Source organism: Megalops cyprinoides, chromosome 11 (assembly GCF_013368585.1).
Source record: "Megalops cyprinoides isolate fMegCyp1 chromosome 11, fMegCyp1.pri, whole genome shotgun sequence".
Lineage (NCBI taxonomy): Eukaryota > Metazoa > Chordata > Actinopteri > Elopiformes > Megalopidae > Megalops > Megalops cyprinoides.
In genome coordinates, this window is record NC_050593.1 from 4,533,695 (window position 1) to 4,677,873 (window position 144,179).

The 144,179-nt window shown below is 41.7% G+C and overlaps 6 protein-coding genes and 1 long non-coding RNA gene across 7 annotated transcripts; 4 read left to right on the plus strand and 3 right to left on the minus strand.

Annotated features, from left to right (window-relative positions):
• Positions 1-3,760: 3,760 nt before the first annotated feature.
• Positions 3,761-29,608, minus strand: LOC118786242. The gene is made up of 3 exons (XR_005005317.1): positions 29,190-29,608; positions 28,226-28,332; positions 3,761-5,833 (listed from the first exon to the last, which is right to left on the minus strand). It is a non-coding gene; the product is annotated as an uncharacterized LOC118786242 (long non-coding RNA).
• An 807-nt stretch (positions 29,609-30,415) lies between these two features.
• Positions 30,416-41,763, plus strand: steap3 (STEAP family member 3, metalloreductase). Its single transcript, XM_036541350.1, has 6 exons — positions 30,416-30,758; positions 31,921-32,412; positions 33,560-34,087; positions 38,787-38,951; positions 41,087-41,371; positions 41,486-41,763. Exons 2-6 carry the CDS (start codon positions 31,930-31,932, stop codon positions 41,513-41,515), a joined length of 1,491 nt encoding a protein of 496 aa, XP_036397243.1. The 5' UTR covers positions 30,416-30,758; positions 31,921-31,929; the 3' UTR covers positions 41,516-41,763.
• Positions 41,764-43,053: 1,290 nt separating this feature from the next.
• On the minus strand, positions 43,054-46,530 carry c11h2orf76 (chromosome 11 C2orf76 homolog). Its single transcript, XM_036541213.1, has 6 exons — positions 46,356-46,530; positions 46,003-46,140; positions 45,730-45,780; positions 45,544-45,581; positions 44,833-44,914; positions 43,054-43,452 (listed from the first exon to the last, which is right to left on the minus strand). Exons 2-6 carry the CDS (start codon positions 46,130-46,132, stop codon positions 43,376-43,378), a joined length of 378 nt encoding a protein of 125 aa, XP_036397106.1. The 5' UTR covers positions 46,133-46,140; positions 46,356-46,530; the 3' UTR covers positions 43,054-43,375.
• A 737-nt stretch (positions 46,531-47,267) lies between these two features.
• On the plus strand, positions 47,268-51,706 carry dbi (diazepam binding inhibitor (GABA receptor modulator, acyl-CoA binding protein)). Its single transcript, XM_036540616.1, has 4 exons — positions 47,268-47,396; positions 50,204-50,321; positions 51,105-51,167; positions 51,357-51,706. The coding sequence occupies exons 1-4, from the start codon at positions 47,388-47,390 to the stop codon at positions 51,428-51,430; spliced, it is 264 nt and encodes an 87-aa protein (XP_036396509.1). The 5' UTR covers positions 47,268-47,387; the 3' UTR covers positions 51,431-51,706.
• A 2,018-nt stretch (positions 51,707-53,724) lies between these two features.
• Positions 53,725-56,003, plus strand: tmem37 (transmembrane protein 37). The gene is made up of 3 exons (XM_036540736.1): positions 53,725-53,789; positions 54,068-54,119; positions 55,392-56,003. Exons 1-3 carry the CDS (start codon positions 53,785-53,787, stop codon positions 56,001-56,003), a joined length of 669 nt encoding a protein of 222 aa, XP_036396629.1. The 5' UTR covers positions 53,725-53,784.
• Positions 56,004-57,141: 1,138 nt separating this feature from the next.
• On the minus strand, positions 57,142-71,792 carry LOC118786109 (secretin receptor). The gene is made up of 13 exons (XM_036541157.1): positions 71,624-71,792; positions 71,211-71,319; positions 68,372-68,467; positions 63,864-63,970; positions 63,511-63,620; positions 62,667-62,799; positions 62,009-62,162; positions 61,549-61,609; positions 61,168-61,237; positions 60,487-60,578; positions 59,920-60,058; positions 59,417-59,458; positions 57,142-58,159 (listed from the first exon to the last, which is right to left on the minus strand). Exons 1-13 carry the CDS (start codon positions 71,669-71,671, stop codon positions 57,989-57,991), a joined length of 1,332 nt encoding a protein of 443 aa, XP_036397050.1. The 5' UTR covers positions 71,672-71,792; the 3' UTR covers positions 57,142-57,988.
• Positions 71,793-72,970: 1,178 nt separating this feature from the next.
• On the plus strand, positions 72,971-114,598 carry cfap221 (cilia and flagella associated protein 221). The gene is made up of 24 exons (XM_036540737.1): positions 72,971-73,011; positions 75,284-75,466; positions 75,913-76,013; positions 76,549-76,635; positions 77,325-77,420; positions 78,062-78,162; positions 83,283-83,386; positions 88,869-89,028; positions 90,810-90,942; positions 91,487-91,601; positions 93,404-93,512; positions 94,157-94,244; positions 95,714-95,800; positions 96,302-96,397; positions 100,653-100,746; positions 102,720-102,817; positions 103,406-103,486; positions 104,741-104,848; positions 106,862-107,038; positions 108,075-108,233; positions 108,664-108,764; positions 111,940-112,035; positions 113,337-113,447; positions 114,475-114,598. Exons 2-24 carry the CDS (start codon positions 75,337-75,339, stop codon positions 114,596-114,598), a joined length of 2,556 nt encoding a protein of 851 aa, XP_036396630.1. The 5' UTR covers positions 72,971-73,011; positions 75,284-75,336.
• Positions 114,599-144,179: the final 29,581 nt, after the last annotated feature.

A 144,179-nucleotide genomic window follows, 5' to 3' on the forward strand; every position in this document is an offset into this window, starting at 1 on the left:
TGAATAATACAGTTTTCACCTTAGCAATGTGATAAAGCAGAAAATGTCAAACGATAATTTTAAGGGCAAAGAAGCTGAAAAGCAACAAATGATGGGACTTCACCTATAGAATCGCCACCAAGACAAACACTAGAATTTATGCCCCAACATATTTACTTATTGGACTGAATGCACTCTTTAAAATGTTTTCAGAAGGTTGATAATTCAACATTTGAATGCTGCAGCAACACATTGTGTTAGCTGGTTATGCTGGTTTTGTTAATACCTACAATTTTACAAACAGGCCAAGTCTGCACTCAACAACTAACATTGCTCATTGTACAACAGCCACCAGGGAAGACAGACAGACAGAAGGTCTTCTTCTCTCCACAAAAGACATGTCTTGAAATCATCTGTCAATGAAAGAAAAAGATCTTGAGGAGTCCATTTTGTTACTTTTGTGTTTCTGGTGGCAAAGAAAGGAGCATGTCTATCTCAGTGATGTTCTTAGCAAGATTACAAATGCCTGAATTAATAACTGATGCATACATGATTATGATGATTATTCCTTCTTTCATGCATTACTATTGTAATATTGCAAGAAAATTGCTCTACAAGTTTATTCAGGTATACTTTTACAGTCATCATGCTATTTGTATCCCTCTTTTTTGATCATCTGCCTCTGTGTCTAGCTTCAGCTGCTGGGACATTCATGTTTTTGTTTTAGGAAATGGAAACTTCTGAAACAGGAAACCCTTTTTAAAAAAAAAAAAAAACTGCTGTACTAATTTAAATCTTATATAGAGGGGTCAAAGGTCTTAATCAGGGTACAGGAATTAATTCAGTGTTTGTCCATGGGAGGTTATAGAGGATGGGTTCCTTTAGAACCCTATGCTTATTGGGTAACTACTATGAAAAATACTAGTTTTGAGATTTGGTGCAGTAATTCCTTGAAGTAAAATTCAGCTCTACTTCAATTAATCTTCCCATCTTCATTCTCAGGACCTACACAATCTACTATGCTGACTTTAAGTATGCTCGGTACGAAGGAATGAATTCACTTGTTCCCAAAAACTGACGTTAAAATATATTTATTTCTAAAGTGTATAAAACTGTTTTAGGTCAATGGAGGATCCATTGTTTTAATCATCAGTACACAAATTTACCAGTAACAGTTCTGTCTTCCAACAATTTCATTTAAATCAGGATGGTTGTCTTCTGTGATTGTGTGTCAGGAAGCCAGCCGTTGGCTATTGAGCCCAACCTGCGTAACTGAAGCCTGATTAAATACAGATGTGTGGCTGGAGAGGTAGAGTGACCTTTCTGAGCAGTTTGTTTGGTTGTGGTTTTTCTCGTGGTGGTTCTTGTGTTTTGAGTTTTAAAATAAACCATTTTTTGTTGCTGATTGCACCTTTAAACTAGGAAAATAAAAATTAAAATGGTTGTGGCTTGAAATCTGTAAGCGTAAAACTGAATGTAAACAGAAATAATGAACTAAATCACTGAAGTGAAGACCATGATCCCTCTGAAATTTGACTCCAGCACCCTATTCCATTGCTCGAATTACCCCACACACACACTGCACCTTAACTCTGACATGACAACAAAGGGTAGCGTGGTGAAGATCAAGCATCTTGAAGCGGAGCTCCTTCTGTGCTTCCTGTGCATTCCAGGTTTTTAATCCCTCACATGGATGTTTGTCAGATGCTCTCTGTCATCAGCTATATATAGCACGCTTTGGCAGGGTCAGAAGGCATGCATCGCAGAAGCTCCGAAACAAGCGTGATTATGGTCTCCTGAGCCAGTGGTGGAAAGATAACCTTCCCCTGTTTGGCTTCATATTCTGCTTTATTGAAATAAACATTTCCTGTTTTTTATACTCCTACTGATACTTGTGGATTGTACATTAAGTGACCTTAGTGTCTATGTTTTTATATTTCAGGCACATCAGCTTTGCTGTGTAGCTGTTGCTGCTGTAAAAATAGTTTGTGGTTGTTATAGAAGCACACTAAAATAGGCCACAAACAGGTTTAGCAATTATTAGTACTATGCATTTGTGTGTATGTACACAGTTATTACACCGTTCTTAGGTAAGTACTGCACAATTAGGTCCAATTAATGCAATGTAGGACCTAAAGTTTTAAAACATTCATAATAGATATGGATTAAAGGTACAGCCTTTTCTAACTGACAAAGGGAAACAGTCTTCTTATATGTTAAAAAGAGGTGCAACTGAAACTAGATATAAACTAGCCTCAATACTATAGATGTACATTTGTACTACTATATTTAAAAAATGATAGATCACTTCAATATCCAATTTCTTAGTGCTACTTATCAGTTACATTCCTTTCTACAATTTGCCATGATTGACACAGATCTCTATTGCTTGGGTTGATTGCTTGTAACTGCTGCACCTTTTGATTTTTAGGCAGCCCATATATGTGTGCAATGTGTGTTGAGGAAAAAGAAAGCTAAATGTTATGAGGGCAAGTAGATCTTGTTATCTGTCAATCTCCATTTAATTTTTTGGGAGTGGAAATTTATGTTTTTACACCAGTGGTTTTTAAGTTAAAATATTTGTTTGTGCATCCATTCAGCCTGGAGATTACTGATAAAGAAACTTGTGTCCGTTAACTGTCTCACAGCAGGACATATCTGAATCAGTTATTTTTACATTTCTTTATTTTTCTGCATTTTACAAATTTGTACAATTCCTGCTCATTCTTTTGAACATTTTTGAGGGCATTTGCAAACCAAATAAACTATAATAATGATATCTGGACGCTATTTAGTGCATGTTCTACAAATGACAGACATGCTCACAAGCCAGTCTTTTCGTGTACTATCCCTAGGCTTTAGATCTAGCCAGAGTCTCAAGCACTGTCAATGAGATATCCCACTTTCTGGGCGCTCATCTAAAGGCAGATCCTCAGGTGGGTGGGTGGGGGAGTGGGGGTGGGACTGGACTCCGGGGTGATGGTTTTCATGACGACATCAATGCCATGCCCTCTCGGCTCCTGTGCGGTGGTGGGTTTATGACAGGGTGGGCCGGCTCTCCATCTGTGTCCCAGGGCATTGCCCGAGTGGCAGGGAGAGGGTGAGAGAGAGGGGGAGAGAGACACGGATGACACATCTGGGGGTGCAGCTAGTGACTCACTGTTCTGAACCAAGCTGATTCACCCAGTGTTACGTTCCAGGCGTGTAATGGCGTCCACGGGTATGAGTGAGGGACGCAACACAAATAAAAACCCACCACCAGTGCTGGCTTGGACGGTGCAGAGATGAAAAAAACATAGACACAGGAGCAAGGTACAAGGGTGTGCGATATATTTATAATCTATACAAAGCTATTTACAATGACGAATATACATAAGAAAAGAGGAGAGGACAACATATGGTGCCAACGAAAAGAACTTAACAAAACAGAAGCAACCTTAAAAACCTTTACCCAAAAACATACAACTGACTACAAAACAAAAGGGTGGCAGAGCCAAACAAAACCTAACTACACTAACTACCTGAAAACAAAAATATAAAAAGGTGGCACCTGCCTCTATCCTAACCCTATACGGAGGGAAACACTAACACAGGGATCCCCCACCTTACCTGCCCTCCTCTCACAACAACCGAATGCAAACCAAAACCGAGACACAATCCAGAATCGAAGTCAGAAAATGATGCAAAGTCAAATACAGTACAGGCAAGTTTGGAAGTAGCAAATACAAATAAAGCACAAAGGATCAAAACAGTGAGAGATCTCCACTCCAAGAATCAGGCATCTTTAAATTGGGGTGCTCTGCCTCTGGTTGGCCCCGGGCCAGAACGAGGAGGCGGGACGCAACGCTGGGCCGGATGGAAATCAACAACGTCGCTTTGCAGCAGGATACCTGCGTCAGGAGATTAGCGAGAGAGGAGAGAAGACAACAAGACGCAGGCGGCCCAGACCCCACAAATGCACAGTGTGCCACACGTAACATCCAGCTACCTCCCTCTCTATCTTTGTGTGTGTGTGTGTGTCTATCTCTCATGGTAGCTTTGTCTCCAACTCATTCGTGCTACCTTTTAAAACACACTCTATCCCCCTTCTCCTTGTTCTCTTTTTCAAACATTCTCCCTCTCAGTCACTCTCTCTGGCAAGGATATAGCCTTGTCTTTATAGCATGTCAGGAGCTGCTCAGGATTGCCCAGACATTCTGAAGCATGAACATGAAGTCAGCCTTCCCTCCTGTCTAAAAGCGTCTGCTAAATAAATAAATGTAAATGTAAATGTAAATGTAAATGTAAATGTAAATGTAACACCTCTCTCTTTATGAGTAAACAGGGTCGTGTAATAAGGGAGAATCTTTCCTTCTGTCTAATTTTAGACATCCACCCCACCCCAAAATTCAAAAATCCAAGACCTGAAAATGTGGAATTCTCTTTCTGTTTCTCCATCCCTGAAATAGTTCTTCTACTTTCTGTAAGAAAAAAACAAGGATGGAGAAGACGAATGCGTGTTGAAATGAAAGTCTTTCATCCAGTATAAAACAGTATCGAAGCACATGAAAAACACAGACTTCGGGTTCAGCGGTGTTGGAGTGAACCTCAACATTCAGACTAATTCTCATATATACAGTTTAGGTTGTTCTTAATGTAAATGAGCCAAACCTGTTGCCTGTATGATAATGAAGTCACAGTGTCGGATTTGAGTAAACCAGGATACCATTGTTTGAATAAGCCTCGATACCCCTTCGTCTGAGATAGTTCTTGATTGCCCACTCCTGGTCCCACTCGTTTGCCACCTTGTTTGACCAAATTGTTAAGGTGTTGGCAGAGGTGTGGGCCATCCAGTTGGGGTCTCTATCATCTCAAGCCCTTTGGGATGCTGCAGCTATTCATTAGATCATGCCTGGTGGAATATACATTCTGGGGCAGAATGCTGTAATTCCTTACAGTTCTCTTATTTTCTTTCACTGAATAACACTCTTTTACTCTCAGTCAGGAAAATCCAAAGAAACTGAAAGTCCACAGTAACACAGTCATACACCCCTCAGCTCACTTCTCTTAGTTCTTTCCCCATCACTCCTCCACCAAGCTAACACAGAATCCCCCTAGTCCCCCTTCATTACATATATATTAAATATATAGCTGCATTTCCCTAAATCTGGACTGTTAAATTGACCAATAACAATAGAGACTGTTTAGCCAAAATGACTGACAATATTAAGTATATACCATCCTATTCCTCTTTTTTGAATGTATGTGTAATGTTATTAATGACCTTATGTGGGGTTTGGGCCAGTTCCCAGAAAAACGTACATATTGCCTAATTGTTCTGACATTTGAAGCAATGTGTAAATACATGTTTATAAATGAACCCCAAGGACAGTGTTTAGTAGTAAACACAAGCATAGTACTCAGTGAGGTTTATTTACTGAATATAAATGCCCTTTTCCTTGCTTAATTTTCACATTGCATTTCCCTCAGTGCCTTTGAATAGGCCATTACTGTTTCTTTTAATATACAGTTGTATTTACACTCTGTTGCGTTAGTTGGATGAACTCCAGTGTAAAGATATTACAGCATAGCAACTTGTCTAAACCATCCATTCTGTTCAAGGAATAGTCAGAAGCTATGATCAAGTCAGAGTCCACTCCAGCCATTTTACTGTCGCCTGATCTGAAAATGAGTTAAGTGGACGTTTAGGGTTGGCTGCCGATGGGAAAACAGCAATGATGCTGAGGAGCCTCCTCAGTTGTGTGCGACCCAAGTCCACGCATCAAACTTGCCTCTTCTCAGTCACAGCCAACTGGCTGAAAGCATGCCAAATAATTCCCACGCAGCTGCAAGTGCTTCAGTCCTTTGCTGATTCCTGGCAGAGATGAGGGACAGGAAGCAATGGAGACACTTTATGGGCTGAGATACCAACCAGTAATCTTCTGCCGTACCACATTCCCCTATGAGATGTGTAGGGTGTGTGTGTGTGTGTATGTGTGTGGAAGGTTAGGGACAGGATTAGAGGCAATGTTAGAGTTAGAATTAGGGGCGTGTTCAATGGCACTTGTCTCAACAAAACATCAAGCCCAGATGGACTGAAGGGCCTTGTCCTGTCACAAAACCTCTTATGTTCTAATGTCTTTATGTCTCTCCCAATGATGTTTTTCAGCCCTTACACATGCTCATACATTTCACAGTTGCTAAAACAACATTTGCAAAGATAAACGTGTAATGTAAGTGAAAATGTTTGCTTAAATTCATCACTTGCTGTTTCACAGAAGCACCAGTTAGATTTAATAGTTCTATACAGAAAATATCTGCCTCTTATTTTCTAGTCACATTCATAGTTCTTCTTTAATGCTTCTTCTTGCTTATGTGTGTTTATCTCACTATATCTGATTTAGTAGTGTAGAGTGTTCAATTAGGACATCTCCCTGTGCCACATGTGCTACATGCCATGGATTCCATTACTTCCTTTCCAGCTGCTAAAGAGTCATTACCATTCGTCTGGGTTATACACACTGACAGATTATTTATATGAAAGTGTGCTGTACAAAGCTATCTGTGACAATTGCTTTGTGAAGAGCGATATATCAAGTAAATTTGAATTGATTGACCATCTGTCTGTACAAATTAATGGACCCTGCAATATGATGCCACTTTGTATGGCATACGACATCTGCCTAATCTTGCCTTTGGTGTGTGTGATGAGAACAATTTAACACAATATGAGGAAATATCCAGCATGAAAAGTGAGGTGAAAAACATGACACACTGTGCTTGCTAGAGATATGTAAGATACTTGAATGAATCTATTGCTGTGTTGTTGGTAATGGTGTTGCAGGGCAGTGATGTCATAAACAACAGCTGTAAGTATTTCGTTTCTGAACTACTCACATCAGTATTAGGTGAAGACTTCACAATAATGAAATGAGAGGACAAACCCCCCAGCAGAGTCCTAGTTGGTGCTGTTCTCCCAAATTAGGAACTCTCCTCAGTGGATCCAGTTTGTGACAACAGCATACAATTCACTCATTGGCTCGTATTAGGTGACTCAAAGACCTGTCAAAGCCTTGTAGACTTGTAGTCTTAAATATGAATAAATACTATAAACACATTTAGAGAACACAGACAAAGTGAGTTGTAAATGGAATCCTTGGTGGAATTTAAGTCTAATTTGGCTGAGTCCAGGGCATTTTATTTCAGTTAGATCTTAAAGTTGGCTATGGTATGATTTGATTAAACCTGAAATGCCTGAAAAGAGGGAAGCTTGCGTGCCCCACACACTGTTCTAAACCCAGGTGTCGTCTTCACCCACAAAGCATTTCTTTCAATCTATCACCAGACACAGTGCCTTGTAAAATATACTTTTTACAAAACTGCACTACAACTAGCTGGAGGCTTTGAAAGGTTGAACGCCTTAGATTTGCCACTCTGGCCAACATTGTATTGTATACCTAAGACCTTCTTCTCAAGATGGAAAAGGTTGAATTCTGTGTTCTTGTGCCCCTGCGCGAGATCAGCCCCCTGGCTAACGGCGCGTCTGATGTGGTGGTTGGATCGATGGTCATGTGACGGATGCGTGCTTGCTCAGTAGGCTGGAACACCGTCACGCTGTGGCTTATCCGAGAAAGGGGTGTTGTAATCTTATCAAAAGCACAAACAGACCCGATTATCCCACTGACTGAACAGGTCTCCTTTTGCCATGTAACATGGAGAACTATTAGCCCAGATTTAAAACCGAAATACCAGACAGTTTCGACTAAGCTTAAAAGCTCATCGATCATGTTGAAATTAGAGAAAACACAGTGCAACATTCCTTGTTGTTTCACTTAAATGTGTTCATCACCGAAAAAGAAGGCATTCAAGGGTAATTTCAAGAATAATGAAATAGGCTTTCATTTCTAAAATCCAGCAAGCATAATCCAGAGGGAAGAGGATAAGAAGATACCATCAGTAGGTTGACAGCATTAAAGATGGAATCAGGTATGGCAAACCACAGCAACGTAAAATATTGGAAAACAGGCAAAGACAGGAGTCCACTGAAAAACATCTTTCACAAGAGACTAGCACTCTCCAGTGTCAACCACAAAGTTCTTATTACCATTGTCATTTCACATGTAACAATTTTTCTACCCTTCTGTCTTAGCTCTGCAAAACCGATCACACATCAGTAGAATTCATTATCTCAATAGAAACAACTAAATATATGGGGTGGCATGTTAATACAGTTTTAAGGGACAATACAGGTGCATAAACCGGCCCATTAATAATCAAATCCTTTTTTTCCTCTATATAATTGTTATAAGTGGATGTTATGTGTCTGAATATGGGCTAGATATAATTTTTTAATGATTTTCCTTTCTGCAAGTCTTTTTTGGAATCAAGAATTGCATTCAGCTCATCTCACCACAACAACTGTGCAGGAGTGCTGATACAAGACAAATGCAATCCTCTGAAGCACTTGTAGACATCCGAGGGTTATTTTTCACTCAATCCCAAAGCACAACACAGTGAAGTGACCGCTACTCCACTGACATTATCTGAGCAACTCACAGGCACCAAATGAGTCTTGGAGTGCCTGACAGCAGTGAGGTGTGGAATCCCTGCCAACAGAAAGCAAGCACAAGAAAGGTAACACAACACCACAACAGAATTAAACAAGAAATACTTCCATTTAGAACAGTGAACACCACACAATAATCTACAACAATAAAGACAACACTACAATGTAAAATGACAAAGGCAACATAACAATCTAAAACAAGACAGACAACACAACAAAGCCCCTAATGCTGCAATTTCACTCTCACTTCCAGTCCTCTTTTTTGTCTATAGTCTATAAGTTTTTCTCCTAAAAATTAATAGCAGAATTTTTGTATGAATATAGTAACTGCAGATTGTTGTAAACCCAATTGTCATGAGATGGCCACTGCCTGTGCAGCACTCCAGGTGGAGCTGATGGATGCAGGTGCAGTTTGTCAGGTAGCATGAATTGATAAGTAGCGTGAAGTGACATCATGCAAAAGTTCAGCCACATTTGGGGGGAACTCCCATGCAAGGGGTTGGGGGGAGAAGGGGGGGGGGGTTATGTGCCATCTGGAATGTGAGCACATCTCTGTCATGACACATCATTAGCATCACGACTTTGTTAAGCTGTCCCCAGCTTTCCCAAAACATTGTCACAATGAAGCCGAGCCAATAGTCAATTACCAGAGTTATCTGAAATGTCAGTCTTCTTTTCCCTTCCCACTGTGGCGATTTTTTTGTCCTATCTTCCACTGCCCCCCTCCTAATCACACCTTTCACCCACTTCTCGCTGGAGCTCACGAGGTGACTTTTCTTGGAAATTAGCACACCTTCAGGCCATGAGAAAACAAGGCAGGCAAGCTCCACACACAGTACAGCATTCATCATCTTAAAATACTATACCATGATCCAGTCATACGACTTAACTAATGACATCGCTCACTTAGAGCAGTACCCCCCAGCCACTGAGAGGAGGCAACGGGATCCATCTCACGTTTTCCATGCTATGGCCACAGAGGCAACACTTAAAATTCACACAAGCCTGAAACCAAGGAAAAAAAATGTTGAGAGGGCAAAACAGCATGCTGCATCTTTTTAGAAGATCCTGATTTTTCAAGGAAACATGATTTATTATAATGATGGCACAGCTAGCCTTCAAAAACCCATTCAAGGGTGACGCTAAAGTGTGTTGTCAATCATTGATTTGTGTAAGCCAACCAAACATCTTTGTCTCTGAAACAAAATGCTGTGCCTGGCTCCAGTCAGTGATCGCTCACTCCATTCTCGGGACCATGAGGCCTTTCTCAGCAGTGTAACTGTGGAGATAAATGTAGCATTACCTATAATGGCTGTTTTAAAAACATTGTTATCCTGATAACATGTAATCTGTTGTTTTGTATTTAAGTACTGTGATCTTGTAGGCTATAAAAGCTTCACAGATGCCTGCATCTAGGGTGAATTACACCGGACATAAAGCCTGAATACAACCACATTTATACTGGAGCAATATGTGTTATGGGCTAGCATCCAATGACAGATTCAAACCAACAATCTTATGACCCAGTGATTAAATTAATACAGTAAGTGGATATCCACAACATACAATACAAGGACTGTAAAAAAAGGCAGATGACTCTAAAGGACTTATGAATCAGACCAATGATGTGCATACCAACAACAAAGGGAAAAAAAATCAAGTCTGCACAATGCAGATTAATGAGGCTCAGGGATGGGCTGATTTAAGGGGACTGCCAATGACAGGAGGAGCCGGAAACTTTGCCCCACTGGGTCCTGAGGCCCTTCCCGTCAGGCACAGATTGGCAGAAGAGTGGCTCTGATGCGCCAGTGCACGGGTGTCTGGTGTCACGGCAGCTTGTGAGCCCCAGCCAGGGGCCTCCAATGTTCTCAAACTGTCTGGCGGGTTGCGAACCCTCTCCGGGGGCAAGCTCTGGCAGAGAAGGGGAGTCACGCGCACTCTGGAAGCACTCGCAATGAGATCTTACAACAAGATCCAACAGGAGATGAGACTACTCAACGTTCTATGAACGAAGTTTGGCCATTGGCCAGGACAGTTTTACAGTCACATAAATACAGTGACTCCTTAAAGGTAATGTAGAATACCATCACGGGTTTGTTGACTTAATGTTATGATAAAAACAAAATTTTGTTGTGACATATGACATCTACAGATGAGATAACTAGCTGCATAACTGTGGAATTTGATGTTAAAATAATTAAATATCACCCAGAGGTCACTAGACGCACAACTCTAAGCTTTCAAAGACCATGTAAAATGTTTTATCATATTGGCTGTTAGAAGGTTACAGAAAGGAAAATAAGGTGTGTCGGTGTCACCTTCTTTTCAGCAGGTCCATTTGAAACAAGTGTTGGTTTGTGGGACATCCAGAAGATCCCTTCCCAAAACTGACCATCACCAAGGGTTTACTTGAGGGCTGGTTTTGAGCCACTTCACGCTGGGGTTATGTCTGTGCTAACTGTCAAAACAAGGGCTCACAAGCTCACGGGATAATTCCAGTATGGAACCAAAGCAGGATTTCAGGCTGTGATGAAGGACAACATTCCCCATCCACCAAAAAGGAATAAATATGCGTTGGCACGTGAGTCAGCATAAGAAAAAAGGTCAGACGGGGAAGACTTTGACACGTAAATCCAGGCATTATGGAAAATTGCCCAAGGGCAATAAATAAATGGCTGTTGCAGGCTTTACAGCTGTAATGGAAAGCAGGGCCGTTTAATCTGCTCTGTCTCTCAAGTCCTGCTTCCTACTGCCAGATAAGATCTGAAGAAGCAACACTTTGGAAATGGAAACAACAGAAACATAAATTTGTGGCTGATGACTGGAAACTGAATGGTGCAAACGAAAAAGCAGTTATGCACTTTAGATCTGGGTAAGAACTTGTATTTACAGTATGGGAGCACTGCAGTAATATTCTAGTACATAGTGCTGTGCATTTGTCTGATGCATGTGGCCAGCTGTCAAAGATGAAGCTGCTAGATGCATAATGTGTACCCACACTGGCTTCACATTAAGAGTGTAGTGCATTGACCCGACTAGACTAGTCACCTCCTTTTGTTCTATGAAATGAAGGAATAAAACATTACCCAGCAGAGCTGTAGCTGCCCATCCCCCTCACCAGGTTCTTCATTTGACTGTGGGTTTGTTTTGAGGGAAAAAAGATCAATACTTTGAGTGATAATGAGGAGGAGGAGTTGATGGACCTGACTGGGGAAGCAGTGTGGTATAGTGGTGAGGAGCAGGTCTTGTAAACCTGAGTTGCTAATTCAAATCCCTGCTTAGGTCACCATAGTTATGTTCTTGAGCAAGGTACTTTCCCTGAACAGCCTGAGTAAATAACCAGTTGTATAAATGGATAATGTAAACACTGCGAGATATGTAAGTTGCCGTGGATAAGAGCATCTGCAAAGAAAATTTAAAGATCCCTGTGTGAAATCTCAGGATTATACAACATAACACATAAAAGTTCAACCACAACAAATTAGACAGTGAGACTGAAGAACATCTTGGGGTCAGTGGTAATCACGTTCATTCAATAATAACACTAATCATGATGAACAATGCACTACATGTAACATACTAAGAAAATGCATAGCCATAGATATCAACAACCATAAGTAAAATATCTTGAACATACAGATCTAGTGTGTCATGACTGCGGCGTCTTAGCCGGTTGTTTTCTTTTCCCTGTCCACGTGCTTTTGTTTTTCCTTGTGTTCTAGCCCTGCCCCGCTCTCCGCCCTGTCTCCGCCCACCTGATTGTCTCTACCTGCCTGCCTGCACACCTGCATCCCATCTTGTCATCTGCCTTGCCCTATATATTCCCCGTTTGTTTCTTGTCTCGTTGCTAGTTCGTCTCAGTTATCTGTTTCGCTACAAGCTGTTTTTCCTGTTCTGCCTGCCAGCCTGTTTCTCCGATCTTGCCTGTTTCCCTCGACCGTGTTTTTGGATCTGTTGTTTGGTATTGTTAGCCGTGCTTTTCTGGTTTTCTGACTTCGCCTGTTTTGACTTCGTTTTCTGGATTTTCTGGTATTGGCTTAATTATACTTCTCTTTGTGCACCCCATTCCGCTGTCTGCGCCTGAGTCCCTGCCTGAGTTCTGACACTAGTGTTCCAAGGCAGTGTAACCTACAATCTCAAGACTTAAACAAGACACATTGCCTCCATCTCCCTTATCATCAGGAGAGGTGTAAAATATAAAATAGCAATATCCTTTATTTAGTCAACACTATAAATGTATGCGGCAGATGCGATAGGCTGTGCTTTTGTATGATTTGATGGGTTCTCAGACCAGAAGGGCGCTCTCCCTCACCACATTCAGGGCAAACGTGCACTGCTCTGAATGCGTCACCAGACATGTCCATCTTAATTTATAATAATTTATTTAGTAGACGCTCTTATCCACCGCAACTTAAAAGTTTAATACAACATGATACATTAGATGCATATCACAGGAGTGTAACAAGAATGCAGGTACAGAACAGACAGAATCATATTAAGCTGGCATCAGGCTGAAAAACAGAAACAAAAAAATAAGAGTAAAAACAGTGCCTAATTAGCGTTAACATTCTCCTTATTATGATAAAGTTGATGTGGAGTCTAACAATGCCTAATGATGATCTAAAAAAGCAGCATGAAGCAATTAGGAATAAGCAGTTATTCTTAGGAACAGTGTAAACTGGAATTTTGCTCTCATGCTGTCAGTGAATGACAGTCATCTAAGGAGATCAGATTTCACTGGAGAATGGAGCCAGTTTAGCAGAGAACAGACGCATGAGTGTTGCAGTCTATATGCGAGCTGGCGGGCCGTCGGGGTGTGTGACCCCACGGTCCGAGGCACCTTGGATCGGTGGAGTCGCTCGGGTGTGTGTGTGTGCGTGTCCATGCACAGGCACTGACTGGCATGCGCACAGCTGTATGGCTAAGAGCGGTCCAGCACATGTGCAACCCCCCCCGCGTATGCGTGACCCACCACCCGCCCCTCTCCACCAGCGCCCAACTGCTCCCACAGATGGGCGTCCATGCCCAGCAACAAAGTCAAGACCGGCAATCATGTTATTCTTCAAATGTGGGATGCAGGAGGGGTGGGGTGGCCTATATGCCCAAACTGAACCCGACGAAGCTCCAATAGCCTTCATCAGTACAGATGCACTCTCATGGTGGTCTCACTGGGTGCCATTTTCATAATTTTTTGCATCTTGTGGAGAGATACTACCCAGATTCACTGATCTTCACAGGGTATGGATCATCTGATACAGTGATCTAAAGATCAGGAGGAGTGGACCAGATGATTTAAAGGTCAGTGAATCAGCGCAGTACTGATTAAGAAGCATAAATAAATAAAGCAATCCCAAAGGTATCAATGCCTTGTGGTATGCCAGAGTCCACCACCTCCATATCAGAGGGTTGTAGGTTCATTTACACTGGTGAAATGCAATCACAATACCACAGGCTGCCTTTATGTTTGGTATTATCACACGGTCAAGACCTCTGACTCGCTGTAGGGGCTCCACACACAAGCAGTGCATTCCTGTCTTTGAGACATAGATGTGCTGTTTGTGTCTGGACCCCCACAGGTTCTGTCTGTGGCAATTCCTCATCTCACACTGTGTGCTGATGACATGGAAGAGACAATCAACAAACATCGCTTGCGTGATGCAGTTCTCAGGCTGCGGTGGGCCTTGGTGGCTCAGCAACAGGAGCCTGCCGCCTTCCCGCACCCGGTGAACCCCTCTGCTTGTGATCGAATCAGCCGCTCCGACAGACATGCGCCTCATCCCCTATCAGCACGAGTGTGTGTGTGTGCGTGGGTGTGTGTGTGGTGGGGGCTCTGCCAAAGAAGATGATCTCGAATGATTTTTCTAGGCCAGCTGTTTTCTGATGCAGTTGGGTCTTCGTTTTCTGTTAGCTACTCTCCCTACAGTTTCCGTCCTCGGTCAGAGGGGGGGCGGTGAGGATTAATATGCCACTCAAGTTTGCAGGCACAGTGTTGTTGGGTTTTGTTTTTTTTTTTGTTGTTTGTTTTTTCAAAATCGTAAATTACTCCAAGGAAGGTCGCGTGAAGGGAACATACATAATGCGTGGCTGTTTAAACCTCTGAGTCCTTTTCTTCAGCCCTTTTGAAAAGAGAAAGAGAGAGAGAGACAGAGAGATGTAACTATTTGCCTGACATTGAGCCACGCTCTCCAGTTCAGACACTGCCATTAATCTGCTCTGGGGAGGATGTATGGCTGGGAGTCCAGTCCAGTCTGACCTACATGCTCTCTGAAGCTGTGAGGCTATAACATGTCATAATTCTGGCCAAGGGGGTCTGGTCTGCATGTCTGCATTTATTTGTGTGTGTGTCTGTGTGTGACTCTGTCTGTGTGTGTGTGTGTGTGTGGGGGGGGGGGGAGGGGGGGGGGGGGGGTTAAGGTTAGGGTTAGAATTAGAGTTTTGGGGGGGCACACTGGTCCCACTCATTGAGATGCACCTGCACATATCTGGGTCTGGGTTCCATGGTGCCCAAGGCCAGGGCAGTCCAGGTCTTCCTTGACCAGTTAACCCATGTATGCTCCCTGTCCTAAATAACCTCCATTCCCCACCTCACATTGGCCATATTGTGCAGAGAGACCGTTCCATAAGGAGAGGTCTCGAGGTTGACCCAGGAGTGGCCAGACTGGACCAGAATGGACTCTGGTAATGACCTCAGCTCCTCCATTCCAAGAGAGGTCCCACAAGGGTCACTGTCACCCAGGCAGTGAGGGAGACATTATTATTATTCAACATTGTTATTGTTGAAATTATTATCATTAGTAGTAGTAGTGTACTTATAGTAGTATTTGTAAAGGAGGATGTTATGCTTACAGTAGTAGTAGTAACAGTAGTTATGTTAGTAAGAGTAGTAGTAGTATTTGTATTAGTGGCTGTAGTAAATCACAACTGTAATAGTTAAGGTTTTCATTTCTCCATAATGTGGATAATTGTCAATGGAAAATGCATATTTATTTCCTCACTAGGCACCCAAACCTACTTGACATACATTTTAACATGTTGTTTGTTAATGCAGCTGGCTACTTACTGAAACAATTCACGTTAGGCATCCCGCTCAAGGGTACATCAGCATTATATAGGCCGAGAAAATTTGTCATACTGCATCGGTCATCATGCAGGTCAACAAGGACCACAATCACCAGTGAGGTACCGGGTTGGGATCGAAAAGTATGCTACTGGAACAAACCATCCTCAAAAAGTGCTAGAAGATATCCACGCCAATGACACTCCTCATAGTGGCCTTTTATGTACAGCATCCACAAAGGAACTAAGAAAAACAAGACAGAAATGGACAAGGGATGAGTATAAAGATGTAATGGGGGCATTCTATTTTGCCATATTGTATCCCACCGTGAGCTCAACATTAGCCACTTATAACATCTGGCAAACAAGACATCCAAATGAACAACTTAACCTTGATGCCAACAAACTTGCGAATATCAGATGAGACGTTATTAAGAACATGAGATTCACAGACATGGGACATCCAACAAAACATCAGACAAACCATGGATAAAAACAGTAACACAGAAATAAATTCAAGGCAACTTGAATCACTTACAGCTACAGAAAAGTATCCAGATGTAGAGAGAAACACCAGCAATGATCCTGTCCTCAATGGCCAATATAAGGCAAACTTACAAGAAGAATCAGGAAGCAAGAAAATAGATGAGATTAATGAAACCATTGAGTGAAAATGGGAAGCTCTAAAAGTACCAATGAGAGAAAGACCAAGGATACCAAAAATACAGAAACACCAATACACCAAACTCCTATGCTAATAAAGTCATACAAAAGATCAAGGCAGAATTATCAAAACCATTCTCTTTAACAGAATTAAATCAGCTTGTCCACACCTCAGCATTGGCAATTGTAGATTCTATAGGAATAACACCACAACAAAAGAAGAAAATTAAGAAAAACTGACCTGGAAAGAAAGGATTGCGAAAGAGATAAAAATGCATAGAGATTTCTCTGTTCTATATGAAATTGAAAAAGGCTGCAAAATCAAAGAAAAGAACAGGACACTATTATATCAAAAACTAATAATCAAGAAAAAGGAGGAGCTACTCATTGCTAAAGAAAAGCTAAAACAAGAAATTCAAGCTAAAGCACAAAGATTAAGAAGATACATAAGAGAAAGTGACTTCTTTAAACAAAATAAGGGGAAGATGCAACAAGGTTCTATTGTGAACTAAGAAAAAAGAAGATTGTTGTCAATGACCCACCTACTATCAAAGCTGTGGAGGAGCAAGATTTGGGAGAGTGAAAAAAGGCACAATGATAGAGCCAACCTAGATCCTCAAACGAGTTGAGCAGCACAAAAATTTGGAAAGTCAAGAGTGGGCTGATATAACTCTTACAGAAACTGTTGATGCCATCAAGAAGAGCAGTAACTGGAAGGCTCCAGGGATAGATGGGATAGTCAATTTCTGCATTAAAATCTTCCCCAGTATACACAAAGACCTTACATATGCACATAACACCATTGTCAAGAATCCAGAATAATGCCCCAATTGGCTGACATGAGGTATCACCTACTTGCTACCTAAAACTGATGTGGCCCAGAACCCCAAAAATTATAGACCCAGCACCTGCCTGCCCACCATGTATAAGATCCTAACCTCCATCATCACTGAAAGGACTTCTCTTGAGAGTAATAACCTTCTACCAGCAGAACAAAAAGGGTGCAAAGGAGGTAGCTATGAATGCAAGGACCAACTTCTCATTAATAAGGCAATCACAGAAGAGACCAAATCAAAGAAAAAGAACCTTTCTCCTGCTTGGATTGATTATAGCAGTGTTTCTCAAACCTCTACTGGAGGACCCCTTGTCCTGTATGTTTTAGATCTCTCCCTGCTCCAACACAGCTGATTTAAATGATCAGTTTGTTGTTAAGCAGCTTCAGGAGTTCATAATGAGTTGATCATTTGAATCAGCTGTGTTGGAGCAGGGAGAGATCTAAAACATGCAGGACAAGGGGTCCTCCAGGAGAGGTTTGGGAAACGCTGGATTATAGGAAAGCATTGTGCTACACTCCTGGACCTTGAAAAGCTTACAAATATATAAAGGTTGCCCAATAACTATTCAATTTATTAGAGAGAAAATGAAGACTTGGATAACCATCCTAAACCTCCACTATGTGGATGGAACACTAACATCTAGACCAGCGTTTCCAAAACCTCTCCTGGAGGACCAAGTACAAAATTGAACTGGGAATCTGAGATACTATACCAACCATTAATGAGGCAGCTAACACCTACGCCCAAAGTCAAAAATAAAATAAAGCTACTCGGACAGCAACAACTACAGCAAAACTGGGAGGAGAAAGCAATGCAAGGGAAATACAAAAAAAGAATAAAAGAGGCAGAAGTGGACAGGAAAAAAGACCAATTACTGATCCAAAGCAGAAAACAGAAGGATTACTCATTGCTGCCCAAGGCCAGAGCCTTGCCACCATATCCTACCACCATCAAATCAAAGATGGAACAGATCCATTCTGCAGGATCTGTGGTAAATTTGAGGAAACCAATGACCACATTATCTCAAGCTGTCCACAATCAGCAAAAACAGAATATATTTCCAGACAAAGTAGCAACTTATCTGCACTGGAAGATCTATAAGGAATACAATATTGAAACAACATACAAGTGGTACCAACACCAATCCAATACTGTGACTGAATCTAATGGAGTGGACAATGGACAATGGACAATTTTATGGGATATGCCAATTCATGCTGACTGAGAGATAAGTGCAAACAGACCAGACATTGTTATCAAAATGAACAGTGAAATAAAGTGTATGCCGATTGATGTAGCTGTACCATTAGAAATTAGCTTAGCTTGAAATACGTCAAGCTAACTGAGAAACTACCCAAGTACAAGCATCTTGAGATTGAGATCAAAGGGATGTGGGGAATGTCCACAGAGATTATACCAGTGGTTATAGGAGCTCTAGGACTTGTAAAAAATGGCTTGGAAAAATTTACCAATAGGATTCCAATCAACATCAACATCCAAGAAATACAGAAGATAACCCTCCTAGGAACATCACACATTTTGCAGAGAGTGCTGTCCACTACATGAAAGACAATCTATCCTATAGCACCCAAGGACCATTGTTTGGACCCAGTTCTATACATGTATTACAAGACACAAGAATGATAATAACTGCCGCCAGAGCACTCACCACACATCAGCTGAGGTGGAGTGGGAGGGAGTTGTTTAATATACTGCATTAGAGGATTATAGGAGAGTCAGACTAAAAGAGCATGATTGTAAATTTTGCCAAGACATGGGGAGCCCCCCAAATCTCTCCAAGAAGTGTCATGAGATATTCAATGGCCACAGAGAGTCAGAACTAGACAAGCCCAGCCCTGCTTGGCTTCTATCATCAGGCAGAAGAGAGCTGCAAGGTGTATGGCAGCCATTACCAATATAGATACAAAAGAAGGCAGTGATTTCAGCAGTGAAACTTAACTACATGTAATGATATTTATTTAGCACTAAAGGGAATATGCCCCTTTTCAAGATTCAAGATTCAAGATTCAAGATTCTTTATTGCCATGTGTAACAAGTACAATGGAATTCTTACTCCCCACTCACTCCCTTTTGCTTAAAGGTGTCAAGTTTATATCAGTTCTCCTGTATTTTAAAATGTTCTACATTTTAAAAGTGCTTTTGTTAAGGATCTCCTTTTTTCGTTTTGGACCGTATAAATCTGACTCATAACACCTACAGTACCTATTAAAAATAAATAAATAAATCAAGGTCATTAAATACGCGCTTGTTATCGGGTCATCTCATTTAGAAGCCACCTCATGATTTCCTTCAGCGGGCTAGAATAGGTTTGTGGAGCGCGACCTTTGAGCTCACCTGAAATCAGTGTCACCAGCCACAGGCCCTGCTGTAAAATGCAAAAGGCGTGCGAGGGTTGCTGGCGAGACCGAGGTCAGAGCAGACGGGCCTTCAGCATGCATCACGGCAGACATTTAAACACGGCCTCAGCTCTCCTGCGCGCCTGAAGGTGATTTCTGGGAACAGTCTGCTTAATTACAGAGCGAGGCTCCAGCAGAGCCTAAAACCACGCTCTCTGACGGGCCGCTTTTCGTTCGACTCATTTGCATGAGCGGTCGCGATATCAACCGCATCTCTGCTCTGGGTAATTCTTCTCGCTAGGAGTCTTTTTTTGGTAGTGAGACTGCTTGCGCTGAGATCAGAGCTGACAAACCGCTGTGTTTCTTGATACAAAAAGAACTGATTGTTTGTGACAGGCTACTTGGAAGTGGCGCCATGTGCGGGCTGCGGCGTGGGACGGCGGTTAGGGTGCAGGGCTCATCACAAATCTCCAGTCAAAATCCGCTCTCATACCCGTTGGTGCTTCACCTGCGTTGCTTCGGAGTGTTGCCATCAATGTCCATGTGTAAGATTTAAAGGAGACAACGAGTAATTCTCTGAAAAATCCCCCCCCCCCCCCCCCCCCCGTACTCTTTACAATTATTATTCTACATGTTCATCCCAGTGTGCTCTGGGTTCTCAACCTTTCAAATGCACACTGTCACCAGCATTAAATTAGCACCGTAATGGATCCCGCTACGTAATTAAGAGCTCAAATGGAATACAAACCCTGCAATACTTCTAGCACTCCATGACCAGGGTTGCTTACGCATCATCTTGGCATATTAATTAGTAGTCAATGACAAAGAAGTCACATATGATCTGCACGTCTAACGTTATCCACTGAAAGACGCCTTTAAAATCAAGATTCAGATGAGAAGCATTCAGGCAATCTTCATGTAACAACCGTACCCTAACCTGGTTAAAGTGTTTTTCCATCCAAAAGTATAACGTACAACAAAGCAGACGACTAGCTGCTCTCCCTCACCAGACCAAAAATAATGTTAACCATTCTTTACATTACACAACGTTAACTTCGTTTTTAATATCACTTGCTAGGTAGTGGATTTCCCCTACTAAAATGACACTGTGGTACCCTACAGAAATGGTCGCATTCTTCTTTTAAATCAACACACATTTCAGTGATATCTTCTGAAATAACTGAATTAGAGGAGGCAGAAATTCAGCCTTTTTATTTACTTCAACCAATCTTTTCAGGAAAATGGATACATTTTCTTCTGTAATATGAGAATCTGTGAAGCTCTGGCTGTTTCTAAGTGTTGGAACGGACTGGGCTATGCAAAAGAGATAATGAAAAGGGAAGTCAACAAATCACGTCTGCGAGTATAAAGAGTTAACCCTTTACCGTATGAATTGTTGTCTCATGCTGTATTTCTGTGCCAGTACAACAAAAATAATTTATACAGAGATGGACAACCGCATTCCATATACAAATTTACCTTTGGTCCACCTAAAATCCTTCCCCTCTGTCTACAGTCTCTACGTAGATTGCCTCAGTATGTGAAGCTGTACACCAGATAACTGAAGGGAAAAATGAAGGATGTGGACCGCACTCTGGTGAGTCGTTTCATTACAACTCCAAGGTTTCACGTGCAAGACAGTTATGTTTTTGGCCGAGGCCTGAATCTCCCGAATCTTTCACCACCTGGAGTGGTAGGCTATGTGAGACATTTGCAGAAATCATAAAACTTTTCAATGTGGACCTATCCTATTTACACCTTGCAAGGTTAAGGATTTGAATCAGGGTTTCAAAAAGTGTTAAGAATGTATGACCGCACGTGGCTGCTCAGACAAAAATGAGGCTGACGGATCTGTCTGGCTGGGAGAGATGAACCAGCTGCAGCCAAAACCCCCATAAAATCCACTCCAGAACAAGAGTGGACCCGCCGACAGAAATCTCAGTCACACTCATACGCAGATACACTTGCACTATGCACATTCTAACACAAAATACCATAATATGAACATTAAATGCTGACGCCCTTATCTTTCATACAAATTTACGTGCGTTAGCATACGTAGACATTTCATATACGCATTTATGACTACATGCGAGTTTTCATACGTACATGGCCATGTTCATTGTGCGCACATACTGATGTTATTATTCATAAAATACATATGCACTGCACACACGTATTGCACACAAACACGCACATTCAGAGAAATACAGTAAAATAATAAATATGTGCTGACATGAGTCCACACAAATAAACATGGAATATAAACACATGTGAAAACATTACAAACTTATATGAATGAACACAAAGACGTAGGCCTACTCGCATTTACATGCAGGCCCAGAGACAACACGTAGACATACTCATACGCGTGCGCTCCTGGTTCCACAGAAGTTCTGTTATATCAACCTTGTGTACACATATACTCACACAATCCTATTGCAGCGCTACAACAAATGCAATCTGAGGGGACTCGGCAACAAACGGGCGATCCTTATTAGCTGACACTTGTGAATGAACACACAGTTATATCATTATGTATTATCAGACTTGACAATCAGTGCTTTATATATTTGCATGTTCACGTATGCACATACGGATATCATACACACATACATAGACTTCGCTGTGCACTCTGGGACACCCAAGCGTTAGGTAAACGCAATTGCTGATGAAACTGAGTTTCACAAAAACAAAGTCGGACAGTGTCCAACGATTTGGAAGAAGAGATTTGTGCATTTCTGCAGACAATTAACTGAACTTGGCAAACTTCCTTCCCTGTGCTGATCATCCCCCCCCCCCCCCTCTCCTGTGAAGGCGGAGTCAGGGTGGGAATGGGGGGTGTGAGGACAAAGCTCCTGAACTACTGGCTAGGTACAATTCCTGTCTCCGACTTAAAGTCCCACATAACCTCAGCTATTCCTCAACCGAGCGCTTTACTTTTTTTTAGATCAATTTGTAATGAATACCATTAATGTCAGTCCTTAGCCTGGAAATCCTTCTCTGCTGAATTAATAATGAATAGCTTGGATTACAGTCAGTCACCTAGATATGCCTTTTCATACAAATAATTACTTGCACATAATTCATGTGATGTAGATGCCTCCCACATTTATAAAGGAATAATAAATAATTGACAGCTAGGATTATTTATTCAGGTGTTAAAAGGTATGCAGGATCTCGGCTGTAATGCTATTAAATTGTTGAACTGGGATTTTCAAAACCACTTCAAAATAAATGCATTGCCATTTTCAATGTAGTCCCTTTGTGGGTGTAATTGTATATTTCTGACAAGGAGTATAAAACTCTACAAACGCTGTTAAAACCTCATCTGGATGTCGCTGACAATGACCTATGGTTGAGACAAACAATGAAATCAGTGGGCAAGATCTGAAGGTTGTGGCCTCCTTGCTTACAAAATGAACACCTCATATTTTTACATGTATTGAAATTAATTGGTTTTGAAATGATTTGGTGTGGCATCACGCTCCAAATTAAAGGAGCAGGAATCACCCGCACCCTGAAGACTTTTAATTTTTTGATCGGCACAGACTCCCTGTTAAAATGTTTAACTTCTTCCTTTACATTCGAGCGGATGCAAAGGAAATTACAGTAAATGAGGACGGACTGGCCAAGCTCGCATCTGTAAAATGCGCGGAATGTTCTGGACACGTTTGGCATTCAACATAAACGACGGAACAGAAGTTGCAGGCGGATATGAAGGGCAACCCATAGATATAGTGACATTGCGTTGAATTTCTCAATAGTACAATGAAGTGCAACAACGCTTCCCACCAGAAGCCAGAGGAATTGTCTCCTCGTAACAAAAAACATGTAGTAACACTGACAAAACTGTCAACGATTGTCAAATTACCATAATAACTTTAGAACAGCACACACTCAACGGTGTTGTATTATTCTATAGATTCTTCACTAAAAGTGGATGTGTTAGGAACAAATCTCTTTTGAGCATAAGCTTTTTGTGTCAGTACAATTCAGTATATACATGTATGCACGTAAGTCGTTGCCTCGAAATTTAAGGGCAAGATGTTACCATGCTAGATTGAACGCATCCAATAAATGCATGCGCGTGATAGGCATTCAGCCTATATCGTATATGTTCTGCAAGCCATTTTGTGTGAAGTCGTTTTAACGAAGGGATTGAGGTCAAGTACCTTGCTCGGGGGTACAAAAGCAGTGCCTCAGACAGGATTTGAATCCCGCCACTCAAGGCCAGAGTGGAGCGTTCCAACCATTCAGAACAAACGCAACGTAATCTTTTTCTGTATTTATTATCTAATTAGCTAGTTCTGCTTATCCCCGGAGCTACAGAAAAAAAATCTTTAATTAAGCATCAAAATATGACGTGATACTACCTCTGGGCTTTTCGCATGCCCATATCTATATTCATCATATGACCGTTCTCGGTGAATTTGATGCTGACAGCTCGCGTGTTCTTAGGTGGGGAAGGCTACGGGGAACTCCGAGTACTGCACGCCCCGACGAACAGACCGCGAGCCACTTTTTATTTCAGTCCTGTGCAATCACACCTTCAGACATCAAGTGCTCGCCTTATCGTTTCTTCACACAAATGCATCGGTCTTGCGGTTGTGTGTCCAAACATAAACGTCAGTAAAAAAAAACAAACAAGGGAGTGAAAAAAAATAAACAGAAATGAACATGAAAAAGAGAGCACTACAGATGCGGCCGCATGCCCCGGGGAATTTAACCTTCCACGAGCAGCAAAGGCAGTCTGATAAAATGGTGTTGACAGCCTATGACCCACAGTCAAACCGTCTTCTTTGCCTCAGTTTGGTTTTCATTTAGACTCTGGGGTTGGAATATTAAGTGACTTTTAACAACAGAGTGACAGTGCATCCTTATGCCATATTTGAACGAAATTGCCAAGTGCTGTTGGGAATAAAATCTCGAGTTGTACATCCAGTCCGAACAATTTGGAACAGTCTACAGTCTTGATAAATACTACTAGCATTTTAAACTTCTAGATACACTATATGGACAAAAGTATTTGGCCAAACCTGTTTTTCAGGGTTTGGGCTAGGCCCCTTATCTCCAGAGAAGGGCAATCTTAATGCTTCAGCATACCAAGACATTTTGGACAATGCTATGCTTCCAACTTTGTGGCAACAGTTTGGGGAAGGCCCTTTTCTATTCCAACATGACTGTGCCCCAGTGCGCAAAGCAAGGACTATAAAGACATGGTTTGATGAGTTCGGTGTAGAAGAACTTGACTGGCCCACACAGAGCCCTGACCTCAACCCCATTGAGCACCTTTGGGATGAACTGGAACAGAAATTGCGAGTCAGGCCTTCTCTTCCAACATCAGTGCCTGTCCTCATAAATGCTCTACAGAATGAATGGACACAAATTCCCACAGAAGCACTCCAAAATCTTGTGGAAAGCCTTCCAAGAAGAGTGGAAGCTCTTATAGCTGCAAAAGGGGGACCAACTCCATATTAAAGTATGTGTATTTGAATACAATGTCATTACAATGTAATGGTCAGGCATCCGAATACTTTTGTCCATATAGTGTATTTTCATACACACACAAGGGATCGCTCGAGGATTTCAAGAAAGTCAGCAGCGAATTTGTCATGACACCAGTTCTCAAATTCAGGCATGGATTAAGAGTCAAGCTAAGATATAATGATATAGAATTAAATATGTTGCCTATACACCCTGACGTAATGCTTAAAAATAAAATAAGTTTGTATTATCGCGATGAACTGTTGTACAAGGACCATGTTGGTGTTGTATGGCTATGCTCACATCACTTCACACTGAATAGTGCTAAGATAAGGGCTTTGATTGGAGCCTTCGTCTGTCCCCAGAAACTAAATGTGTGTTCTACTCCTTATTGTAATCTGTTTGTGTGAATGTGTTTAATAAGTATACTTGTTTATTCCACTTGTAACTTTATCCATAATAGAGCTCTATTATGGATAAAGGTGGAAGAGAAATTAACAAGGATGCTTTCAGTCAACTGCTTTGGAAAAAGGTTCATTGTCTGTGTCTGTGCAATTTATTTATGTGAACCAGCCACTAGTTAACAAACCCCACCTGCCTGACTGAGGAGCAATTAAATACAGGCGTGTGATAGAGCCAGAAGCACAGTTTCATTAGGGTAACTGTGCTCAGGCTGATTGTCTGTATTCTGATGTTGGGTTTTTTAAATAAATTAATTTATTCATGTAAAATTTCATTCCTTCTTTTTTATGTGAGAAGTGCAGGGTAATTGCTCAATCCATAGCCAAAGACAGCACAAACGTTGACAGACTGCCATTTCTCTAACCCAAAGACAAGCAGTTTATTGGTGGCCGCAGTCCTCATAGCAATTTGGACACTGCAAATACATCAATGATCTACATTCAAGAATAATGACAGAGTGAGGCTGTGCTACTTCATTATTCAGTGCAGTCCACTGGCAACCACCCTGTCAATAACTGCAATTAATGCAGTAATCAATTCCATTGAAAAAGTACATGTACTGCTACCATACTCTGATATGCACACAGCTTTGTCCATCAGTAAATGCAGTGATGAGCACATGTATAATTACTCCACTGGTGTGTGAATACACACTGGCTTCACTGGTGACTATTTGTACAGCTTCTGCACTGGTAAATGCGACACAGGTTTTCCATTGATAAGCGTGTCCGGTGCATTGGGAAAGGGTTCACATGTCCGGATGCTGCTTGACTTTGGAGTACTGAGTGCAGTTCCTGTCGCTCATGAATTCATCAAAGCCCTGTGTGGAGCCCAGCCTACTACCTGCAAACCCAAAGACATCTGAGCTCACTCTACATGTGCCCAGTGCACAAAAACGATGATCAAGATTCCTGGGTCTCTCTAAAGTTATATTAAATTACATTATTGTCATTTAGCAGACACTCTTACCCACAGCAACATACATAGGTTACAGTTATTGCATGTTATCCATTTATACAGCTGGATACTTTACTGAGGCAATTCTCGATGAGGTACCTTGCCCAAGGGTACAGTATCAGTGCCCCAGTGGAGAATCAAACCAGCCCTTCAGTTACAAGCCCTGCTTCTTACAACTACGCTACACTGCTCCCCCATTAATGTTTTAAGCACTTAATGTTAAGCACTTGCAATAAACACATGCTTATTCAGCAATGTAACAAGAGTGCTTTCAAAATCTTGCTCAAAATTTTAAGTGTTCCCTTTCCCACACAGTGCATGATTAGATCAATGAGGCAACAGGGAGCAGAGATGGGGGGGGGGAGACTGTGACCCTTGACGCAGAGATAGTGGGGGGGGGTTTGACACATTTGCTACACGGTGATACTGTGAAGGGCAGAGCGGTTAGCTGGGGTGATGGGTGGTCCTGTAACCTGCAGGTGGAGACAGAGAATGGGGTCGCTGGTGTGGACCAGCTGTGCCCATCACCATATCGTTACCATGAGGTATCCAGAGGGAAGCCCTGTGCAACCCCAAAACAACCCTCCTGAACAATGCATGACAGCACCACTGTCACCTAGAGACAGGATTAAGTTTGGGTATAGAGGGGAAAGCTGGGGCGTGGCTATAGCTGGGATTTGGGGAGAAGGGGACAGGGCTTTCCTCTCGAGAAAACTTTATTTAAAGCAGAGGAGTAAAACTGAGTGCATGTCTCGCTTTTCTGCAGTGGAGGGGATTCTTAGATGGTGGCATTATCTGGCATGATGCTAGTCACTGATTGGTTAGCTCCTGTTGTCAAACCAGATTTGGTCTTGAAGACCAAACACAGTCAAAGGGGTATTCTCTCTACCAATCACATGATATTTTCTGATTGCACTGAATGAATGAAACAAGTCTTTCCAGTTTTGGGTTTATCAAGTAAACAGGCTCCTGGGGCTATTCTTTGAAAAATGATCACTGGATTACTTCACAATTATCACTTATTTAAGTGACACAGCAAATACATTGTAGGTTTTCTGGAAAAATTAAAATACAAATTTTGAAAATCAACACCAGGCAAAGTATTCAGCTGGATGTGTCAAGCACACACCAAGAGCACTGGCACTTGAAGCCTGATTTATAAACGTTTGGCAGGTTAAAAATCAAACATTTTCCCTGGGTTTTATTTCCTCAAAAAAAAAAAAAACACCCAATGTGCCATTCTGGGGTGATACTGGGGAAGCCTTTAGAAGACAAGGACCTCAGCATCTGGACAGGAAGATGAAATGAAGACAATCCACGACTTAGCATGACAGTTTTACCCTATCAGCAATGAGGAGACACCCATCTGTCATAAGATTGTGCATGTTGCAGTAGTTGGTCCCCGAATCTAGGATGGCATACCAGCTGCGTGACACCGAGTAACCCTGAACATGGGCAGAATATAAAATATATAGCACAGAAACACAGGGTCAGGGCACTTTTGTCAATCAACTCAGTGCTCCCACCTCATATTATACCAAACCACACCTACACACTGACATTGCAAGCTACATGATTACATTACTGTATTCAATACATTTGAGGGCATGTATTTATCTCCAGGGCAACTTCCAAGATATCATGAATAAAGCGATTCAGGAGGTTCCTTGTGCAAGGGAATGACAGCAGTTCCTCAGCTGGGGATTTGAACCTGTACCCCAGTGTTGACAATCTTAGATCTCTGGACACTCCGTCGCAAGGCTCACTGCCCATTATGCCACCCTGCCGCTGTAAGATGACCTGTTCCGTTCACAAACCATTCAGAAGTGGCTGCAGCAGTGAGGGGTCATGACCCCTGACCAGTGAGATCGGGCCTGACTCACCAGAACCACGCAGCTGTTGGGCTTCTCAGGGTGGAAGGCAAACTTGATGTCATCAACAAACCGCAGGATGGAAGTCGTGTGCGTAGCTATTATGTCATCGTCACTGACTGAAATGAGCAAAGACAGAAAGACAAAGGGACACTTGAACTATAGTGACATTCGCGTTAAAGCAAAAGAAAAAAACTCCAGCCAAAAGAATGCAAGCTCTAACGTGCAAACCCTGCTGTTTGTGAATGCACCACAACCCAATTTAATAAACATAAGATTTGACAACATGGGTCCCCTGTCTGTATGACAGGTTTATTCCATTGACCCAATGATTTGAAGTTTTGTGATATGTTTAAATACATGTGCAAACACTAATATAATTATACTTTTAACTGAAATGTAATATTCATTCAAGTGTAGTGTGCATCTGCATCTGTTCTCCCACCTCATAAAACCAAAAGGCAGCTTCTGTGCTAAATGAAGGAGACCTCTAGCTATTTTGTTCACCAAGAATTTGTTTCTCTGAAAACAATAAAATTTTGGACATGTATTGTACATTCATGCCCAGTTCGCAGAATAGCAATGTATTGATTTGCTCTAAACTGAGAGCTAGTTCCCCACATCATATCATACCCTACATATCTATCCCCATATATAAGAAAGGTGATTAAAAAGTTTCACACCTCTAACTGGTAAAGTGTTTACATATCACACAATCTGATTGTGGGATAATAGTGCTTGGGGTGCTATAGTCTGGAGCCAAGAGTTGTGGGTTAAAATGCAAAGTGACCACATTGCTCATTAAGTTGCTTATGTTGTTACAATAGTGTTCCACCTGAATGAGCAGGTTACAAAATGTGTGAGGTGTAGCCATTTAAATTGGAGTGAGCCAAGTGTGTCAGACAAGCAAACAGACAAATTTCAGCAGTCCAGACTGGAAAGGTGAGGAGACCGCAAACTGAGGCGGGACCCTTACTGCATAAAGGCACTTTTGACTCTTCCCAGGGCAATCATCTGTTGTCCAGTTCTTTATCTGGTCCACCAGAAGGGATGACATGCTACCACAGGGAAGACTGATAGTCCTGTAACGGGGGAAGTGGCCTTTATAGCATTCTGTAGCACAGGCATAAATAAAATGTGGTAATGAAATTGATGATATCCAAAGCGGGTTTTCATTATGTAGAGTTTACAGTTTGTTTTATTTTCCCTTTTCCGAAAGTCTAGGCCTAAAACACGTTATTCTGAACATTCGCGTGGTTCTGTATGCCAGTGCAGGATATTTTAAGGTTCTACCTGCAGACGGTACGGTTTTGAGACATCAGGCTTTAAACCCCACGTAACTGCATTTTTATTTGACAGCTAAGTAACAATTCAGCGCGTTGTAAAAAGCATGGTTTAACCAAGCGAATAGCGAAAGTGCATTACTAGGAACATTCCAAAATTTGTAACACATCGACGTGACGGCATAAAATGTATGTTTTAATGCTACAATTCTAAAATGTCTTGTCATTATGGTTAAGATTCCAAAATGAGCCTTATACGTCTACTAAAATATGTCAACAACAATACCCACAATTTGACAGAACACTGCGCGTGCAGGGGACCCGCAGCCAGCGCAGCTAGAGCCATTACTGCAAGTAACAACACTGAGAGAATAGACAAGAAAATACAGTTGCAGTATCGCCTACATGTCGACCGCGTAGGCAACGAGGCTTGCTCTGTCCCCATCAAGTTATGGGATTCGTTATTTAACATGACGCTCCTTCTTTATCTTAGGCAGCAGATGTTTACATCACCTCATCTTCTTTGTGACAAGTAGATAGCATAAGCTGCCAGCCCTGAAATGCGTGGTAGCTATACGTCTGCCGTCGACTTCTCGTCTCTTATAAGCGGTTGATCACGATGTATGTATCATTTGAAAACTAAACGGTATCCGTGGCACAGATTGAAGCGATCATCAAGCAATCACAGGGTTGTCTATGGGGTGAAGCATTTTAAGCGCTCCAGTTAAGCTCCCGTGTTTTATCCATGCGCTGTCTACGCAAATCGTACACAGAGAACAAGGAGTTTAATGGTCGCCCAGCAGTGCCCCCTGGGGGGATTTACACGGTGCAGCATTACTGTATTTCAAACGTAGGCGACAAATTCGTGGTGACTTTTTTGTCATTATACGTGGATAAACAACTTCTTATGGATCTTCCTTTCTCCGCGAAAAAAAAGTCTTAAACCATTAATCTGCGTAGTTAATGCTGCGATTGTTGGGGTAATGTAGTATGCATTGGTATGAGTTATTGTTCACCTTTCGTAAGATTTCTTTGTTGAGGCCTTGAGGCAAGATCCGCCGCATTTAATTTATTAGGAGCTGGTCTCGCAATGTCACCAATTCGAAGAGTTACGTTTTCAAAGGCAATGGCATAATTTTCAACACGACCGCATTTATCTCATGCACACCGAAGAGGGGGCGTGTGCGGCGACTACTTACGTCACTGTGTTACGAGGAAGAAGACTGGGCAGCAGTACGGATCACGCATAAAAGACGACCGAAGTGAGTAAAACTAATAGCAACGTAGTAACTTCAGAATTAGTAAATCATATTAAGTAAGTTTCTCGAAATACGTCTCTTTAGATGTACGATGTAATTTCGGCTGTGTTGTGGTGTGGTTCAGACCATACTAGTTGTACTTTGAAAAATCCCACCGGTCGCCAAGGTTGTTGCAACGTTGCCCAAAGTGAACCTGCTTATTCCAGCATGGTTAGCTCAAGCATGTTAGCTGTCGTACTGGAAACAAGTAATTTAAGGACCTGACTGCAGATCACATACTATTCAAAATGTGTTGAAATATTAAAGAAATTATAAAATTAATACACACGTATATGTGTGTATACATGCTTTAAGTAAATTGTACTTCTAATTTGCGTTCGATACTAACTCAGCAGGAGTCTGTGCTGAAATTCCATGCTCGGAGTTACGGATGAGGCACGTTGCCATTAGCAGAGCGATAAGTGTCAGTTACCTTATCAATTTTGAATGGTGGATCATTTTAAAAGGGGATATGCGCAGTCCACCGTTCACAAAGAGGGTATAGGTGTTTCATCGTTTAGCATTAATGTGGACATTCTTGTGTGCAGGTTTATATTTAGCTTGCCTCTGCATGCTTGAGCCGGTAAACCCCCCTATTGTTCTGTTTCACAGTACATAAACGTTGGGCGAGAGGATAATGGGAAAGTATATGGCTGCCATACTATGTTATTTGGAAACAGCGCCTAATGTCGTTCCATTTGTGTGTAGGGTGGCATAACTTTTTGTAGTACTGGAGGCGGGGTTTGTGGGTGGTCTGTGGTCATTAATGTTAGGCTGCATCGCTGCAGGCTGCTGCAGTGAACATTCAGAAATTTTCCAGTGAAATGAGTGACACAGTAGAATGGGTTGTAGTCACAGTGTATTTGGGGGCAGCCAACTTGAATAGATAGTTTAGCTAGTTTTGTTTATTTATACTGGTAAAAGTAAAATAACAAGCATCAGATGAAATAATATGTGGTGAAATGTGAAGGCTACAAAGATTTAATTTCTCATGCTTTTCTGTGTTCTGCCCCTTTTGGTCATCCCGCCCTCTTCTGTCTCACCCAATTGTTTCCCCTCCCTCTCCTCTCTCGCCCTATCCTATCCCTCCCTCTCCTGTCTCGCTTCATTTCTTTCCCATCTGCAGGACAGGGGGATGCCAAAGGGCGAGATGAAGAAGCCCCTGCTTCTGTGCTCAGGGGACCCAGAGTCCCCCCTACCTGATCCGGGCGTCCCTGCGATCGGCATTCTGGGCACGGGGGACTTCTCGCGCTCGCTGGCGGCACGGCTCATCGTCTCAGGCCATCGGGTGGTGGTGGGCAGCCGCAACCCCAGGCGTGGTGGCAGCAGCTTGTTCCCTGCAGCAGTGGAGGTGATGAGCCAGCAGGAGGCGGCCGTCCACGCCGACGTGCTCTTCGTGGCGCTCTTCCCCGAGCACTACAGCACGCTGGCTGGCCTGCGGGGGGCGCTGGCGGGCAAGGTGCTGGTGGATGTCAGCAACGCTGCTGAGCTTGGCCGGGGCCGGCCCTCCAATGCTGAGCGGCTGGCCGACCTCTTTCCTGAGAGTGACGTGGTTAAGGCATTCAATGTGATCTCTGCCTGGGCCCTGCTGGCCGGCCCACGGGATGGGAATAGGCAGGTGAGCTGCAATTGGCTGGTGAGAAATGGGGTCCTCCCACTTTTGGGAGTGGGGAGTGTTCCTAACCTGAATCACCACCAGGCATGTTGTGCAGATGTTATGTATTTATCCAGTCTAGTTTGCCTCTGATTTGACACATTTTGAACAGTGAGCCAATTTAGATTAAGCAGGTGCACAGTTCTGCACCCTTTAGTAAAATGCTGAATTTCTTCAGTAAATGTCATATGTAAAATGGTAAATGTCCAAATATAAAAATGGATATATCATAGCATATAATCATCACAGTAATACACGAGGGCTAAAGTTGCCTGGTTGGAGTATTTGAAAGGTTTTCCTCCTCCCACTTGCCACCACTTCTGAAAAGTAATGTAATATTTATCTTAAATTTGTGGCTGTGACCGGCCAGTGGGAAATGGGTTCGGAAGTATTCCTTACCTGAACTGCTGCCAGGCATATTTGCGTGGACTTTATACATTCATCCTAAGTACAGTTTTCTTCAACTTTCAGAACACATTTTCAACTATGAGCCAATTTAGATAAAGATAGATTAAGCAGATGCTTGGTCCTCCACCCTTTAGCAAAATGCTTAACCTGAACATCCTCAGTAAATGTCATATGTATGGTAAATGTCCAAATGGATAACTCATAGCACATAGTCACCATCATCATCATCTTCATCATTATGATCACAATAATACACAAGGACTGAATTGACCTGATCTGTAGTGTTTGAAATGATTTCTTCCACCCATTTGCCATCCCTTATGAAAAGAAATATAATATTTAATATAACAAATGTCATAATATAATTTATATATTGTAACTAATTTAAATGTATATGTCACTTGGCAAAATTACAGGTAGCTACTTTCACATGTAATATAATCCATGTACTGCAGAATGTTTTTTCTAATTTCATTTATGTGAAATATACTGTGTATAATATAGACAAAAAAATTGCATGCTATATTCTAAAGTATCAGTAAATGACATGTGTTATGATCTATACTAACATAAAGGGAATTTCTAGATTTAATTGGTAAGTTGTTTCGAGTTTGAGTTGTTTCATAAGAGTATCGTGTTTGTGGCTTTTGGGATTTGGAAGTGACCCCATTCTGACCACTCCCCGCTCCCCCGGTGTCCCCAGGTCCCGATCTGCAGCAACAGTGAGCGTGCCAAAAACGTGGTCACGGAGCTGTCCCGCAGCATGGGGTTCGTCCCCATGGATGCAGGGCGCTTGTCCTCGGCGCGGAACGTGGAGGATGCCCCCCTGCGCCTCTTCCCCTCCTGGCGTGGTCCCATCCTTTGTGCCCTGGGCCTCTTCCTCTTCTTCTATACCTACAACTTTGTGCGTGGCGTCCTCCTGCCCTACCTGGTCAAGGGCCAGAACCTCTTCTACCGGCTGCCTGTGGAGACGGTGAATTCGGCGCTACCCGCTGTTGCCCTGGAGATGCTGGCCCTGGTCTACCTGCCAGGGCTCCTGGCTGCACTACTGCAGCTGTGGTGGGGGACCAAGTACTGGCGTTTCCCTGACTGGTTGGACTGCTGGCTCCGTCAACGCAAGCAGCTGGGCCTTGTGAGCTTCTTCTGTGCCGCTCTGCACGCTGTGTACAGCCTCTGCCTGCCCATGCGCAGGTCTGCGCGCTACCGGCTGCTCAATGCCGCATACAAGCAGGTGAGTGGCCGTGGGGGGTGGGAGAACGAAGGACATGGGGACATTTGGGGCATCAAGAATGCGCTTCGGATGCTTGGAGATATCAGTGCACATGGTATTGTGTTCTGTTTGAGAGAGCTCTAAAGCAGTTACTTGCACTGCTACCCCCCCCCCCCCCCCCCCCCCCCCGAACTGCTCTTCAAGGACACTCCTGACATTTTGGTGTCAGTCTTTTTTTTTTCGCATTCCCTTTCCTGGGTTCTTTAATACTGATCCTGCCATATCTCCATTTTCAAAGCTGATGTCTCCAAATCACATCAGGATAATGTTTGTCTGCCAGCCCTTGAATTTCGCCATTGGTTTTTTCATTGTTTTGAGAGGGGAGAGTTTTGGCCTACTTGAGTAAGTTTGCTATAACAACAAGCCTGAACCTCACACCCTATTCCCCTTTAAAGTTACCTACTCCAGTTTAGAAGTGCAGAAAGTGTTCCCCCTTTTTGGACAGAAATGAGCTTCACTGTTTATATCCTCAATTCCATCTCATTTCCACACTGTTAGCTGTCCACTGTAGGGAAGATGTCCTTTGGTGGTGTTTTGCTTGCAGTGCCCCCTGGTGGAGAGGGCCTGCAGTGTTTGTGTTCTTGGAGAAGCCCACCAGGAGGTACTGACATCCCACCACTTGCTGCACACTGGCATCAGTGTCACCTTTGTTGTGTGTGAGCTTCACTAATCAACACCTTCCCCAAACCTCCGTTTTCGTGCGGATTCATTTTTATAATCGGATCAACCAATTTCAGCACCTCTCCAGGTATTTTTGGATTAATTATGCTTTTTTGGAAGTCGCTATGTTCATTTACATATATCCTGTTGTGTAGGGGATACATACACTATATGGACAAAAATCCTGACCATTACACCAACAGGGACTGTAATGACATTGTATTCAAATACATATACTTTAATATGGAGTTGGTCCCCCTTTTGCAGCTATAACAGCTTCCACTCTTCATGGAAGGCTTTCCACAAGATTTTGGAGTGCTTCTGTGGGAATTTGTGCGCATTCATTCTGTAGAGCATTTATGAGGTCAGGCACTGATGTTGGACGCGAAGGCCTGGCTCGCAATCTCCGTTCCAGTTCATTCCATTCCAGTCCGTTCCAGTCAAGTTCTTCCACACCAAACTCATCAAAGCATGTCTTTATAGTCCTTGCTTTGTGCACTGGGGCACAGTCATGTTGAAATAGAAAAGGGCCTTCCCCAAACTGTTGCCACAAAGTTGGAAGCATAGCATTGTCCAAAATGTCTTGGTATGCTGAAGCATTAAGATTGCCCTTCACTGGAGATAAGGGGCCTAGCCCAAACCCTGAAAAACAGGTTTGGCCAAATACCTTTGTCCATATAGTGTATTTGCAACCAAAACCAAGTTTATTCCAATGCTTACTCTTATCGTCCTCAAAATGTATGGTATATGGCTGCGGCCATCTGGTAAGGAGAGGATTGTGCTCTTCATGAAACCTCACCCTTATCTGGCCATAAAACAACACGTGCTGGCACAGCCCTGCTTGTATGATGGGCAACCCCTCTGAGGCGCCTGGTACTTCAAAGATAAGCTCCAGCTGGGGTCACCCAGTGTTTACTAGAGAGGCTATATTACAATACATCACATACATTACATTAGATTCTCAGGTCTTTGTCATGCAGTGTCTACATGGGGTCTTCCCCCCTGAAACAGATGCACCTTTTTTTTTTTTTTTTTTAACTAAGCTGGCTCTGGATGGGAACGAATCCTTGAACACCAAACTCCTGAACTTATCTCCAGCTCTGCATGGCTAAGCTCTTTCCAACACACTCCATTACGAATCCACAACTAGCTCTGGAAGCAAATCCCTTGACGATAAACAGTCCACCCTTGGAGCCCAAAATATCCCAACAAGAAGTTGGATGCTGTCAGTAAAGACAGCTATGTCATTGAATGCGAAGATGGTCTCTTTGTCATTCTCCTGTGTCAATGACATTTCTACCTGGCAAAGACGCCAGAAGACCTAGCTGCGGATAGTATGGCAGTATGTAGCGCTTTCCCTTGTGCATGAGTGCCACACGACATGAAGTTGGAGGCTGTCAGTGAAGACAGCTATTACAGATGTGAAAATGAGCATCACACCCAACACCAAGAGATGCCTCTACAGCAAACAAGCTGCTGTCTCCTCAGATCTAATGGACTGGCCCTCCATAACTCAGTGAGCATTGTTGTTTAATACTGCCATCATGAGTACCTTAGCTGATTTCACCTTGTATGAGATGTGTGTAGACACATCTGTGATTTGAATTTTTTTTTCCCTGTTACAGTTACCTTATGAGACTGATTACATTAACTTACAAATAGTTAAGCCTGTGTCAAAAAAGATAAATTGTACAGTTACACACACGTCTAATTAATCTTTTGTCAGTGCATGTCAAACTGCACTTATCACATCATGATCTTTGTAGTTTGACTCAGGTGCTGAAAGTCCAATCCGATGCTCACATTTAGCACTATCTTTACACTCCCCATTTCGTGTTCTTCAGTAACCTTTTTCATAATTCATTAATCCATTTAATTCATCTGTCTGAGGATAGGCATGTCCCCTACATAATTGGTGCCCCATGTGAGAAGTCTCAGACCCCTATACTGTTTTCATTATTATTATTATTATTATTATTATTATTATTAACTAATAATTATATTATTAACTATATTAATTAATTAATTACCTGAATCTGTTATTGATTTCAGTTCCTCTCCTAAAAAAAATCCTCTTTACAGAAAAACATTAAAATATCTCATTTTGAATAAAAATATCACCTGCTCCAGTTCCTTCACAAAGTATGCCATGGTTTTAAAATCTAAGTAATAAAAAGATGAATCTCCCAAACAGATCAAAAAGGTTGACTAAGTTTTGGAGAAGCGCTTTAGAGAGACTGGGTATAACTAAACTTTATGCTGTATAAGAACAAAGTGATGTAAGGAAGTTAAGGCTCTGCTACACTAGGGTAATAGTCCTGTTGTTATTCCAGTATCCTGTATATAATATTAATAATAGTGATTCCAGTTTATTATCAGTGCTGTAAGGTTTTGTGTGGAGCAGTTGCTGGGGAATTTGGCCCATAACCAGGAGGTCTCTAGTTCATGTCCCAGATGGGACACTTCTTGCGTGCTTAAGGAACGTACGTGACCAGAATAGGTACAGTCTAGTTCTGTAAGTGGATGATATTTTAAATAGACGCTGCTCTGTGGGAGGACGTCTCTTAGGCAAATAGGTAATGTGATGTAAGGATAAAGATGCTTTACACACACACACACACACACACACACACACACACACACACACACACACACAAAGCTGTCACTGTGTCCTTTGTCTTGTCTTGTCCTTTGTCTCGGAAAGGTTAGCAAGTCTGGCACGTCTAACCTCCTGGGTCAGTCTGTCCACTCTGGAGTTCTCCCAAATTTATCTTCTATCTTCTATCTTTTATCTGACACTTCAGAAAGGCAGAAAGTTATACCCTGAACAGGTGCCAGTATGACAAGACACTTTATTGCCACCTGGCGGTATGTTTGGGAATAGTCCCAATTTGGCATTAGAACTCATATCCTGAGCTGTGCAGCAAATAGTCTGAATTATTGATTTAACAATTTCATTTCTTGATTGGAATATTTAAGAAACAGAATTTGGAGTAGTTTGGATCATACTTTTTGTTCTGGTTACAGGCTGCAAAGTATAAGTTATTTTTTGCAAAACAAGATGACAAGCCAAGCACAGTGACTGGATGTTTGCACTATGCATGCACTACATAGTATATTTAATGTGAGCCTGCTTGCTGTAGGTTGAGTTATCTAGCTATAGTTAATGCACTTCAGCACATCAAGCTTGGCAGTTTTGTATATTAATGTGTTTACAAAAGGTACTGATGAAACTGAAACCTAAGGTGTTTGGTTGGACGGACCAAGCATAAAGATAGTGTTACTTCACAGGCTGTCCACTTGCTCTATCCTTGGTGTGTCCAGCCTCCTTAAGGGGGTTTTCTCCCCTCTTTAAGAGTAAGAGGATATTGAAATGGTGACAGGTCCACAGAGACATGCCCAGGGGTCACTGCATGCACAAGGGTCTGTCCAGGAAAGAGAACGAACAGGAAAACTGGAGCCTTATGGAAATTTTAGCAGGTCAGTTTTGGGAAGCCTCCTCTCTGGGAGTGACCCTGAGGTCAGGGCCTGGGAACATCCAGGGCTGTGAGTTGAGCTCAGCCCCAGCCTGCCTTGTTTGGCCTTGGATCTCTAGACACCGTGACCTCATTCCCTGAAATTAACTGAAAATATCATTTAAATGGCTTGACTGCACTCTAAATCACTCTGTACTCTAAATCCCCCCCCCCCCCCCCCCTACCAGCATGAGAACCGGAGAGTGCTGCGTCCTCACTAATTAAGCGACGGGATACAATCACAACTCGATCTCCTTGGCGTCATCTGCATCGACTTCCTCTCCCGCCGAGAGGTGCTGTTTATCCAGCTGTATGACTAACCAATCAATCAACTAATTGTGAAGTGTCGGGAGCTTTAATGATGAGTGTGTATGTGTCTTACTGTATCCTCACTCATGGAGGTCTTCTGTGTGTGGGGCATTGAGAACGCAGGCGTGTTGTGAATTGTGTAAATGACTGTGGGAGCGTCGTGCACTTCTCCACAGGTGCAGGACAAAGTGGAGAACTCATGGGTGGAGGAGGAGGTGTGGCGGATGGAGCTGTACCTGTCCTTCGGCATCCTGGCATTGGGCGTGATGTCCCTGCTGGCTATCACCTCCCTACCGTCTGTGGGAAATGCGCTCACCTGGAGGGAGTTCACCTTCATCCAGGTGAGTGACCCTGCAGCCTGCTCCCAGGGATTACAGGAGCCAATGGCACGCTGAGAATATGAACATGCTGTCATTATGTCCAAAAGCATGCTGAGAATATAATCCTGCTTTCATTATGCCTAATAATAAAATGGGAATATAATCATGCAAGCTGTACTTTGAATTTATATTCAGTGTGTGCAATAGAATTAATCTTAAGACCTTAGCCATCCTCCAGTATGAACTAAGAGAGCTGAATCCTAGAGCGTTACAAATGTTCCAAAAGTGACAACTTCTGCTTAGAACTTCCAACCATATGTAATTATTAACAGGGCTTGATTAAATCCATTCCTTCAGCTCCCTGCCGATGAAAAATGGGAATATTTGATCATGAAGGATGGTTAATTTTTTGTTTGTACAACCAAAAACATACCAGGCATGCAGCTGTGTATTAAGTTGTTCTGTGTTGAGTGAATACATCAACATTGGTTCCTATGGCTGTAATTGTCCGATTATTACGGGATTTGTCATCCCGCCCGCCCTTCAAACCCCCCCCACACACATTTATGTTAAGCCGATCCTGGCAGGGGGAGATTAGTCACATGCCACTAGTCCCCCAGACATAAACAGGACTGGGGTGGGGGGCGCGCCGGGATGCCAGAATGCTTGAGACAGTGGTAAACTGGGCATCATTCTGCATTACGATAAGACAGAGTCCCACCAGCTCCCAGTCAGACAGATGGACCGCAGTCTAGCAGGCCCTCGACAAAGAATCCAGACAGTGTTGGAAGATAGAATATGAATCTGGCCAATATGGACAAATCCCCTCCCGACAAAGTCTTACCATCAAATAATGCGACTGCCTTTCCCACGGCTCAATGGTAAATATTCAGCTGGTTGCACCACCCCTCCTAAAAAAAAAAAACGAAATATAGTCGAACCATAGCAGTTAGTTCTCCCAGGTATCTGGTAAGGGTTAATAATTTACCACACAAGGCAGCAAAAATTAAAATGTTTTGGTTCTCAGTAAGCTCCTTAACTCCTGACAGAAGTGCTGACCGCCACCGTTACACTGAAGGAGCAGACGGTGTGGCTAAATACATATGCTGGGGCTTGCTTGTGTTGTGTGTACGAGATGGACTTGTCTGGCAACATGACGGTATGATGAAAGCTGTGGAATTTTAGCCCATATGGTTGTTGGTTTGAATCCTGGCAAGCCACTACTTTTAACCCATTGGACAGTGATTAATCTAGACTTCCTCCATCTGGTAACTGGGTTTCAAACTCTAGGCTGAAATAAGAGTGCAGTCCACAACTTTTCACAGTGTATTCCTTCTGGATTTGCTGCCATGGGTTTGAACTTAATGGCCTTTTTTAAAACAGAGACATTGATTGTCCAGTCCTCAGTAATTAAATAGTTTTTGTGTTTGTACACTTACACGACAACACTGGATAACGTTTTCTGTAACTTTTTTGTATTTTGTATATATACACACTATATTGGTATCGGCATCAGTAATCGGCCAAAATGAATGTGAAAATATCGGCATATCGAATATCGGCAAAAATCCAATATCATGCATCCCTACTTGGCAATAAAATAAGTTTCACAGATGAAGACAATATACTGAAACATTTGAATCATCAGTCATCAGTCATCATCACCGCCTTATTTAAACATGTTGAGTGTGGATGTATTATGAATGTAGTGATAATGGTTCACACAGCTGTTTTTAGATCATAATCCACTATTATTAACAATATAAATCACGATAATAATTTTTCCATCAGTCTAAGATAAATGGATAAATGGAATTCATACAGTGACTGCATGCATGTCACAATGCAAGGCTAATAACACATAACATGTAAGGCAGACAGTAGATTTTCTTGCATCTCCACCCTAATGCATTTTAGATGTTTCAGTTAGGCAGGTTTAGGTGTCACTAAGGGCCATATATCACAGAGGTGGTTTGCTTAATTCTTCTGCTTTAATGGGTGGTCAGTTTGGGTGAATACAGAAAGTATGAAAGAAGTGAGCGCTTGAGAATGAAGCTGTCTGAGATGCAAACACAGGTAAGTGGTTCTGGGTAAGAGGATAGATAAGTGATACTAACCTCTCCCCACTCCTCGTTCGGTTTCTCTCTGTGTTCCAGTCCCGGCTGGGCTACGTAGCCCTGACCATCACCACCCTGCATGCCCTGACCTTCGGCTGGAACCGGGCATTCGACCCCGCCCAGTACGCCCTGTACCTGCCCCCCAGCTTTGTGCTGGAGCTGCCCCTGCCATGCGCCGTGCTGCTGGGCCGTCTGGGCCTGGCACTGCCCTGTGTGGCACGGAGGCTTGCCTGCATCCGCCGCGGCTGGGAGAGCGGCCGCCACGTCCGCTTCCAGCCACCCAGCGAGGCAGGCAACAGCGACACCCCCGAGGACGTCAGCGATGTATGACCTACCCTCGCCTCGACACGCCCCTAATGTTGAGAGGTGTATATGTCTAATGTATATAGCAGTAGGGATAGATTGTGTGTACCTGAACTGAGCTTTATACATTCGCAGGGGGGTGGGAATCCAGCCATGCTCCTTTGAAGATGTCATCATAGAAGATGCAACAAGCTGTGCAGCTGTCTCTAAGCGGGAATCGGAGTGCATTTGAGGGGCAGTGTGTCTGCGCGGTGCTGCACTCGGTGGGCTGCGTGTTGCCAGCGGTGGTGCTTTCAGGCTCCCGGTCACTGAGACCGCATCACGCCAGTTTAGATGAACCCCCAGGTGAAGCTGGGTCGAATACCCAACAGCGGTCGTCTTATTCTGGGGGCATTAAAGGACTTTGCACCCCCCCCCCCCCCCCCAAAAAAAAGTGCCTTGAGTTGACAGCCTGCTCCTAGCCTTCTCCCTACACAACTACCCCCTATCACCCCCCCTCCCCCACCCCCAAATTTGCTACTGAACTTTGTCAGCCTGCTTGCGTTATAGTTCTGAAATCTAGGTCAGAGCGCCGGAGTGGCTGACTTTGCTGGGAGGCGCAAATGCTGGCTTTTCGCCTCGGTCCCTCTCCAGCTCGTCCAGAGTTACTGCGTCCCGAGACCAATGTGTTGCATAAGCAGACCTTTACGTGGCAGAATGTCACCACGGCAACAGGCATGCCGTGGCGCACATTAATATTTACCACGTCTGTCTGTTAGCATTAGTTGCCGTGGTTTTGCATTATGACATGATTGCGCTGCAGATCAGAGGCAACACTGTCAGGTTGTGTTTTAGCTTGTCAGAATTCACAAAGTTTTCTAGGACTTATTAGTAATATAATAATTATTAGGACTGTTATTATTGTTAATAACAATGTCCTGGAAAGTAGGGACTATCTATAGTCCTGTATTTATATATATTTAATACAGGAGGTCCTTGCCACTTCTAGGAGATACATTTTACAGATTCCTGTGAAATGGGGCCATCCTTGGTTACTGCACTACAATATTATGGGTAACTGTTCCTACCACAAAATAACCACCTTGTCAGTATAACAGAAACAATGTAATTGTGCAATAAATTACTTAAGAATTAGTGTATTTATACAATAATGCTGAAAGTATGTGTAATATGGAAGATGCAGCCTGGGAACAAAATGCAAACATTTGAAAACCACCAATTGCAAAGCTGCTAATAGCAAAGGTCTCTTGTATGCTGTTGGTTTTATAGCATGAACCTTAAGCTCCTTTGATCAGTTTTTATCACCTAAGTGCACTGAGATCCAAATGTTCTGTTATAGCATTTCAAGGTTTCATAAATGCAAAACCCTCTTTCCATGTTATTGTACATATTAGTATCATAACACCGTTAGCTGTTACAGTTGTTACACACCTGCAGTGTGGATGTCTTTGGTCATTGTTAAAGGTCTACACATTACTAGTGATGTTGTGTTGATTTGCCTTAATGAATTCAGTGAAAAAACACAACTGCAGTTTTACATGGTATGCTATATTTTGTGACAAAATCTGATTTCTACAAATGTGTTACAGTACTTCTCCTGTTTTTCAATAAAAGTAATGCTCTCCTAACTGTTCTTCACCAAGTTTGTTTTCTTTTCTCTCAGAATGTTCCTTTGCAAAATGACTTGCACAAACATGCCCGCTGATAGAGCTGTTTATTCCATAAATATAGAGTGGATGTACATTCACTTTCATGTCTTAATAATAAACTAATAAACCAAAAACAATCACCACCTTAGCAAGGTCTGTGAAACACATGGTGAAGCACAACATGTTTGCAGTGTTTGGCCTTCTTTAAAATAAACAAAAACAGTTCCATTCTCCTTGAAATTGAAACATCTGAACCTAGAATATGGGAGCTGTGGCTCCCTCTGTAACCCAAGTCCTGGCTTTGCTCTTTGTGTTTTTTTTTTCTCAGAATCCTCTCTCCCATGCCCAGGCGAACTCTCCAAGGCAACTGCTCTCCTTACCACGAGGTCTTTGGGTTAGCCTTGTAGATTTCATAGTCTTCTCTCCGGAAGAAGGCTAACTCCGTTTCATTGGCTGCAGCAAGGGGAAGACAGAAGCAAACGTGAGGCAATTTCTTTCACGGTATCCACTGATAATAACAGTAGGCTATTAAATTAGCTTATTATTATAAGTGCTGGTGTTACTTCATGAGCACAGTTCAGTATTTATCGCCAAAAAAGAGGCTTAACTTGAACAAGCACTTTTAACCTAAGCAAGTGGTTCTCAACCGGTGTGCCATGAGGCAAAGTGAAGTGTGCCGTGGAATTTTGAGGAACCTGATGCGTTTTTATATAGGTGTGTGTGTGTGCACTTGTACTCTGTGAAAAGACTGATGTTTTATATTGTGCTATTAACCCCTTCGCACATAACTTATTTTTATGCTATGTAGCGCGCTTATTACATTACATGGTTAGTTATGTTTTCATCAGCGTTATTAAGCTTCTCATAGTTTTCAGTTAGCATTTGCTATATTTTTAACGTTAAATTGCTGTTTCCTCAAAACTAAAATTAGCTACAATTTTCCCAATCTAGTGTTCTGATCGCACCGGTTTTAGCATACATGCTAAATGGCAAATCACACCGGTGTGACTGTACGTGCAAAAGGGTTAATGGAGTAATGTTTTGTTTTATTTTAGTTATTTTATTTTAGTATGTTGCTGTTCATGGTGCCTCACAATGTTGGACAAGTTCTTGCTCCGATGCACGTCAATGCATTTTTAATAAATTATATGATTGTCTGATTTAACTATCTGTTTGATAATTATTTGACAGTCTGCTGTAGTGCAATATGGGTCAAATCTCACTAATGACATTATAGCCTATCATAATGTGTGTGGCATTCTTCATAATTGATAACCAACTTTAAATTGGTGTGCCTTGACGTTCTGGTTTGACCTTTGATGTGCCTTAGCCCCAAAAAGGTTGAAAACTTCTGACCTAAGCCACCCAGGAGCCTCCGAGAACACTAACCATGCTGTGCGAAATGAGTGAGTAATGCATGACACTTAGCACAACTGAATTTTTAGCCTTGGAGTGTTGCATGGGAATTGCCAGTTATAGTATTGCCATTCATTTTCACATTAATGCGATGCCCAGAAGCTGCTTCAAAGGCACTTTGCGTGGTTCCAAATAAAAGCCACATATTTATAACCCGGCCTTGCAAGGACCATTGACCGTGCGTGAGCCCTCTAAAAATGATCCCTTGTTACCAGCTAAAAATTTTCCCTTGGGTTCATTTTAAAGTGCTTGTTGACTTTTCCCGACAATTTTTACAATTTATTTTCTTTTTATGATATACACATTTTAAATGACAGTAGTACTGTAAAATACCATTTTGAAAAATAGCCATGGGGTGTCCTTTAAATGTAAATGAGGTTTTGATCCATCTTGAAAAAGAAATGTGTTCTGTCCTACCGACTCCAGCAGCTTTCAGGCTGAGCCCCTCTCTCAATATCAGTTTGTCATCGTCTTCCAGACTCATCACTAATTCATTGGTCTGAAACGACAAAATCCAGGATTATTTCTTAGCACATTTGGAAATATTCCATTGCAGTGGTAGCATAATCAGAGTACTTTCAGAGAGTTTTAGACACATGCCACTTGTATTCCTAAACTTTTGAGTTGTAATCTCAATTAGGGTGTGTGCACTTTCCACAAATTACTTTAAGGTTTAAGGCTGTGTACTGATGGTTACTCAGTTCCAGAAACCACAATACCATTTCTCCCTGAAACAGTATAGCAAGCACGTCCTGTTAAATTTGATGGACAATAAAAAAATACAGTTATCTTAACATCCATAACACTGATGGATGTTACTTAAACCATTCCACAGAGGTATTCGAATGACTGAAACGCAGAAATCTCTACTCAGAAATCGGCAACAATAACTACAACTGAAAACACTGAAGCCAAAACTAATGCATTCTGGGATATGTCTGGGAAACTTTCTGGTTTGTCATATATTGAAAAGTACTACAATTTTCTTTGGTCAAGGTTTTTGCATATATAGATTTACGTGTTGGTATAAAATATCTATGTCTAAACGTTATCTGTGTTTTAAATGAAACAATAATGATTTCTGAATCGTGACGCCTCCGGAGATTCGAGAAAAAAAGAGAATTTCACCTTAGCTCCATGTGCCTGGTGAATGACCTTCATTGTGTCTGAAAACAAGCAACACACTTCGTGAGGGCAAAAAAAACTAGACACCTATGCAATTACAATAATGCGGTAGAATGTGTTCTAAACGACAGTAAACGAGTGTACCAAATCATGCACTTGAATACAGCTTAATTATGAATGTCTAGGTACCATATCCGAACTTCTTAAAGGGGAGAGGCAATCCCTCTCTTTTGGAGATATCTGGAATAGAGAGAAAAATACTAAACAGAATCACAGTAAATCAAAACATCACATCACATTAAAACATTACAAAGTGTATGCGACAGCAGTCCAAGTCACATAAGAGTAGGAAACTAGCACGTGGATTCCCGCTACAGAATGTGTGGCAAGATGTTAAGTGTAGGAGAAAACCCGCTCCCACAATTAGAAGCTACCAGCTCTGTAAGTGTAAAGCTGAGTTACCATTTCTTACTAATTCAAAGAAATCCTCCACTGTTTGATCCAGATTTACGCCTCGGAAGACTACCGGTTTGAAGTTGCGATGCTCAAAAGATCGGACCAGACGTACAGTTAGCACGGCCTCGGAGGACATGACGAGTCCTGAAGTAAAATTAAACACGTTAGATTATCAACGAATAACAGCAATCGGAAACACCCAGCGCAGCGATTCATGCACCAACATGCGTATTCAAGCAAAACTAGCATGGCTGGCATACTGCTGAATACTTAGTGTCTGCGTGACAACACTAATGCTACTACACATTTAACGTAAGGACCCAGCAACATATTCCTTAAATGTGTCAATGTGTGGATACCTATCTTTGCAGGCGAGGAATATTAGCTAAGTTGCATGTGTTTCCTAAAAGCGACCGCTTCCTGTCTGCTACCGGTCATCAACCCAACGGTGCAGGTGGATTGTGTAACCTCGCACTGACTTCAGATCAGCTCAATGATTTTTTTCATATAATAGTTGGGTGGCATCAGTGTTGAGAAAGCGGATCCTAGGTCGTTTGAAGGTGGCGGATATACACGGAGCCGTGGGCAGACATGAGCAATCGAATTTTCTCCAGACTAAACTAAACGATAATGTTGTAGACCTAGAAAGGCAGAATTGTCGTTTTGTTAGTGACGATCTGGAACGATAACTGTCCAGTCCAGTCGATGATTCCTGTCACAACCATTCCTTGTTAAAGAATGTTGACTATCCGGGATCGAGAGCAGCATTTGCCACCAGAATTTAGAAATACACTGTCTATAACGGATTGTTGGCGATTGGACAATAACTGTAAATTAAATCATAAGGAAAACTACAGTTAAATCACTTCGCTCCAATAATGGCTAATATCGTAAATGATGCGTTAATAATAGTGTTTCTATTTTTATTAGACTGAGTTATAATCTAAATACGTCCCACACTGTCTTGATCTCACACACTCATGCACGCAATGACAATACGCCGGCTGGAGACCTGTATTGGCCTTTGTTTTATTCAACAAGCAGCAATTTACCCTGGACAACTGGATAACATGTATCTACAATCAATGGTCACATCGTCACTGGGCAATACTGGTTGACCTCATTCTCTACTTATTTGACCCCATCTTTTGTTTTCGCTCTACGCGGTGATTGGTTACTTCCACTCACCCCAGCGAACAGCACCAGAATTTAGCTATTGAACCCATTGACAGTTTTGCATCAGCCAATAGAATAAGAGAGGCGTGCTCAGAGAGTGCTCGCCTGAATCGTAAAACGTGTGTCCGGAGGTGCTGAAGGAAGCGGCTGTTCGTCTGTAACTGTGGGTGTGTTGCAGCAAGTGGATCTCAGTAGAAACAAATCAGAAGAAAATCATGTCTCTGGTAAACAACGGCAAATTCAGTTTTATTTTCATTGTTAATAAAGAAGATTAAGGTTCTGTTCGTTTCCCTTTTCGGCATTCTGTCGTAAAGTGGTTTGTTGTGGCTTGACTGGCAAGCTGGAATGCTCTAAGGAGAGTTAATACTGGTCTCAGTAACCTAGTTCGCTCTTAACAGGCAGCTAGGAACTGTCACAATCCTTACGTTTTACGCTAGCTTGCAAATCATTTTAATTAGTTTGCAGTGAAGATAAGTGGTGCGTGGCCTTTTGCGCGGCGAGAAGCTGGCCAGCCATTTTAAATATGCACAAGGATGCGCCTCTGAACTATCGAGCCAAGAAAGGTTTTTGCTGCGTTTGTTCACGAAAATTTCACAGTGCAGTCATTACTTAGAATTTTAACATGATTCTGTACGATCATTATCTCACCCGGACTTTGCTGTCGGGCACTGTAATATACCACGTGCTTAGATGTTTGTCTATTTCCGCTCTGTAACTAGATATCGAGCAATGTTAAGTTTGAAAATGAATAAGCGTAGGGTGGGGGCTAACAGCTAATTTCAGCCAGAAGTCTACCTGATGGCTACAATGGACACCATGGGGCTGTGTTTTAGGCGGGACTTAATTCTTAAAGTCTACTCAGGACCCAAAAAGAGACAAAACGTAAAAATGTCACTTTTAATGCGTCGGTAATGGGGTAGAATATGCTGTTTTCCGGCCTTAAACTCTAAAAAAACAAACAAAAACAGAACTTCACAAAACCCTTTTCTTGTCTATCATGTCGTCAGCATTAGACAGCTTACAAATTTTAACGGTTAGTGGTCTTGGCCAACCCTCTTCCCCATTCGTGAGGTGTGGTTACAGTTACAGAGTAGAAACAACAATTAATAATGTGATTCAATCTGCGATCGAACTTTAACCTTTAGTAGAGTAGGCCTACACGGTGACGGACATGTCTCTGCAGCGGTCGGAGTACTAAAGTGAACTCAGGAGTCAAGTCACATGTGGATCAGACGCACTAGGTTTTGGCTTCACCACTGGATTTATTATTTTAATATTCCATTTGACAACTGAGGCTTAATTGCTGTATTTCTAAAGCTCTGACACTGAGAACACGATGTGAAGGCGAGGGTTAGTTGGGTGCACCAGTAAATGCAACTGATTTGTGTTGTGTGTCCTACAGTGTGTTACGATCTCAGCAATTTAAACCATTGATTTTTTTTCTCCTAAGCTGAAACTTTGGATGAATAACTAAGTTAAGATTGCGTGTGCTTTTGTTGCGCCACAATGCTGCACTATTAATTGTTTGCTTGCCACGCATTGCAACATTCATTTGGGTGACCTCAGGGCAAAGAATAGGAGAACTGAGCTATTTCTGTGCATCAAGACCACAATTGTGCAAGATCGTTTTCTTAGAATTTAGGCTTCAGAGTGGATCTTGACATCGCAGTAAAGGGCGAGGTTGTATGTTCCATTCCCATGTAGGGAACAGCTATTAAGCAAGGTAGTTACTCAAGCAGAATTACTCCAGTGTAACAAGTGGACAATATGTTTGTAATAAAGCATGTCAGCATGGATAAAGGTGTTTGTCAGGCACAAAATACAGTTGTTTATGTGATAACTATTAAGCAGCGACTATGTCTGAACAATTGTATTGAGTTAGAAAAAGTCTGCATTGACTGTAGGGACTGGGTGTCTAACACATTGCATTGCTGATTGATAACCTAAAATAGATGAATGCAAGTTGGAACCTGGAACTACTGAATCAGTAGCAGTAGTTCTGTCTGAATGCTTTAAGAGTTCCCACTAAGGCAGTGGCTCCACACTAGATATGCATATGCAGTGATTTGTGATGCAGTGTCTGGTATATTAACTTGCAAGCATCTGTCATTTGGCTCCCCCTGGTGGTAGGGAAAAGTATGGGCAGGGAAAGGTGTGTACCCCAGTTCTGCCTCTGGCTGGGGTGATTGTATTCATCTCAGTGTTCTCAGTGTCCCCACTGCCCCAGCTGGCAGGCCAACCAACTCCAGAGTTCAGCTGCCAAGGCCCTGCTGTTCTAAGAGCCTATTGTCCCATCTGGGACCTGAGCCAAACCCCAGCAGGCTTTGCCTCTACTGCTGAAGAAAGTGGTCTTTTTTAGTGTTGCAGAGATTCACAGATCATTTTACAATGTGGATTAGCTGATAGTAGGCTTACGTAATAGAATGAGCAGTCCACATTATTTAAAGGTCAGTGCACCTCTACACCATTGGAAAAAAAGAAACAAGCCCAGATTCAACACACATTCCAAACTGCTGCTTGCCTTGGGAAGCTGGGTAGCAGTGAGTCGATCACCATCTTAAGGGCTGCTTCAATCTCTAGGGAGCAAGTGAAGGGATCCTGAATGCCCCTTTACACTTCTGAGAACACCAACAAAAAATGATTATTCACAGTGCTTCAAGAGTACTGGGATTCATGTTTGTCCAGCGTGATTTGATTCTCATTATTTGCTGTCTTCTTTTTGTAAGGTTATGTGTCTGTAATCGTGTTCCCAAAGACTTTGACCCTTACCCTGGGCTGTGCTTTTATCAGTGATTTATCAGTAAAGTACACTTTAAAAAGTTAAAAGTTCAGTGTAGAGAGAAATAATATTGTATTAAAATGTTTAAACCAGCAAGAAGTTCAAGACTTGAAGCCACATAATAATGACTTTATAGGAATAATTCAGTAGTTAATATTTTTCCCCAGTTTTACGGCACTAAGCAGACTGTGGTAAAAGAATGAACAACTTGATGGATGAATGGTCATTTGGGACAATATTTCATTTTTCCAGGATGCCTTTAACAAAGCTGCTGAGGAGGTGAAGAACCTGAAGGCTAAACCTACTGATGAGGAAATGCTGATCATTTATAGTTTATACAAGCAGGCCACGGTGGGAGATGTCAACACATGTGAGTGTTTGTGTGTTCACTGAATGGTGGACATTGAGTTGGTCCAGCAGAGGGCAGTATATTTTGTGCATCAATGTATTGGCCTATGACGGGAGCAGACAACCTTGGCTCTGGAGTGCTGGAGGCCTTTGAAGGTTTTGTTCCATCTGAGCTCTTAATCACATAACTGGATCAGTTTTCACAATGATTAATTTAGTGTAAAATTGGTCTATGTGAGTAACGGTTCAGATTAACAAAAATCGGAAACATATATGGCACTCCTGGACCAGGGCTGCTGACTCCTGGGCTAGGCATTCACCTATGGAGCTTGATGTGAAAAAGTACCCATGAAAATTCTGTGTAGACCTAACCTGTGTTTGATGTTTATACATATAGTGCAATTGCCATTTAAAGTCTAACATGGATTTTTATAAAGCCTGTAACTTTCCATGTGGAAACTTAATGCTGCATCCCAGTCTTGAGCATAAACCTTAAAGGTGTGTGCCATATTACTAAAGTGAAGCATGGTCTGTAGTCACAAATTGTGGAAACCCTAATGATCAAGTTGGGCATGGTAGAGGTATGGCTGGGAGAAATACCATCTGAAATCCTCCAAACCTAATGACTTAGGTAAAAATGTAAATGTGTTTAATATGCATACAGATATGTCAACTGGCTTGGAAACTACACTTCCCACAATGTATGAATGGCACCAGAAGCCATTTAGGTGTGTCAGTATGTGCATTACTGGAATATAAACGGTATTTGTAGTTGTGCGCGCATTAACATTTGTTGTTTCTACAGCTCGTCCTGGCATGCTAGATTTCACAGGGAAGGCCAAGTGGGACGCCTGGGAAAAGCAAAAAGGTCAGTTTTCCCGCAGTCCCCTAATCGTTTCCCCCCTGTAAATCATTTTGTTCTAGGCCATTGTGCCACCAAAGGCCAAGCGCTGTGTAACATGCCTCTAAAGGACAAACAGTGGCATTTCCATTGTTTTTATTACATTATCATTATTGTGTGAGTGAGATGAGTCAAACACAGATGTGTACTCTACAGGAATGAGCAAGGAGGACGCCATGAAGGCCTACATTGACAAGGTGGAGGAACTGAAGGCAAAGTACGGGTTCTAAAGACCAGCTGACTGGGAACAAGCACCTGAGACAGGGAAGGCCCTGGCAAGCTCGCGGATCGACCGTCCGACAGTTCGTCCGATTTGCCTTAAACAGACCCCCAGCCCCCAAAAGGAATGCCCCGCTTCCATTTTGCTGCACGTATAAGTGTCATAATGGGACAGTCAAATCTCACCACCTTGGACAGAGGAACCGTCCACCAGCAACTTGTGTACTGAACTCTCAGGAATTTGTTGTTGTGCTGAAAACTGAATTAAACAAAAGAGAAATTGGTAACATTTGTCGTGGCATTGATTTCTATTTTGAACATAGTCGTCATTATCTGCCTTGCTAAATGCATGGGAACTTTCAGTCTAACCCCTGTGCTGTTTTGTCTTTAGCTTGTTGAATAAGAAAATTAAGCAAGTTTTATGCTTGATGTTATAATGGCATCACTTTACCAAACTGTCAGGGTCAAAAATATGTAAAGCAGTACATAATGCAGGTATAATTTGTTATTCTGTGCCAATGATGGGGTGGTTTATATGAAGCCTCTCCTGCATGATTAAAATGGATTTATCACATAAAGTGACAGTAGGCTTGCTTTCATCCTTCTGGTACCTCCAATGCATTTTAATTGAGCCTGCTCTGGAACTGTATGTTCTGAATAATAATAATAAGCTTTATTTGTATAGCACCTTTCATACAAGAAATGCAGCTCAAAGTGCTTTACAATAAAGAAATTACATGCACCGAGTGCTTCACATGGAATGAACATAGGGATAGAATGCCATAATTAATGGAAAATAAAAGATAAAGGAGAAATTAGAATGCATAATAAAATAAAACAAAGTGCTAAAATAGAATGCATAAAATCAAGTAAAATGCAGCATTTTAAAAGAAGCACAGCAGTGCATAAGTACAAAGCAAAGTGCAAAAAAAAAAAAAAAAAATTCAGGCCTGTGTCAGGAAAGTCATAGATCAACAGTGAACAGCAGATGAACGTGTGCATCATTAAGGACGTCTCTTCTGTAGTAGAAGTCATAGCTTTTTGGCAGGTAGTTTGCAAGCATGCTTTTCTGGTTCGCCTGAATTAAGGGACTGATTCAGATGTGTATGTATCTATGTGCCTCAACTGTATTACAAAAACTTGGATTGACGGCTGAGCGCTGATAACAGCTGCGCTTACACAAATTGGCAGTTTTATCTTGGTTGGCACACGTATTGAAACCATTCTTCCGCCAGAAATGATTGATAAGGTCCTCATCACCACTGTGTCTCAAACTTTTCCATGGGCTTTATTAACTGGAATAGGCAAATATCCTCAGACATCATCTAATTATGCTAGTAAATCCACTTATTAAATGATTCCAAAATGCAGCCGTGCTCAGAATGGTGTTGTATTTAAATACAATATCTTCGGACATGGGGCAGTATGTACACAACATTTATTTAGATCATTTTACACTATGTGCGGCTCTGGCCTACATCGTACGGTTTCCGGCGAAGACTATGATTCGAAATCTTCTGCTGTCATGGTGATCCAGCTAGGAGAGAAAGAGAGAAAAAAAATTACTTGGCCAATATTTCTTCAATCTTTTGGAGGTAATTGTTCGTAACCATTGCTTTAAATGGTATTATTAAATAAGGGAGGTCGGTGAGTAAGGCAACTATCGATACACTTAACAAATCTTACATGCGTTAAAATTATTAGCTTTTTTAAGATGCTTTTTCTACAATCTTTTAAAGCAACCATTCGTCCTGTTAATCTCTAACGGAAAATAACAGTAGGCTGACTGGTTCTGGGGCCAAACGGAAGTAAATATAGTATATATAGCTAACGTTACTGTTGTTAAAAGTAGCTACACGAACTAATAAATTGTTTGGGTAAAGAAGTGCCAGAACAGCAATTTACGATGGATGAAATTATTAGTAGGCCCTAGTAGTAGCCTAATAGTAGCAGGCCAGTAGTAGGCCTAGTAGCATTAGTTGATACACAGCATTTGCTAAATAGATAGATAACATATAAATAGATAGATAACATATCGGTAAAACTGTTGTAAGTTTGTTCACATAAAAGTGACCATAGCTAAAAAGACCCATAACACAATCTGAACCCATTTTGCCAAATGAAACGCAATGGTTCGGATGACTGCATTCAAATCAATTTAATTAGCTCATCAGGAGCCGACGCACCTATAACCTCATTAAGATGCCGAAAGCACAACACAGAAACGGGATAAAGGCTTTAAATACGTGCACAGACGAACTTTGTTCACGCATGAAAAGACTATAAATCAGACTGACCGATCGCTTTCAAAGGGGCGCATGTCCTGCAAATCACCCAGAATAATAAGAAAAGAGTCACCTACACCATGGGGTAGGAATTCTGGGTCGCAGCCTTTTCCTACTTGTTACTAAAATCACTTCGTGATCAGCGTGCTAACACATTGGCCAAACGCATTGATGTGAATACTGAATCTCTCAAAAGCCGACCGTTCCGTAACGGTGTCTGTAAACTCTTATTGTCTTGCGATGTTTGTTAATGATATACTGTTAATGATACACTCTGCTGTATCTCTGAACTTTTGACTTTTGACTCGAGCTAACTTACAGCTAACCATTCTACTTTTTCCTTGTCTTTGTTTCCTGAACAAGACGGGACAGCTCTACCAGCATAAAAGAACTCATGACTGCAATAAAGATGAAGGTAGTAAAATTCAATTTTCTAAAATATATGTTGTTATTATTTACTTTATTCGCATATTGATATATTCCACTATAATACAGTTATCTTCATCAGTGAACGATGTGATAAGAAAACGCACGTTTTCTTTGAAATGTTCAGTGTGGAATGCCAGTGTTCTTCAGGCAAAGGTGTAATTTATGGTCGTGTTTTTTTCAAGAACTGTAGAACATTTATGGTCCAGTACCTTCAGTTATTGTGCCTGTCAACTATTGTAACCGTCTAAACCGACTAGCTGTTGTACCGAGATAAACTCGGCAAAATCATTTGATTAAAAAAAATAAAATATTTTCTCTGCGTTTTCAAAGTAGCATACTTGATACTATGTCCACACATTGTTTGCATTTTTTGTATGAAATGTACCTGAACTGTTCTTCAGTTAGCTGAATTGTTTTAATTCATGGGTTGTGGATGTTGAGGATGGAAGCCAATAAACGTGGATCTTGCCTATCACTGTTGCATACTGCTTGGTTCTTACCCGAAAATGTAACAGTGACAGAACATCCTGTATCCAGATTTCCTTACAGGACAGGACTTAATTGACATTTCAAAGAGTGGGTGTGTATTTTTCTCTCCTGTCTCTCTCCGTATCTGCCTTTCTTTCTCCTCACTTTGTTGGCTCTTTATTTGTTCCCTTTTCTTTCTTTTTCTCTGTCTTCCTCTTTCTGAACTACTCCCTCTTGGTCCATATCCCCTCCGCCCCCCTGTAATTTGCACACAGTGCCATGAGCTGATGTTTAACATCTGAATGTGCATTTGTGTAAAATGTTGGGGGATGGTTTGGAGGTGAATTTCATGACTTCAAAGGGAATTATATGAAGGTGCATGTGTCTGAATGCGTTTTCCTGTAAGGGGAAAAAAAAAATTGTTACACTGCTAATGGTGTATCAGGTATATTGCTTTGGGCTGGCTGTGCACTTGATGTTTTGGCCTTGTGTCTGGCACTGGCACTTGTTTGTGAGTGGATGGCGATGTCCTTGTTTATGTAAGGTTTTGTGTCATTTTGTTGAATGCAGTTTGTAGTTGACTTTGGGAGTCGCTTTGGATAGGAGCATCTGCTGGGTGTCAAAAATGTAAATATAACGTTAAATGTAAACACATCTTGTATGTTGCTCTGGATAAGAGCATCTGCTGGATGTAAATGTATTATTGAATGCATTCACATCTTGTACATCGCTGTGGATAAGGGAGTCTAAAAAGTGACAAAATGTACTTCTCCCCCTCTTTCCATTTCAGGCCCTGGGGGCGCCCCGGCTTAGGAGGCCACGGGCCCCCTTCCTAGAGGTGACTACCCGCGGTCTGATTGTCGTCTGCACTGCCTTGGCCGTGGTCCTATCCTCCATTGCTGTGTGCGACGGCCACTGGTTGCTGGCGGACGGGCGAATGTTTGGCCTGTGGCACTTCTGCATCATGGGGGAAGGTGAGCAGGAGGTAGGGGCCCTGGTGGCCGAGCTGGGAGTCCCACCAAACTGCACCACCCTCCTGGGCCTGGCTGGGGTGGACGGGCTGGAGGCAGGAATGAGCGTGTGCCGATCGGTTGTCTCCCTGGCAGTCGTGGGTGCTATCTTCGGTCTGGAGCTGCTGGTGATGTCACAGGTGGGTGGGGACCAGGACTCAGACCGCCGCTGGGCCTTGGGCTCGGCGCTGGTGCTTGTGGCCTCTGCCCTGTCAGCAGGAGGGGTGCTGGTCTTCATGGTCCTCCTGCGCTCCCACGCCTGGCCCATGGGCTTCACCCTCACCTTCTGGTGCCAGTTCACCGCCGTCTTCCTCTTCTTCCTCAACGGCATGGCTGCCCGCCACATCCACCACATGGTGCTGCCACCTAGTGGTAGCCCAGGGAAGTGCTAGATGGAAGTCCTTCAAAGGATTTCAAAGGATTGTGCAATATCTGTTATATACAATATAATGACTTTTTATCAGCTATTTGTTGTACTTGGCACATTTTACTTATTCATCCTAGTTAGAATTTGCACTGTTGATAAAGTCCCAAATAGCTTGATTGAGCCTTTTCCAGTGAAAATGACATAATTGTCAGAATTTACAAGGCTGTTATTGTTGCCTAGTTGTGTTTCTGCTTCAGCCTCTGCCATTGTCTCCCCAGTATTATCTGTGGGGAAGATTTTTAGGCCCTTCACATTGTATCACTTGTTGTGTACATAATTAACAAGATTTCTATTAAAGTCAATGTTGATCTTCCCTTGTATATTTGTCAAAATAAACAAGAAAAACATTAACTTCTATCCCTGTTATGTAGAACTTTACAATTAGCATTTTGTATGTAGATGCTTTCAGAATAAACTTTACTCTGGTCTTTTTTTTTGGGGTGTAGTCTGTCTGCTTACCCCCTTGTCTGTACTTGATGCTTTGCACAATGCAACGTGATGACAGAGTTCTGGTCCTATTTTTTTGGCCTTCTGTTTGCCTGTCATTACACGTGGTCTTCCTCCTTTCCAGTTGCAGTCAGGACACAAACACACAGCCGAAGTTAGTTGCTCACATGGATGAGGAAGTCGATTCTGCACCTGTCATTTGAAACAATTTATTATGTGCGGTGTGCTATTTACCTGACCTGATTCTTAAATTGGCAGCACAGTCCAGTGCAGAGCTGCGATTTTGTGTGTGCAAAGGTTACCCACTTATCCATGTTGACTTTACTCATTTGGACAGTTTGATTCACTCTTCTCTCCTCTCTGTCTGTATAGTAACCAATGAACAGTGTCAGTATTTGAGTGACAAATATTATAGCCAACTATTATAGCCAACTTCTGACCTTCCTGACACATTTGACTCATTGCAACAAAGTCATCCATCTGATAAATGTGCTGGGTAGAGTAAAAATTGGATCAGAAAATATCACTAACCCTGTTTTCTCATTGTGCCATGTGCTTTGATACTCATTCCTTATCTGAAGTGCAGACAATTGCGTGAAAATAAAGATTAGATTTGATCTTGAGCCACACTGTACAGAAGTAAAGATGTGGCCTCCAACAGCCTTTATTGTGCTATCAATGAAAAGGAGTTTAATTTATTCCCACATTGCAGCTGAAAGAACGAGAACATATATAATTTAGTTCAGTAGAGTAATGGTAGTATATTAACCAATATATTTACATGAATTGTAACTTTGATCTGCTGTTCAGACTCCCGGTATTTTCATTAAAGCAAAAAAAAAAGGTATATTTTCCAATGTGTTAATAAATTAAGAGGAATAGTAGTACACCATGTCCTTGGAAGCCATGCATCAACATCTAGAGTCAGTTGAACCTACTCAAAAGCTCTGTTGGTGCTAGAGGTGAAAGGTGTTCAAATGTGAGCACGGGGACCAAACAAGGCATTTCCACACGAAACTGTCAAATACTCATCATGAATGTATGTGGTGTTGGATCCAGGCCTGATTCACCATGTGCCACTGTTGACCTCTGACCATGGTGGTGTCAAAGGAGATTTCCTTTGCATGTGTGTGGATGGAGGACCCACAGTGCAATACCTAACAGACAGAATGAGAGCAGTATTCTGCCTGAGTGGTGTGGATCCTCTAAAACAGAAGCCAAGCTGAAGCTGAAGAGGTCCAGGATATAAATGGTGAGAAGCAATCCTTGGCCTCTGGTCTTCTCTGGTGAGAATGGGAAATTCTTACTGGAAGCTGTGTACAGGAGTTGGCAGAGGACACAGAGGGTATCTGTGAAGGGGTGTTGGGGCCCCATCAGAGTTATATCAGTCTGACTTCAGAGCAGTGGGCAAAAGAATTGTCTTCAAGTTGGGGATTCAGGCAGCTGTGCTGGCTGCTCCAGGCTGGGAGAAGGTAGCAGTCTCAGTGGCGGGGTTGGGGTTGGTCAGGGTTCCGTCTGGCTGGCCTGGCGTTGGCCTGGGCCCCGGGGCAGCAGGGAGACCTGGGTGAGGGCGGCCCCGCTATGGCTAAGCGAGCCATGGTGCTGCCTCGACTCACCATGCAGGTGCTTCTTCAGCCTCCACCGCCGCCACTTTCTCTGGAACTCGTACTGCACCTGAGGTCAAAGGTTAGTCAAGCAGCCAATGACCATTTCCATTGTACATCTGCACAGGACATTTCTCAAGACATGAATAGGCAGTGCCTGGGGTCTGCAACTATTTTGGTAGTGTATTCTACTCTTATCTTGCCATCTAGTGGTGAAATAGGGTACTGTTGTTACTCCTGGGGAGCTACTCAGTGAGTGAGTGAAGTGACTCAGCCAATAACATATAAATACCAATACACCACAGACCCCTCTCCTATTCTCACTACTTACTGCAGTGGCCTCTTTGGAAACATGACTTTAAGGCACTAGCAGGGGTCATTCCAGTTGTTCTAATTACCACTGCAGATGGAGGCACTGCCTAGCTAAATCATTTTTTCTAAATATTGTGGTAACATTTTAGCAATGCAATAATGTTGCTACAACAGGGTTTAGAAGTGATTGAAATATTTTGCTTCCTGTGTTGCCAACTGACCATAGTGAAACTGATCTCTGATCAGTGCTCAGCATCTAAGTGCCTTGTCTGGCATGTGAAGCACTGATCAGAGAACAGCGTTGCCTAGTGCAGTGGGTTTGGAATGTGGCATCTGACTTTGCACCAAGATCTTCCTCTTTGGCACCAGTCCAAGGAGCTGGCAGGCCGCTGTTGCCAGGGGTGATGGAATTTAATCGAAACTCAAACCCACTCATTCCAGTAATGGCTGGTTAAAGCTTATAGATCTTTTCTTTACCTAACCCCACAAACAAATGGGATGTAACTTTGGAAGTTTCTGTCTCACAAACACTAGCTGATGCCTCTGTGCCTCCGGTCCAATAGCCAGTGCAAGGCGACAGTCCAGCAGGAGTTTCTAGCTGATTTTCAGAGCCTCTGAACCAGGAAAACTAATTAAAAAAACACTACATTGTTTTTTTCTCTTAGTCTTATTTACTTAGATGTACATAACTCAGATTTGTACACAGTGCATTCATAAAGCTGGATATTTACAGATGTAGAGCATGGTTAAGGGTTTAAGGGTGCAACAGCAGCAATACTGCATCTGCTATCTGAACCTGTAACCTTCCAAGCGCAAGTCCTATTTCTTACTCTACCAGCAGTTTGGTGCAGTAAAGAGCAGGGCTCAAAACCCAGAGGTTGCTGGGTTGATTCCAGTTGTACCTCTGGACAAAGGATAATGTAAAAAGGTGTAAGTGGATGAGAGTGTGTGGTAAGAAACTAAATATGATGATCTATGTTTTGCATGCAGTCAGTGAGACAAACGTAAAGCTTACCTCACTGTTAAGGAAACAGTAAAGAACTGCAACCACAAAGCCCTGCAACAGAGAAGCATCCAGAGCACATCAGCTCACTCTGTCTGAGCACAGCGATCATTTTCCACCCAGCCAAAGGCATGTCATTTTCACTTTTCTGTGCCATTGTAACAATACCAAAACAATAGTATATGTAACAGTCACATTGTGTGAGAAGCATGTTTGAACTGGATTAGCCAGAACCCATCACAAATCGGAGTAAAAGCACAGAAACTGCCTGGAACCACAGGCAGTTTCTGTGAAGGTCAATCCTCCACCAGGATTTATAGAATATTTCTTAATAAACTATGTATTGGAATGAAAGTAAAATACGGTGCTACAGATTAATACTGTTATCACTATTAGGAATTTAGCAGTGGTAGTAGTAATAATAATTACTGTAAAATGTAATTACTACAATTACTCAGAAGAATTTGGAGAGGAATGAACAACAAATAATTATAACAAATAAATAACTACCCTACCTGAGCAGATGCGAGAGCCAGCTCCACTGAATTCCTTATTTTGTATGTTAAGTCACTGACTTTGTCCGGGAAGAAGGCAAACAGGATGTAGTGCAGGCCAAAAAGGGACACCAAGAAGAAGCTGGACTTTGCAAGTCTCCTTAAAACCAAAAAGAGCAGCACAGCAAGTGGTGATTATGGTAAAGAGTGCAACACATTTGCAATGGTTGGATCAGTGTTTGGGGCAGGCAAACAGATCTTAGACCTGTCATTAAGGTCAAAAGTACATGGAGCAATGTGACTCAGGTGTTCCCTCAGCCTGCACCCTCAGAACTGAACACACTCACTTATTCCATACCAGTAATGACAAACCAGCCACCATTGCCTGACTCACATCTCGCTGTTAAATCACCTGCTACACTTAAGCGCAATGACTAGTTTGGTCTCCATCCATCACATCAGTCTTTGCTAAAAACAGTATGTACCGTAAGTGGTGATTTTCAAAGTGGTGAAAGTGTGGGTTGTGATAGTTCTGACAGAACAGTGACAAATGCAAGATTAGCTGCCAAGAAAGATAGGGAAACTCACTTGTACTGGTTTAATTCATTGCCGTGTGCATCTGGAGTCCTCAGTTTCCCCACAAGTATTCTTATGATACTCACAAAAAACAGCAAGTTAATCTGTAAACAGAAAAAAACAATTAAAACAAGTCATTCGCGTAATACAGCACAAAGCCTTTTAAGCCTGCACCCTTCCTAGGTACACCCTAACGTATGCGAGTGTCAGGGTAGAACCCAGCTATTTGGTTTATGACCACATCTCCACAACAGCCAGCTGTGTTTGTAAATTTGTTTTGCTTCTTAGTTATTTCAAATATGACAAATATTTTCAAATATAACATGTGGCATGGCAGCACAATCACATGAGGTGTGTTAATGTTGATAATCTGAGACCTTTGTACTGCTTAACTGCAATATGTTAACTTTGAATTACACACTCAAAGGAGTACTTGTTTGGTGTCTTCTCATTGCTCTCTTGTGTTAGTGAACACTGAGCGCATAATCTTGTGCATTAAAAAGTCATTTCTTAATTTTAATCTTTGCATTGTTAATTGTTAAACAAAGCCCTAATTCTGATTATTTATCTATTGATAATTACCAATTGCCTTATCATCAAAATGCAGTGTTTCTTGTTGATAACCCCTCACAACACTTACTTATGTACTTATACGTATCATTGGCATATCCCCATGAGGTATAGAGTGCTTACTATGATAAAGAGTAGAACAGGAACTCTGAGAATCCACCAGATCCAGTCATGTTTCTTTGTATCCCAGCACCTTGAACACAGCAACAATGTCGGATACATTTATTATTGAATATTAAAGTACAGAATATCAAATTCAAATATTGAATATTATCATCTGTTTAATTGACTGACAGCCAGCTATCATAGGCTACAGGTGTGCATGTTACCCATTTACAGACCTGGGTGAAATAAACAAACATTCAAGGTGAGTGTTTTGCTCCAGGGTATAACAACAGTGTTCCACCAAGGAATCAAACCTGCATGTCCCTATTTCCTTAAACACCATGCCACACTACTTAATCATGGTCACGGATAAACAGGGAGAGTATGAAAATCACCTACCCTTCATCTTCATGTAGATATTTGGCCAAGCCCCATGCTGTCATGACAACCATAGGCAAGCCTATCAAAAAATACAGAAATTAATTATTGTTCATCAATGTTATGAAGCTGTTAAAATATATGCAAGGTCAAACCAATCATTTGTGTTAAGCATATAAAAATACAACAAGGAACTAATATGTAAAATAATTTCACACTTTAGGTTGGGAAAAAGTTTGTGTCCTTAAATGAAGTCTATTCTTGATCAATAATCATCTGAGAGAACAGAATAGAATAAAGGGAGGGGGGAGATGAGAGGAGAGGAGACAGGAGAAGAGACATGAGAGGAGAGAATGAATGAGGGGAGAGCAGGGGAGGAGAGGAGAGAAAATGAGGCGAAGAAAAGAGATGAGAGGAGAAAATGACTCTGTTGTGTGGTAAATCCCCATCCAGTGGTTGATTGACAGGTGGGCCAACCTACCCCAGCCTAGCACAATGTACCACCAGAAGTACTTCTTCTCAGAGAAGAAGGAGACTCGGACCAGTGTGTGCAGGTAGTGGCCTTCCACCAGCAGCCAGCTGTAGTTGGCCATGATGCAGTAATGAGAGGACATCAGCACCAGCTTACAACCCATCTGCAGGGGGAGCAAGGGGGATGGGGGATATTGTTAAAAAGATACTTCAGTTTGGAGGTGTTAAAGGTAAGGGGGATTTATTTAAGATAATATGGCAAGTTACAGTAAATACATACTGCAACACAGCAGCATCAGGGTTTGAAAAAGCCAGTGAAATGAGCATAAAAAAACAACAGTGCACAATTAAATCACAACCAGTACAAGAAAGCTAACACAATATCTAGCCACAATTACAAATATGAATGAACTCATTGAAAGTTTAATTAATGGATGAATTGACTGAGTATTTGACTGGTTGAATAATTGTATGAGCACTTTCCCAATTGATTGATAAAGAGGCTTTGAGATCAAGTATTGATTTCCTGATTGATAACTTTGCAGACAAAGGCATCAGTAAGTTGTTAGATGAACTGATTAAGTAGTTGACGGATCAACTGACTGATTTTGTAGCAGGTTGACCAACTGATCAGTTGATGCAGCAACTGGTCAATTAGCAGCACGCACCGTGTAGGACTCGCAATGGTAGAAGTCTTCGTTAGAAAAGAGTACGGAGTCCCTGATGAAGATGAAGATTGCCCGCAGGATGAAGGACAGGAAGAGCTGGATGTGAATGTAGTTCCTTGTGCAGTGCAGCTTCCTGGACCAGGGAGAGAGAGAGAGAGAAAGAGAAAGAGAGAGAGCGAGAAATGGAGCACTGTGTTAGGAGCACCCCTAATGCAGGAGTTCAGGAGTCGGCCTTGTTTCATGAAGATGGTGAAGGTCCAGCTCACATGCAAGTTGTCTTCAAGGACCACAGAATATCCTGCCTTTCATTAGCCACCACACCCAACATTCTGGGCCAAAGGGTCAATTAGCTGTCATTACTTATCAAATCCAACAATTAGGATTATTGGATTTGATAAGTAATCAAACAAGCTCCACCCCTGTACTTCCTGTCTAGGCCTGTCTCAGGTTATATCTGGTGGTAGATGGCACACTTTCATAGCCTTATTGTGCCTTTAAAGAATAAGAAATATCCCATGATCTGGGGTATCTCCATATTAACAGAAAGTAAATAAGCAACTTCCTGTATTCAACAGGGGAACCCATTAGCTGAGCTTGATGTCACCTTCCAAAATTGCTACTGCTTCTGCAAAAGCCAATGAAATGTCTTCAATGTCTCACCCATGAAGAATATTTTCTTCTCCCAGGCTTGGCAAATGCTTGGCTAATATGGTGTTTTTATTGTGTGTAACAAAAGATCTAAGCTTGGGGAAGGTATACGTAGGCTATGAGTAGATGCTAGGGTTTAGTGCGTTGGCAGTGATGGCTGCTGCTTTGCTGTTTGCTGCTGTGGGAGATCACCCACCTGAACAGACACAGTATGACAACTGCGACAGCCAGGGACACGAGGGAAATGGCATAGCCCACTGTGTACATGGTCTTCACATACAGGAAGTACTGATGGGACTCAGGGATCTGGGGAGGACATGCAATATAAAATTGTGTTTATGCAATTCTAAAATATGCAATATAAAACATTTTATAGTCACAAAAACTAAAATTCTAGGGGTCATCACTTGCAGAGGGAGTTAAATGCATGTTTTAAGTTCTTATGTTGGAATTAAAAAGCAGCTTTGAGGCATCCTGTTATGCTACACCTGTGGCTAAGCTAAGTGCTATAGCCAGTTCAAAATGGCAGGTCAAATCTGTGTCACCTACTTCCCCCGGGAAGTGGAAGGTGTCATTGAAGGCATACTCGCAGGCGATCTCATGAGGTGGAAATGCCTCTGTCCAGCCTTCAGCTGTGCAGTTCCTGAACACTCTCCCTAGATGGAGACAAAGAGAGCACAGCCCTTAAAACTTATTATATGTTTATTTATAGTAGATCTCAATTGTTCTGATAGTAAATAAGAAATGTGTCTCTCCTACATGGGAGTTTACATGCCAAAGACATTTTATCAGAAGATGTTGTAACAGCAATTTTTTTTATGTGGTGGTCATGTCACAAATCATATCACAGATCTTGTTGGGGTGATGATAACATGGTAGTTCAAATGTGGTCATACCATGTTCTTGACAGCTTACTGCAGTGTAAGTCAGTCTGTAATGCAAAAGTGGCTGACCATAAAGCCCTTTTGTGGTCAGACTGGGTGCACATGGCTCTAACAAATATGATGTATAGAAGCAGGAATGTTATGATCAGCACCATATCAGATCTTGTGGATTTTCAAGGTCTCTCCAGTGAGCTTTTACTGGATCCCTGAAACACACTTCCGTCAACCATATTATGATTCAAATTCAGCACAAGAGTGTTTAAAAAATACCTGCACCATTTAGTTCTCTTGAAATTAATAACTATCCTCTTTTTGGAAATCAAGGTCAAACCCATAACCTAACACAAATTAGCCAATTAGTCAGAGACACGTTGTAGGGGATTTTGTGAAAGGTTGCTCTTGAAATCCACTGTCAAAGCAGAGCTTTTGATTTGACTTCACACGGTAGATGAAATGCAGGCTAACGCTCTCCCTGCAGGTGCACTAATTAACACTAATTAGCATATACAAGACAGCCACAACCTGTCATTGTTGCTTATGAAGGACTGTGATGGTCTGATTGACAGTTTTCTGTCTTTTTAATTCATGCAAACCCAAGACTGAGGGCTATGATTGACTTTATAAATCTTGTTAAAGTCACCTAACCCTACATTTACATCACAGATTGTACGTGTGTGTGTGTGTGTGACAAAAATTCTTTTGTCAGCCTGTGTCTGGGCAAAACTTTGACAGTGTCCGTCACAGGGGCAGTGAACTCTGATCACGGATAGGGCGAGTTACTGACATTCTAAAAGTACAACATCATCATGTGGTATGTAGTTGTGGCATGTAGGCTTTTATGTGCATTGGAATATTTGTGTCTATGTGGTGCATTCACGATTACCCCTCCTTGATCGTACGTTATGGTTGTCTGTGTCTCTGCCGTTACTGTGTCTGTCTGCCGTCCACGCGCTGTGGATTGGCAGCGGGTGCAGTTAGGGAGCTTGGGCTGGGTTCTTGAGTTGGCCGTTGGAGACGAGACCGCTGAAGTTCCAGCCCAGCTCACCGCTGAAATGTTTGTTTTCTTGTTTCAGGTGAGGGTGTGGTATTGTATTCGATAATCATAACTAAGATGTTGTAATGCCTGGTAATTGTCTGTTTCTATTTAATGAATAATTTTGTTTAATTAGCTAGCATCCTAGCGGTAGCTCAAAGCCGTTAGCATGTTCGCTAGCGAGTGAATGCTATTAAAGTTTTGTTATTGTTTAAAAGATATTTAATAATTTTAAATGTAACATAGTTTGACTACCATGGTACTCAGGTGAACGTACGTATATACATATATACATATATACATATACATATATATATATATATATATATACATATATATATATATATATATATATATATATATATATATGAGTGTGTGTGTGTTACCTTTGTAGGTGTAACGGAGTGATAGGTGAATATTTTGTAACCGTTTGGGTTACAAAGTATTAGACCGATTTAATACTGTTGAACGAGTGGTCCTTCGGTGACGTATGTGACGGACAATGTAAATAAGGAAATGAAACGTACAGTGGATCAGTTCTATCAGACGTAGTTGTAAAGGTGATGTGAGTGAATGGAAAGGTAATAATTACTGTAAAGATAACATTATAATAATATAGGAAAATAGAATAATATATTTAGATATTCTGATATTGTCAAGATACTGTCCCTGTTAATTTGTGATTGCTTATGAGAATTTGTTACACTCAGTGTGTATTAAGTAATAAGTTTAATAATGTAATTAGATACTGTTCTTGAGTTGGCCGTTGGAGACGAGACCACTGAAGTTCCAGCCCAGCTCAACGCTGAAACGTTTGTTTTCTTGTTTCAGATTTACATCCAACATTAAATGTGTTGCACCAGGTTGAGCTTTGAGATTCTTTCTGTGCCTGTAACATAGTTGTTGGCAGAAGTCAAGCCAAGTGATGAAATGAGGCAGCTGACAGATCCTCTGATTCAACCTGCAGTCCTTCCTGTTCCAGATCAGGAATTCTCCTCATCACTGTAAATAGTATTGGGGTGATTGCTCCCTAAGAGTACAGAGATCCTAAGGTCAGCGAGATGTAATATGTGAGATATAACGAATGGGGGGCACTGATTATCATGTTCTTTGACTTCTCCAGTGCCTTCAACACCATACAGCCTTTTTTGCTGGGAGACAAGCTCAGGTGCAGCTGGATGCTCCGCTTGTGACCCGGATAATGGACTACCTGACCAACAGACCATAGTACGAGAGACTAGGGAGCAGTTTATCAGAGACAGTGTTGAGCAGCACAGGGGCCCCCCAGGGGACCATCTTCTCTCCATTCCTGTTCACCCTGTACCTCCAACTTCAGGTACAACTCGGAGTCATGCCACCTTCAGAAGTTCTCTGATGACTCCGTCATTGTGGGGTGTATCAATGGGCAACAGGAGGCAGAGTACAGAGGACTGGTAGACAACTTTGTGGAGTGGTGCAGCCTGAACCATCTGCAGCTTAACCTCAGCAAGACGAAGGAGCTGGTTGTGGACTTCCGCAGGAATAACCCTACTCTGACCCCTGTCTCCATCCAAGGAGAAGACGTTGAGGTAGTCCACTCCTACAAATACCTTTAGTGCACCTAGACGACAGGCTGGAGTGGACTGAGTACACAGAGGCCCTCTACAAGAAGGGCCAGACTCAGCTCTACTTCCTGAGGAGACTACGATCCTTCAATGTCTGCAACAAGATGCTGAAGATATTCTCTCGGTCAGTAGTATCCAGTGCCATTTTCCACGTGGTGGTGTGCTCAGGGGTGTGGTCTCAAAGCTGGGGACACTAACAGACTGAACAAATTTGTCAGGAAAGCCCACTCTGTCATAGGTGGCGGAATTGAGCTGGACTTACTAGGGGCGCTGGCGGAGAGGAGGATGCTTAACAAGCTGGAGAGTATTCTAAACAACACCTCCCATCCCTTCCACAATGGGCTTATTAAGCTGAAGAGCACCTTCAGTGGCAGGCTGATGTCCCCCAAATGTTTCACCGAGAGACACAGAAGGTCATTTCTGCCGGCGGCCATCAAACTTACAACCCCTCCCCTCTCTGCTGCAACATGGGATTGACTGACGCTTGATGCCCTATGCTGTTCCTCTTCATACATAATCACTGCACAATTCAAATAACTAATTTCTATCTATCTCACTCCATTTATTTCTATTGTTGTGTTTGATTGACAGATGCAACCTTTCTATTATTTTATTTTATTCTATTGTTGTGTTTGATTTGTGCTGGACGGTGCTGTTGTGACACTCAAATTTCCCTTGGGATTAATAAAGTATTTCTTATCTTATCTTATTAACAGTGGCTAGAACTTTAATGCTGCCAAATTTACATCAGATAAACTGTGCTTTCATGCAGATGTTAACATGGAATGTAACTACTGCTTCCCAGGTTGGCCACCAGTTGGCCACATAACTTCCTGTGTTCTCTGTGTCTCATTCAGTTAATGTCTTTCACCTGGTTTGATTAGTTATTGTTTATACTTGCATTTTTTGTTATTTAAACCCTGCCCTTTGTTCATGCTTGTGCTCAGACTTGAGGTGTCATGCCTAGTGTGTGTATTCTTGCATCAAGCTTGTTTTGTATCTCCTGAGTCTCCAGTAAAGGTATCTTTATTTTCTTTGAACCATTTTGAGTCATCTCTGCCTTTGGATTCACCTTGCTCCCTGTCACAATCATATAATTAGGGAGGAAAAGAAATCCATATTCTGTATGTTGTGACCAGGTCTGAAGGTGAGACACTGTCCCTATGGGCAAGTCTCATGCTCAATACGTCTGTAGATATTCAGCCCGATTTGCGGTGTGTTTTTGAACAAGAGGGTTTAACATAGATTCTGTGCGTATTTGATTCCGGTCAGAACCGGTCAAGGAACGATTACCTCCAGGGGTTCTGTGATGCACAGAGCTTTCAGCGTAATGGATGGAGGATCAGATCTTATCTTATATCTTATTACTGCGGGTGAAGCAGCCCATCTCTGACAGTGCAGATTTTCCACGGTGTGTCATGTCTGCTACTGGTATGGAAGCAGCCCTATGGTCCACAACAACCTTTTTTCCCTTTGGGTCATAACAGGTGCATGGTGTTGGACTTAATGTCCTGAAAGCAAGTGCATGCCACTCACCTTTTGTCTGGAGGAATTTGGGACAGGGTTGGGATACCGTTTCCCCAACCAGAGCGTGTGGCCAGCAGTTCAGGTAATCCCACATACCACTACACCCTGCGATGGAAAATACAAAACAGAGACAAAAAAACCCAAATATTTAAACCAGAGAGACCGTGACCTTGCTCATGCAGCACTGTAGAGGTGGCGAGTACTATACATATATTCTGAAGGCCTAAAGTACACATCCTGACAGGGGCACAGCTCTTGCACTGTTTTTCTATTGCATTCATTTTGCAGATTTTATCATTCAGAGCAATTTACATAGCTTGCAATGTTTACATGTTATCCATGTACAGATCTGAGGCTTTAAGTGTTAAATGCCTTGCCTAAGGATACAACAGCCATACTGAACTGGGGAACCAATGACCTTTGGGTTACAAACCGTATTCCTTACAGCTAGCAAACTGCTACGATTGATGATGATAACATGCCAGGTCTTTATCGTGAGTAACTTCGGCAACCAATCAGCTGTATGAATCATAATTTGTTTTAAAAGTATTTTTATTTTTAAAGCTCCTGTGAATAGCGGATGTTTAGACCAACTAATAATTAGGCCTACACATAATAAGTGATCGGTCATCTAATCCATAATATTGAGTAGTGCAGAGATGGATGTCTATGGCTGAAGTGCACCTAAGGTTTATTATTATTTTTTTTTCTTTCAATATTGATCGCTTTTCAGTCATTCTTGTGTTTTCCGAGGGCATACTAATAAATGCACATAAAGCTGAGTCATCAAATCTCCACGAAACAGCTGCAAACTGTCGTCTGTCCTTTAAGGACGCGTCTCTAAATGAAGGGACAAGTTCCTCCAAATGGAGGGCGGAAGCCTCCTTCAGTCACGGGATGGTGGCTGTCTGCACTGCAGCGAAAACAAATCCATTTATTTATTTACATGTCATGAATCACATTTTCACTGCCACTACCGCTGAATGGCTAATAGCACATTCACATAGTAGATCTGGATCATGCAATCCAGAGTCACCAAGGTCTTCTGTTGCCACCCCTTCCTTTGTTACAGCGGCTTGCACTGTGACAATGGCAAACCCATCACGCCGTTTAGAAAAAATCAAACAAAACTGTCAGTGATGATGCTGTCCCATCAAGCCAGATAATATTAATAGCACTTGGGTGATACAGTCCAAGCTATTGAAGGTCCTGTGCATAGTTGCAATGCACTGGTTACTACAACAAAGACAATAAGATAATAACCCATATCTTTTCTGCTAAGGCCCCTTCTATCTTTTCCAAAGACAACATTTCTTTGAAAAAGACGGAATACTTTCTGGTGTCAAAATACTGCAGGCTATTCAAAAATTATTGTCAAAGAGATGACAAGAGCAAGGGATTTTCTGTTGACGTTAAACCAAAACATTCACAGTGACTTGTGGTTCCATCACACAGCCACTAGATGATGCTCTCTCCTATTCTGTAACTTGGGCACAAAAGGTTGATTTCGCATTTATTTATACCTTCCAGGGGTATTAAGGCAACAGTTAATATATTATGAGGCTTTCAATTCACGGAGACAAGGTCCTTGTCCCCTCATATAGTAACAAATGTGGCTATTGGGAGAGACCGGTTCTTTACATTTTATAAAACACAATTAAGCAATGCGGTAAAGGCTTGTACACGGACAAATTGAATTTGTTTTCCCATGCGATAGCCAAGTTGCTTGTTGGCACACACAAGCAATCTTCTTTGATTGTTATTACAAGGCCACTTCACCCGGTGCCTAACTATCCAGGCTGTAAAAAACAGTTCTGGATTATGTGAGATATAGTCATGGAACAAGACTGTGAAAGGCAAAAGTCTAGATCCATTGCCATATTCCACAAAATATTCTTGCTGTCTCTCAGTTAATATACAGCATAAGGGGAAAAACTAAAATAGGCTATTTAATTATTTTGACTGCAAAAAGTCAGAACTTTTGAGATTATAATCAAACCTTACAGATAAAAGTGAACAAAAATGAAATTGAAACTGACATTTTGAGTTTAATCTCTCAAAGGCAAATGTTTCCATATGAAAGCAAAATCCTTCAAGACTTAAGCCTAAGTAAATTTATATTAGTATGGAATCTGTATAATGACATATGTCTATGCTATTATTTTGCCTGTAATGCACTTCTGTGGTCCCTGCATCACTTCCCAATTCCCAACATATTCTGTGGATGAAAATATATCATGTCTACATAAACAGGGGTCTGCTTCACTTCAATTTCAAGCTGCACTGTGGTTTGTGTGATGAAGACTAAGCATTTCCTGACTGAAGAAGGAGAAAAGAGAAAAAGGGGTAACACCTAAAAACGAATGGGATCAACAAATGAAGAAAGGAAAGTGCATCTATTTGCAAGCATTTCGAAAGGCCTTAATCCACTTAACCCAGTTATATAGGGTATAGTATATAGTATATAGGCCCACATAAATCTATAATATAGATAATACATTTATAATATATTAGAGATAGAGAAATAGGAAAGAAAACTCCAGTGCCCCCTCACTCACTCATACACACACACACACACACACAAACACATATCTACATATAAAGGCTCAGTGGCACTTTGGTGGGAACACTACTGAACATCACAGTTTTACATTGTTTAAAATTGTTTCCACAAACCAACATGTACAAAAAGATTTATGTTTTCCTTGAATTCCTTGGGTTCAGGGGTCGGGTTGGAGGAATCGTTAGTCTCCCGTCTTATCTAAAGACATTCAATAGAAGGACATTTTCTCTTCCCACTATTCTTGACCGCGTTTTGAACCCTAAAGTCCCATCGAGTCGCACTAACCTGGCTGAGCAAGTCCTGATCTTGACAGGTTGTATCTCTGCAACTCACTGTTGCAGTTTTCCTCCTCTCTGACCAGAATGTTATGAGGATCGCATTCTGGGGGAATAGCCTTTAATGTAATGAAAAGAAAACACATGTTTTAAATTATTGCAGCTATCTTGTGTATAAATTGCAATTGACTGACAAACACCATGTTTTTATTTCAGTCTGAACAGTTTTAAAAGTTTCAAATATCCTATATGGTGAAACGTCAGCAAATGAGAAAATATATTAAACAGCAATGCTGAACAATGTGAAGGTTTAGATTAAGAGAGAATCACTAGATAAGACGCCCCAGACTTCATAAATACATGAACAACGCTTTAACACACATGGGAACACGTATATTCAGTCGATAATGCATTTGTCCTCACCTGCACATAAACGTCAAGAAAAACCGTAAGAAGAGCAAGATCCCTCATTTTGCCACTAATCTTCACTGATGTTTATATTCCATCGTAAATATTTCTTGTTTTAGCATTAAATATGAGCTATTAAATGTGAACCATTTTCCGCTCCTGCTTCCATTAAGTATCATAGAACATCTCCAAACCCGTCAAAAATCAGCGTTACACAGAGATGCACGTTTCAGAGCATGCAAAGAAAAAAAAAAGCTTATCAAATATCGCGGTTCAATAACCTGACTCTTCCACTTGCGCGCATTGCATTACACTTTCATATGTTTCGCCCAATGAAAGCTCCCTTTAGCGGATTATTGAAATTCAACCTGTAAAAGCTTGCCTGAAGTGTGAGATTGTCCATAAATGTTAGTTATTGCAGAACAGCCTACATTTTGCGACCAAAGTCCTGTCATGCCAAAATGAGCCTGCGACTTCTGTTGCTCGTCCCTGATTTACCTAACACTGTATCCACTTGTTGTATGTTAGTTTCCTTTTTCCATACGAGTAAGACTACGCCCACTCAGTAGCCCATCTCACCATTAGCCTACCGAATTTTTGGATCAAGACAAGAACAATTCTACAACGCAAGGTTCTACACTGTTTCTAGATGGAAGGCGTTAAGCTATAATGCGTTGGCTATACATAGCCTACACTTGCTGCAGATTTACATTGTAATATCGACGAAGCATTTGGTGCGTTGTTAGATCTTTAAATTTTGGAAAAGATCTCAGTTTATAAGCCTTTTAAAATTGAATCTGCTTCACTCATTTCGCTTTACATTTTACATGAAAAGTACTGTATACGATTGATAATATATCCTACACGGAGAAAATATTCTCTTTTCATTTGTATGAACTCTTATGTTGAATTTAAAGAATAGCCAAATTTGCATTGTAGTCAGTATTATAGGCAGTAGTAGTAGTAGTAGTAGTATGCACGAGCTTTAGTGATGAACTGGGGGGTGTTTATTGGAATTTTAGCCTGTCTGGCCAAATACTCGTTCCTTCTGTTTTATTAAAATAAAAAAGATAGGGCCTACATTCAAATTTAGGCTGATGTAAAAATGCGCTGCCACACGGGGATTGGCTTGCAAAAATTGTTCTTCTTGAAATTAACATTGTAACGTTATGCTTTTAATTTAGCGCTGCCATCTGATCCTCGATCAGAATGAGAAATGTGGATTAAATGGCTGAAGTTAAGTTTGAGAGCGCACAAACTGCTCTGTTGTAAAGTTTCAGATTGGAAGTGGAACCTGCTCCACACTCGGCACGCGTTCAGTACACGCCCCGGAAAACCAGAGCATCACCATGGTGACAGTAAATGTTTGGTGGAAGTTGGAGGTATGCACGAGAAAATAACAGGTACACATATTCGCCTTTGATCAAAAGATACATAAAAAAAAAAAAACATGTAACAGTGATCGCGTCGTCTACAGGCTCTGGTTCACCGGTATGAAAAATAGCTGCCTGGCAAGCACAGATGCGTCAGTGTGCAACCAACTGTAGTTAGGGTTAGCTAGTTTGCTAGCTAACTAGACCAGTACTGATTAGAGACAGCAAAGGTAGGAGATTGTGTTCGGTGAGGTAAATTTAATCGTGCTGGTGCAATTTAACTCGTAAGTTCATACAGCTATCGTTATTGATTTTCCTTAGTTTAAAAAAATGCCAGCGATATTTTCAGCTAGTCAGCCAGTGGCAACAGCTGACACGAAGAGCCACCAGACACAGATGCTGGAAGTTAGCTATGTGTTAGCTAGCTGCAGGGCCTGAGGGCCCTCGTTACCATAGCAGGATTGTGGCACTTTGTGACTTTATTAAATGTACATTTATAGGGAAGAGTTAAATGTTAGTCTGAATATCTGTTTACTGGTTGATAATTGTTTTCTTTGTTATTTATGAAGCTTTACATGGAGTATAGCTCACTAATATAATACCGCGCTTTAGATAAGCCAACGTTACTGTATAGTGAGAACATGTTCAACAACAGAGGTTGTAATAATACTACTAATAATAATAATGATAATAATAATAATAATAATAAGACGACGAGGCGTTGTTTTTTCATCATCAGTTTTCAAGGTATATCTAACTTCTTAAACGTTTTCCAACAGTTTCAAAAATCTGTCCTCACTGTAAAACGCTCAGGCAACATACTGAGAATGCCTTATCCTATCATTTTCTTCTTGAGGACAGACAAATGAGACACTGAAGTCTCCCGGTGCCATTGAAACATGCTAGTGTTCTTGAATAACAAATTGATGAAAGGTAATTATTCTCATTTTTATCATACTGGTTACTGGCCATTATTTATTTATATATACATTTCGGTAACAGAATCAATCAGGAAGATGCTACTGCAGATATTGTGGTAGTAAGGCATTTGTCATAATTTCATCAATTACGTGTAAGATCAAATCTCACAGATGAACAGAAAAAAAATGAATGTATGGACAGGAACAATCTGATGGGAGCAGGAGAGCTTATCATGGGTATCCTTGTCAGTTAGCAAAATGGATTGTAAAGATGACCCAGTAGCCAATCCTCATAAAGAACCCTTCCTCTCAGCCTTAGAGACAGCATTCCTCCAATGGTGTACCCTCTTATCTCTAACATGGCATGCATATTGATTTCGGTTATGTTACTTGAATAAGCTGTGGGGGAAAGTGTGTAGTGGTGTAACCCTGAATAAGAACAGAAACACACATAAACATACATGCATACATGCACACATACATACGGGAAAAAATGATATCAATCATTCCTGGTTCGAAGACCCTTTAGTGCTAGTATGACTCTGTTCCTTTGTTTGCCATTCATGCTTCATAGGAGGGCTTGCATGGGGGAGACAGAAGCAATCGATTTAAGATTGAATGATAAAGGCACATTTCTCAGGTGCTGCTGATAACCCTGCATTTTTTTACAGGACTGCACAAAAATCCCTCAGATATTTTATTACTATAAGTTGTACTACGTTATATCATCTCTGTAATTCGTGTATGATTACATTCAGTGTAATCGTAGCTGGACAGGCAATGTGTAGTCATAGGGGGTAGTAATCCAGAGTTTGCCTGCACACTGGTGTTGTACCCTTGCATTATGTCCTCAACCTGGACTGCCTTAACTGCAACATGACTGTGCCCCAGTGCGCAAAGCAAGGACTATAAAGACATGCTTTGATGAGTTCGGTGTGGAAGAACTTGACTGGCCCGCACAGAGCCCTGACCTCAACCCCATTGAGCACCTTTGGGATGAACTGGAACGGAGATTGCGAGCCAGGCCTTCTCTTCCAACATCAGTGCCTGACCTCATAAATGCTCTACAGAATGAATGGGCACAAATTCCCACAGAAACACTCCAAAATCTTGTGGAAAACCTTCCAAGAAGAGTGGAAGCTGTTATAGCTGCAAAAGGGGGACCAACTCCATATTAAAGTATATGTATTTGAATACAATGTCATTACAGTCCCTGTTGGTGTAATGGTCAGGCGTCTGAATACTTTTGTTCATATAGTGTGTATATATACACAGCTTTGTAAATGGATGATGTGTTAAAAAGCTCTGGATAAGTGTCTGCTATGCAAACATAATGTAATGTGATGTAAGTGCTCACCTGGCTCACCGGGTGTTTCCTCCAGCCCCGATGGCTAAGTTAATCTTGGAACGTGGCATATAGGAGCACTGGGCAACAATGGAGGTGGCTCACTCTGGGGCCGAGTCTTTCAGCAGTGGCTTCAGGAAGAAGACCGCCCTTCCACTGGGGCAGCTGGTGGAGGAAACCAGGAAGAATGCGGATGTGCCCCACCATCTCCTGGAAACCAGTACGACACCGATTCCTTTGTTGCCTGTGTAATCTGTGTGTGCAGACAGTTGAAGGTTTGGATGCTCGATGCAGTGTTGCTGTTATACCCTTAAGGGAGGAACCTGAATTCCTTCAGTAATCATGAAATGGGTGAAATGTGAGCTATCCCAGTCACCCCATAAGTGTATCTGCATAGATAATCAATGGTATAGAATAATAATTCCCAGAAGTGAGTTTAGGGCTCATTTGGTGGCCAAATCTAATTGATTTAGAGCTCATATGGAATGCAAATGATTGTCCTAAGGCACCAGGGTATTAAATTGCTTTAAAGCATTTTTATATATTGAATAATATTACATATGTTACTGTATATGATACTTGATTTTGAAGGCATCTACTGTATGCCTCGAAGTACAGTGAGATAAGCATAGACCATAAGGTGTCTTGTCTTCTTTCACATCCCAGAGATCTTTGCCAAACTCCAGAGTAATGAGGTCATTCTAGCCGAGCCTTCGGTGCTTCACTTCGGTGGTTTTCAGCTAGGGAAGAACTACCAGCAAGTCTTGGTAAGTGAAGATGCAAAATTCCTTGTATGGTCTGAGAAAGCTGTCCTGATCAGGGCCTTCACCTTTGACATCATTTTCTGCAACTGATGTTTCAGCACTATTTAAGGTCATTGTTTGATCTACTCCAATTGGTCTCATACACAATGCACGGAACACAAACTCTGTTGAAAGTGATGGGAGAGTGAGGCTTTGTGAACCTCCAAAGGTGGTGCTACCATGTGTGGTGCATCACTCAATGATTGGAACCTATCATATTATTTTGCTGAGGCACTCAAGACCTTTTTATTGGATAATAAAAGCCAGTTGTTACGTTAGTTATGAATGTTCATATACATTTCAGAATGTGTACATTTGCTAGTTCTCAAATAAGTTTCAAAATGTGTAAAACTGTATTTTGATATATTTGCTCAATATACAGTTAGTGTAATGGTCCTGGTCATGGTCATTGTCAGCCCTTATGAAGACCACAGCGAACCTTTGTACTTATTACAGAAGCATGATGGGAACTCTAGATTTGTCATTATTTCATTCACAGAAACTCATCAATGTTTCCTCGGAGGTGATAAACATACACGTTCTGCCCACCCAGACTAAGTACTTTCAGACAAAATATTCCAAAAAGGTAAATTCATTTTAAAATGTCTTAGTGCCATCCTCTTTTTATACTCTTTTTATGTTTGACAGTTTACATCTACCTTATTTTGACTTAGGTTTTTTTCCTTCAGGTTAGGTGAGGAGTAAGGATTGTAAGTATGGAGCTTTAGCTTAGTGTTAAAAGCAGTTTTCCTGAGGTATTAAAAATCTGAGTGGAATCAACTTTTCCATTACGAGCCAAACTTGTTGCATGACTCAGTAGAAGCCCAAAGTGGCAACATATTTGCAATTTGCAAAGTTGCAAACAGAACTTGAATATCATCAGTTCAATACTAAATGTTTCACAAGCATTATATCCAATGAAATTATCTCCAGTATGTAAATACATTGTAAGATTGTTGAAATTCAGTTGTAAAGGGTATATTGTGCAGTAAGTGCAACTTCACCTATTGATGTGTTATATTCAAGAAAAAAACCTATTAAACAATATATTACTTTGTTTTACATTTATATTTAGGCATTTAACATACTCTTGTCCAGAGTTACATGCTGTACTTTCAGTACATACAAAATGGAAGACGAACAGTACTGTTAGGTATGACAGCCATTCATAACCTACTTTGAATTGTATATTGCAACATGTATTCCATTTTGTAAGGACACTGCCCTTTCACTGAAGTGAAGAACGCCTGACGATGGAGCATGTGTATTTTGCAGTATCGGCTGGTCCCAGGGCTGGCATATACAGTGAAGGTGCACTTTTGCCCAGACGAGTGGCGCTATTTTTACGATTGCATCCGTGTCCACTGCAAGGTAGGAATCTGAGGGCAACTGCCATGGTTCTCTCATTGCATTCATGGAGGTGTGCAACGTGATGAGCGCTGGACACCTCTCAGCAATCCTCTCAAATCTGTCACTCTCACAAACACACACACACACACACACACACACACACACACACACACACTCATACACACACACGCACACGCACACACACACACGCACACACACACACACACACACACACACACACACACACACACACACACACACATACACACCTTTTATATCCTCAGTCAAAAATGTGTATTTTTCTGAATGCTGGTACTTCTGTATATTTCTGATAGTATTTGTATTAAATATGGTTTCCTGTTTTTTTTTTGCAAACATGAGATACTTGAATATTGATATTGATGTCACATTATGGCTCTGTAGACTTTTGGAAGTATCCAGAGGTTCCAAGTTGTTTTGTATTCACAATGATACAAATATTTGATTTCAAGCTAAATAAATGACATGGACGTTTCCCGATGTGCTACAAATTGGTGATAAACACACAAAAAAAGGAAGTGGTGTGGAGTAGCGGTATCGCCTCACTGTTTGGATAGTAATTTAGAGCAAGGCTCTGAATGGATGAAACAGTGAGCCCCACTCCAATGTGATGTCATTTCCAGGGAGACGAGAACCTTCTGGTCCCTGTCCATGCGTACCCCATCATCGACGACCTGGACGTCCCACCCCACATCAGTCTGCCGCCCGTCCCTTTGGGCCAGAGGTGAGGTTGCTGGGTTCAGACATATTTTACATCTGGTAATATGGTTATAACATCATTGAAATGTTTTAGGTTGTTTTATAAATCCAGTGGATTGTCCTTTTTGACTGAATAACTTATAAACTAGACTAATAAGGGCTGTTTGCCTGGGTTTGTTCTTGGTGGCGAATGTTCAGCTAAATTCTTTCAATGGCTGAAAATAAGGTGGAAAATTCAAGACACCATCAAGACATTAATACATGTTTTTGATGCCAGATTGGATGACAGAGAATGTAGAAAAAGTCATTCTAGTCATCTAAAATGGAAATTGGTGTTGCTGATTATTGTGTCAAACTTGCACAGTCCTTCTAGTAGCATAACAGCTTGATTCAAGTGTGGGTTTTACAGTGTCTGTGTTAGTATTTGTCACTTCGTTGCCCCTCCTCCCACGACTATCCTGAGGTAAATTTCTAGTGTCACCCGTAAGGTGAACATGCCATCGTTTGAAAAATATTCAGAGACTGAAATCAGCCATCTTTGCGCCTTTCGAGCCTTGACCGCTCCTCCATCCGAATGAGTGTCAGTTGATAAAATGAATGGCTAGCACGACATGATAAGGGACCAACCAGGCTCCTTTGAGGAATAAACACGCAGCGTATTATCATCTTTAAGCAGAAGGCCATAAAGATTCCTTTTTAATAATCCAGTTGAAGGCAAGGGCAACAGTGATGGATTGAGAGACAAGAGAGCGAGGGTCGGATATTGGTCAGAGGAGGATTGGGGAGCAGCACTTTGAGAGTTGGGGTCTCCCTTCTTGGCCCAAACTGGAGGCCCGAACGTCACTCCCCTGGGGCTGAGGAACCCCCTTTCCTCTCATGGCATTTAATGTGCTTGAAATGAAGGGAAAAGGGGAATAAAGTGTGGTAATAAATATGCCGATGACGGTTTAATGGAGTTTGGTCTGAGCTCCTCAATGAAGCATTAGCTGTGTGATTCATGGCCAGAGGAACTGCTCAGAGCTCTCTGCAGAGCCCATCACAGTATCAAAGCAGAGTCATAACAGTATAGATAACTACATCGTTCTCAAAAACAGATGGAGGAAAATGGACAGAAATAACAAAATGCACGGATAAATTGAGACATTAAAGATAAACTTCAAGGATTAAAAATTAAATTAGAAAATAATCTAATAGACTGAATGAGTCTTATATGTTAATATATGTGTGTGTGTGTATGGAAACAATATATAGATAGATACATAGATATATACACACATGCACACACACAAATGGTATGTTAATATTTCTTACTAATAAGGAGTTGGGCCATCCTTTTTCAGAACAGCTTCTTTCCTTTTTGAAATGCAGCTATACAAGTTTTGTTTCCTGTGGGATATTGGGCCATTCTTCAAGAAGGAAAGCCTTCAGTTCCTAGACAGATGAAGGAGCTGGAGATCTACTCCTCACTCTGTGTTTCAGAACTTCCCATAAAGCTTCAATGATGTTTACATCTTGTGATTGGGGAGACAATGGAAGGTGTTTGACTTCATCCTGACATTCATAAAACTACTCTTGAATCCATTTAGCTGTGTGTATGTAGTTGTTCTCATCTTGGAATGTAGAAACATCTTGAGGAAACAGTGTTTGTACCATAGGTGCCTAAAAGGGTGCACCTGGTTGCCTAAATGGAGAAAGTAATAACTGGACCCAGTGACTCCTATTGGATGGTTGCTCATACCATAACAGATCCATTGCCATGTCTCAGACCTGGCAACAGGCAGTGTGGGTTCAAGGCTTCCTTTGGCTTTCTCCTAATAAAAAGCCACCAGACGTAAAAAGAGTAAAAAAAAAAACTGAAAAAAAAAACAGACCATATATTACTTTCTTCCACTGCTCAGAAGTCCAGATTTTGCACTCATTACACCAGGTTATGCATTGTTGTGGATTGGCCTTGGTTACAAACAGTTTCAGAATGGCAGTCCTACTATAAATATCAGCTTTGTGAAACTCACAACATAGTTTTTGTTGAGACTTGGTCAAATAGGTGGGGAGGAGGCCTTGCTTCTTGAAGAATGATCCAATATTCCACTAGAAACAGTGGGATAAATCAGTATAAAACTTACAGGCATTCCCAGAAGAATTGTAGATGTTCTGCAGGCAAAAGGCAGCTCAACTCCTTTTGACTTAAGTAATAGTCATTTACCATTTGGTGTTTCCATTATTTTGTTGATAATTTCGGCCAGATAGACTCAATCAAATTCAGGTACAGAGTGCCATCGGAAGTGCTTGAGGCCTTCGAGGACAAAATCTCCATTTTCTCCACTAGAAATTGCAGGCCACTGAGAAGAATTACAAAGAATGCTGGCAGATTTGCTTCATGTACCTTTGTGTCAAAAATAACCCCAACAATCTCAGGATTGATCTTTGGTTCAAACCTAGAACAAAGGTGTCTGTGATCATTTTATCAAACTCACCACACCTACTTACATTCCCGCAGGAATGGGTGTCGGGAGTTATTGTACTGTTGATGGCGTTCGATTTGAACATTCTCTGGAAATGATTCATGAAATTCCAGAACCAGGAAGGACAGCCAGCTTCTGAAGCATAGTCACTAAACTCAAAACCAAAGCATCTTTATGTTTTCAGATATCAGAAAAAAGACTTTGTGAGTTTGTCTGCATTAGTTACCTCAGGTTATCTCGCGGAGTGAAAGTGGCAGGGAGGAGTGCTGCAGGAGTAAACACTTCAGCACAACAACCAAAGGCTTTATCAGTGTGTGTGGTACAGTGGAGGGTAACCAGGAGGCTATATGTTTTATCCCTGTGTGAGACATTTATCTCATGCCAAGAAGCTATTTACCTTTGTTTGCTTTAGGACAAATGCTACACAAATTCTTAGCATGTGCATGTAATACATGTATTACAAATGTATGTAATAATATTATATATTATTACATGCAAATATGTTATTGTATAATGAAGAAGATGAGTCATGTTTGAAAATGGCATTCACTGAGAAAATGTAATGTAATGTAATCGGAACTGAACTCACTTTTAAATTCCCAGTGGACTAATGGAAGTTTATTTTGGTTTCCTAAATTTGCTTAGAACAATGAACAGTTTACACAGATTGGCTTTTATGGGACAGAGTCATCTGATGAAAAAGCAGAGTCGCAGCAGCGAGGTGTTGTGAAATCAGGGTTTATTTATAAAGTGAGAAGTAACCCAACAGGGGAGACAGGAGGCAGCCTGCCGAATGAGATGCGACGGGGTGTGACTTTGCCTCTGGAGAGAGTGCGAGGCATGAGGAAGTGGAGCACCTTAGTGACAGCTTTGTGTGCATGCCGGTGTTTAGCAAATTAGGAAGTGTTTACACATGGCGGTGGGCCGTGACAAATCACCTGCTGTTATTTGCTTTGCTTGGGGCCTTGTCGACCACCGATGCTCTTGGTTCCTGTTTGTGTCAGATCGGTTGAAGAGGGGTACGTTACAGAGAGGGGGGCATGAACATGAAGGCTGCCCGTGATTGGATGCAGGGGGTGCCCTCTGTGGCCCATTCTTTTGGCCATGTCCACGAATTCCATTTCCATTTAGGGACTCAAATGTCACCAGCGCTCTGTCCACAGACATAAACATTATCTGATGATTGGGATCAGGCCAAAGGTTGAATCACTGATGTGGATCGAGCTTAAGCTGAAACCACAAAGACAAAACTTTTTTATCTCACACACTACCTAAAATCAGCTATTTAAAGCTGCTTACTTGAGATCCCCCACCTGAAAAGGCTATTTAAACTATTTTCTAGACCAGGGCCACCCAATTTGGGGCCTTTGGTCCAAACCAAGGAGCTATGCTCTCCTGCCGCCACATTCATCCGGGTAAGATGATGCGCCCCTTAAAACTGATGAGCGGAAAGGGGCAGGGGTGTAGCGAGGGCTGGTTGAATAGGAAATAAAATGCACTAAAGAAGCGTGTCTTTGTGATAAACTACAGTCAGCCTTTTCAACAGAGCTGCCAGTCTGATTTCAAGTGACATCACATAAAAAGCTGAAATCGTGTTACACGCTATCAAAACCGCTTCCCGACAAGGTTCGCCTTGGAAAAAGCACTAAAACGCCACTCTGCCAAGTGTTTACTTACAATAAACTGCTAACCATGGAAACAAACCATGGCTATTTCTGCGAAGGAACGAGTGTTGAAACTGATGGCTAAAATGCATGTCTTAATTTAAGTTGACACGATCTCAGTAAGGAAACCAAACTATTGCCATTTCAGTCACAGAAGTCAGTGCGAAATCATACCAATTAGGCAAAACAATTATGCTAAACCTGGCAGCCCAGGTTAGCGGATTCTGTTGTATTTCCGACCAATAATCTGTTGTTGGTGTTATTACTTAGCCAACGTTACTATAAAACAAATTACCAAATCATTCCGAGTGACCCTGTGAATGAGAAGCTAATTTTCGTTAATACGTTTTGATATTGTGGCTCATTAGCTACCACATGGGGGCATTTTGTGATGATGTGTAACTTAAATGTTGCTCAATGTAAACTTAATATCCAATATTGATTTGTTATTCAGTGTTGTCACTATGATGTTTAACTTCATATTTTTGTGAATTTTTCAAGATGAAGTCAAATTTCCACTCTTGATTACAAAGGTGTTAATCAGATTAAAGAGTAGTATTTTTATTATTTTGAAGTTTTATTTTAGATTTAGAATGTTAATTTTCTATAAAATATAATACATTTTAATGCAATGTAATTTCACATAAGATCAACATTTATTTTTGGCCTGCTGTCCTCCATCCAGAATAATTTTTGGCCCTTCATAGGAAAGAATTTGGGCACCTCTGTTCTAGTCTAATGACTATTATTTGTAGTTGTAGTAAAAACAAAACGTATTGTTAGCAGACATGATCAGTATATATGTGTCTGCAATTAAAGGTGTCTTAATCATAAACAGACTTAATGAGATATAAATTGCTATGTAATCAGGAATGACAAATGTGAGTGCAGTTGCATTTGTTTAGCTTACAGCTTACACTTGTGATGTGTAGACACTGATTGATATTACATTAGAAATTAATAACATGTAATGAGAATGTTACCGTGGCTAAACAGTGGCCATGTGTGTTTTTTCCCAGCGTGAGTCGCTCCATCCCTCTGAGCTGCAGCTGTCCCATTGACTTTGAGTTCCAGGTGCACCTCATCCAGCAACACAAGGCCTTTACTATCCAGCCCTTGTCAGGTAAATCCTCTTTACACTGCACCATCACTGTGACTTTAAACTGGAAGTTCTTATGTAGATGTGCTGATGGGAAATGAAGTTTGACACTAACATGTAAGTAGTTTGCTACCTCTAGGTATGGACTTTTCCCATCAGCACTCAAGTAAGACATTGTAGCCTCAGTAGAGAGCTGTTGAGCACAAACGCAACATTTGAATTCAACCCAGCTCATCTCAAACCTTTCGAACTGACAGCCTCTTTTCAAAATTCAGCTTCCATCTGTAAAGGAAAATTGGCCATAACATAAGATTTACATAGTTTATGTATCAAGTACTTACATGCACAATTGCACATTCATAACTGTGTGTTTATTTGTGTTAGCAAGACACCTGTTATGAAACCAGACATAACAGTCAGAAATCATTCCAATGGAGAATGGAGAACTTGCTGAAAGAGACATGCACAAACCACACTTAGATGCACTCATCGGTTTTCCTATGTGCGTTTTTGATGCCTTGAAGTGATCAGAGAGCTATCCATTGAAACAGCGGCTTTTCAGAAATGTTGCACTCAGTCTAAGCTCTGAATGGTTGAAAGGCAGCTTGTATCACAATGGGGAAGGCTTGTTTTTCACCCTTAAGGACACTGTTTCAATGCTTAATCCTGCACATAGGTACTTGATCCTTATCATAATGTCAAACATGTCAAATTAAATTTTTTTCTGGAGCATGCCTGTAATCCATTCTGAAATCCATGTAAATGAACATACACCCACCTCCATCTAAACTGCAATGATTAGCTAATTAAGCTAAAAAGGATGATGAATAATTGTAGTATTTTTAGGTGCGCCCCATCCGCTAGCGGCGACCGCAGCACAAGGCTTTGCAGATACATCTTTGCAAACGTCTGCAGATGAACACACTTAATAGGTTTGGGAATGTCGGGACCATGAGGGCTCCACCCTGATTACAGTGTTTTCACAACAGTGCAGCGACACAAACACCAGGGCTATTTTCGGCAGCAGCATCACCTGAACTCACTGCCCCCACAAGGTGCACACAAAGTACACACAAGGTAATATGATGATGCTGGCTAATTCTTCAAGTATCCACCTAAATACACTTTTAAAGTCTGTGTAGTTAGTGATATTACCTTCTCCGCACCCCCATTGTCATGCTTTTTGTTACAAGAGCGAATGTAAAGGTGGGAAATTAACCAACCAGCAGACCACATTTGTTTCACTCAGTTTCACCAACCAATAAACACGTAAAGCATTGAAAACTGAAAAGAAAGCAGAAAATGTAGAAGATATTGGGAGTATTGTGTGATGATTACGTGTAGGATCTTATTCAAAGAGAACTTTTTAAAGACAATATTAGCCCAAAATCACCAGGCATTTCTTCCCTTTTAAGGGCATTTTGGATTAGCTTGGCCATCTGTTATATCCAACAGAGAGCTAAAAAATAGTGGAAAGCATTATTTGATAATGGTGAAACCTGGATCTTCATGCAACTTGAAAAGAGTAAAAAATTCTGAAGGAGCACATTAGAACAACACACAGTCAAACATGAAGCTTTCTTCTCGTGTCATGTGCAAGACAAGCACGATGTAATTAGAATGTAGTTATTTTACCTAAGTGAATAACCAAGAACAATTTGGGAATGCATCTGCGAAAAGCAAAGCACAGCAGACGTGACAGATCACAAGTCTAGGAAGGAGAAGGTCGTTTGGCCCACACAGTGGAAATAATATTTGATTTCCTCCTCATTTTTCGTAAACGAGTTTCCCCGCTGTTGATGTCATTAAACCTGTCACTAGGGGTGAGGGGAAGGGGGGCTGGGGGGTTTGTCGTTTTGGCCACGTTTTTGCTTATTGCTCTGTGCCAGAGGTGACCCCACTCGTCTTCTGCGGTGATTAATTTAAATTCCTCAAACCCAATCCGAACTGATGCGTTGTGCTGGGCAGGTTTGCTGTTCGTGTCTCTTGTCTAGCCTTACTTCTATCCTGGGGGCAGGGGTGAGGTTACAATTCAAACCCAGGAGCATGAGGCAAAACGTGTAAGAAGCAGGGCTCATCACCTGAAGGTTACTGGTTCAGTTCTCAGTTTTGAATCCCAGGTGGGCCAGTTCTGTAGTACCCTTAAGCAAGGTACTTAACCTAAATTTCTTCAGTAAATATCCAGCTGTAAGAATGGATATCATAAAAAGTCAAAAGGTATGTAAAGTGCTCTGAATAAGAGTGTCTGCACAGCAAATTGCAGTGTAATCAGAGAGTTTCATTGTGGGCAGCTGGCGAGTTCATTGACAGTATCTGGACCTTAGGAAGGTTTTCATGTGCTACATTTATTTGAAGAACCTCATATTGTTGACTTGATTAGGGTAGGCGTGACTTACACTGTATACAATATTTGTGTCAGCAATTCATAGGTGGATATTTAGCAATGGCTTCAGATTGAGTACCTCAAGGTTACAACAGTGTGGTACCCAAGATAACCTTCAACCCGCCGCTCCAGTCTCCTGCCCAGTGACAAAAAGATACACATAGTGCGCTGCCTGCAAAAAGTAATTTTAGAGGGTTGTCTCTACAGTTCTCATGTGAATGTTAGACATGCTTTATAATCTATAATATTCTGGTCCTTAGTACTTAATCACCTTATGTTTGGGTCAGTGAATTGAAGAGGTTGGGGATGGCCATGTCATGTCACTATATGCCAAAATGTGTTATCCAAAATATAAGGAATGCCTGCTGTATCAATGAAATCATGTGGCCTATACTGTATCATAAAATGGTGCCAGCTGTTTCCATTTTTATATTGCAGTGTTGTAGAGCATATTTATAAAATGTATGTCAAATGTGTTTTGAGATGTTGAAAATAACTTGAATCTTGAATTTTACATTCGATGATATTGTATTATACTGTATAATATAACACTGGCTTGAAAGGGCTATATTAAGGGTTTCCTTCTTGTGCTCAAAGCCTAGACCACTTGATCCCAGAGGGTTTTTTTCACACAGAGGAGCCGGTGGATGTTCACGTGAGGCTCAATACTGGTGATGACAAGGTGATATGTATGTGTACCACTGCCCTAGCCACGCCCCCCCCCCCCCCACTCTCTCCGCCCGCCTGATTTATCTGAGTATCACCTCAAATCCTGGGGTTGACCTGCTGTCACCCTGACAGAAAACAGCGACTGTTCCATAGTGTCGGCGCGTCCGGACGCAGCGCAGCATGGTGCGCCCGTCCGGGGCCGGTCTGTCTCCGGGCGCCTGACGCATTCCAGGCGTCAGGGATGAATGGAGATGTTTACTGTAATCCTGCCCCCGGAGGTGGAAATCAGTTTCCCCTAGCACTTCACTAGCCACGAAGGCCCTTCAAACACGGCTCCAGCACCAGCGCGGCCCCCCCAGCTTTCACTGGGGGCACTCATAGAAGGCTGACATATAACGAATACCGCTACATTCACTTTGTGTACTTAAACTAAGTTATACTGCCCTTTTGCAAAAATAAAACAATTATGCCCATGTTCATATGAAAATTTGTGCATATCCTGTAGAATATAGGAGAAGGCACTGTAACTACTTTAATACCACAAACATATTCCTCAATGCGTGGATAAAATTTGATGATGTGAAAGTGGCAAGAGATCTTATATATATTTGATAGCTGATTTTAGCAACGGTTAATGTCTTCATGACATAACATAACAGTAAGATAGGAAATCGCAACCATTAAAAACTAGGACTAAGGCTAGCAGGGAAGAATGAAAAGGTAGCGCTTTATCTACCTTTCTATTTTACCCTGCTAGCTGTAGTCCAAGGCTTGGGGAACAGAAAATAGCAGTTTGTAGGAGAGTGGCACAAAGCAGGACTTCTCAGCTGTGATCCTGGAGAGCAGCTATCTGGCAGGCACTTCTTTGTAAACCACTATATCTCTGACTGTTTGCTTGAGAAGAGCCCAGTCTGTCTGATCAAGGTGTTGATTTTTTTTTTTTTTATGGGGACCCTGGATGACCTTGAAAACCCTGGTCACCTCCAGAGTTTAGTTGCATTATGACAAAAGTAACACAATCAAGCAAGAGGGAAGTAGAATTAAGCCGTTTTCACATATGGACACCGGACAAGGTCCGGAGAATCAGGTCTGCAACTTGGCCGAAATTGCCCTTTCACACATATAGCACACAACAGGAGATTGTCCATGACAGATGCGTTCTCACCTACTGGAAATACTCCGGTTTGGTGTAGGTGAGGGGCGACGCCTGGGTAGATCGTGCAGGAGGCAGGACATGACGCAAAAAGTACACTGCAGAAATCGCAGAGGCCGTATTCAAAACCGCCTACTGTGTACTGCGTACTACACAAGTATATACTGTATACTTGCATGCTATTTTTCATTGTAGTACCCAGTATGCGACCATTAATAATTACATTTGTATAATAATATACATTGTGTACATTTGTTATATTGTCGCTTGAAATCATTGCGAGTTTAGAAACATCCAGATTTCCTTGTGGTATTTTCCAGTTAGACGCCACTTGTATTCTCACGACTGAAAAGTATTGACGAGTTAATTAAAAGCATTCACGAGTTGAAGTGTTTTCAGGTGTTTTCTTTTCAATGTCTTGCCTTTCGGTGGTACAGGCACATAATGTGACTTTTGCGTAGCCTATAAAAAATCGCACATAGCCATCCAAACGGTGCTACCGGTACACATAATTTATTATTAATTATACATTTATTATAACAGGAAGGTAAGTTTTTGTTGTTCGCTATGTAATGTTAGGTCACCAGTTCACCTATCTCACTATACCTATCACTATTACTTAGCTACAGCTTAGGTAGCTACTAACCAGATAATAAACTACTAACCAACGTTATTAATCATCGTAAGAGACAAGTTTTGGCAGTATAGCTATAGCTAACTATCTCTTTAACGATCATTGGACTCAAAATAGCATGTATTTGGACATATCCACAATGTCAACGAAACAGTGGAAAGCAATTTACAGGCACGCTGGAAAGAGTACGAGGCAGATGTTTGTATTCTTCCGGTTTCGCGCCAGTCGCATGATAGAAAGATAGAAACGTCATCAACACGCCCACTCGCTCGCAGCGAATTCTTCGGAATGTGACCTGCTGTATTCACACAGGGGCTCACTCCGACATGAGATGGACTTTGTACTAGGGAGCTGGCAGATCGAAGTCCATCACTGATTCGTACATTTGCGTTCTCACATACAGCTCCTCCGGGTAAGGGCCGGATACGTTTCGGCTTTCAGCGCAGCTTTATAACTGTTTCCCTATAAGAACTATAATATAAGAACTTAACGAAGCAGTTATCGAGGCTGCAGTTGACCGCTACCAAGCTTAATCCTCCATTGTGCAGTCAGCTGTGTGTTGAAGCTGTGCTAGGACTGCAGCCTGGCTGTGTGTTGATGTGCATATAAGTGTGTGTGTGTGTGTGTGTGTGTGTGTGTGTGTGTGTGTGTGTGTGTGCATTTTTAGGGGTCATCCCAGCCAACGGAAAGGTCGGGGTGATGGTGACATTCACCCCGTTTGAATACGGGACTGCCCAAACCACACTGCAGCTGCTCATTTCCCAGTTCAACTCCAAGCCCTACGTCTGCACCCTCACAGGGACATCCTCGCCTTACCTGGCCCTCAGGTGAGTCCAGACTGGGGGTGGTGTAGTCCTACCATGTCTCCCTAACAGAAAGACATCTCTCGGACCTATGCGATGGAGGTGTACATAATAAAGGTGGATGGTTGTGAACCTCCGCAGTCACATGGAAGTTTTGTCCTGCACTTGCTAAATCCTCTCCGACCCTTCACTCCGCAATGCGACAAGATGTCTATCGTAAATTCATAAACTGGGCTGGTGCTTGGTCCGGGCTGTTTATTTGATATATAATCTCTGAGTGTATCCTGCTTATCTCCACCGACATCAAGCTCTCGGTGTGAGTAAGCTTTGGGTGTCTCTGTTGCATCAGGTTTAGGGCAAGGCAATGTAAATGTTTGTTTATGTGAGATAAGAGAGTGTGACATTATGATTTATATTAAGTTTACCTTTATTCAAATAATGACTTTGTTTACACGCGAATGCTGGCAGGGGACGGTGATGCCAGAGGGCAGTCCATGTAAATTTGCCTGGTAAAGGGAGGCTTTCTGTAAACCAGTTACTGATGCTTGCCATGTCCAGCTAAGCATTTGCCCAGGTTTGCCCAGGTCAAGTGCATGACTTGTTTTTAAATTCATAGTAAAATTATGTGAATTTTATATATATATGCTAACTAATGAACTTCTCGGTCTAGGAAGATGTTAAGTTTAAGATAAATTACCAATAATCCTTGCAAAGAGTTCTAGGTTTATATTTACGTTGTGGCCATGTGATTTGATTATAATGTTATTATTTAAAAATAGTAAGTATAACACAAGAAAGTCTTCTATTATAAGGAAAAGGCTATTTCTTCCCTTTACCATAACCAGTGGAAAGAGAACATATTTCCTCATATTGCAATGCTGCCATCATTAGAATTTGTATAAATGACTGAATGGCAGTATTATGATGTCCAATTTTTGCATCTAAATGTATCTGATAGGCTCATAAAGCAGAGAACACAGTCACAGGTGTATTTTCAAATGCAAGGGGCAATGCAATCGCATTTGATTTTAGATGAAAATGGTTTAGATGATGTAGCATGATTGCATTTTATGATGCATCTGCATATTACAGGTTTTTTTCCTGCCTCCTCTGTTCCCATGAGAAAATGACTGCAATCCATCAATGTGGGGAGATCTGTACGGCTGTCCTGTTTATAGCACAGCAGAGTTAATCATTCCCCAGAGGAGTACAGTGAGATATCAAAGTTAACAGTCATTCAAAGGTCATGTACCGATCGAACCCCCGAGACTGCCGGCAGTCATGTCAGATGCAGGCGAGCAAACTGACCAATATGTAGGTAGGAAGAAAGACAGATATGCATTTATTGAGATTTATAGATCGATAGAGACGATATTGAAAGATGTATGCAGAACGCTTGCTGGATTTCAATGTTCGCCCGTCATAAGCATCCCATCCAGCTCAATGAGACTGCCACTTCTGCATGAACAGCTTAAAAAAAGGAACAGTTTTGCTAAATGCAGTTAAATGATACAGGTGTGAAAAAATCAAATAACTTATATAACTGTGTAAGACTACATGACTAAACAAAAATGATAATGATGATTTTGATGATGATTCTTCAAGTGATTACAGAAAACTGGTTGCATTTCAACAAGCTAAAAACAATCTGCCAAAATAATTGTCCTTGACAACAATGAGGGTGATAATAATATCAATGAGAATAATACCTATAATTGTGATGACAACAATGTAAACCCCATTATTCCTATCTTTTTCTGTAACTGGTGGTGATTTTGTGTGTATGTGTGTGTTTCACACCCCAGTCAGCAGGACAGAGATGAAGAGCAGGAATTTGTGCCCCTGAAGGAGTCTCTGGATCCCCAGTCGATCTCCCTACTGCACCTGTCCAGGACCAAGAGGAGGCTGAGGCCCACCAGGGTCCCAGCTGAGTTCACGGTGAGGGGCACCAAGGGGGCAAATGCACCCAGCCCAAACCAGGTCACTTAACAGCATTCCCTCCTGTTACAACCACCACTTCAGCTGGAGGAATAGGGGGAGCTGAGCACAACACCAACAAAACCATATGTCATTGTGCACAGCTTGCATTTTTACCTGTTATCCGGGTAAAAATCCAGCAAAAATCTGTTATCCAGCAGCATGTTTATATAGTGTACTCCTTTGATGCCGCTAGCACAGGTTTTGGCACTACCTGGAGTGAGCTAATTAGGGTTAAGAGCTCTGCTCCAGGGCACAACAGCAGACCCCCCCTCAGGGATTCAAACCTGTAGTGTTCTGGTCACAAGCCCACTCTCCTGACTGCTATACCACGCCTGCCCCTCTCTTTAATGACTGTGTTAGCTCGGAGGTTTGCCTCTGGCACAGGTGTTGCTGCGGGAACAGAGTACGTGTCACTGCAGCTCACCTCTGGACCTCTGGATGGAAGGTGCTTTCCCGAGTGACCATGAGCAATCAATGACGGTCACACTGTCTCCTTGTACAGAAGGAGAACGCGCAGATGGGTCTGAAGCCGGTAGTCAACGTGACAACCCCTGCTGGGGTGGCCAAAATGCTTATCCAGCAGACAGACAAGATGAGGTCCAAAGACCTGAGAGAAGGTACTGCACTTTCTGTGGCTCACAATTTTACTGATAACCTACATTTACTGGTCTAATACTGTGCTATTAATAATGCTAATAAAAACAGGATAGTGTTTTTTGTAGGGGGGGCATCTTTATGCCATATGCTGAGCATAGTGCAACATTAGCTTAAGGTCTGGAATTTGAACAAATGACTTTCCGGTCCATAACTTGGTGCTATAACCAATACACAGCATGCAGCCATCGAAGGCAACCTCAGAGCTCCAGAGTTATTGCTCAGTTATATGTGAGTGTGCAATTACGTGTATTCTTGTGAAACCTTTTTATTGTTTTACTTAGCAATCCAGGAATACCACCAAGCTTTCAGTTTGACACAGGGTGTATACCGTAGCAGAAATGACCATTTTCAGCAGAAGAAGTTTCATATCAATTTCTGAATCAACTGCATTTAATTCTAAAATTAGTGTGTGGATTTTCATTCAAATTAAGCTAAAAAAAATTGCCATATGGCATCTAAACATATAACCCTATTAAAAGTTAAAATGGTAGAGTACAACCCTCAAAATCATACACATATTAGATAGTCTGCTGCTTTGATTATCACCATTTGAGATAAAAAGAGCCACGTCAGTGCTTGTCAATAACTGAATAACTGTGACGCATAAAAATGTTTGCCAAAGCGGGAGATGAGCTCATGCATCAGAAGATTTGCATACAGAAAAGAAGAAGTTGACAGACGGATCTACGCCACCGCCCTTATGAATTGTTGACTGATTGCCCGCTGCTCCTTCATGTCATTAGATATTTTCATTAGGCCAATGGAACGGCATTGTTTATATTAGCTGGACGAAGGGCTGCAGTGTTTACTACTCTGCACAAGTGCAATATTGTTTTACAGACCTGACAGTACAGCAGATTCTAGGTGCTATCTTTCTTTGTGTTTACACACGGCTCCACTGTGGTCGAATTACCTGGGCTATCCTAATCGTTTTATTGGGCCATTCCACAGTCCCCCATTATTAATTTTCCCCCAAGAGTCCAGATAAGATGAAAACCGTCCCTCTGCCTGCCCCCCTCTTCTTCCTGACACCCTGCCACACCCTCACCTCCTATTGGTCCCTGTGTTCAGCAGTCACACATGTAAACTCACCTAGAAACTCCCTTTCCAACCTGTAGCAGCTGTGTGTGTTTTTGTTTGTTTGTTTTTTGCTGATGTTATGCTGGATTATAGTAGATTGACGGTGGTCCTGCTGGTTTCATAGCTCACTGGGAAAGTAGAAGATCTGATGTAAATAATCACTACATTACTTATCCATAAGATTTCTTTGTAATTGTGACTAAAATGTGCCATTGTATTTTCTGAGCAGTGTAAGTGTAAGTTTGTGAGGAAGGAGTAGGCTAATGCACACATCCTATACAGAGTGGGTTGCCTGGTAATGAAAATGATTTATGTAATATATACAATAAGATGAAAATTTGCAGTCTGTGCCATTGTGGTTGCCAATAAATAAAATTCAATAATTATGGACTCTGCACTGTGGTATTTATGAGATACAAACCCAAAACCAAGTAAGTTGCATTAAATTTGCATTATGGAGAGAGCCGATGCCATAAAGCAATCCAATTCTTGGTGAAATTAGTTTCAGCATCTTGCAGACACACAGCATGAATTTAACCAGCAAGCCAGATACTCTTCTAGTAAGTGTAAGGGACTGATGTTAGGAAGCTTTTCCTGCTGGCACCTCTGTATTACACGTGTTGGAATGTGGTATTCCTGTCATGCACCTTCCATGCATTTTATTTTGTTCTGCCTTTTATAGCTATGTCTCACACCAGGATGGGCACCCAGTCGAGACAGATTAAAGAAGCTTTTTTTGAAAACAAAGTTCGCCGGGACATCCGGGAGGAGAGAGCGAACACTCTGAGATGGTGTGTTTGCAGTTAAAATGGGGCAGTGTGGGGTGGGGGGGGATTCCTGTCCTGGTCAGGCCCAAGGGCTGTTATGGTTGTCATTCTACCTCTCCACCATACATGTTTAATTGAAGTAATTGTTGGAAGTGACCTGGTGCTCTAGCTGCAAATCAGCTGCAGGAATCCTGGAGGGTTGCACCCATTCATGACTGGAGTCTGTTGTCCCCGCTGTAGTTAGTAGTTAGTAGTAGAGCCAGAGAGGACACTTACTCTTAGGCCCATCATGTTATTATAACCATGAAGTGCTCTGTCATCAAAAAAGCAATTAATTCTAATGAGTGCGACTTTATTTTCATAGACAACAGTTTCAGCAGTTTCAGGTAATTTCAGCAGCTGAAAAATGTAAAACTCCCCATGAGAAATGGAAGGAAAACTTGTTTAGCACATTGCAGTGTATGAGATGTCTTATTCTACATGCAGCATATGTGTTTTATAGTTATTTTTAATCATATAATTTAGGAAGTATCATAACACAAGGCATGTGAAATACAGTATATAACAGCAGTGCTATCTGAAATATGGTGATGGGTTTTATGGATTGAGGATGCGTACTAATAATAACTGCTAACATGCTAATGACTTTTAAATTTGTGTCAACTAAGGCAAGTTCACCTAGGGAAGGACCCAGTGTCTGCAGAGACCAGAAAGAAGGTTCTGGAAGAGAGGGAGAAGGCCGACCTTGACTGTAAGGTAAGATACAATACTGTTTCCTACTGAATGTAGGAAAACAAAAATACTACATTGCAAAATATGTCTTTATTTTGAACACTAAATACTGGATAATTCATACATAATTAAAAATAAATACAAAGATGTGAGGAAAAAAAGATGGAAGCAAAGTTCAGTTAATGGATCAATCAAAGGCTAATTAAGAGAGTGCTCATCCAGAACAACAACCAGCATGTACGCTATGCTCCATGGACACACTGTGGTAGATAATGATCTTGTGGAATGAAAGGAAGCTCACAAAGAATTGGTTAGGAAAAAAGAGGCAGATCAGTTAACACAGTGGTAGGCAAGTGCAGGGGTTTCAAAGGCATTGGAGGATAGTGATGGCAATGATGTCAGCCTTAGATCCAAATAAGAGATGAAATAAGGCAAGTCAAGCAGAAGAATTCTGTATTAGATCAAGGATGGCCAGTGTGCAGAGAATCACAGCTTTCAAACTGAGAAATGTGGGAAGGGGGCGAGGGGAAAAGAAGGGAGGAGCAGAGACCCCACCCCCATTTCTAGCAGCAGAGGGAGAGGAAAGAGGCACTCCTCACAAATGGAGAACCCATTCGAGATGACATAAGCTTAACCTGTTCAAACCTGAACTCTTTGAGAGGGAATGTGTCAAGGTAGAAGTGAGAGCCTGCTGGCATTTGAGAGGAAACTTGAGAATCACAAAGGAAAAAAGAAAAAAGAGAGAAATGATGGTTAATCTTCATGTCAAATTTAAATAGTTAAGTTACACACATGTTCTGAGGTGGAGCATGTAGGTTCTGAGGCTTGCACATGTGCTGGTTTTGCAAGAAGGCTAAAAACTCAAGGTGTGTTTCACTACGCCCTACCTTTAGAACACATTCTGTTGTATTGCTGATACTAACATCTTCAAAGTACATCTTAAAATGTAAATGATAATTTATGCAAATTGCACCATTATTTAAATACAGTCTGTTGTGAAATCCAGCTACTGTATTCCAGCTACTGCTGTTTGCATGTGAATGGTTCTAATGGGGCAGGAAAGCGCAGCTGATAGTTCATTTTTGAGTATATTGAGCTGTTGTGCTTTTGACATGCTTCAAGGTTCACAGTCTACTGTGCGAAACGCACTGCATGCACAGAGGGGGATGTTGAGGATGACAGTGGGAGAGGTAGATGGGTGTCAGGAGCTCCCTGATGTTCAGCGACTCTTCCTGTTCTGTCTCTTGTCCTCTCTGCATTTGGAGCTCTGTGTTTACCCGTTCCAGTGCTTTATGGGAACTCTTTGCTTTTCGAGAGACGATGAGCCAGCCACTTCAGCGGGAGAGACAAGCTCCCTCTCCTACAGTGCTGGACCCCTGGAGCTCCGTCAGGACCTAGATAATGGCTCTTTCTCCCAACCCACTCAACTTAATGTGTCTCTCCATTATTTTGCACTCCTTGACAAATGCATCCCGATTTGTCTTTACCTCTAGGTGAAAAGAGAAGCAGGGAGAGAAGGGGACTTCCACCAGGACCAGGCGCAGCTGTCTCTGAGGAGGGTTCTGCGAGATGCCGGCCAGGTAACTTCATGGTTTCAACCACACGAGGGACTGTCATGGCCACAGAACAGCTCTGTCCCTTATGGAACATGGCTTTGAATTCACTTGGTTGTGTGGGGTGATTGACTCTGCCTTGTTTTCTGGCCTTTTTGGAGACACATCCCTCACACTTCTGCAGTGCACAGGGGCGGAAGAATACACTTTCAGATGTTTACATTTACATTTAGTCATTTAGAAGATACTTTTATCCAGATTGACTTACAAAAGTGCACATAAGAAAGTTGGTTTTGTTGAATTGTTTGTAGATGTTTTCCTGTTAAGTTCATGCAGGCCTTCTACTGTGCTGACACTATGCTTCCAGTATCACCAACGCAAAAATGCACAACTCATGTTCAGCGTCATGAAACGATCATGACAGTTACATTCCTCAGGAGTAATTTGACCCCATAACTTTCCCCCCAGTACCGAGGTTTGTCTATTCCACTGTAATGCCTCTCTGCATTGACCTTCCATGTGTTTCAGCTGCCAGCGTATGTCCCAGAATTCCATGCCTATCCTAGCAGCACCCTGGAGGTCAGACAGAGGACTCTGACACTTTTTCAGCAGGCTGCCCGCAAGGTATGTCAACATCTACTAAGTCCCTAAAGGCCTCATCTCTATTACATGGCTAAAGTATACTGCCAGTAGTAAAACATAAGTTACTACTGCTACTCTCATTTACAGTATGTTGTTTTGTGTGTATATTTTAGAAATAAAAATATATTAAAACGTTTGACAATATAGGCATACAGCTGCATACATGATGTGAATTTGGCAATACCTGATACAACTGTTTGATGGTCTATTAGGACATTGCTCTTTGCTTTGGATGGTCAGCTAAGGCATTTGTGTGAGAAGCAGACTCAAAAGATTAATTGACCTGCCAATGACCTGACTTTTTTTTTGTTATAAATGCTGTTTGCGTGTACATCCAAAAATATATGTAAGGTTTTACAGTAAGCGTTATATTAATAAGCATGATTTTTGATCATATGGATTATATCACCCAGTTTTTTTTGAAGCATTTAAGCATTTAATGGTGCTGATGGACCATGAACCAAGAGCCTCTCCAAGATGACGGTTAGCGACGCCCAGTGCGGTTCTGCTGTGCCTCTTTGAAGCCTCCATGCTCCACGTTTGCACCAAATTATCTCCCTTCACCGACCACAGCACAACAACAGGCTTAATTGGTGAATCGGACTCCATAAAGAGGGTCTGACTGCTCAGAGTCCAGTGACTTTTGGAAAGTATACGAGCATGCAAGAGCACTTACACTTCGAACAAAGAACTTTTAAACACCACATTAGCGGTTATGCTTCCAAAGGTCGGCTATATTTAGCTGACATGCTTGTTAAGGAATAAGTTTTACTGTCTCTTTCCAACCTTTGTAATATGTGCCAAATTCAACAGTGCACCACACAGCAAAACAGACTGACCAATCTGTCATATTCTACTTAGAGACATGCATTCAAGTTCTGTTGTATGCCAAGTGATATTTATGCTAGCTTTAACAGTATGTTGACCGGCTGAAGCCACTGGTCTCTGGGCTTCCTATCATAAATACAGAAATTAAAGTGGATGTGTGTAATATCATAAATATATGCACAAAAAAGGAGAAAAAGAGAAGCCTTGGTTCTTCTTTTTTGACAGTAAAGAGAAGAGTTATTAGTCTAATAGCACAGCTAACATATGATTTGTTTGCATTTATTCCTCTAATGATTTTACTTCCAACTGGAGCACAAATGGTATACTACAGAGTACTGCTCTCAGCTGTATCGTGTTGATCAGTTATAGAAGTTAATTGTCAGACGTTTATTTTATAAAGAACTTGACTGCAGTCTTAAAACTAAGTTACACAAACAAAGTTAGGGTTTATCTGACAAATGTTAGCCTCTCAGGAGTTTTCTCCTCTTACATCCCAGTGTGATTTACATACACACAGAGAGCTAAGTGTTTCTCTGACAGGGCCTTGGCTAGGGTTCTCAGCTAACAGTTATCCAAGATTTTCAAGTGTGTAGAACTTGAGCGAGTCTTATGCATATGTATGTAATGCCTTTTTAGGTGCTACATAAGACTACATAAACACGTTTGTAACCTTTTGTTAAGTCAGTAGAGACTACTTGGAGGGTGACTTTGCCTTAAATTTTAAATGTTATAAGTTGTTACACACAGTGGGGTCCAAACGTCTGAGACCTCTAGTCAAAATACTTCTATTTTGCATTTGTTTCAAATGTAATACTAATTTTTCCTTACAAATGATAATATCAGCTTAGAAATTTGAGTGAAAAGTTGAATCTTTGAAAAATGTACGTGAATTTCATAATATCTTAGTGTTTGGTATGTCCCCCTTTTGCTTTAATGACAGCATGCACTCGAGCTGGCATGGGCTCCACAAGTTTGTGCAAAACCTGATGACCCATGTTATTCCAGCATGATTTGACAATGTTCCAAAGAGCTTCTGGTGTTGTCACAGAATGCTTGGCTTTCTCAGTCTTCAAGTGCCCCCATAAATGTTCAGTGGAGTTGAGGTCAGGTGACTGGAGGAAGGTCCTTGACAGTCAGGACTCCTTGGTCTTCTTTGGTCTTCAAGTAGTTCTTGCAAAGCTTCGAGGTGTGTTTGGGGTTATTATCCTGCTGCAGTATGAATCCTTCTCCACAAAGATGCAAACCAGAGGGTATAGCATGTCTCTGAAGAATGGACTGGTACTTCTCCTTGATCAGGGTGTTGTCAATTTGGTGCAGGTGTCCAACTCCAGAGTAGGCAAAACACTCCCAGACTTGAATATTCCCACCACCATGTGTCACTGTCAGTTTGGTACACTGCGGTATCATTCTCTCTCCTATTTGTCTCCTTACACACACCCTTCTGTTACTGCCATCAATCTCAAACTTGGATTCATCAGTAAATAGGACTTTTTGAAGTCATCCACTGTGAAATGCTGTTATTTCTTAGCCCACCTCAAGCGTTTGGCCTTGTTTCCCCTCCTGAGAAGTGGTTTAGAAACTGCTACTCGTCCTCTGAGACCACTACAAGAAAGCTTTCTTTTCACAGTACTTTTGCTGATTGGAGTCTTGCGTTCTTTATTTAGCAAATTCTGTATCTGTAATGAAGTTGCTTTTCTATCTCTCAGGGAACAAAGATTGGTGTATTGATCTTCTGATGGTGTGGTCACTTTTGGCCTGCCTGATCATGCTTTGGATACAACCGATCCAGTTTCTGCAAAGCCTTTCAGAGTTCCATGCACTGCCCCCTAGAAACCTTTAGTTTAGCCATGATTTGATGCTGAGAAAGCCCCTGTTTGCTTAGATTAACAGTTTGACTTCTGACACTTTCACTTAGTTCTGATGCTATTTTCCCCACTATCACAGTGCTATTTAGTAAGCAATGATCTGCTGGAAACTTGAGGCATAGCCATATTTATAACAGGTGAACACTGGCTGCAAGTTGAGTTACTTGAATGAGCCTCTGATGAGTAGATCAAATCCTGAATCCATGAACGCATGCTTCAATGGAAATGATACAACTCAAGGAAATCTGACCTTTTGTACAAAGGAGTTAAGTTGGTCAATGCCCCAAATTTGCTTAAATTTGATTGCTGACCAAGAACTAGTGCAGAATCTTGAATATTTCTTCTTCATTTTACATTACATAACTTCTTGTGTTTTTAAATGTTTCTGAATCCTCAAACTTTTTAATTATTTCCAGGTTTACATGAAAATATTAGAGATTTTCAATGTGGTCTCAGACTTTTGGATCCCACTGTACATCACTATAGAAGGATAGCATTTATTTGCAGGTAGAACTAACAACCCAAGCTAATATAAAGTCCTCTCATCATTTCATAACCTGCCTCAGGCTCAACCTCAGAACCCTCACACAAAGCTTAGAATGCATTGCTCCATTGCGCTGTTTTTGATTACTTGACGTAGTTGTCAGTTATTTAGCTAAGATGTAGAGGTAGCCCACTTTTGGACATTAAGCTAGATTGTCTTATTGTGTGGAACTTGATTTTATTCCCATTTAAGCAAATATGCAGCCCTGATGCTAACATGCTAAGGGACACAATTAGCTCCAGAGTACATTCTGTGAGGCAGACAGGAATGATGTCAGATGAATACACTCAGTTTCAACTAGACTGACAGTTTTTAAAAAGCATCTACAAGATAAGACACTGCATGACCAGACATACTTTTTGTGTGCCATTCTCTGATAATGTCCCTGTCCTATCCATCATAACTGGCAGTACAGGCATCCAACTGTCAGATGAGAATGAATGGAGAAACATGCTGATTCCTCTAGAACAAGGGCCTTGCCATTCATTGAAATCAGATTACAACATAACATCTGAGCTCGCGGGAGCTAAAGGATGAGGCCGTTTTTCCCAAGAGGAAGTCATCAACCTTTGTTGATTTAATTAAAGGATCACATATTCTGCATCCAGAGTTCAACCATGTGTATCTTTCTGGGATTGAGCAGTTCTGCTGTTGCCAAAAATAAGACCTGTGAGGCTGGTCTGAATTATCCAGAATTATCAGTATTCACAAATTGGAAACCCAGTTTTGAATTTTGAATTTTAATTCCAGCGGAAGTGACAGTCATCGTATTGGAAAATACCAAGCTACAGTTCTAGCTGCAGGTCTGCAGTTTGTGATTTATCCCTTTGCTAACCAACTAAACACTTTGTGTTTAGGTCCAGCAACCAGAAGAGCAGTAAGATCCAGTCACGAGCCTGGAAACGTGACCAAAACTCAGAATGTTTCCTGCAGTCAAGCTGCCCTCGCAGCTCAAACTCAGCTGTGCTGTCCATCTCATTAGTGTTGGTTTGCATTTCAGGTCCTGATCCGCTGTCGCACGAGCAACAGGCTTTTGTCCCTGAGGAAGCTGGTCCAGAACATGAAGAGAGGGTTCAGTAGCATCACATGCTCAGGTGAGCTTCACACAGTGCAGATAGGCTCATCATTGTGCTGCGTGGGGCAGCTAAAGGAAATTGATAGGATGTGTGTAAATGTGCTTGAGCTTTACCCGCCAACTTCAGAAGGGCCACCTACTTCACGTATCATTGACACCTCCAACCGGAAACTTTTAAGCATGTCAACATCTGTCTTAACAATGATTCCTAAACAGTGAATTCAAACAAAGAATTCACTGTGATACAATGCATTATGATTCAATATGCTATGTTTCCATACAGTATGATTCAGTGTAACCTGAAAATAACTCTGCACTTCAAGTGTAGAGTGTCTAGGCATTCATTCTATACCAAGTTCATTGCTATTAAACTACCACTCAATGTTCAAAGATAGCTGGGTTGTCACAAGTGCTCTAGTTTCATCCAAATGTTGGATTAATAAAGATAAATAAATAATGAATAACAATAAATAAAAAAAAATAAAAATCAGTGGTATGGATGGATTCTCACATGCAACATAGATACAGCTGCATCATTACTTTTGTATTGCTGCATGCACAAATATATCATTACACCAGCATTTAATTTGTAACTATGTGTTGATGTAGTGCTTGAAAATGTATAAACTCTGTCAGATAAATGTTAAATAGTCAATGTCTGGGTAAGACATATTATCATTAAATAAATTAATATTGTTAAAGTAAATAAATGTTTTTAATACTAATAATTAAAATACCCTACAGAAAAAACTAAACATAATCCTCAAACACATTTGAGTACTAGAAACATATAGTTATAAGCCTTAGAATGAATCCCAGTTTAGCAGGTCTCCTTGGGAATATGGTTATGACAGCGGTGTCCATTACAGATCCACAGGTCGTCTTGGCCTTTGTTCTGATTCACGGCATCAGTAAATAATTGACAGCAACTGGAACAGTTCCCATCCAATCAGCTATTAATTGGCTGTTGAAAAGCAACTGGTCAGGACTCAGGCACGGACTCAGATGCGGACCACGAGTGCTCCAATCACAGGCGTTTAACAGAATCGTCAAAACAAGCAGGCAGTCCAAAAACAGGCAGGGTCAAAATACCAGGTAGGCAGTCCAAGGGCAAAACAGGGATCAAAAACAGAAACAGGCAGGGTCAAACCTTGAAGGCAGGCAGATGTCGAGGAACAGCGAGGCAAAAACCAGCAAAATCCAAACAGGGAAAACAGGCGGGAAACGAGACAGGCAGAAACACTGAAACGATCTGGCAAACAACACAGAGACAAGCAGGGTAGATATAGGGCTGGGCTGATTAGGTGATGGGAAGCAGGTGTGCAGGCAGGCAGGTGGAGACAATCAGGTGGGCGGAGACAGGGCGGAGAGCGGGGCAGGGCTAGAACACAAGGAAAACAAAGGCACATGGACAGGGAAAAACAAAAACACAACAGCTAGGGGGCGGGAGCCCTGACACAACTCTAAATCCCTCTGTTAAGCCAATATCAAAGCCTAAGAGTTGACATCGTTGATATGTACTTTTCACAACTCAAAGTGTTCTGTGTATTTTAGCTTGAAGTAAAAGCGCAATGTCGCTGAAGTGTTTGAAAACATCCTTGAGACTGTTATTGAAATGGGTGAGGACTGATCTCCATTGTCATTCTCGTTTATTGCCTTTATAGCTGAGAGGGTGAAAATATGGGCACATCTTTTGACTCGATGTATGCTCAATGGATAAATTTCAGTTACCCTGTACACAAGGGTCCACAAATGGATGTGTGTTCAGCATGTCAGCTCTCATCTTGTTGAGCAGAGAACAGGAAGTCAATACTTTCAAACAACAGTGTGACTGCACCTTTCTCACTGAGATTTTCGCACATTGGCTCTTGCGGTCCAGCTATAATACCTCTAATGGAAGCACAGCTGATTTGTACTCTGATTTTAAAAGGATTAGTGGGATTAGCAGGATACTGATGCCATGTCCTTAAACCAGACATTTCTCTGTCACAGCAGATGATGAGGAGCCCCTGCCTCTAAAAATGTCCCGGGACAACCTCCACCCCTTCTCCTTTCCGACCTATACCCCTCCCGTTCAAGTGGATGAAATTGTAAGTCAGCAGCTCTAGGCTGCTCTGCTGTCTGGGTTGCTGTCGTGTTGCGCCAGGTCTGTTTACTGTTGTGTCTAAACTTTGTAGTCTGCAACTTGTCTATTGAGGGAAGGACCTGGTGCAAAAAGGTTCACTTAGAAAGATCCCGAAAAACTTGCATGCGTTTTAGCCATGAATGTTGCCAGTAGTAGAGCTGTTGCTGAAAGGCAAAAAACATCTGAACCAATCATTTTATATTTGTTAAAGAAAACAATTTACACAGATCAATATCCTATCATTGGAGGTGGCAGTTTGTAATGGGCCAGCTGAGATGGACATCCTTGATGATGCAGAACCTGTTTAGATGAGATCTGGGATTAGTAAGTAGAGTGGTATAGAAGTGATGGTGGCACATCGTTGGACAGGTCTAAGATTAGTGACTAAAGCAGCAGATCTGAATAACCCACAGAGCTGGGATTAGTGAGCAAAGCAGTAAAGGAGTGATGGTGGTTTATCATCACAACTGATTATCTGACAGGTCTGGGATCAGTGACTGAAGCAGTAAAGTGGCAGATTACCTGACAGACATGTCGGTCCCTCTGTTTCCAGGCTCCTCAAGCTCTGGGCCCAGTCGCTGTGAGGCCCGTCCAGGTCCAGATCAAATCCCACATCCCCTTCTTTAAGCTCAAGGTATGGTATCCAGGCATGTCTCTTCAGATCTGTTCTCTCTCACATAGACACTAAAACTGAAACTCATTTGGGGCCATCTTACTGTTGGGATAGCTGGATATTTTGTCTGCATGTGAGATATACGCTATATGGACAAAAGTATTCGGACGCCTGACCATGACATTGTAATGACATTGTATTCAAATACATATACTTTAATATGGAGTTGGTCCCCCTTTTGCAGCTATAACAGCTTCCACTCTTCTTGGAAGGCTTTCCACAAGATTTTGGAGTGTTTCTGTGGGAATTTGTGCCCATTCATTCTGTAGAGCATTTTTGAGGTCAGGCACTGATGTTGGACGAGAAGGCCTGGCTCGCAATCTCCGTTCCAGTTCATCCCAAAGGTGCTCAGTGGGGTTGAGGTCAGGGCTCTGTGCGGGCCGGTCAAGTTCTTCCACACCGAACTCATCAAAGCATGTCTTTATAGTCCTTGCTTTGTGCACTGGGGCACAGTCATGTTGGAATAGAAAAGGGCCTTCCCCAAACTGTTGCCAGAAAGTTGGAAGCATAGCATTGTCCAAAATGTCTTGGTATGCTGAAGCATTAAGATTGCCTAGCCCAAACCCTGAAAAACAGGTTTGGCCAAATACTTTTGTCCATATAGTGTAGTTTTGAAATCTGTATAGGTGAACTTGGCTTCCTTCATGAAACCTAAAATGTCTTCTCCTACATGTTTTGAGCTAAATACACCAAATGTAGGTGTCAAGTGCAGTGGTGTTACTGTATCCCCCTTAGTGTGATTAACAGTGTTGATAAACAGCCAGCTATTAATGATGTAGTTCTGCTTAAATGCCACGCTCAAGGTTACAGTGGCAGTACACCAAAGTAGGAATGGAACCTACAACTTCCTTTTTCCAAGTCCAGTCCTCCACTCCTCCACACTAGCCAGCTAGACTGATTCCCACTATTTTTCAGTTAGTGAGTCTGAATGGATGTCTGGATGCATTTGACATCATGCATCATGGATGACATCAATGCATTTGATGTATTAGTTACTGTAGGGCACCCAGAGAGACATGTGGATAAAGGATAACACAGGATAAAGGCCAATTATAGGACAACCATAAAATTTGTTGTATAAGCACCTATAAGCCTGCCCATCCTTAATAATATTGACCAAGACATTGGATTATACAGTGCACTGAATGTTCCTTGTGTTATTTAATTAATCTTTTTATTAAAAAGGTGTTCATGCTCATGTTCATGCTTTGAAAGGTTCCACAGCACTGGAGGCTGATGGGCTACCAGCATGTATCTGCTTTCGAGGCTTTGGGGGGCTTCGCTCCCCGTACCCTGGCCCGACCGCTGCGAACAGGAGCTGAGGTACAAACATTTGATAATGATTTTTTTTTTAAATTATGATACAGCTATTTTTTATTACATAACTATTATTCACTATTATCATTATTACAGCTACACTAGGGTCCAAAATTATTAGGACACCTGAGCATTTTGTGGTTAAGTGTGGATGTGTCCATGTAGCTATTAGTTTTATCACTCGAACCTAATTTATAGTGTGGCGAAAACAGTTACATGTTTTGGCAACTATTAACATTTTCAAAACATCTCTTTATGTGGTTGGCACACAATTGCCTGATGACTACCCTTATTTCCAACATTTTAATAATATGTATGACATTAATTTGCCAAACAAACCATTCCATGACATTAACTTAATTTTAAAAGGTACCCACATACTTATTGAATGCAGACAAGTGAACAAAAATGACCATCACTTCAATTAGGCCTGATTGAACGTTGCCCTGCCCCCTAATTGAACACTCATACTGGTTGGAACATGGTCACAGAAGATGAAGCTGAAATTGACATTGACATAAATATGACTTTCCCAATGTCTGATGGAATATGCAACAAAAATATTGTGGGTTTTCAGAAAAAAAAGTGAGTGTCCCAATAATTTTAGACCCCAGTGTATATCACATCATGGTAGACCACTGTCAGTTTCATTTTTGCCTGAAATGTTTGACATTATGGGTTAGTATAGTTTCCAGCAATACAGTTCTATTCTGTGAAATGCATTTATATAGATGAAAATTTCACAAAGCCATTAAGGTTAAGTACAGTTGAAATTGAATCTTTCAACTATCTTGAGCCCACAAAACCTCTTTCTTAAAGACTATACCACACATAAAATTGTAATTCATACCTTGGTGTTGATCCCTTCAGAGATTGGGCTTTTGTCAGTTTCCATATTTTAAAGTATATTTCCACAAATATTTCCTTATTTCATCAATAAGCATTCAATTTTGCTTAAGGTGATAGCAAAGTGTCATACTCAAATCACTCATTCTGAGATTTGATCCAGATATTACAGTACAAATGAAATTCAGAATCCCTGTGAAGGTATAGAAGTTAAATCAGCAATCTTCAACAATATCCTCTGCAACAATAAATGTGCCAGCCTTTCTAGGGTCCAGTTATAAAGCTATTGTACAGATACTTTCATTAAAGGGCAGGTGCTTGGAGATTCCCAGACTGAAATTACTTTCCTAGAATCTCTCCTGCCCTTGATCTTGATGTTTTCCTCACCAGACACTCAACACACTGGCCTCTGACTGGCTGCATCACTCAGTTTTGATAGGCCGTTGGCTGGAAGGGACGCACACCAGAGCAAGTTCCATTCGTTTGGAGCCCTTATTCCCAAGAGTGTTTTTTTTTCTGTGAACATCAATGTGGGTCCCCATGACCTCTTTGTTTGTGTAATACAGAAATGTCTCAAGGCTTTCCCAGCGGCCGCATTGGAAATCCTGCCCCGTTCCCAGAGTTCTAAAACTCTGCTAAACTGCTTCTAAGTAAACTCTGCTGGGACCAATATGACTATCCATCAAAATTCAACAAGCAATGCAAGATTATACAGTAAACTAGAGTTGGCTCTGGGTCTCAGAGCTATACAAATAAAGCAATTTTTAAACAAAGAACAGCACGAAATAGCATTTCAGTACCTTTTGTTCATGTTATTTGTTATTCTTTTTTTGTGCAGTGGCGGCACTCTGTAAGAATATGATTGTTCTAATTTTCAGGTTTTATGATCACAAAATATCCGTCGCCACTTTATGGCTTTGTAAAATGTTTTCAGTGTTGGAAATATGTGAGAGGAGAAGATGGAATTGGTTTTTGTAAATACCACATCTTTCTCTCTATCTCCCTTTCTCCCCCTCTTTCTCCCTCTCTCTCACACACTCTCTATATCTCTCTGTCCCTCTCTCTTTCTTTCTCTGATTACTTCTGTGTGAATTTCTCTGTGACCCTCTGCCTCTGTGGCTGATGTAATGCTCACTCAACTCTCGCACTCGCACTTGCTGTAAAACATTGCAGGATGAACTCCTGCCCTCGGTGATTGCACCTTCCTCGGAGAGCGGCATCCCAGAGTCAGAGAGCCTGGAGCAGACCCAGCTGAACCAGGAGGTGGACCTGGGAGAGACCTGCGTCCTAAGCTTCAGTGCCCCCCCTGGCCTGCTGCGGGCACCACATGCACATCCCCTCAGAATCTTTGTAAGCCTGTTTCAAGACTGATACCTGTTCCTGATGACAATGATGATACGGCGTATGATGACTTTCAGTGGTGTATCTTTCATTTAAGCGTTGGGGGGGATACACTGGGACACACCATTCATGTAAATGCTGCCTTACAGTGTAGCCAGATAATTACATTCTCTCAATATTGAGAAGGACATGTCCCACAGCCATCCCCAGTCCTCTCCTGAACATGTCTCCAATGAAGATGATTCATTGTTGCTGCCTGTTATTATGGTTGACTTATTTCACATAATTGTACTTGTACTTGTACTTGTACATTGCAGCAGTGTAGCATAGTGGTTAAGGAGCAGGACTCGTAACCGAAAGGTTCGATCCCCGCTGGGACAATGCTGCTGTACCCTTGGGCAAGGTACTTAACCTACAATTGCCTCAGTAAATATCCAGCTGTATAGATAACTGGATAACATTGTAAAGAACTGTAGCCTATGTAAGTCGCTTTGGATAAAAGTGTCTGCTAAATGTAAATGTACATTAATGCAACAGAAATTACACACTAAGGCATTTTAGGTTAAGTACCATTGTGACATACTGCATATACACACGATGCAAAGACCCTCATCCAGGATGACTCTGTAGTGTACAGTTAGCAGATACACAGCTTGTGTGAAATGATGCCACATATAATGCAGTCACAAAACAGAACATGCACTGAGATAACAGTCTTAACAGTTAATAAGTTATGGTGGATTGCTGGAAAGGATTTTCAGGTATCCTAAGATATCAAAGTTTAAAGTTTTTTGTGTTATCATTTATTCATTCAGTCTTTTAATCTTCATTTCAACATGGGTTTAAGCGGTGCATTTTTTTAAAATAAATTGTTGGCTATTTATAATTAGGGTTAAATGTCAGTAAGGAATGGCCCCCACTCATAGAGGACAAATTGAAGATCAGATTACAATAGGCACTGTCCCATATATGGAAAGTGAACTCGTAGCCCTGCCTGTCTGCTAAATAAATAAATGTAAATGTAAATGTTTCCTGTGTGCTGTAGAACCCCGCCCCAGGCCTGCATGCCTTCAAACAGTGCCCCCGATACCTCGAGTGTGACCCTGAGTTCCACCTGTGCCCCCTCCCAAGGTACACTGTCGCTAAGGGAAGCGTCGTCGGGGTCCATGCCCCCAGCACACAGAGGAAGTTCCTGGACCGAACGGTAAATGCCACAGAACACAAGGAATGACAGACAAGTGAGCTAACATACCAGATTTAGAGAGTAGCCAAGGCTGCTCTCTCAGTGATTACATTTACACATAGCATTTAACATCTAATTGAGCTTGAATACCTCTTTGGGGATAAAAAATTGGTTGGATAGCAAAGTAGAGGTTAAGTGAAACTATTATTGAATTGCATTTTCATTTCTTGTGGAAATGGAAAGCATTTACAGTAAACATTTCTCCTTAAAATAGATTTTGGACTTCGCAATTCTGAAAGGGGCATCCTTTTCAAACACAGTCTTTTTGTTGACAGAGCCTGTTTTTAGTACATTAGTAGAGCAGCCAGCACTGCTTTAGTGTGTCGTTAAATGGGTGTATAACCATACCACCAAAATCATTGTTGCCATGTCACTTCCTGTTGGACTGCAGGAAGTAATCCGAGGGGTGATGACATGGAAGAAGCACCAGTCTGCTGCTTTGTCCATTCTGGCCAGCCCTGCAACTGTAACCAGCACCTGGGTACCGCGCATGTAAGGAAGTGGTCATACATGTGTGCTCGTATCAAGTCTCTTCTAAAAGACACGTCTTCCAGCCTCTTCCAAAGTGAGCCTGTTCATGGATGGGACATCTTTGGCGCTAAATTAGCCCAATGCTAACCCTAAGTGTAATGCAAATTGAATTGGTAGAGATCATCCAGAAGATTGTCATGTGTATACAGGTTTTCATGTACATTTCAGCCTCTGGCATCTGCATCCAGCACCTGTTTAAAAATCAGCAAACAGCTGACTATTCAGATTAGATGACTTATTAGAGCTGAAGCCAGATGAGCTTGTTTTACTGTGACTCATGCTCATGGACGGATTATCATGACCACGGGCCCTGGGCACAAACTCACCATGGGCCCCTACCTACACACGCAAATAGTACATGTGCACTGCGTGTACCCTCCCCAAGCACACAGAGTTTGGTCGTACAATAGCACAGGGCAACCCACAACCACACAGCATGTATTACTTTGAAATTATATTCATTATTTTTATATGTTAAATTACTGCCATTTTAAGTCTGTTTCATTCTATACATGCCATGTACAGCACAGTATATGCATCTTTAGGAGTCAAACACACACCTTAGTTTAAATAAAACCGCAGTGAAAAATATCCTACCTAAACCACCGGCTTTCTTGTGGCCTTCTTTGAAGAGAAGTCATTGATCAAGTCGTCAAAGTCCAACTCCCGGACGACAAAGCGGCATCTTAAGTTTCTTTTTCATTTTTGAGTTTACGTTTTGCCAACCCGCTAAATGCGCGTTTCTCCATGTTGACTGTGAAATTGACATTTGACCTATAGCCTGCGTCATTACGACATTATGTGATTTAATCGGCTAATTTACAAAACATTCAAACAATTTCGTAATCATAATACATTTTAAAAATCATATTTATTCCAATATTTTAAAAACAAAAATACTTTATGTAACAGGTGTGGACTGCATTGTGTGTTTTAACTAGATACTACGTAGGTCAGCGAACGAGCGAGTTTCGAACCTGAGTTCTCACTGCTCACTGCCAACCCCTTACGGCCAGCATCGTTGCCATTTGAGCTAAAGGCAAATTGCCTCTAGTTTGTCGGCAACACTGCTAGTTAACCAGGTCTCAGGGAGTGACGTATCCGCTGCAACCGCTTAACTTATATATGACATAACACTGCTGCGTTTATGTATGCCAAGTACCTGGGTTATACTAATAAAGATAATGTCCTTAAGTTGGGGCTGCAGTGGTCATCAGCTTTTTTGCAGCCAAAAAACAAAACAAAGAAAAGATTATTTTTAAAATGCATTATTTCATAAAGGAAGAGGTTGAATCCAGTATAACTTTTAGTTGTTCCCTCTGTGACTACCCATTCGGCGGTCCCTCCTGCACCCCTTCAGGACAATATGAGAGTTGAGTGATGGCACTTTGCCCCTTCCGGCAGGTCCTCACAGCAGTCCCAGTCTTATTAGTTCCAGAGAAACATTATTATTTAAAATGTGTTTACAGGGCAGGGGTACCCAGGTCTCCCTTCCCCCCTGAAAGATCTACTGTCTTCTTCCCCCGCCTCAGGAATTCACCAAAATCCTGGGGTTATGCAGGCCTGGCTCTGCGTCTCGAGCTGTGTTGAAACAGTGTCCAAACACCACAGTGACTTATTGGGGCAGACAATGGCGCTCTGCTGCCTTGGCTTTATTTGGAGTGATGTTTGTCTAAAAGTGGCCTGATATGATGAACAAAGTGCCTGAGTCATTTTTAATGGGATTTCTCTTTCTTTTATTGCGCACGAGTGGAAAAACATTTGTGAGGAATCCAAAAGCAAGCTGAGCCCTGTGGCCGAAAGAGAGGCCGAATCCCACGACTGCTTGTTGCTGGTGACGGTGAAGTCATTTTAATCAGACAAGTCAATGGGGTCAATCAAGTTTTTTGTTTTTGCTGCAGTTTTTTTCCACTATTAAGAAAGGAATTAAGGCAGAGGTCTTCACAGAGCATAGATCATATTTCATAGGAAAAAACAAAAAAGCTGTACAAAGCTATAGCAGATATAAGGTGATATAATGATGAAGAGAGGAAAGAAACACTTTATGTTCAACAGAGAACAGACAGAGAAAGTCATAAAGAGTTATAGAATTCTGCAATAATGACATACATTTACATTGTGCTGGCCTGTGTACATGAGATGTCCGGAAATACAGCAACACCTTACCATTGCGTATGGCAAGTTGAATAAACGGCTCGCTCCTGAGGGAATGGCAAACCTCATACATTAAGCGAGGGGAGATGTGGAAAACCTCCCCCCGGTCTCCGAGTGACAGTTACAGATTGGCTCAGAGCAGATCTGCTTTTCCTCATGCAACCTGGGCCCTTTCATTAAACCACTGTGGTTCCTTTGTCCTGAAATTCAAGCAACAAAGCGGTGTAAGTGCACAATCACAGGCATGGTAGTCACTGAAATTTAAATAAACATACAGAGAGAGGATGAGTAGACAGTAAGCCCCACTTAAAATTCATTATGGAAATGTGCTGACACAGTGGCTGAGAGGTCAGGATCAACCCACCTGATTGCCTTAATGCACTGGGCAGGCTTAGCTGTGAAATCTGTGAAACAGAATTTCACACTGTGGTGTTCACTGCCTAGATCATGCGGACTATTGTATTGCACCGTTGTCATGATTGCTAATTTACACTGTCCAGCGTTATGTAAACTAGATCTACACCACTTGCACGTGTCTGTTTCCCAACAGCTGTTAATGTAACACATCACTGAACACCTCTAAGAAGCAGAAACACTACATCTGTAATCTTCGGATATAAACTTAGTGCATTTCCCAGAGTGTTGTACTTAACACCAAGCCTCCGGTATATTACTTGCCGTTAATTGTCCTGCTTGTAGCCTTCTGTGGACTACTCTCTACATTACCTGATGGGAGAAATTAGCAGAGCACTGTACCACGAACTGTAAGTTGCAATAGGCAACGCATGTAGTTGTTTAATTTGTTGTGTGATAATTGTGCACCTTGAAATTGTGTAATGTGACTGATGCAGTTGGCAAAAACCTGAACGTAAGGTTTTGTACATTTTAATTATATCTTCCTCATGAAAGACACAGGTGAAGAGAGAGGAGATGTATCTGCATTCCAGGCAGGTAAAGGTGTTTGTCTGTCTTTACCTGCCAGGTCGGATCCTTTTAATGGTGATCTGCTGCCTGCCACGGCGCCTCCTCCTCTACACGACCTACCTGAGGAGCTGAGGGGGGATCTGCTGGACGGCCAGTAAGCACAAACTCACAGCCAGCACCGTTAAACCGCCTAGGTTCACAAAAAAACCCTAAAACTCTAAAACATCCACTAACTTCCTAAAAAAAACAAAACTCATTATCAACATTGTAAAAAACACCCAGACTCATGACAGACATCCTAAAAACTCCCAAACTCAATATCAACATACTAGAAAACACCCAGGCTCGTGATCAACATCCTAAAGCCACCTAGACTAACTGAAGACTAGAATTGTTCCAGTTCTGTTATGAAGTCATTGCAAATGCAGTCATGCATTCAGATGTTCTTATCCTTTGCGTCAGTCCCGTTAGTTCCAACCGTTTTGATCTTACGTTCATGTGGAATAAATGTGGTTGAACTTTCAGGTGGGCCCTTCAGGACGATGGTTTGAGCAGACCAGTAGTGTCCACTTCTGGTTTTTGGGATGACTGTCAGCAGTTGAGATAAGAATAAGAATAAGAATAAGAAATACTTTATTAATCCCGAAGGAAATTTGAGATGAAGCAATTTCCAATCCAATGAGTGGCTCCAGTAAAGTAATTAAGACCTGAGTTTGAATAAGGTCCAGAAAAAGCTCAGAAGACTGGATCTCAGGTGCATACCACTGCCCCTAACCCATACAGTTATGTTTCAATGACAACTTAAAACCAGACAGCCCAATCCTGCCACTAGAGGTTCCTTTTACATCCCAAAACAAGTGAATACCAGGACCATTCTTATTAACTACCTTTTTGTCAGCATTGTGGGAAATCCCATTGTTAATCTGTAGAGAACAAAGAAATCAACTGCTTCACCTTGAAAAGGAATATTTTTAATCACGTTACATAGCTTGCACTCAGTAAATAGTAGCTAAATTGTACTACTTACTCAATGCAAACTATGTAATTAAAAAAAGCTTTTCTCCTTTCAGCAGGGAATGCTGCCCTTCCTTTTGTTCTCAATTTCCACATAAACACTTACGCACTTTATTCACCTATTCACTGCTTAGGACAAGACAATTAAATCGCTCCTGTCAGTGTTGAGGTTGTTAGTTATTTGAAGAGAGTCATAAAACCTGCTAGGCTGTGGCCCTCTTGGACCAGGACTGGGCACCCCCCCTCCAAACAGATGGGGTTTAAGTGGGCTTAAGTGGTCCCACACGTGGGTGCTTTCACTCCTGTTGTAGGCCATACGTCCGCTATGTGCCCGCTGCTCGTCCCGCTGAATGTGCAATTCCCAAGGAGGGGGTAAAGCTCCTCATGCGGGGCAGGCCTTGCCGTCGCGCTGAAAAGCCATGACCGCTTGTGTTCACACAGGTCTGACAGCATGGGAGTGACTCTCACCCCGGAGATGCTGAGGGTGGAGTTTACCCTGCTGGAGAGCGCTCTGCCCGCACAGGAGAAAAGAAAAATCGGAGAAGACAACAGGTAGTGTGCCTGTTTGCAAGCATGCTCCCTTTGCCCTGTACATGCACAGTAAAAGATAACGCTGATGTAAACAAGAAACTAATGTGCCTTTTGGTACGCAGCTCAAAAAAGTCAAAAAGCAAACATCCTGCTTCTAGGAGCTAGCCAGCAGCAAGCTTGGAGGCACATGGAGAGGCTGAAAAGGAGAGGATTTGTCAGCCAGATTGTTGTTAGGGAAACTTCAGAATAGTGTCACCCACAATGCTTTGTGCCCTGACAAAAGCAGGAGGCCTCAGCCCTTGGATGCACACACAGAACCAAGAATTATCCCACAATAAAAAATTCACTCTTGAGGATATAGCCGTAATTCAGGGTTGGGGTCAATTGCATTTTAATTCAATCAATTGAAATTGAATCAATCAAGTGAAAATCACTTTCTATGAAGATTTGTTAACGAATTAGTCACGATAAAATTCTTGTCATGATAAGTATTATTGTGCAGATGCACTGAACTAAAGCGGTTTCTAAGGCCAGGGTATTCAGGACCATAGCAACCATTGCATTACATAACATGCATATAAAAGCTTTGAATTTGCTGCTTTTACGTTATCCTGCCAGAATTTGTGTCACTGGTACAGATACTCTCTTACATAGTCTTACCATGTTTAACATGTTGTAGTTATGATACTTTTTCTCTGAGCCTTAAAAGTCTTGAGACTTTAAAAGACACAATCTGAAAAATATAAACAACAAAAAGTGTTGGGAGAGTGGCCATTGACATTTGTTTTGCCCTTCTCTGGAACCTTTTCCTGGAGGAATTTGATGTAATATAATATTTGAGTAATATTCTGGAGTAATTTTAGAGAAAAAGTAGATGTTCAGGGTCTAATAACATATTCTGGTTAAATTATAAACTGCCATTTCTTTTATTTCATAAAACAGACCCTGGTCCCATTCAGCATTATTTTACTCAGCCTCATATCTGCTGAAACCACAACACATGGACTGAGTGGTGACACAGCCTTCTTTCCCTTCTTTTTTTCTGCAGAGATGTAAGAGAGCAACAGCTGGAGCAAGACCTGAGGCCTGGGCCCACTAACCTTGGCTCCAGGGTGCAGGAGAGGCTGGGGGAGATGAAGGTCCTGGCAGAGACTGACTTCCTCAGAAAATGATCCCCTCTGCTTCACACTTCGGTCTGAAAGCTGTGGAGGATGCAAACAGCCAGTACTCCAGTGTGAACAAACCTTGCAGTGATCCAAGGCCATTTTTTTTTCCTGAGAGACAAATGCAGTTAGATGCGTGTGAAAGACTAATATGGAAATAAAGATAGGCGCTCATTACTCTCTTTTCATTGACATGTAAACTATTTGGGAGCGGCAGAGCTTGGACTCTTAAATATGGGTATGTGTACAGTAAACTAGAGAAGGCAAAGATGGGATGATCAAAATCATTGTCAGGGAGCTGTCCGAGGATAAACCACTTTTGATACTGTTAACATTGCTAACATTAGGAGAGTGTTTTGACCTTTTGTTTTTCATGAGCAGGGTTTCATAGATACTTGTAGTTTCAGCCTTGTTTTCTGTTTTTATAAAAACATATTTAACTAAATGTAGGCTGGATTTCTGAATGCTGATTTGTGGTTGTGACAGTGAAATGTCACATAAAATTGCTTTCTAATGGTTAACATGATCCATGATAATTTTCCATACTGTTTAACCCGACAGGTTTTATTGAATGATGCAAGCATGTTTCTGAGGGTGGAAACTTGAAGCCAAATGAAAGCACAATGTATGATAAAAACTGAAGTAATCAATAGAACAAAAGTCGAATGCTGTTTGTATTCTGATGTATTTATGCTTTTTATGTTATAGCTTGGTTTTATGCAGCACATGTACAATGATTGGTAATAAAATGTATCTATGACAGGAATTTAACTGACTTGAAATTATTGAGCACCCCACATGTGCTCTCTGGAGCTTTTGACAAATTTGAGCAACCACTTCAAGAATATGGCAGTAATTACTGCCACCTTGTGGCAGTAAAACAGTACTAGCTAGCTGAAAATGAAGCAAGGCCCTAACATGATTGTCAGAAAAAGGAATAAACATACAGATTATTTCACCAAAAGTCACTGAACGTGGGTAGGTATGAATAAAACATGTCTTTATTCTAAGTAATTAGTAGTGTGTTGGTCTGCTTTTGGCCTTAATGCCTAGTTCAGTGTGTTGTAGAAGACTGTCTGCTAATATCTGGTAGAGAGCCAGTGGTGGTGGTCTGCAGAGATGTGTAACATCAAGAAGTAAAATATCAAATTTGAGAATTTCACACCAGCCTGTTGAAGTGCATGCATTGTGTGGAGTGTCTCATGCTTTTAAACCGGGAGAGAATGCATGCTTAATTTGATTTGAGAGTCAGATCTACAGAGATTGTGTACCACAATAACAATGAATCATCCTCCCAGTTATGTCATAAGTTCTTTTAATATATCTGCTAAAAGTCCTGTATTGTCATTGCTGTATACTTTTTCTCTTGTTTTCTTACTCTGATTTCAGAGTATGATTTGTAGCAGGTGTTGCAATTCTAATATGATTTTTGTCATGAAACATAATATTTAGTCATATAATGTCTGATTATGTCCATACACAGAGCACTGAATATTATTGTAAATGCTAGGATAGTTTATAATGTGTCCATGTAACCAACATGTGCATTTGCATTTACTCCAAGTTTATGTCAGTCATTGACCTCTCATGTGTAATTAAGATCTCTGGGGGAGCCAACAAATTTTTGAGATAAATTCTGTGAGAAAGTCTAAATCTTGGTTTAATGTTTCTTGAGTTCACCTACAAAATTACCATTGATTTCTTCACCACCTCGTCAAATGTGTGGAGTGAAGGTAAGATTAATTAGGCCTTGATTAAGCAGTAAACTGGCAGTGAGGCGGATTCTGAGTTAGCATTTTTAAGGACTGGATGACTCAGGCCTAGTCACAGCAGACTCTGACTCATTTTTGAGAACACCATCGTGAGGGGGGCCTAGTGACTCCAGTGATACTCAGTCATCAGAATGACTCAGTATATATGTCTATAAATAGGGGGAAGCAGCAGGAAGACATTGGGAGAGAAATAAAATAGGCAGTATAATTTATACTGACTGGAGGAATATGAGACCCAAATGGGAGCTCATCTGTATCATTCTCTTTGTGGTTGTTTGTTTCGTTTGTTGTATTGATTGTGCCAACAGAAACTCCTGCCTCACAGGCACAGTTCCTGTGTGCTGTTAGAAGGTCTCATTCTCTCTGGTGAGGGTATTAGGCCCCCTTGGGGAGAGATTCAGTGATAAACCAGGGGTAAGTGCAGGCAGTGCGGTATGCGGTATGTGAAAGCTATGCACATGCACAGTCTGACTGTGCAGAGTGGGGAGCACTAACTACGCTGGGCACTGTATGCACTGCATGCTCATGGGTAAACCTGGATTAAAGGGGAGGTGTTTCAGCTGGGGAGGGAAGGCGTGCTGGCAGAACAGGGCATGGCTGTGGGAATTTAAGTGGTACTAGACTGTAGGTACCTGACTGTATCATTTGTATATGAACTTACTCAACTAAAATTATTATCCTGATCTCTCTGGTTGGTGATTTGTGCCTGGGGGTGGGGAACTTCCTCAAGGATTACGGTTGGAGCATTCAAACTGTAGCAGAAGCCAGGACAGAGGTTACATGGTCAAATTATAGTGCAAAGGATCCTTTTTGCACTACCTGAGGGGCCAGAGTGCAGACTTTGGGCTTTGAAAAGGACTTTGTGAAGTATTGCTGTGGTCTAGCCTTGATGAGGAAAAAAAGCATGGATATGCACTTCTGGATTTTTGCAAGACAGAAGACATCTTAACTTAGCAATGTTTCCTGGAGGGAAGAAGGCAGTCCTGTGCAGTGTTTTTGAGGCACTCAAGGGAGAGATTTTGGTCAGCTATTACTCTAGCATTTCATCAGTTGCGGAAAAAAACTGAGATTCCATCGATATTAAGCAGGAAGTCTGTCAATGCTTTCAACAGCTGAACCGAGCACCAAGAGAGAAACACATGCTTGATCAAAGAGAGAAGTATATAATTTCAAATTTTGAAATGCTTTTTCTGTGCCATGGTTCCAACTTTTATGAAGAATTCCGTGGGGTGTAAGAGTGAGTGTAATTGTTGAGCCACTACCTTCTGTAAAAAATTGGAAATAAATTATTTCAAATTGGCATTAAGTTTAAGATATTTGAATACAAAGGTATATTGTTGAAGCAGTGACTTTATCACTGCTACACTGAGGCATGTTACCTGATGATAGAGAAAGATTGGTGACAATGGTGATAGGTTGTTTAAGCGCAGGAAAGAGCTACTTTTAAAAGCTTTGTTGCAATAGGATCCAGTAAGCTCAGGCTGGTGGATGCATTATAACCTGAAAATGATTAGTGACTTGGCTTGAAGACTGCAGTGATCAGCTCATCTACAATTAAAGCTGTTAGGTTGTTGATGGGATTATTTGTTTTCGGCAGTATTGTTTTTTTTGTTCAATATAGATGTTTAATAATAAAATATCTAGATAACTGACCTATATTCAATTTAGAAACACTTTTTTAAGAGGAACCAAAAAGGAGCCACGCCCCCCTACATCTTGTGAATGTCTGAGTGAATGCAATAGAGGTGGCTAGCTAACTGAGGGAACTCAGAGCCGCATACAGCGCAAAGACAGCTGGCCAATACATGGCCCAGAGGAGCACGCAGCTAATTTTCCATAGCCAAATTCACTATATTAGATGTTTATGTTTTATAAATTCATATTCGTATAATAGATATTACATTATTCATTATCTAAAAATACTGACATATCGAAATATTGTTGAGCCCCTGGTTGGAGTATTAAAGGTGGGCACTAGGGCTAGGCCTAAGACAAACAAGTCTTTTTATATGACCATGACATTTTCAAGAAGCAGGGGTTAATCTTAGTGTAATGGAAGGTCAACATTGTTCAAATATCTGGTAGAAGGCTGGGTATGGGCCTTGATGGCTGCATATATACTGAGACCAGTTTGTCAAATTAAAATCTGTTGCTCAAAACAGGAGTCATCACAGGGATTTTCATCCATGTGAATGTTTGTTCTGAAAATTGTGCCAAGCCCACCTCCACAGTGGGAAGCACACACTTTTGATTTGAGAGACTGGTGCAGCTTTTGATAAGGAAATATTCACTTCTGGTCTGAGCCATGGTTCTGCAAAAGGTGATAAATTTAAACATCTGTAATTACTCTGTTTAGCAGATTTGCATCACTGGTGAGGGACTGAGCAGTCGGTTACCGGGGTTCAGTGTGGGATTCAATAGTGCCAGAGGGTTTTGTGCTTTTCTTTTTTTTTATTTAGGCTTGATTTTCAGTGGAAAATACCCCATATGAAATGAGATTTTATATGGTCTGCATTCTTTAATAATGACTGGTGTCATTACCATCAGTGATAGATTCAAGTTGGAAGGTTGGATTTTTAATGCCAGTTGTTACACTGAGGTTGACCCTTTTAGTTTTACACATTTGCTTAAGGAAACATGTCCACAAGATATTGCTATGATATACATATGCTGTAACAAGCCCTGACAGGGCCTGCCAGGTCAATCATCATTCCTTTGGGATTCAAGGACAACTGGGACAGGGGTGGTTTGTAGCCAAAGTACCTATCCTCTCTTACACTGGTGGGACATGGGCAGTGGTTTGGCATATGGATCATTCACACTTTCTATCCAATGGCAGAAGCCAACATAAACTCACAGAGGAGACTGACACACACAGACAAGACAGCAAACGGAATCATTAAATGTGGATAATGTAACAGTGGCGCTTTAATCTTGGAGCCACTTGAGTTAATTCATCGTTAAATGAGGGCATTAAATCCTGCTCACATTCAATTACATTGTATTTATCACAGTGGCTTTAAAGTCTGAGGGCTTTACAGAGTGTGTCATATAAAAAGCAAAGACTTTTGTAGCAGATGTGACATGAAGTAGACAGTGTTAAAGGAGCAATTAAACAAGTCAAGAGTGATGCAGAGAGTAAGCACAACGTGTGAGATTCTGAATGGGAAGCGTGTGTGTGTGTGTGTGTGTGTGTGTGTGTGTGTGTGTGTAACATTCACGCTCAACATGCAAGGCTTCTCAACGTGTGAGGCCTCTCAACGTGTGAGGTCTCTCAACGTGCGAGGCCTCTCAACGTGCGAGACTTCTCAACGTGCAAGACTTCTTAACATGCAAGGCTTCTCAATGTGCGAGGATTCTCAATGTGCAAGGCTCTAGGTGACTGGTGATGATGTTCAAAACACTGAGATGTGTAAAAGCTAGGCTGCTCTGTGAAGGTTTGTTCACTCTGCCATTCCTTTAAAAAAATAATGAAACAGGAAAATCTCAGGAGTTCTGGGAAAAGAAAGTGCCATCAGCAACGTCAGCCTTTTCCTCCTGGATTTTCAGAAGCAGTTGCTTTGCTGTGGAATCGATCTATGAGAATGACTGGTGCGCTGACAGAGAGAAGAGGCTCCAGGGTATGTGTGCAGATGAGAATTTATTTGAGTGTTTTCCCCATGTGACAAAATAAATTAAGCACAGATTTATTCAAGACTGAGCTTGTCTGGCCCCTTGTCTTTTGTCATGTTGTGCTTCAGACACCCAGAGGGTGGCACTGTTGCATCACAAAATTGGGCACACATAAGCAGTCTACAACCAAGCTGACCAGGTGATGTGTGTGCAGAATGAAGTTTAATATTGTCTGCAATGTATACATGCATATATGTATTTCTGTTTACATGGCTGTTTATATGGTTCACCATATTATTACAAAGACATCTGCAAGTCAATATTCACACAGCAAATGCTGTATATGGGACTAAAGTTGTTTAAAATTTTTATAATGAATAAAACATATTAGAGCATAATAAAATAAAGAAATGGATTGAAAGCAATAAATGTCAGAGAAAGATAGCCTCCTGTGGCACTTGATGTTTTTGTGAGTAAAGTGTCCCATTTTCTAAGAGAATACATTCGAGCGAATCTCAATGAAGTATACTAATGCATTCTCCTTTGGCAATGCAACTGGGCACTCCCATTTTGCTGGCAGGTCCAAAATCAGGACATTATTGTTCTAAATTTGAATCTTTCGTCTCCTTCGCCATACCGGGCCCTTTGTCGGTCGTGTGAAAAAAACAAAGGGATGATGCCACGCCAGGCTGTTGACAGCGATTCCGTGTGCTCGCTCTGAGCAAGACAGGCGGTGAGTGGGACTCTTTGCATTATTCTGCTGGTTGCTATGTCCAGTCGTCAGCTTTGATTTATTTTCCATCCATTCAAGAGTTTACTCAGATGTGACTTCTGTAATGGTTTTCACCATCAACATCCAGCTTGTTAAAAAATCACCTATAGGCTGTTCTTATGGTCAACCCCCGCAGCTAAAACACACTGGCTGCATCCATCCACTACACATGAACTAAAGGATTTTCAGTAAAAAGGATGATGCCAATGAGACAATGCAATTAGGATTTTTGCCTTTGGAGTGAGTACAATAGACCAGCGCTTGTTTTTGATTCTCGTTTGCATACTCATGTCCACAGGCGTGCAGCAGTTGTATAACTACCTAACACGAGCTTGCAGTTTATTGGGATTCCCCACTACAATGCATCAGGGTACATAAAGATGCATGCACGCACACACACGCACACACACACACTGCTGGTTCCGCTAAAACCCAAGCACACTAACACAGCAGCAATAATAACAATAGTAACCATTACCCATGACAGTGTCAGCCAGACATGTCAAAAAATCTGAGGACATTATTATGGACAGGCATTAATCTGGACAGACATTAATATGAGTTTTGTAAGGGACTGATTCACATTGAGAGGAGGCTGAATTATGACAGCTTGGATTGGTTCTATAAGGTGGGAGATCAATTAATACATGGAGGTGTGTAAATTTTAGAGAATGGTCCATGCCATTTCTGTCATTACTCAGCATGCAAGCTGCTGAGATAGGCAATGTCCCAACAATCCTACTTTAAGTACCTCAGGGAGGATTAAGACCTTAAAAAAATACAAAAATAAATAATTCTCAGAATATCTCTGATCATGCATTCATTGACAGAGACATTCGCTTCTGAGGTGTGCATGTTGAACCAGGTTATACTCTGCTTTCATGAAGAAAACAAATCAGAACAGCTCCGACCCTAAGTCATGAATGGTCATTTTTACATTATTCATGAATGTGGTTCGTACCCTAAAATCAGTTCGGAATATTCTAGGTTTTAAATACACTGAAAAACAGATGCAGGGTTTCAGGTTTCACACACTTTTCACCCTTTCCTCTGATGGGCTTAATTACAGTACTGAAGTACAACTTGTCCTCATATGATTAGAAAGGAGACTTTCAAAGTCTGAAAACAGCTGTAAATATACCAACCTGGTCTCATCGACGTGTTCTGTTTGGCAGAATGGCATGCTTGAATCCAGATCATTTGGAAAAAGAATAACTGGTTAGGCTCCTCAGGCAAATTAGTAGAAGTCATGTTTCCTCAGGCTGGACATTACAAACTCCCAGGGGAGTAGTGGGGTGGAGGGTGTGAGCAGCAGCAAGCAGCAGGATGCATGTAACAGGATGCCACGTGCCCACCAGCATGGGCAAACCTCCCAAAGTGACCCTTTAACAGCCTGACCTTTGACCTCCTTGAATTTTCTCAAATGCTTTCTTTGTGCTGTGCTTTATCACACTTTTGCAATGAATACTTTTTGCCTGGAAAGGTTTGAGGTCAAGTCTGGTTATTAGCCATATGATGTGTGCTTTGCAAAATGAAAACAATAAAACGATGTAGAGGCACTTGAAAACATAAGGAAAGCTTTTAGTGAATTTAAGGATACCTTTACACCGTGGTCAGCATTGAAAAAGGTTTAAATTTCAATGGTTTTAAACCTGCCCAAGAGATCTTAGTGCAATCATCAAAACTGTGACCGTAATGACAAATGGCATGCTGCTGCATTTGTCACCTTTGTCTAAGAACAGGGCAAGCTTCCGGTTTGCAGATCAAGCAAATATTTTACTAAGAATACAGTAAGATAAAAATTATTATCAATGTTGTTGAAGTAAACGGAGTTGGAATGATTGACAATGGGAAGTCCTGTCTGTCCTTGGGGATTGGTGCCCTCAAATATTGTACGACAAAATACTTTGTGTTGTGTTTACCATTTTTTCAGATATGAATATCATCAGTGTCGGTGGGAGACATGACTGACAGTTGGCACTCTCATTTGAATATCAAATATCAAATCAAATATCAAATTACCTCAGATTCACCTCAAATGTTTGTTGTGACTTCCTCATTTTGGAGTGTAAAAACATGCAACGTGACAGTTAGAAGACTAATTTGAATAATTCAGGTCAAAACTGGATAGAGTTTTTAAATCTGGAACTACTGGTTCATATCATACTCTTCTATCAGATCAATTACCTTTATGGTTAGCAACATGTCCAATCAGAACTAGCCTCTTTTTTCCACTCATAACAGGAAATGCTGATATTTGGTCCTGGTAGCAGAAGAGGTCCAAGGTGGGTCTGTGGAGTGCTCCAGAATGTGAAACTGCTTTGCAACCACAACCTAATTAAAGTTGTGCCATATCCAAGCTGTGCTGTGCTCAGATCTGGTATCCAAGCCATTCATTTTTTTTCCTGTGAAGATTTAAGTAAGATGAAGGGCTAATTTTTGCTGTGTACTCTCTTTGTGACAGTGCCAGCGATTACTGTCAATTTCAACTCCCTAGCTTGAAGCTTTGATGTGTTTACTCCAGTGTGGATAGTCACAGTTCTGCAAATTCAGTTTCACCAAAAGAAAAAAAAATTGGACTTACTCAAAAAAGTGAAAAACAAATGAATAGTAGGTAGTGGTAATAAAACAATTGATAGTAAAACAACTCTCCAGACACTATACAAATTATTCAATGCTAAGTGAAGGCTCCAGTGCATGCCTCTGCAACTGGATGCAGACTTTTGAAAAAGGGGCTGAAATCAGATTTTGGTGCAGACCTCTCTGAAAGGGGATAATATGTCAGCTGTCCAACAGTATGGTACTCCATATACTCTTTCTTTTCAAAGTAAGACTCATGTATTCATGTCCATGTATATCCTAGGATTCAAGTAGAAACCCTGTTATAACTTCTGCTAATATAAAGAAATCCAGCATTTGGGAAAAGCTATACAGTGCAAATGGAAATTAAAAGATCAAAACATTATTTGAGATACATAATATCTGAGGTACTTAAAGGCAACAATGCCTGAAAGACTCCTTTATTCCCAGACTAATTATGGGTGACGATGCAGCCAAGGTGGTTAATAAGAGGTGCACCCCAAATTGGGCTCCAAATGTCCCATTCCAGAACTGAATCCTAGGATGATTTGGCACTGACATGGGTCGCTGCTCTCATTAGGCATTTCCATTCTGCTCTCGTGTCACAATATCTTGACTATTCAAATTTTTTGAACTTCATTTGAAAGCCATTTATCCCCTGGGGTGTAAGCATAGAAATGCACCACTGCTACATTTCAGAAAGGCCAGTCGCTCTTGTACCCTTGAAGTAAAGACCTCATCTGAATTACTACTGTCAAATTTGCTAGCTGCGGGAATGGATAACATGTAAAAACTGTAAGGTATGCAAGTCCTCCCAGATAAAATTGTCTTCTTAGCAAAACAACATAGTAATGTAATCTGAGGTAATGTAATGGGAAGGCCCAAGAGACAAGGACAGGTTTCTTTCATAATGTAGAACAATGGCATGATGTTATCCTCATGCAGTCTTACATGAACCACACTTCTAGAACAGGTTGTGAAGTTTAAAAAGGCTGTCTGAAATCAAAGGAATTACACATACTGGTAGTGTGAAACAGTAGTGTGAGGGTTCCACCCTTTATGGCAGTTTCCTTTCAACTTCCGTTGCGTTTTGACCTAGCATTCTAAGACGCCTAGCACGGACATGCAAAGCTAACCAGAAATTGTGTCTCATGGCATTCAAGAAGAGCAAAGAGATGCAACTTCCCACACATCCAAATAGGAGAGCAGCATGCTATAGAAGATCATCTGAATGAGTTCAAGGATCTACGCAACCCCTGAAGAGATGCAATCTGAATGGAAAGGGTGTTATCAAGTGCAAAACAGGTGGCCTTTACAGTAACTTGCATTATCAGTGCCCAGGTTAAACGCAAGTGTGTCCCTGTGCTTTAAGGTGAAACCATTGGCAGTTGCATGTCCTGATGTCAAGAGAGTAAATATCCACCCAATGCTTTTTTCAGCATGTCACATTACACAACTTCCTCAGCCGGTATTGCATGCCACTTATTGAGATACAGTATTTGCATTCGAAAATCAATGACTTTACAGTCCCATGCAACCCATGGCAGTTCACCAATCTCACAAGAAATTGAAAGCATCTGCCCGTTTAGTGTGACCCACCGCATCATTGCTCGCCAGGACCCAAACCTCACACAACCTTCCCTTCTGTACCGAGTCCCTCTGAATTCTGCCAGGTATTAATTTGAATCCAGTTTCCCCTGAAACGGAAGCATTTGCAGACTAAAAGACAAAGCCATCTGCACGTAGCACTTGCTTTTCAGGCAGCAATCAATGGACAAGTTTCATTCTGAAAGCGGAAACAGGTGTTGCCCAGCAACCTTCAAAACAAATGGCCTAATTGGTTGGTAGGAGCTTTGCCCATCCTGACAAGAAGAACATCTGTTTCAGAATAAGCGGTTGAGGAAAGTAAAGGCCTGCTCATTGATAGCTCTGTGATGCTCTCCGGTTCACATACACTACTATAATCTTGCTTGTGAATCTTGCTGACAGCCGAATTCAGGAAAGATTATTTTACTACCATCAGTTGTGTCAAGGTGGTGAAAAGATCTTTCCTGAATTTGAGTATCAGTAAGATTGTATGAATTGATCAACAAGACTCACTAGCTTGCAAGCTAATTTGATATGGCATTTGGGACAAGCCTGTTTTGTTTACAACTAATGGTCGATGGCATCAATGATGACATAACTGTTAGGTTAAAAATGAAGCCTCCCTCCATTTGGCTGAACACCTAATGCATTAAATCCCTTAATATACTAATAAAATGCATCTGCAAACACAGCCACTTCCCAAATTAAAATCAGAAAATAAAAAAACTAATAAATTACTTGAATATATTTTGATCCATTTTAGCTTTATTCAAAAGGTAAAATCAGAAATAGAAAGTAGGAAAAATATAAAGCCTGGATTTTAACACAAAATCATAAAAAATTGTGCTCCATACAGATGCCTGGCTTAAATACAAGTAGCATTAATCTTATGACATAGAACTGGCATTACAAATGGAGTTCAATTACACAACAAGACAAACTGCAATTAATTATACTTTCACAAGTACTCAGGCCTTCAGACACCATGAATGCATAAAGATACACAGTAGAAAAATGGGGATGAGTAATATGTTGCAAAACTTGAATAAACAAATAGAATAAGGTCTTAGGGGGTTTTAGCTTTTATACAACCTTGATTAATGAACTACTGACTGTTGCCTCACAATTTGCAAGTGTAAATACACGTTTAATCTAATTCATTCAGAAGCACTAGCTAATTTGCAGAAGAACATGGCAGTCACAAATTAGGCTCCATTAGCACACTGGTGTCAACAAAACAGCAATTGTTATCAATTGATAGAAGCATATCATAATTTAAAAGAATATTATGTTTAATGTGCTTACATCCATTCAACAACATTGCAGTTTGTTGTAATTCATCTAACACGTAGTGAAGCTTGTGGTGCACAATAGCTGACCACAACACCATTGCATTTGCATGGTTCGTAAATGTCTTAAGAAAATGCTTATTAAACATTAAAACTTTTAAACATGTTAAATCTTGTTGTTGAAAGAATTGACGCCATTCATGGCACACTATTCATTGGGTATGAAGAGCCAGAAAGCCTCTCTTTTGAGGAACAGACCTTCTGTGGAACAGGCCTGGAAGTACTTGAGCAACAAGCTTTCATCCGCTTTATAAAAGCCCTTCAGGTGTTGTTTTTCACTTTGATGCCAAACTGAGCAACACAGATGAGAACCACCCTGTAATTGAGAAAGACTCAATACTACATAAGACACAAAGTGATTGCCAATGTTATAAACAAACTACTCAGATCAGTCAACACTAAAATGAAAGGTAAAAAAAAAGTTGCATTCGATTAAAAAGAAAAAGAAAAAGAAACAGAGAATGCACTCTCTGGTAAATTCACGCTCCATGCACACCCATGTCATCCATGTACCCTCCAAATCATATTCTCATTTTTTTTCTTTCAGACTAGTTTGTCTTCCCTGGAAGGGCAAATGCATTGAAATTAAGGCACATTATTTGGAGAGGTGAAATCCGATTATGGCCCATTGTTCTGCATTATTGCCGGTTCATGCTCTGTCAGAGAAACCAAAATAATCGCACGCCACTCTGAATGGTTTCCTTCGAAACAAAATCAATGATAGGTCCTGGGGTGGTGGGGGGGGGGGGGGTGGGGGGATGACAAAGACAATGTTCCACAATCCATATCCAGAGCAAAAAGATTAACTTTCACACTGGTTATTGATAGGTTTGGAGGACTGACAGAAATTTCGGCTGGTGTTCCCTGTCTTTTATTCTTCAATTAACGTGTGATTCTTGTTTCCGTAATTAGTTTGTGTAGATCTGAGCATGGACTGTGCATTTTTAAATGAAAGAAGACAGAGACTGCAGCTTTGTGTCCTCAAAAGGACATGCTGGCTAAACATCAAACAGGGCATTCAGGTCATTTGTTACACAAATGAGCAATTATATAATCTTATATTACATTAGCGTGGCAGATGCCCTTACTCAAAGCAATTTACATAGCTTACAACTTCTACATGCTATGCATTCATACAGCTGGTTTTTACTGAGATAATTTAGGTTAAGTATCTAGCCTTAGTGTAGGACAGTGGCACTTACACTATATATGTTTCCTATATACTATACTATACACTTGTTTACTATACACTTTTGCTCAATTCACTACAAAAGAGGACATACAAGAACATTGCAGAGGTGGATTCAAAGAACACCTGCTTGGACCACACAGTGGCCGTGTAAGCAGAAATGTGCACACTAATAAAAAAAACTCTCATTTCTGATTCATACCTTTTCCCCAAGGTGTCTTCAGTGTCCGCTCACCCCCATGTGTGGATGCTCACCTGAATCACAAAAAGGCATAAAATATGTGTGAGTCCTTTATTCCGTTTTTTTTTTTAGAACGTCAGTATGGGTGACATTGTTTTCTGTAAACAGTGTGAAGCAACACCTGGTGTGAATCATACATCCATGTACATTATTACTAGCCTTGTGAAAGGCCCTACCAGCAGCTGCCTTTATTTGTTGTACTGCTTCAGATCCCTGTTTGGAGTTTCACTCTTTAGTGGCTCCCAAAGAGCATCACTGCAAAGCTGAAAATGGGTTCCAGGGAGGAGAGGCTTGGGATGCGCCCATGATGTCCGTGTTTGCGGCTAACACCGTTGAACTGACACAGAGATGTGTATACATGTGGAGGCCACAGATGGGGGACTACTTAAGTGAATGATGCATTCATGTGACGTAGAGCGACCAAGTTATTCATTTTGATGTTCTTGAAGAGAAGTGGATATGTGAAAACAGCCCATTCTGGAAAGCACTAAATTACCTTTGGGAGTTCCGGTAACCGTATCCCTTACTAGAAAGTTGAACAAAATGCATCACATTCTTTGTAGTCGTTGATACTGCCTTGAACTGGTAGCTGAAAGATACACCTATGTATGACCTTTGAAAACTGGCTGTGTCAAAAGTTGTTGCTTTTTCAGTAGGAGCCCTACTCTGAAATGCAGATCATTTGCAATTTTTGAAGCTGACACTTTCTTTGCTTAAAAAATTGGCACTGGGTCTGTGTTAACGGTCTCCCGCCATGCTTCAATGGCTCCAGAAAGGTGCACCAACTAAATGAGGCCCTGTGAAAATTGTACTCAATTAGGCAGTGGGTTTTTAACATAAAAACTGCTCTCATGGGCTTCAGCAACACATATTCTTGTGTTAGCTACAAACTCAGTGTGGACATACCTTAACAATTGTGTATTAAAGGTCTGATAAGCATGTACAAAGGTATACTGATAAATACATTTGAATTGAAATGTAGTTTTCTTTCTCAGGGTTCACAAACAGAGCATGTTGATGATGTAGAGGTCAGTAAATCTGTGCTGTCTCTCAATAGTCTAGCTCAATAGTCATGAAAATACATAGATTTTATCATTTGAGTTTCGTCACTAGCATTAGCTGCACCTTGTCATTAATGCTTACACGATGCAAAATTACAGGCTTATTTACCATTGTCAGTATTGTCTTGATAGTGATTAAGTGCATTTTACTATATTAAACCTTGTTTTAATAGAATGTGAAGAGAAAGAACTCTATCACATTAGAAGCAGTTAAGAGAACTGGAATTTCCTGCCAATGGGTTACAATTATTCAGCACGCTGGCATGCCTATTAATCAAGCTTGACAGCAAAGATCAGTTGAAAGTAAAAATTTTGCCTTCTATTTCTCAATCTCAAGAGCCACTGTTGGTAGCAGTGTTTAATTAAACTAAGACAACTGGTTATGTATCACACTTACCAACATGGCTAGAGAATGGTAGCTACTTACAACTGCACACATTGGTCACCTCCATTTTTCTGTCTTTTCACCGTTCTTTTCACCGTTTTAGAAACACTTCCACTACTACTTCCGCTGCTCACTTCCATTTTGATTTACGTAGCCAATTGAAATAGCAATTAGGTTCATGACTGCCAGCTCCTGTGTGGAGAGTCCATTTGGAGTGAGTCTGTGGTGGTTTATTGGCTGTTCTGTCACCACAAGTAGCAGTCACCACTGCTACTTGCTTCATCAGGGGCTAATTACAGGGTTTGTTCTGAGCCAACAAAAGTCGCTGACAAAGTACTGGAGCATCCCTTAGAGTGTTTGTGTGTGTGTGGGGTGTTTGAGCTAACTTTGTAACACAGCCAGTTTCTCCTAGAGACTGCTGAACACTTGAACACTTGTCTCTTTGCTCTGCACTATGGTGTCTAGGAATCTCTGGTTGATTAACTGGCTTTGCCAGTGCTGCCTGGTCCAGTAAGCCAGCCATGCATGTCCTGTCTTTGGCCATACACATACCGTCATTTATAACTGTAATGAATCAGTCCTAAGACTCCCATGATTACTCTTCCATGATTTCAGCAGTAGTATTGTCCAAATTTGATGGCTCTTCCTTCCTCTTACTTCCTGTGTGTGCTTTTCTGCACCCTTTTCCTTCTAGCCAATCAAAAGCTCAGCATCTGTTTACCTTGTTCATTCATTTTCCCGTGGCTTCTGAGTGTTTTGTCGTCTGGCTGTGTAATGGTTGGGACCAGGAGTTTCAGGAGATCAGTAGAGCTCCAAACACGTGGAACTCTTCCAGGACTCATTCATTGGTCAAAAATGAATTCAAAATGGCTTCACTTTAGAGCTGCATGGCTCAGCTGCCCTTTTGGAAAGAGGCTTAAATCCTCATCACAGAGCTGGGCAAAAAGGCCCTTCGTGTTCAGAATGAGGTGGGATAAATCATTCATGAACAGCTGGCGTTGTGTGGGCTCTTTTCCTGGGTTTTTTTCTGGGCATGTTGTTTGATCAGAAGAGAGTGTTTTAGTGGAAAAAATATATAGGATGAACGGGCATGAACAAGAACATGCAGGCACTGTAAAATTCTTTTAATGTTTGAATTCTATTTTTGGAGTTGTGCTTGGCCATTGTCTCCATATGGGTTGTGATTCATCAGTTTACCATGCCAGAGTTGTGTGATAAGCTGGATCATATCTGCAGAAAATCAGACGTCCTGTATAGCGTTTGCAGTTGTGGTTACAGAAGTCTGTATCGCTGAAAGTTTTATGGGGCATATAAAAGCTGCCAATTGGTTGGTCGGTACCAATCATCAATTTTCATGTATCAATGTGCTAACTTGTATAAATGGTCTTTGAGCAGATGCAATTTTAGTGTTAAAAAATCCATGGCAAAAGATGGTAAAAATAAGAAGTTAAGGTGAGAATAAGAAGCACAATGAGCATATTCCTACTTATGGGGTGGAAACTGAACTGAATTTTCAAAAAAAACATTGCAAATAGACCATAAGATACCACATGGTATCATGTCTGCTCATACGGAACCAACGCCCATCTACAGACTTTCTGCTCAGATTTGTAGATTTTATAACCCTTTGAAAAGGGTTTACTTGCCCCCAAACTTGTTTTTCAATCGCATTATGTTATTTCATTTTCTGAGTATCACATACAGTGTCATCAGATGAAAGGAAATGTTCCTCAAAGGATAGACTTCTTAAGCAGTTTAGACAAACATATTGTTCATGCTCATTTTGGCGCCGACTTAAAACAAAAAAGGCCCTCAGTGCAACTCATAAGATTGGTTGCCGTCCTCATAATAAGACTGTCATCACAGCTTTCTTTTTTAATAAGCAGGCCGCATTATGCTACAGTTCCATCAGCTCATTATTTCTTCTCCTGCCCTCTCGAAGGGAATAGTGGAGAAAACACTGCTGCAGCAGAGCAAATTAGAGTGAAAAGGGGGAAATGGCCTAAATTACCCTCTCGCAGAGGAACAAAAAAACACTGGCTAACCCTGTGGTGGTACATGCACACACACAGAAAAACAGCTCCCTTGCATGGAGCTTGTGGTTACTTAATGATACAGTCTGTCACACTGATGGTTTGAGTTTTATTGATAATGAGTCTGTTGAGCATCTGGATGAATATTCAAGCTGAGCTGAGTGTTGCTTCACTTACACCCAAACAAAACTCTGGACTGAAATTAAGCACCTTGATTACCCAAAGTGCACCTTGGCTCTATAGTTTAAGGCTGACATCATTGTCAAATTCAATCCATTAATTTAATTTTTGACATAAAAATGGAGCCTTGCATTTTAGTGGTCTAACCCTGCACGAAGATTTGGTTTGCATAAAATATATGTGGAAGTGTATTTCGGGGTTTTATGTAAGTGGCTACATACTTGCATGGTTGTAGCATGTGTTAGCATTGTATTTGGAATGATATAATTCTTAAATTGTACATATTGTATTCCTTTGTGCTTGTCAATTTAGACACACACTTGTGATGTCAGCAGTATGTTTTGCACTGACATTTATTCATGTGCGATTAGTCTTGTCCAATTTGTATATGTTTTTCATGCCACTTACATGCACTGTGTAAATCTGGAAAAAAGAGTCTGCTAAATGACAATAATGTAGTCATATTTAACATTTGTCATAAGGACCATATGCCAATTTGTAAACTGCAGTACAAAAAACTAGGGCTGACCAGATCTCCTGCCACTACCCTTCAATGCAATGAAAAAGAGCCAGGGCCCATTCATATGTTTTTCCAGCTGTGCACACAGGCCTGCCACTTCTGAAACAGAGGATACCAATCACCTGCTTTCATGGAGCAATTACATTTTAAGCATATTGGCCTTTCTCTCCCCAAACCTGAAAGTACCTTTCCCCCCTGAAACCTTTGCAGAGAAAGGCTTGGGAACCTGTGTTGGCTGCCTTTGACACGTGCTTGGAATATATCACAGATGTACACGCAAGGAGTCACTTACACACCCTGAGGGTCATATGGGCAGACAAAGAAGAAATGAAGAAATTCCACTTTTCTGTGATTTACCAGGTGTGTGCGGTATGTGGCAGCTCCACTGTCAATGTTATATGATGTCCCTGTCACAGCTACCCCGAAGCCCACCCTGCCCAGCGGGAGAGGTTTTGCCGCCAGGAAAGGGTAACTTTGACGAATCATTTGAAAGTCTCCTTGCAACTCAATATAGCAAAGTCCCATTTTTACACACCCACTCCCCAACACACACAGGCTTCTGTTTTTCTGTCCTTGTCTGCCACATTTGATGTATCAGGTTCCCTTCCCCAAAGAAGTGATCTCCCTTCCACTAACTTCCACTGCCACTACTGCAACTCTCCTAGCGTCCTGCCTCCAAAACTGTAATATTGCCTCCCTCTGGTGGTCTGTATACAGTGTGAATGACACTGAGGAACAGGCTTTGAAACCCAGCCCAAGAAGTCATACACTCTAGATTTATGCACCCGTTACCAATGGCAGATTATATTTGCATCTACATTTCATATTTATGTGTCAATACATGGAATACATACATATGTATGAAGCAGACAGACTATCAGAAACTTGAGTCTTCACAGCAAAATGAACACAGCATTGGCAATAAACTGGATTTTTAATTGGTAGGCTAAAACTGCTTTGGTTCAGCCTGTAATCCCATGAGGAAAGAGCAAGACACAAAGGTTGGAGACCTGCTGTTGTACTGTTGGGCAAAGTGACTGAATTTCTTACCTAACTTCTCAGATGGAACATATGTAAAATGTAAGCCATGCAAGGCAAAAATTTAAGATAAGCATGAAGGCTAGGTGTCGACAAATGTCTTCAGCCATGGCTTCAAGCACAAGAGTGGTGAATCCTGGAGGCATTGTTATGTTTAATTCATTTCATTGCATTTCATGCACGTTGACGGCAAGTAATGAAGCTGAGAGAGTCAAGCTGGAAAAACCAATATTTATGCATATGTATTAAACTGCCTGAGAAAGTTCCACTTACAATGCTGGGGCTATTTGCAACAAGCCCAGGATAAAGGCAGGTTGGATGAGGAGATAAAGTGCATAAGACCTGGAGGCCTACACTTCAGCTAGGCAAACTCAAAGTCAAAGCGTCAGCTGAAAGGCAGAAATGAGGCACATGCTGTGCTGGCATGAGTACAGACCTGTGGTATCTGGGTGGCACAGAGAGCTTTGCTCTCAACCAGCTGGTTGCAAATTTGAGTCCTGAGTAAGGCACAACTGCTGTTTAGTTGGTAACAAACTGGCATTATGATAGTAAATGTGTTATGGTGTAAATATGTGAACATGTGAGTGAGGCATCTGCTATGCAAATAAATGGGAAGGATGGGCTTCTTTTTGCTGTTGTTTGTGGAGCTGGATGATATAACGAACTCAAGGAATGTAATCTGGCAATTAACCAGATCGATTGATCTTGGAGATGATATTCTTCCAGTGTCACAGTGTCATTACCACCGCAAAATGACCATTATAAACCTAATGTGCTGTGATCTTGTCACAACTAAGGATTCCAAATCATTTACTCCCCTCCATGGAGTGGCCTCACCCCAGTCAGTGGCTCTGGAGTTGCCCCTTCAGTGTTCACACATGATATGTGAGACACCGAGATGTTTGTGACTTGCTCTAACTTCAGCAAGCCCCTCCCTTTAGAGAAAAAGACATGTAGTGCTCGGAAATCTAGGCAGATGGTCAGATTGCAGATTACATGAAGGTCTGAGAAAAAGAAACGTTTGAGGACACAATGCCTCACTGGGGGAGGGGGGGCAGCTGGGCCCCATGTAATTTACCTGACATTCAGATCACACCCACTCTTACGAATCTGCCAGTCACTACAACCCCTGGCACCCATGTACTTAGACAAAGTAGTGAGTGAGTGAGTGAGAGAGAGATAAATAGATAGAGAGAGAGAAATAATTGTATCATATGCTGTATTCAAATGCATTATTTTTGCATCTTAGTTTGCAACCTATTTTTTTGCAATCATCTTATGTGTGCTTTATTCAAATGCATCTTTCTTGCATCTTAGATTGAAACCTGCTGTTTTGCAATTGTTATGCACATTTATATTATGCAATTTTATTATGCATGTTTTGTCATCGTTTTGTCACATTTTTCACATCTGCAAAAGGACATCATCAGGTGGTAGTCCCATTCTTATTGCATGATGTTCAATTTAAACACTTGCTGTAAATGGTCAGAATGGTAGAGAACCCTCTGCAACACACTCTGGCTTTGGTTGGTCCTTGCTTCCTCATCGGTCCTCACTGTGGACATGAAAGGTCTTTTGTAGCTGACGCCCCTGACTAAGCTTATTATGTCGATGTCACCCAGGTGCACCGGGTCCTTCTGTGTCTGAGAGGGTGTGGATGTCTTCCCCTTGCCCCTCCCCACAGACAGACACATGCCACAAGTATCTGAAAATAAACTTTCTTTCTCTTGAAGGACCTTGATCTCACGCATACATTGAGCTGTAGGCAGCATCATTTATATATGAAACAATGAAGACAAATGTAACAATATCCAGTGGAAAGATTTCATAGCTTAAAAGAAGCTAGAACAGAGCTGGGAAAAATAGAAATTTGTGCAGATCAATAAAATTTTAAAACACCATCAGGGGCACGCGGCTGCCACAATCGCCTCTTTACTTGAAAGAGTATGTTTCATAGCAGAGCCATGCTGAGACACGGCGGCCGGCAGTTGTATTTTTCCATTTGCGTTGCATGTATTTTTTTTTACCTGCTAAAGAAAAGTCCCGGGGCAAGCAAAGTCGGCATCAGTCTGGAAATTTCCGTGCAGTTGTCACGCCTCCTCACACATCACGCGAGATCTCTTTGAATATAATGCAGCGAAGGAAAAAATGCCCTCAGGTCACCAACGTCCGCAAGTGACTTTGATCATGGAAGAAGAAAGTGAAGGAGAGAAAAAGAGTAAATTGGTGAGCAAAGGACGGCAAGGCTGACTATTGATCTTCCCATATCCTCTCCTGGCCCTTTACCCCTTCTCAAGAATTCCCCTCAACTATAGTTCAATAGATAATTGTAAGCGATGACCTTGCTTTTTAAAGTCTGGAATTTAGTCGCTGACATGAAAACTGATTGATGTGCCCATGCACTGTTGATGAATGTTGCTGTGTCCTTTGGTTCTCAAACAATATTTACAACTGATGTGTGAAGAATGACTGAAAATACAGACAATACAAATGAAAACAAGCTGTTGGTGCAACCAACTTTTGACATTTTCTTCTTATGCTTTTAATTAGATTTGCACTGTGGAAACAAAACCCAGGGAAAGTGTTTGCCTGGACAGACTGTTCAATTATAAGTGCTGGATGGAGTATTACTTCATTAGTCTGCTGTTGTATTAGGGGTTTGTTTGTCTTCATACATATCCAGTTTAACACTTTCTCCAAATCCTTTTACCAGACAGGCTAAGACTATATTCAATCTCAAATGCAAAGTTATTAAGCTAAGCGTTCTTCAAACTTCTGTTTGTCCAGTTCCTGTCTCTGAAATATTCCGGGACTGCCTTCAAGAAGAGGCTTCTGGTCATTGCTACTGTACGTACGGGAACGAATATAGACTCATTTTTTGCATCATGGCTCTATCTAAGCATGTCAAATAGCAGGAAGTGCAGGGCAGCAGCATGGAGTAGGGGTAAAGGAGTAGGACCTATAACTCAAAAGGGTGCTAGATTGATTCCCAGCTTGCTGCTACCTGAATCACCTCAGTAAATATTGAACTGTATAGAAATACAAAATTCTAGAAGTTCAAACTGACATGAGTCGGAGTGAATGCCACGTAGCAGATGTCACGGTGTGCCATCTCTCTCATCGGGTGTGGAGCTCAGCTAATCAACACCGGAGCTGGTGGCACCAGGGGTGGTGTTGGCAGCAGCAGCCTCGCAGGTGCTCTGGCCTGTGCTTGTGCTCTGCCACCTCTGACCGTTGTCATTGACAGCGCCTCTTTCACACAAACAGATGCCCGGACTGGCACCCACATGCCACCCCCCCCCCCTACCAATTCACACTCATTTGACACAATGGACTCCAGTCACCAAGAGGAATGTGTTACAAATATACTGTATGTAATTGCATACAGATTGCAGTACATTAGCCCAAAAACCTTCTGACAGTTGTTAGCATTCATTCACTAAATGATTGGCTGGATTTAACAGTTTTGAATGATCTCCAAATAAAAGTGTTTAAATGTTGCTCAATTAATCAATAGCATTCTACACACATGCACCGAACAGTTTCTGTGTATGAGAATGGTCAAACCAAATGCAATTAATTAAATCTCACTTACATCTGTGACAGCACAACGGTTTAGATGTAAAGCTGAATGTAGGCAAACTATAAAAAGATTGAACCAAAAGATAATTTCACATTGGTAACAGCCTTTTCTGCTGTTCAGAGCTGAGATGTTCTGCTTCATAGGGAACTGATAAGCATGAAATGAAATATCAGCTAATTCAATGTTACAAAGATTAGATGCTTGGCAAATTAATACCCAACACCCAATTTTACATGGAGAATGTAGGCTAAGTAGCTGACTTTGATAGCATTAAGGAGAACTCAAATGCCAGAACTCAAATCTCAGTGTGCTCTGAAGACATTAGTGCAAATATATGCACCTCTATAACAATAACTTTATGTCCAGACAAACTGTATAACTCTGGGCCCATTTCACTTTCAAGAAAGGAGAAAATAAATAGTGGGAGCAAAACTACAGTAAGCAAAAATACCGGTAATGAAAAATGTCCTAGCTCTGTGAGAGGTGCAAAGCTGAAGAGAGGAAATTGATCGCCATGTTCTCTTAGCCCTTTGTGATCGTGGAGCAAGTGGCATACCCGGGTGTGCTGTCAGAGGAGCGAGAGGGAGATGGGAGCAATGTGAGCCAGAGTCTCTCGCATAAGAGGAGGTCTGTTAATTACTCACCATAACAGTCTTGTGGTGCAGCTCGTCATTGTCAGTTCCTCCAAATCAAAGGCTTGCGGAGTTGACGTTTGGCGGGTCACGCTGACACTTAATCTGTCAGCGATAATGGGACTGCTCACAGGCGAAAGGCCATAGGTCCAAATGGGGGGGTGGGGTTTGCGCTAATTTGTAATCTAAAGTTATAATTAGGAAAAACACAAAACAAACAGAAAAATCAAAGAGTTGGATGTGGAAACAACGATATTTTATATAATACATGTGTATAGTACTATATATATGTGTGCAGTACAGACCAGAGAGTAGGCCTGTGTAAGGTCTGCTAACGACTCTATACACTGCAATCATAATACATGGTCACAGGTGTTCCCTGAACTTGTATAATGAGACTGCACTTCACTGCAGTTCCACTGTCCTTATTAAGGCCTTTTGCCGGCATAGCAAGAATCATACCCCCTTAGGAGGTTATCCTGAGTTCAGCTACTCTGGGCCCAACCAAACAGTACATTCTACCTACAAAAGGGTGATGTTGGACTGCGCAATGGGGCTGCAAATACCACACACACACACACAAGCGCAGAAGGCTAGCGATAGGCTGAGGTGGAGAACCACATTCCAGAAACATAAAATAAAATGCAGTCTTTAGTGGCAGCAGTATGACCACTGATGACACTGAATCAGGCGCAGGATCACTTTGTAAGGCTGTGCTGCCACAGGAGGACACCAGGACCCCTCTCCTTGTGTGACGTGTGATTGACTGCCTCAACTGAGCTGCTGAGGTGAGCGACGTTTCAGACGGGGTCACAGAGCATGACACAGCTGCTTGTTAAAGCATGTGCACGCACACACACAGTTTAAAGACGGAGCTCGTTCCCTCTCTCAGATCACAACATCCTCACCATCCTCTCTTGCAGGCTGGCACTGCTGCACAACCCCAGTGATGTCCTTCACGCAAGACTCTGTGGTCTCTACTGCTTTCCTCTCCCCCTGCTCCATCACCACCCTGACCTTAACTCCCGGGCACTCAGACACCACAGGAAATGTAATATGACACAGACTCCTGTAGCTTTGATTTCAGAATAAGAGGCATTCATTTCCAGAGGGTGGTCGGAGAACACCCCCAGCCGTCTTGCTCACAGCCTCTCTTGGTTTCCTCTACTCAAGCTACGCCAGGCCAGTCACAACAGAGGGCTGGGATGCACTTGCTAATGCACCACAGGCATGCCTCCTAAGCCCAGTATGTCTGCTCCGATCAGCCGCTCTCCCCAGACCTTTTGAATACCACCTTGCACATAGAATGGTAAAAAGAGACACAGGCGGCACACTCTGCATCACAGGAAACCAACTGCAAATACATTGCAGAGGTGGATAGCAGACTAGTGCACTGAAGGATTAAGCACTGCTATAAATATCAATCACACTGAGGAAAGTCCCCCCCCCCCCCACCCTATAGAATGGTTCAGATATGTTTGCAAGGCATATCTCTGATACTCCTTCCCCTGAGAGTGAAGAAGGATGACCTCCAATGAGCACTTTCTCCATGTTGAAAAGAAAATGGAAGGGAAGAAACTGCTGTCTGGTCTCCAGCGACTCTTGGAGATGTAAACGTAGCAGGAGAGGGCTGGGTTTGCATTGGGTAAATGTTAATAATGTGCCATGGAACATACTGTGTGGGCAGCCACAGACACCCACAGCGCACAGAGTTGGCTCCTGCACCTCCCTGCATCCCCACCCTCCTCCCTGACATGACATGTTTTGTCACCGTGAGGGTCCGTCTTGGTGTCACCATGGGCTGCGGACTGGCCAGGTGCATCCTCAGCTTGACCTCCGACAGGAGGGCTCTGAGAGTCCTGATTAATGAGCGAGAGAAAGGAAAAACTGTCAGGACTCAGGCACGGACTCAGACGCGGACCACGAGTGCTCCAATTACAGGCGTTTAATAGCAGAATCCTCAAACAAGCAGGCAGTCCAAAAACAGGCAGGGTCAAAATACCAGGTAAGCAGTCCAAGGGCAAAACAGGGATCAAAAACAGAAACAGGCAGGGTCAAACCTTGAAGGCAGGCAGATCAGGCAATCAGGACAGAAGGGCAGGCAAAAACGAAGTCGAGGAACAGGCGAGGCAAAAACCAGCAAAAATCCAAAACGGGTAAACAGGCGGGAAACGAGACAGGCAGAAACACTGAAACGATCTGGCAAACAACACAGAGACAAGCAGGGTAGATATAGGGCTGGGCTGATTAGGAGATGGGAAGCAGGTGTGCAGGCAGGCGGGTGGAGACAATCAGGTGGGCGGAGACAGGGCGGAGAGTGGGGCAGGGCTAGAACACAAGGAAAACAAAGGCACATGGACAGGGAAAAACAAAAACACAACAGCTAGGAGGCGGGAGCCCTGACAAAAACACACACAGGAATCAACAATTGTGCAAAACGTTATTTGATGCTTTACTCAGAAACTGTGGATTATTCATAAACAGTCTCTCAGCCAAGTTTTTTTTTTATATAGAAAGCTGATCTGTTGAGCTCTCACTGGAGTTAACACATTAGGGTTGGTCTAGGTGCTTTTTTCCTCATTGAAACCTGCCATATCCTCTTACGGGGGAAACTTCAGTCCCTCTGAACGTTATTGGCTCCATGCGAGATTCTATCCCTGAGGGGAGCGCTCAGACTTGGGAAAGGTCTAACCCTGAAATTGTCAGCCCTTCAGCAAGGCTACAGCATTGACGGGGTCCAGATGAATCCGTTCCCACCCTGTCACATGACCAGGATTCACTGGTCCCTTTCTGTCTCTCTCTTCCAAATGGCAAGCAAGCAGCTGCCCATTCAAGCCTAACAGCCACACATTTGTTCCAGACTCTGAATGAACCATCGACCAGCCACAAAAAATTTTGTCGCTCTTGTCGCACACTTGTCTCCTTAATCAATAACAAGCAGATCAATGCAGCAAGCGAAATCTAATGAGCCCATTGTCAGGCATTGGAGATGTGATCAACAGTGACTCATATAAACAGTGATTCATATAAAGATCAGGCAACACATGAAACCTTCAATGGCCATCCTACAAGACAAATAAATATGCCACATATCCAGCAGCTTACTGGGAATGCTGGGTGAATGACAGCATTATCTTGGAGGCCCATGAGGGATCATACTGGTAGGGCCTCCTTTGTGCTCTTTCCTTTCCTTTACTTGCATCTTTTCTTAGCGTGAAATTCCTTGTTTTTTTCTTTTGCATTTGCCTCGAATGAGTGTGAGGTTCCTGGATCGAGCACCATGCAGGTATGAGTCAGTCCGCCTTGTGCCAGCTCTCAGTTGGGGGTCCTGCTCCATCTTCCTGAAGATCTGCGCTAACGATGATCCCCACCTACATGCTACATACACACCCTCATCCAGGAATATAAAAGTTCCACTGGTAGAGCTTCTCATCTATCAATGACCTTACATTTCAGACCCTTGGATCTTCCACCTCTCTCACTTGTGGAATATGGGGGATTGACTATAAATATACGGTAATCAGAGCAATCAAGACAGACACACAAGAACTGGCTGGATTTGTGAAAAAGAAAAAACTGACATTCAAGTGTCCCTGGCTTAACGTAAGGTGGCAGTGACCTAAATACTGCCAGGCGGCTAGCCTATTTCCAGCTGATAGCACTGAAGCAAAGCCCCTTAACTTGTACAACACATAAGGCTGCTTTAGTAATAAATCAATACTCTTTTCTGTTCTGGTTCTGGTTCTGGTTCTAGTCTGTGTTGCCAAGCACTGTCATTTTCCTGCCAATACTTTAAATTCTGCTCTCTCTGCTGACTACTCTTCACAAACATTATTGATGAGCACCAGGTTCGATACTCACAATCATTTTAGTTAATCCCAGGTGCATCAACAGAGTTTGCAAACTGCTGCTTTATTGTTTCACCCATAGGAGGAGCCACCAACCAGCAACATATGTCCCTCCAGTGACATTGCCTCTTAAGGTTTGCATCAGTATATATGCTTGTTTCTCACTCTCTCTCTCTCTGTATAAATTACTTTACAACCACAGTGTTTTATTTTAGCTGGGTCTAATTTCTGTAACTGTTGATCACCCTTATTTAGTTATATTTAGTGTTATGATTCATAGTTACTCTTTTTTTTGTTATTGTTTAGTTGCTAGCTCTTTTCTTTTTCCCACTAATCTTATATTTGTTTCAGTGTTCATGTATGCCATTGGCTCTTTGTCAATGTCCTTTGCTAATATCAGTAATGGCAGCTGTATATAATTAATCACAGCCATTCTTCTGCATTGCACTTGCACTCTCTACATTGCAAAGTGCTGTGTGACTTTGCCATTGTTGTGGAGACAAAAGAAAAAGACTTGCTGGTTGGAAATCCATCTGATGGCAGAAAATTAGCACCTTTGCTGCTAATTACGTGACAGTGTGATGACACACTTGCGCGACTCAAATAAAACGACAACAGCGATGCATACACGCACACCTTGCCTAGAACACTTCAGGGACAGGAACAGTGAAAAACACAGATTCAAGTGACCTGGGAAGTGACAGAATGGTGATATGTCCTGATCTTCAAAGAAACAGATCATGCCTTGAGATAAGCCCTCATATTAGCATGTGGATCCTGCTCTCAGCTGTGAGAATGCTCCTCAGTTAACCTCATTGATGTCTGTATTCACATGGTCTGGTGTTATAGGCATCCACAATTTTTTGCAGTATTTACCTACCAAGTGACATTTGGGATGGAATCCAATTTTTGTCCTCCACTTGGCCCAAACTAACATGGCATTAAAATCAGGATCTTGGAGACAGCCAGCAGCGATAGGTGACTAAATCTGTTTAAACCGCTGTTTGGGACATTAATGACAAAACTGACCCCTTGTTTGCAAAGTGTATGCAACAGGTGATGATACCACATCACGGTTCAGATAAAAGTGTGGGAAGGGTTTGGATCGGGATTTCTGTCATCTCCCTGAGACAGACTCTTCAAGCCAAAGTGGCTAGACTGCAGCGCCCTGCATGACTGATCCACTGAAAGAGGGAGACATCTCAGCACCCTGCAGGGCTGATTAATGTTGACACCACCTGTGGCGCAGAGGTGAATTATGGGATTCATGAGCACGGCAACACCAGGTCATGTTTTAGGCTAAGAAAATAAAGGATTACATCTGAGAGACACTCAGTCCCCACAGATTTATGGGGCTAAATTTAAGGCATGCATCACTACCAAGGGCAAAGTGTATCGGACAGGAAGAGTAGGGAGTCGGCTGCGAGTGACAGATGCGGAGCTCACCTGCCTGTCCTGTGGACACGTGGTTGACAGCCCTCCCCAACAGCCCCTGTGACACCTCTCAGAGGACACCTCAATGGATATGTAATGAGATTTTTCAGCCATGAAAATGTTTCCTCCAGTGTTCATTGATACCTCACCTTCCAGCCTGTCAATTTGAACCGTTTTTAGCCCCCTGGCAACATCCCCAGGTACACCGGCTGATGCCACAGATGCTTCTGTGATGTGGATTGACAATGGACTGAAAAAGAATGTTCTTACTTTCTCATTCTTACATGACCTAACTTATAGGGTAACAAAAGAATAAAATGTACTGAATAAGAATTTAATGTATTAGAAGACCAAGAAATGTGACTATCACTCTCCTAGAGAATTACATTGGGAAATCGCCTAAATAAAAATCAGTGTTCTGCAGGTCCACAGGCATTTTTCTTAGAAAGAAATCCCATAAGATACCCAGAGAGGACTGCACATGAGTTGCAGTTTGGACAACTCACCTAACCCCCCTGATGCAGCAGTGAATAAATGAAGAACCATGCCCTTTCCTGAGTGCTTCATGCTGTCAAAGCCTGATAAATTGTGCCATGAAACAGCCAGATATATAAAATGTATAATATATAAAATACAACCTTGGGGAGGGCACCAGTCTCCCACACAGTCGTCACCTACAATCTGTTTTTCCTAATGCTGAGTGCCAGGCAGAGGAACTGAACCTAACACCTTCTGGGACCAGGGCATATATGCCAGCCACTGCAAGGCACTGTGAATAATACTCTACACACGACAGCCTAGAGAAAGTCAAAAAGCAAAAGATATACACTCACTGAGCACTTTATTAGGAACACCTGTACACCTACTTATTCATGCAAATATCTAATCAGCCTATCGTTTGGCAGCAGTGCAATGCATAAAATCATACAGATATGGTTCAGGATTTTCAGTGTTCACATCAACCATCAGAATGGGGAAAAAGTGTGATCTCAGTGATTTCGACCGTGGCATGATTGTTGGTACCAGACGGGCTGGTTTGAGTATTTCTGTAACTGCTAATCTCCTGGGATTTTCACGCACAACAGTCTTTAGAGTTTACTCAGAATGGTGCCAAAAACAAAACAAAAAGGCAAGACAGAAATGCCTTGTTCATGAGACAAGTCAACAGAGAATGGCCAGACTGGTTTGAGGTGACAGAAAGGCTACAGTAACTCAGATAACCACTCTGTACGATTGTGATGAGCAGAAAAGCATCTCAGAATACACAACATGTCGAACCTCGAGGCGGATGGTCTACAACAGCAGAAGACAACGTTGGGTTCCACTTCTGTCAGCCAAGAACAGAAAGCTGAGGCTGTGGACACAGGCTCACCAAAACTGGACAGTTGAAGACTGGAAAAACATGGCCTGGTTTGATGAATCTCCATTTCTGCTGAGGCAACACAGATGGTAGGATCAGAATTTGGTGCCAGCAACATGAATCCATGGACCCAACCTGCCTTGTGTCAACAGTCCAGGCTGGTGGCAGTGGTGTAATGGTGTGGGGAATGTTTTCTTGGCACACTTTGGGCCCGTTAATTTTAATCAATCATTGCTTGAATGCCACAGCCTATTTGAGTATTGTTGCTGACCATGTGCATCCCTTCATAGCCACAATTTATCCAGCTTCTAATGGCTACTTTAGAAGCACAAAGCAAAAGTCATCTCAAACTGGTTTCATGAACATGACAATGAGTTCAGTGTTCCTCAGTGGCCTTCCCAGTCACCGGATCTG

What these genes read in the sequence shown, in the direction of transcription:
- c11h2orf76 (XM_036541213.1), bottom strand. Translation starts at nt 46,132, where the DNA reads ATGTCCTCCGAGGCCGTGCTAACTGTACGTCTGGTCCGATCTTTTGAG. An exon ending in CTTTGAATTAGTAAGAAATG is followed by an intron (nt 45,781 to 46,002) that starts GTAACTCAGCTT and finishes TCTCTATTCCAG; the next exon opens with ATATCTCCAAAAGAGAGGGA. An exon ending in CTTTAAGAAGTTCGGATATG is followed by an intron (nt 45,582 to 45,729) that starts GTACCTAGACAT and finishes GCTTGTTTTCAG; the next exon opens with ACACAATGAAGGTCATTCAC.
- cfap221 (XM_036540737.1), top strand. Translation starts at nt 75,337, where the DNA reads ATGGAGGTGGCTCACTCTGGGGCCGAGTCTTTCAGCAGTGGCTTCAGG. An exon ending in CAGTAGCATCACATGCTCAG is followed by an intron (nt 100,747 to 102,719) that starts GTGAGCTTCACA and finishes TCTCTGTCACAG; the next exon opens with CAGATGATGAGGAGCCCCTG. An exon ending in GGAAGTTCCTGGACCGAACG is followed by an intron (nt 108,234 to 108,663) that starts GTAAATGCCACA and finishes GTTGGACTGCAG; the next exon opens with GAAGTAATCCGAGGGGTGAT.
- LOC118786109 (XM_036541157.1), bottom strand. Translation starts at nt 71,671, where the DNA reads ATGAGGGATCTTGCTCTTCTTACGGTTTTTCTTGACGTTTATGTGCAG. An exon ending in GTCATACTGTGTCTGTTCAG is followed by an intron (nt 62,800 to 63,510) that starts GTGGGTGATCTC and finishes TCCCTGGTCCAG; the next exon opens with GAAGCTGCACTGCACAAGGA. An exon ending in TGGCTCTCGCATCTGCTCAG is followed by an intron (nt 59,459 to 59,919) that starts GTAGGGTAGTTA and finishes TCTCTGTTGCAG; the next exon opens with GGCTTTGTGGTTGCAGTTCT.
- steap3 (XM_036541350.1), top strand. Translation starts at nt 31,930, where the DNA reads ATGCCAAAGGGCGAGATGAAGAAGCCCCTGCTTCTGTGCTCAGGGGAC. An exon ending in TCAATGCCGCATACAAGCAG is followed by an intron (nt 34,088 to 38,786) that starts GTGAGTGGCCGT and finishes ACTTCTCCACAG; the next exon opens with GTGCAGGACAAAGTGGAGAA. An exon ending in GGGAGTTCACCTTCATCCAG is followed by an intron (nt 38,952 to 41,086) that starts GTGAGTGACCCT and finishes TCTGTGTTCCAG; the next exon opens with TCCCGGCTGGGCTACGTAGC.
- dbi (XM_036540616.1), top strand. An exon ending in GGTGGGAGATGTCAACACAT is followed by an intron (nt 50,322 to 51,104) that starts GTGAGTGTTTGT and finishes TTGTTTCTACAG; the next exon opens with CTCGTCCTGGCATGCTAGAT. An exon ending in CGCCTGGGAAAAGCAAAAAG is followed by an intron (nt 51,168 to 51,356) that starts GTCAGTTTTCCC and finishes TGTACTCTACAG; the next exon opens with GAATGAGCAAGGAGGACGCC.
- tmem37 (XM_036540736.1), top strand. An exon ending in TGACTGCAATAAAGATGAAG is followed by an intron (nt 54,120 to 55,391) that starts GTAGTAAAATTC and finishes TTTCCATTTCAG; the next exon opens with GCCCTGGGGGCGCCCCGGCT.